Source organism: Microtus pennsylvanicus, chromosome 13, assembly GCF_037038515.1.
Source record: "Microtus pennsylvanicus isolate mMicPen1 chromosome 13, mMicPen1.hap1, whole genome shotgun sequence".
Lineage (NCBI taxonomy): Eukaryota > Metazoa > Chordata > Mammalia > Rodentia > Cricetidae > Microtus > Microtus pennsylvanicus.
In genome coordinates, this window is record NC_134591.1 from 65,569,514 (window position 1) to 65,671,046 (window position 101,533).

General features: G+C 47.9%; 4 protein-coding genes, 1 long non-coding RNA gene and 1 other non-coding gene across 9 annotated transcripts; 2 read left to right on the forward strand and 4 right to left on the reverse strand.

The window, feature by feature from the left end:
- Positions 1-8,677: 8,677 nt before the first annotated feature.
- Ubxn11 (UBX domain protein 11) lies at positions 8,678-35,161 on the forward strand. 2 transcript variants are annotated; one of them, XM_075945695.1, is made up of 15 exons: positions 8,678-8,706; positions 15,433-15,536; positions 16,450-16,478; positions 16,881-16,979; positions 20,386-20,486; positions 21,365-21,419; positions 21,826-21,902; positions 26,012-26,138; positions 31,815-32,029; positions 32,231-32,308; positions 33,252-33,372; positions 33,459-33,562; positions 34,565-34,638; positions 34,722-34,862; positions 34,943-35,161. In XM_075945695.1, exons 2-15 carry the CDS (start codon positions 15,466-15,468, stop codon positions 35,136-35,138), a joined length of 1,488 nt encoding a protein of 495 aa, XP_075801810.1. In that variant the 5' UTR covers positions 8,678-8,706; positions 15,433-15,465; the 3' UTR covers positions 35,139-35,161. The 2 variants fall into 2 exon arrangements, with proteins under 2 accessions (XP_075801810.1, XP_075801811.1); XM_075945696.1 differs by lacking the exons at positions 8,678-8,706; positions 16,450-16,478 and having other exon boundaries at positions 15,432-15,536.
- A 599-nt stretch (positions 35,162-35,760) lies between these two features.
- Positions 35,761-37,146, reverse strand: Sh3bgrl3 (SH3 domain binding glutamate rich protein like 3). Its single transcript, XM_075945697.1, has 3 exons — positions 36,989-37,146; positions 36,288-36,455; positions 35,761-36,169 (listed from the first exon to the last, which is right to left on the reverse strand). Exons 1-3 carry the CDS (start codon positions 37,034-37,036, stop codon positions 36,104-36,106), a joined length of 282 nt encoding a protein of 93 aa, XP_075801812.1. The 5' UTR covers positions 37,037-37,146; the 3' UTR covers positions 35,761-36,103.
- Positions 37,147-38,219: 1,073 nt separating this feature from the next.
- On the reverse strand, positions 38,220-78,529 carry Cep85 (centrosomal protein 85). 3 transcript variants are annotated; one of them, XM_075944894.1, is made up of 14 exons: positions 78,267-78,529; positions 66,965-67,034; positions 63,674-63,826; positions 57,602-58,296; positions 56,172-56,305; positions 55,589-55,706; positions 52,957-53,142; positions 48,513-48,665; positions 47,849-48,003; positions 45,737-45,830; positions 44,804-44,854; positions 42,842-42,949; positions 40,882-41,107; positions 38,220-39,758 (listed from the first exon to the last, which is right to left on the reverse strand). In XM_075944894.1, the coding sequence occupies exons 1-14, from the start codon at positions 78,459-78,461 to the stop codon at positions 39,598-39,600; spliced, it is 2,499 nt and encodes an 832-aa protein (XP_075801009.1). In that variant the 5' UTR covers positions 78,462-78,529; the 3' UTR covers positions 38,220-39,597. The 3 variants fall into 3 exon arrangements, with proteins under 3 accessions (XP_075801009.1, XP_075801010.1, XP_075801011.1); XM_075944895.1 differs by lacking the exons at positions 63,674-63,826; positions 66,965-67,034; positions 78,267-78,529 and adding an exon at positions 58,919-58,990; XM_075944896.1 differs by lacking the exons at positions 63,674-63,826; positions 66,965-67,034; positions 78,267-78,529 and adding an exon at positions 58,875-58,983.
- Positions 58,296-67,062, forward strand: LOC142833463 (uncharacterized). Its single transcript, XR_012907415.1, has 4 exons — positions 58,296-58,417; positions 58,855-59,028; positions 66,623-66,767; positions 66,931-67,062. It is a non-coding gene; the product is annotated as an uncharacterized LOC142833463 (long non-coding RNA).
- On the reverse strand, positions 64,220-64,341 carry LOC142834518 (small nucleolar RNA SNORA32). The gene has a single exon (XR_012907609.1). It is a non-coding gene; the product is annotated as a small nucleolar RNA SNORA32 (small nucleolar RNA).
- A 5,471-nt stretch (positions 78,530-84,000) lies between the features above and the next one.
- LOC142833334 (uncharacterized) lies at positions 84,001-90,967 on the reverse strand. The gene is given in 8 exon segments (XM_075944621.1): positions 84,001-84,053; positions 85,163-85,189; positions 86,343-86,457; positions 86,695-86,854; positions 87,347-87,378; positions 88,188-88,220; positions 88,222-88,397; positions 89,944-90,967. Coding segments are annotated over 8 exon segments (1,620 nt in total).
- Between the last annotated feature and the right edge of the window lie 10,566 nt (positions 90,968-101,533).

A 101,533-nucleotide genomic window follows, 5' to 3' on the forward strand; every position in this document is an offset into this window, starting at 1 on the left:
TCCTGTCTCAGCCTCCTGGGTGCTGGAACTGCAGGCCTGCATCACCCTGCTGGCTAATAACTTACTTTTAAAAAGCTTCAACAAGGGACTGGAGAGATGACTCAGCAGTTAAGAGCCCTGGCTGCTCTTCTAGAGGACCTGGGTTCAACTCTCAGCACCTACATGGCAGCTCACAAGCATCTGTAACTCCAGTTCCAGGGGATCTGACACCCTCACGCAGACATACATGCAGGCAAAACATCAATGTACATAAAATAAAAATAAATCATTAAGAAAAAAAAGAAAGATAACAAGCCTGCCTCTGCTTCCTGAGTACTAGGATCAAAGTCATGTGCCATCACTGTTTGTTTTAAAGACCACTAGCCAGGAATGGTGAAGCACACCTTTAATTCCAGCACAACGTAGAGGCTAGCCTGGTCTACATAGTGAGTTCCAAGACAACCTGAACTACAGTCTCAAATCAACAAAATCCCCTGTATATTAATAATACCCAACACTAGCAACTATTATATAAATGGTAAAAGTGTTTAAAAAGTGAGAACCCGGGAAGTAGAAGCAGGAGAAGGGGGATCAAAGGCAACCCCAGAGATACAGTGAGTTTGAGGCTAGCCTGGGCTACCTGGGACTCTGAAAACAAAGACATGCAAACGATCAGACAGGACGAGAGAACTAAGAGAGTGGGGTGGATGCTGCTTTTATGAAAGTGCAGGACTACTCAGATTCAGAAAGGGCGGTCAAGGACCCTCTGGGCCTCAGGTGCTTCATTTCAAGTGAATTAATTTTGAATAAATAGTTGAAAAAATAAAAAATGTGTGTGTGTGTCTGGCAGTGACGGCGCACGCCTTTAATTCCAGCACTCAGCTTTAATCCCAGCATTCCGCAGCAGAGGCAGGCAGATCTCTGTGAGTTCAAGGCCAGCCTGGTCTACAGAACTAGTTCCGGGATAGCCAGGGCTACATACAGAGAAACCCTGTCTAGAAAAACTAAAAAACAAAAAAGAAAAAGAAGGAAAAGTGTGTATGTGTGTGTGCACGCACCTGCACAAGGGTTTCAACTGCGTGTGTGTATGTGCACCGTGTACAGCCTGGTTCCTGTGAAGGCCCTAGAACTGGAGTTCCAGCTGGCTGTAGGTGCCGGGGATTGGACTCAGGTCCTTCGCAAGAGCACCAAGTGCTCTTTACTGTTGAGTCATCTCTCCGGCCCCTTCCTGGAGTCTCTTAAGACTTTTAGGATTCGAGTGAAGAAAGGAGCAGAGTCACTCAGTGTGCTCTGAGAGGGCACAATTGGGAGCACGAGCCGGCGAACTCAGGCCAGAACCCGGGAACTAGGAGACAGCAGCTGTGGCTTTCTGCTGCTGCAGCGCTATGGAAAAGTCCCCAAAAACTGTTTGGAGAGTGCCCTAACTTACACACACACACACACAAACAAAACAAAACAAAAAAAACCCACAACCCAACAACAACAACAAAAAACAACAAAAACCCAAACTCTGGTCCCAATGGTACTGGGCAATAATTATCCCCATTTGGCTGATTAAAAAAAAAAAGACTTGTCGCCAGGCGGTGGTGGCGCACGCCTTTAATCCCAGCACTCGGGAGGCAGAGGCAGGTGGATCTCTGTGAGTTCAAGACCAGCCTGGTCTACAAAGGGAGTTCCAGGACAGGCTCCAAAGCTACAGAGAAACCCTGTCTGGAAAAACCAAAAGAAAAAAAAAAGACTTGTCAAGTTCAACAATTATTTGAACTTGAATCCAGGTTTGTCCCATGACTTAGCCTTGAATGAAACTTCCAGGGCCATTCTCGAGTGTTATGATGGAGTCTTGTTTGCTGCTGTTTCGTTTTCCCTTTAATGTGGTGCTGAGGATCAAACTACAGTACCTAGCACAAGCGAGGCAAGTAGTCATCAGTCTCTGATTAAATCTTGAATCCCTAACCCACTTCCTTGGCTAGGCAGCCCAGCTCCTGCGTCACCCATTCTCTCTGGCTTATTCTATTTGGTGTCTTATTTGCATGCCAGATGATAAAGGGGATTCCCCTGGTCTTCCCTAGTTTGGGTCAGGGCCTTTGTCACAAACCTAGGTAAAACCTGAGTGGACCTTAGGGACCTTGATCTGTGTGATAAAGCTAAGAGGGATAAAGAAGTGAGACTCAAGCTTAAGTGGAGGTGGGGGGTAACATTCCCCCCCCCCCATTGGTCACCTCCTTTGCTTTTTCACCCTCAGTCCCTGAGGTTCTCAGCTGCTGTACCAGGAGAGGTGACTCTCCGGGTACCTGGGAGCCAGGCCAGCAGCAGGTCCCCAGCAGCAGGAAATCGGATTCCCATGCCGGAACCCAAGAGCGCCCTGCTGAAAACTGACAACCGACTGGACAATTTCTCCGCGATTTTGAGAAGAAGCTAGCAGGGCTGAGCCCTCGAGTTGACCACACAATAGTTTCTCCCTGCTGGGAATGCATGGGATAACTTAAATTTCTTTTATTCCTTTAAAAAGAAAAAAAAAGTGTGCGTGTGTGCCCGTGTTGTCCAGCAGAGGGTGTCGGATCCTCTAGAACGGGAGCTACAGATGGTTGTGACCCCAGAAATGGGGTCCTCAGGACCTCAGAAAGAGCAGCAAGCACTCTTAAGCGCTGAGCCATCTCTCCAGCCTGGATGTAGCCTTTTTTAAAAGCATCAGTGTGGGCGCTAATGTGCTACTGCGCATGTGTGGAGGTCGGAGGACAGCTTGCAGAAGCTGGTTTGTTCCTTCTACAGTGTGGGTCCTGAGGCTTGAACTCAGGTCGTCAGCCTTGTCACTAGGCACCTTTACCCATCCTGTCCTCTCACTAACCCCTTAAACTTATTTTTTTTTTCTTTTGGCTTTTCAAAACAGGGTTTCTCTGTGTAACAGCCCCAGCTGCCCTGGAACTCACTCTGTAGACCACCCTGGCCTTGAACTCACTGAGATCTGCTTACCTCTGCCTCTGGAGTGCTGGGATTAAAGGTTCGTGCCACCACCAACGGACTTATTTGTATTTAGTTATTTTTAATTAATAAAACTTTATTTTTATTTAGTTATTTTTCTCAGTGCTGAGTATTGAACCCACGACTGCACACTAAGCATGTGTTCTACTACTGACTGCTCCCAGAAATATTATCTCGCAAAGCCCCTAAGTTTCCTTTTCGGATCCTGAGATGTGAGGTATAAGACGAAGCTTCCACTGGTGCGGGTGTGGTGGGACGGAACATGAGGGCTCTGGGAACGTCTGTAAGGGTCATGAGGGCTTAGACATGCAGAGATATCTGCTGTCTGTCCATAACCAAGAAGGGAAGTAGGGTTTCAAGCATTTGCCTCTCTTGGCCTCCGAGCAGCTTTTTCTGTCTTGACAGTATTTGAATAGACAGAAGCCTGGTTGCCAAGCTGAGAGAGCTCTAAGGAAACCCCATTTGACAGATGGGAAAACTGAGGTAAGGCAAAGACAATGCTAGAACTACAGGCTTGACCTCCCAATGGCTGTGCTCCTTCTCTAGGTGGACTCCTAAGCCTGACAGAGCAGGAGAGTTGTCCACGTGCCCAGTGCCTCTTCTTAGGTAGGGCTGGAGGCCAAATTCCTCAGTATAATGACCAAGCCTCCCACCCCCAGCCTTCTTCCCTCATTCGGTAACAGGCTCTACTGCCCCCTGTGTATACCACTTCCTAGCTAGCCTCACCCACAGCTGCCTGGCTTGGCCCTCGCTGCCTCAGCCTCAGGAAATGAGAGCAGGCATTTCCTCTGCCTTTCCCTAGTATTCACACACAAAGCTCCTCCCCAGAGAAAGTTTCCACTTCCTCTGCGAAACTCCCTTCAAGATGGAGGTGTCCCTTCACCTTCAAGAGCTGAGTCTTCCGAACTGGGGGGCAGCTCCGTAGATACTTCCCTTGAAGGCCTTAGGACTTGATTTGCATGCCCTGCAGCACCTAAAACCAGGTGTGGCGGTGCACCCCTGTAATCTCAGCACTCTGGAAAGTTAGAGGTTCAAGGTCATCCTCAGCTACATAGTGAATTTGAGACCACACTGAGCTGCCTAAGACCTTGTCTCAAAACAAAACAAATCAACAGACAACAAAAGATTGTACCTTCTTTTCTGATCTGGTCTAGGACACCTCTCCAACCTAGCAGAGGGTAGGACATGGGGCTAACAGGTGTCAGGGACCTCTGAAAGGGTGAGTGAGGCTAAGGTGTCCACTTTCACCCCATTGCCAAGCCTTGGCACCAATTGGTCAGGCTACTATGGGCAACCCCTGGTCCTATACTGAGGAGTTGGGGTGCACAAAAAATGTATGGCTGAGAGCGGAGAGGCTGTGTTTGAGCTCCTGAAAATATTTGTCTCTTCCAGAGGAAATACCTAAGGAAATGAACAGACCTAGGCAGTGGTGGCCTTCGCTGTCAGTCCCAGAACTCGGAAGGCAGAGGCAGGCAGATCTCCAAGTTTGAGGCCAGCCTGGTCTACAGAGTGAGTTCCAGGACAGCCACCCAGGGCTACACAGAGAAACCCTGCTTCAAAAACAAACAAACAAACAGACAAATAAACCAACAAAAACAAACAAACAAAAGCCCTACTAGCTCCCTATCAAAAAAAGGAAAAGAAAAGAAAAACAGAAAAAGGAAAGAAAAAAGAGACCCAAACAAGCAGACAAGTTCCCCACTTGGTCTCTGGGTAACAGGATAAAGGTTTGTAATTATCTTAGTCAGGGTTTCTATTGCACCATGACCAAAAAGCAAGCTGGGGAGGAAAGGGTTGATTTGATTTTCACACTTCCACATTGGAGTCCATCACTGAAGGAAGTCGGGACAGGAAGTCAAGGCAGGAACGTGGAGGCAGGAGCTGATGCAGAGGCCATGAGGAGTGCTGCTTACTGGCCTGCTCTACATGAGTTGGTCAGTCTGTTTCCTTATAGAACCCAGGACCACCAGCCCAGGGACAGAAACACCCATCATGGCCTGGGCCTTCCCCTCTCAATCACTCATTAAGAAAATGCTTTACAGCTGGATTTTTTTTTTTTGCTGTTGTTGTATTGTTTTGTTTGTTTGTTTTTTGAGACAGAGTTTCTCTGTGTAACAGCCCTGACTGTTCTGGAACTCACTCTGTAAACCAGACTGTCCTCTGCCTCCAGAGTGCTGGGATTATAGGCATGAGCTACTGCTCAGCTCACAGCCGGAACTTTTGGAGGCATTTTCTCAGCTGAAGTTCCCCCCTTGCAGGTGATTCTAGCTTGTTTTAAACTGACAGAAGATTAGCCAGCACGACGGTGAAACAGGAACCAGCAGCTCAGCCTTCACAGGGAATGGGGACAGTATGACAATAACTCAAACACAAAATAACAGAAGCAGCAAAGACAAGCATGTCATGGACGGGTCTAGATAATAGAATCATCAATATGACTTTTGAGCAACTGCACCTGGAATTTTCAAAGACATATATAAGACAAGACAGCTGAAATATCAGAACTGGCAAATATAGTCCCCCTGCTTTGGTTTTTCGAGACAGAGTTTCCCTGTACTTGTCCTGGAACTAGCTCTTGTCGACCAGGCTGTCCTCAAACGTACAGAGATCCGCCTGCCTCTGCCCCCACCGCCCCCGCCAGGTGCTGTAATTAAAGGCCTGTGCCACCACCATCACCCAGCGGAAATACAGAATTATCAGAACCCAGCAGACAGGTTCAACCTCAGATTGAACGCAACTGAAGTGCGAGGCCATCACAGGACTTACGCACTGTTTCTCAAGTACCTGCTGTGTGCCTGCTACTGGTTTTTGTTTAGGCCTTGGGGACACAGCAGTGAACAGAAAGACACAGTCCCTACTCATGGAACTGACGTTCAAATGGGGAAGACAAAAAAGACTGGCAATTTCAGGTTTCAATAAATATTGAAGAAATCAGGATGCGAGAAGAGAGAAATGGAGAAAGTGCGTCCAGACAAGCGGTCAGGACTGGCCACTCAGAGGAACTGTTAATGTTCACACTTAGAGGAGACGCGTAGACAGTAGATGGCTATCCTTCCCAGTTGTCCAGTTCTTTCTCAAGTGTTGGGGGAGGAGGAGAGGGGCAGGGGACAGGTATCCTTTCTTCCCTCCCCTGCCCTTCTCCTCCTCCCCAACTCTTCTTTGAGACAGGGTCTCACTGTTGAGCCCAGGCTGCCCCTACATTGTGATCCTGCCACCTCTGCCTCTGCCCTGTGAGTGCACGGATTACAGGCCTGTGACATTGTGCCACCAAGCACAGCTGCCAAGTGTTCTTTTATAACTGTCCCCAGGGCCCAGCACGAGGCCCACACAGAACGAGTACTCACTATGTAGCTTGTTCCCAGATAAGCTGGGATAAAGCAGGGGAGGGCGTTGCAAACACACCCTGCAGTGTGATCATGTGATCTACCCTAAGATTTTCATTTTCATGGAGAGGTATGACCCAATAGCACAATGGAGCACTCAAGGTAAATCTTTGCTGTTGCTGCTGCTGCTGCTTTTGAAACGGGATCTCACTCTGGTAGTCTAGACTAGCCTGGAACTCACAACGTAGCCCAAGCTGTCCTCAAATGTCTATCAAGGCAAATCATCCATTCTTCCATCCATTCATCCGTCCGTTCGTCCATCCATCCATCCATCCATCCATCCATCCATCCATCCATCCATCCATCATCTTTTTGCTCACTTTCTCTTCCAGTCTATTGTTACTTCCTAGCCGGGGCAAGATGAATGAGAAAAGGACCCTTCCCTTGAGGACTTAATAGGCCACTGCCTATGGAAGAGGTGGGGCCACTGTAGCTCACAAAACTGAATGGGAAGGTCATCAGGCTTTAAAGTAGAGGCTACATCTGCTTAAGGGAAGGGAGAAAGACCTGAGATGGTTTCCTGGAGGAGGCACATCTGCGCTGGCTCTTGAGAGAGTCTAGAGGAGCAACGGGATGTGTCCAGGAAAAGCCCAACCCTTGGGAAGGAGCATGATGTTTGGAAGTCAGGTAAGGCAGAGGGTAGAACTTAGAACACAAAGGCCTCAGGAGCGATGATAAGCTGGGGGTGACAGGTCTTCATCAGAAATGGCAGGTGGCGGAGGTGGCGGCTGTAGGGGTGGCAAAGGGGAAAGGAAGGGCAGAGCTAGGTTTTACTCTCAGGGACTCCACAGGCTTGGAGGTCTCCCTCTCTCTGTTCACTTCCTCCCTGAGCTGCCAGCTCACAGTAAGCTCCTAACCACAAAGGAGCCAGATATGACAAGCATCTTTCAGGAAATGACCAGAAAGTCAAGTAGATTCTATCCACTCAAGAGTAGGAACTCAGCCAGTGACGGTGGTGGTGCACACCTTTGATCCCAGCACTTAGGAGGCAGAGGAAGACAGATCTCTCTAAGTTCCAGGACAGCTAGGACTACATATAGAGAAACCCTATCTGGAAAAACAACAAAAAAGAGACTCAGATCGTGGACAGACTAAAGAGGCAGCCAGTGGAGCGGTAGAGCCCCATCCCAGAAGCAAAGGGAGTCGAGGCAGTGTGGAAGTTAAGCAGACAGCGCTCCAAGGTCTCCTAGCCCTCAAGGCTTGTTTGAAGCTGGAGACCCCAGAGAGATTTCTAGGGTCTCAGACAGTGCTCTGAGTGACAGGGGTTGGAAAGGGACTCTGAGGAGAGTTTAGCCTTGGTTCTCAACCTTCCCAGTGCTGAGACCTTTAATACAGCTCCTCATGTTGTGGTGACCCCAACCATACAGTTATTTTGCTGCTGCTTCATAACTGTAATTTTGCTACTGTTATGAATCATAATGTAAACATCTGATATGCAGGATATCTGGCATTCTACCCCCAACAGGGTCTCAACCGACATGGCTGTCCTGGGACTCAGAGATCCCCCTGCCTTTGCCTCCAGAGTGCTTGGATTAAAGGCCTGAGCCACCACTGCCTGGCAAGAAATATTTTTGCAAACATCTATACAGGTATTTTCATATGTACTTTGCGTTAACCTCTCTTAAGCACCTGTGACCCTGTATCGGGTAGGCTTTATCTTCATTTTACACCTGAAGGAAATGGGATGTCTGACCAGGCTGGCTTTGACCTCACAGAGATTCGCCTGCTTCTGTGCTGGGTTTAAACACATGGGCCACCACCGCCCGGGCTCTAGTAATTTATTTTGTGTGTACATGTGGGTAGTGTCTGTGTGGGAGTCAGAAGACAGCTCCAGAAGTCTTTTCCTGCCATGAGTGCCCCAGTGACAGAACTCTGGTCAAGTTTGGCGGCCAGCGCCTTAACCCGCTGAGCCGTCTAGCTATGAGGCTCAGGGAGTGGAAATTTACAAACTAGGAGTGGGTATGTTACCCAATTCCTACAGGGTTTCATCTAGTCCATAAGTTAGAGAAGAAACTGAGATTTAAATATTTATTAAGTAACTGATTCCGTCCAATTCATCTTTGAATGATCAGATGGGGAAACAAAAGAAAGGTTACGTCCCCAAGATTAATTTAACTCAGTATTGATTTGGACCCAGAGGCTCCCAGCAAAGCTCTGTGACCTCTGACCTCACAGAGCAGTGCATTCTGGGACCTGAAGTATCCCGAGCGGCTCGGGCACCGTCGGCTACAGCCGCTGTCGTTGCCCACTGATTCGTCAGCGAGCCTCTCGGAGTTAGCCAATGAGAAGTGCTCGAGTCCCGGTCGCCTGGGAAACCCCGAGACAACAAGATGGCGGCGCCGCGGGACGGCTCGCTGGCCCCGTGGTGAGTCTCGGCCAGGCCTTTCTGCCCCGCCAAGTCCTCCCGCAGGCCAGGGCCCTCGCCCTGACTTTGCGGACTCGCGGTCTGCGTGGCTCGGTTCAGGAGGGGCGTGGGGATCCCGCTCACGGTGTCCGCGCGTGGAGGCGGAGCAGAAGGCGGGCGCTCGGGGCGGGGTTTGGGCGCGCAGCCACCTGGCAGTCACTGTGCCCAGGGTGTCCCCGAGCTCTGTCCCCTAGAGAGGCACAGGACGTGTTTGTAACCCTCACCTGAGGCGACAACCGCACCGTGACAACCTTCATCGGTTGTGGCGGCTGAGGCAGGAGGCCTGCGAGTGTGAAACCCATCTCTGGCCTTTTAGGGCAATTTAGCGAGACCTTGCCTCAAATTTTAAAAAAGTAAAGCAAGGCCAGGTTGATTGTGCAGGCCTTTAATCTCAACACTCTAGAGGCAGAGGCAGGAGAGGATCTCTGAGTTTGAAGCCAGCCTGGCCTACGTAGTGAGACTCTTATCTTTAAAAAACAAATAACTGAACACAATAGAAGGCTGGGGCTGGTGCTCTGCAGACCTGTGATCCTAACCACTCAGGAGGCAGGAGCAGGAGGGCCACGTGTTCAAAACCAGCCTGGACTTAAGAGTCCATTCAGGGCCACAGTGGGCAAAGACCTCTCTTTTTCTGTGTATATAATTTTATTCATATATGTAAGTTGTCTGCATGTATTTGTCTGTACCACGTGCATGCCTGGTGTCGGAGGAAGCCAGAAGAAAGCATCAGATTCCCTGGAACTGGAGTTACTAGGGGGTTGTGAGCTATCACGTGGACGCTGGAAACCAAACGCGGGCTCTCTTCAAGAGCAGCAATTGCTTCTAACCTCCGAGCCATTTTTTTAAAAATATTTATTTATTATGTATACAATATTCTTTCTACGTGTGTGCCTGCAGGCCAGAAGAGGGCACCAGATATCATTACAGATGGTTGTGAGCCACCATGTGGTTGCTGGGAATTGAACTCAGGACCTCTGGAAGAGCAGCCAATGCTCTTAACCGCTGAGCCATCTCTCCAGCCCTCTCCGAGCCATTTTTAAGTCCAAGATTTTATCATTTAAAAAAAACAAAAGACCATAGACGTAGTAGCTCAGCAATGTAGCGCCTGTGTAGCAAGTGTGAGGCCCTGGGCTCACTCTCCAGTGTCACGCCCACCTCGACCAGCAAGGAAGACACAACACCAGAGCTCTTCTCGCTAGCAGTTTATTCAGGACTTTGTTCTCTTTTTCTTTCTCTCCCTCTCCCCCTCCCTCTCTCTCTCTTTCTTCCCTCTTTCTCTCAGGGCAAACCTCCCCCAGCCCTTAAAAAAGCACGGGCCGCCAACCCCAGATTGCCAGGTGGGCACTGCCCATAGGGCCACGCATATGCAAGCAGCTGACAATCATTGCGTGATCAGGCCTTAGCCAATATTAGGAGCTGATTATCAGGTGTGGCTCCACGCAGCTCTCTACACTCCAGCCCTTAAAAAAGTGTTAATTAATTAAATATAAATTTGGGGGCTGGAGAGTTAGCTCAGGTTAAGAGCACTCTGACTGCTCTTCCAGAGGACCCAGGTTCAATTCCCAACACCCACATGGCAGCTTATGATTGTAACTCCAGTTCCAGGGGATCTGACACCCTCACACAGATATATATGCAGGTAGAACGCCAATACACATAAAATACAAATAAATAAGACATTAAAATAAGTTTAAAAGGACTGAGGTTATCTCAGTGGTAGAGCACCTGTCTAGCTTTTCAACCCCAAGTGCCTGGAGCAGCAACAACAACGTGTTTTTGGCCCCGGGGAGAAGGCACAGTCCTGTTCAGGAGAAATTCCCGGACCACTGAAGGCATTACTTAATTCTGTCCTCAGGGCCCAGAGCTCAAAGGAAGGTACACCACCAGCTTAGACAAGAGTAAAAGTAAAACCTGCGGTATAATAGCCTGAAAGAATTGCATCCAGAGAGGCCTGAGAGGCATGAGGAAAAAAGAGTTCACCGTGAGAGACATTGCAGAGTTTCGTCTAAAGGGTTTGCTCACTGACGGGATGAAGCGAGAGTAAAGGAGAGAGAAACACAATGAAGTTGGAGCTGACTTTGTGGCACACTGTTGGGTTCGGTTGGGCGAGTCTGTTTTACCGATAACATGATTGACATAAGTCTCCACACCACCCCTCACTATAAATCCTCGTCGTGTTTATGCTCCATTTATAGGAAATGTCCAGACTGGGCAGATCTGTTAATAACCACCTAGGCTTGGCTGGGAGAAGTGGGGAGGAGCTGGAAGGTAGAGGAGAGTAAGCTATTAAGGTGCACAGGTTTTTGTGTTTTTTTTTTTTTTAAGTTTGACTTTTCTTTTTATTTTTCTTCTTTGGTTTTTCGTGACAGGGTTTCTCTGTGTAACAGTCCCGACTGTCCTGGAACTCACTCTGTAGACCATAAACCAGCTGGCCTCAAACTCACAGAGATCCTCCTGTCTCTGTGATCCTCCGGAGTGCTGGGATTCAAAGCGTTCACCACCACAGCCCAACTGCCCGACTGTTCTTTTATTTTTATTATCATTATTATTATTAATTTTCTGAGACACGGTTTTTCTGTTACGGTTTTTCTGCAACAGCTCTAGGTGTCCTGGAACTAGCTCTTGTAGCCCAGGCTAGTTCCAGGCTAGCCTTGAACTCACAGAGATCCACTTGCCTTTGCCCCCGAGTGCTGGGATTAAAGGCCTGCACCACTACGGCCCTGGTGTGCATTTGTTTTTGGCTAGGTCTTACCGTGTGCCTCTGGCTGGCCTGGTTATGCTCTGTAGCCCATGCTAACCTTGAGCTCAGCCTTCCCTTTGCTGGACCACAGATGTGCACCACTACACTGGGCTTCACAGGGTCTTTTGGTGACTCATGCCTGTAATCTCAGCACTCAGGAGGCTGAGGCAGAGAATCTCTGTGACTGAGAGGCCAGACAGAGTTAAACAGTGAAATCTTGTCTCAAAGTAACAGCAAGGGGCTAGGGAGACAGGTTAGTTGGTGAAGCACTTGCTTAGGAAGCTTGAGGACCTGACTTTGATTTCTAGAACCTATTTTAAAAAACAGATGTGAGGGTTGGCAAGATGACTCAGAGGGTAAAGGCTCCTGCTGCCGTGTCTGACCACCTGAATTCCTTCTCCAGGATCCATGTGGTGGCAAAAGAACACTGATTTCTTCAGGATACCCTCTTGACTTTCACATGTTCACCATGGTGTGTGCGTGTGCAAAACACACGTGCACACACACAAATACATAAATAATAAACAAATAAATAAAATACACACTTAAAATAAAACAAAAACCCACATGTGTCCCAGGCCAGCATTTGTCATCCCTGTGCTGGGAAAGTGGAGGCAGGGGGATCCACAGGGCTTGTTGCTTGCCACCTTAGATTGACAAGTTCCAGGCTAGTGACAAACTTTAAAAAAAATAATAGTACAGTGTGGAGAGTGTCTGAGGACTGACACTCCAGGTGGTCGTGCACACACACCTGTATGTGTGTGCACCCATGCATATACAGAGAGGTAAATAGTGGTGGCAGTTGCAGGACTCTGGGCACTGGGAGACTGAGGCAGGAGGATCCCAAGTTAGAGGCCATCCTGGACTAGATAGTAAGACCTTGTCTCAATAGCAAAACATTAAAAACCAAAAAAAAAAAAACAAAACCAAGTATACAAACAACTCTTAAAGCTGAGCAGACACCTTTAATCCCAGCACTCCAGGGGCAGAATCAGGCAGGTGGGTCCCTTAGTTTGCGGAGCAAGTTCTAGGACAGCCAGGGCTACACAGAAATCCTGACTGAAAACCCCTTAATTTTACTTTGAAATGGTGAAGTATATGAAGTCTGTCTTGCTAACAGTATGTAAGGAAAAAGGTGATTATATAGTTTATGACTCTATTTATGTAGCTTTATCAAAGGGAACTCCAGAGCTGCGCAGGAGTGATGCTTAGGAGGCACAGGCAGGTGAGATCTGTGAGTTCTAGGCCAACCAGGGCTACATGCTGAGACCTTGTCTTTCTTTTCTAAAGGAGGTAGACAGGTCCACCTTTTAAAAAAAATTATTTATCGGCCAGGCGGTGGTGGCGCACGCCTTTAATCCCAGCACTCGGGAGGCAGAGGCAGGCGGATCTCTGTGAGTTCGAGACCAGCCTGGTCTACAAGAGCTAGTTCCAGGACAGGCTCCAAAACCACAGAGAAACCCTGTCTCGAAAAACCAAAAAAAAAAAAAAAAAAAGAAAACTAAAAACAACAAACAAAAAAATTAAAAAAAATTATTTATCTATTATGTATATAGTCGTTCTGCCTACATGCTGGAAGAGGGAACCAGATCTCATTCCTGATGGTTGTGGCTACCTTGTGGTTGCTGGGAATTGAACTCAGGACCTCTAGAAGAGCAGGCAGCGCTCTTAACCTCTGAGCCATCACTGCAGTCCTTGAGACCTTGTCTAAATCAATCAATCAATCAATCAATCAATCAATCAATCAATCAATCAATCAGAAAATTGTAGGGATAAAACAGTTGTGGTTGCCTGCGGTCCAGGCTAGTGAGGCGGCAGAGGGTGCCTCCGGCTACAGGAGAAAGTGTGGGGGTGGGAAAGGCCTACGTCTTGATGGTGGTGGTTAAACCCCGTCTGTCCATGTGGTCAGGTGGCACCGGCCTGTACACACAAACCACGGAAACAGCTGCTGCTGCTCATGCTTTACTGGGGTTGTGTAAAACGGTAACTACAGAAAGAGGCTGGGTAGTGGATATGGGACCTCTTAGATCTGCTTTCCTGTGACTCTCTGATAGTTTCCAAATGAAGAGCTAAATTACAGCCTAGGAGGAAACAAGGAAAACAGAGGGGTTAGCCTGGGCACAGGAAGAGTATGGGTCAGAGGAGTCCATTCCAGAAGAGGAGGCTAGGGCTGGAGAGAGAGCAGCCATTAGGCCTAGGCTTACCACCAAAAATGGAAGAGCTTGGTTCCTGGGAGAGGAGGCTAGTGACGGGGAGCCCTGTGTTCAAGGCGTTGCTTAGCTGTCTTCAGTGCAGAGATGGTTTGGGGGGGCAGATAAACTGAGGAGGCAAACAGGGCCAGATCACCCATGGGAATTTTATTTTCCTCCTCTCCTTGCCCTCCTCCTCCTCCTCGCCCTCCTCCTCTTCCTCCTTTTTTTTAGACAGGATCTCACTATGTAGCCCTGGCTGACCTGGAACACACAGGGATCTGTCTCCCCCAAGAGCTGGGATTAAAGGTATTGCATCACCATGCCCAGCTTTGAGTTTTTCATTCAAGGGTGAAAGGAGCCCTTGGGGAGGTTTGTTCAGGGGTGTGGCATGTCTTTGTTGCTTGTGGGCATCAGGGAAAGAAGCCTCTGGGGGCTGTCCTGTTTAGCCACACAAATCATGCGGGAACCCAGAGAGTCACAGAGCAATGCAGGGATGTGACCAGGAGGCTGGATGGTGGGTGAGGAGGCTGCCTCCAGGCAGCATAGGTTCCCTATAGGAGAGTGTCAGTTGTCAGTCTGTCCTTGTTTGCTCTCTGTAGACCACGCCCAAAAGGAATTTGGGAAGGAAGGAGTTTACTTAGCCTAGACTTCCTATGTCATAGTCCAACATGGAGGAAAGTCAGGCAGGAAATGAAATAAAGACCACGGAGGATTGCTGCTAACTGGCCTGCTCCCCATGACTTGCTCAGCCCGCTTTTATCTAACTCAGGACCTCCCTGCCTAGGAATGGCACAGCCAGCAGAGGGCTGCGGCCCACTTGCCTACAGCCTAACCCAATGGGAGCCTTTTTCCATGGAGGCTCCCTCTTCCCAGATGGCGCTAGCTGGTGTCATGTTGATACAAACCGACCAGTGCATTAGGGAAGGGCAGTGTCACATTTCCCAAGGACTGCCTACGGTTCATTCTGAAAAGACACACTTCAGACCCTCCCTAGCGGAGATCCCTTCTCTGGCTCTAGACTTGCTAGCTTTTAATCACTTATGAAGGGAACAGAGAGGTGGCTTTAGTTAGAGCTGACTTACACACACACATTCCTCATCAGAAGAGGGGAGTCAGCATTTTCGAGTGTTAGTCCCATGTGTGAATAACAATGGCCCCACACAGCCACAATTCAGCTGGCGTGTGCCTGCCTTGGAGTTTGGCATTGGGCAGAATGCTTTGGGACTTTGCGTGCCCTCTCTGGTCACCTGTCTGGTAGGTGCTGATACCATGCACATTTTACAGGGAGGAAGTGAGGTGCCAGTTAACGCTGGGCTGCAGGGCATGTGCAAGGACCCAGGCGGTTGACCTCCATGGTACATGGCTGTATCTTCAATGACTCCTGCCTGTGGGTAGCCCACTCTGCCTGAGATGATCGGGGTGGCTCCTGGGTTCTGCAGGCGGGGAGGAGATCGGGCTTTATGCCAACCAGCTCAGTGATGGATCCATAAGAACACATAAGTCTGTGCCCACACTCTAAGCTTGGGGAAGTTCCAGGCCCTTCACCTCAACAGGCAAGGGGCTCCATGTTTAGAGCAGAGAGTCAGCTGCTCAGAGGAGCCAGCAGACATCAGGAACCCTGGCCCACATTGGAGGAATGAGGTCTGCTTCTCCTGGACAGTGCTCCTCTTCAGGAAAAGCTGCCGTTTCCTCCTCCTGACCTGAAGTCCTGGGCCTCCTGTGTCCCCAAGGACTGACTCCCCTGTTTCCTCTCAGGAGTTCCTGACAGCTAGCCTCAAGACTAGAGCAATGAGCTCACCTCTGGCCTCTCTTAGCAAGACACGGAAGGTGCCCCTAGAGTCGGAGTCTGTGAATCCTGGGTAAGAAGGAGGCAGCTGGCCTCTAGGTCCTTGTGCCCCTGCCCTGTGTCCTTGCCCTCCCTCACCAGAGGAGAATGACGCTAGTGCTAGGGAAATACAGACATACAGAGAGCCGTTGGTGGCTTTCGGTGTCCATCTTCCTTTTCTCTGTGCCTCCGGGAACACTGCTTTGTGTGGACCAAAGATCGGGTGGTGCTTTCTGGAAGGCCTGGCCCCGTGAGAGTCTTGTCATTCACTGTTCACTCACTGGCTCTGCAGACATGAGTGTCCTGTCAGCCTGGGCCGTCTGTGCTGGGCTCTGTGCCAGTGCCGAATATCTTGTTCCAGTCCTCTTGTAAAGCTTTTTTCTTTTTTTTTTTATTATTATTGTTGTTGTTGTTTTTTCAAGACAGGGTTTCTCTGTGTAGCCCTGGCCATCCTGGAACTCTCTCTGTAGACCAGGCTGGACTCAAATTTACAAAGATCCACTGCCCCGACCTCCAAAGTGCTGGAGGCGTGTGCCACCACACCTGGAGCAAAGCTTTTTCTACATCCTGTTTCCTTGTTGCTTTTCTGAACACACTTGGAGTCTTGCTTAGGCCAGGGTGATTCAGGGAGGCTAAGCAGCAAGCCTGGGCCCACTGTGCTACAGAGAGGAGCTAGGGCCAGCTCCATGGGCTGTGGACTCTTCCCACCAAAACGGTCCTGCAGTGTCCCTCTATCTTTCTCTGTTGGGAGCAGTTAAACAATGTACAGCATGCTGTCCCTCAGATCACCCTGGCTAAGGACAGCTTGGTGGGGGGGGGGGAGTCTTCAGGAGACAGAGGCTTAACCTCTATCTCTTTTAGCCTTGCATGGGGCCTGAAACCTTCCCTTGGTGGCATTCCAAGAGGCTTAATTTGTATTTGTTCCTTCTTCCTGCCTGGGTTCCCAGGAGGCGAGGGATAAGAATCTACAGAGATGGTGAGTGTGTGCTCTGCCTGTGCCCCTCCCCTCACCTTACACAGCTGGGCAGCTAGGGAAAGAGCGTGCTGAGGTCTTATGAGGCTGGGCATCTGGTCTGCTCCCCGTACTCTCCAGCTCTCCACCCCTTGCCCTGCTCCTCAGCAGAAATGCCCACACTGTCATAGAACTTCTCTGCCTAATGTGAGGTGGTTATGGGACCCTGACACTATGGGAAGACCAGAGATGTGGACCTCAGCCTCTGCCTTTGCCTTCCCTCCCTGGAGCCCTGGCCTTATCGCTCCCTTGACTGTGTATCCTTGGGGGGCAGTATATAAGCTGTTTCTTCTGGCCAGGGCCCAGGGCCAGAGTGCTTTCTGGGTTGTGGCGCCAGAGCAGTGACCTCGGCGTTCCTGTCTGCAGAAGATGAGGTGGACATGCTGAATGATGGACACGACTCAGAAGAAAAGATCTCTGTCCCTTCCTGCTATGGAGGCGTTGGTGCCCCTGTGAGTAGGCAAGGTGAGAGCAGAGGGCTAAAGGGCTGTGGGACCCCTTGCTCACAGCAGCAGCAGAGGCTCTAGAGGTGGGGTGAGGACCTGTGACCCAGGGCTCCTATTCTCACCTGCTGGGTTGAGGCACTGCTCCTCCTTCTGGCTAGCTGCCCTAGTGCCTGTATCCCCAAACCCATCCAGGACAGGATTTAACCTAAAGCCGCAGGTTGGGGGCCTGACCAACCCCCAGGCCAGGCTGTGACTAGCACCTCTCCAGTCTCTAGCAAATGTGTTATCAGCGGGTCTGCAGTTCAGGTTCAGAGACAGTGAAGGGCCTGAAGGGGAGCCTCTGGCCATCTGCTTTTCGAAAGGCTGAGAGTCCCATAGTAGGGTGTTCTTACCTGACTTTGTGTCTGCAAAGGCCTATATGGAATTGCCTACAGTGGGGTGGGGTCGGGGTAGAGAGGCCAGACAGGCACTGGGCAGGATCAGGGGAAGTTGGGGATGAGCCCTGATGGCTTAAGCAACTTTAACATCTCTTTGCTTTCTAGCTCTCGCTCAGAGTACTTAGAGCAGTGGTCACCTTACTGAAGGACAGCAGGAGGTGCCTTAGACTAAACTCCTCTATTTGACATTGCAGAGGGTTAAAGTAGAAGAGACAGGACTTTCCTGGCTCAAGTCCCACAGTGACTTAATCAAAGACAGGATCTCCTGCACCTTGCTGGGGACAGCAGCCGTCGTGCACCCGCCACCTTCTTCCATTTTAGGGACTCTACATCCTCTCTCCACCTGTCCCTGCCACTCCCAGCTGGTGTGTGTCCCCACCAAGGTCTCCAATAGGACCTGCCTCTCCTCCATTTCTCTGCTCAGCAGCAGCCTCGCCTGCCCCATTGCCTCCTTTTCAGATTGACTGCGCTAGCTAGATGGTTGATGGCTCCACAGTCACCCATTGCTCCTAGGGTCTTTCCTGCTTTCTCAGTGCTCCCTTGTCTTCCCCACTTCTCGTGTGGACTTTTCCTTTTCTCCATACTGCCCCAGTGAGGGCAGCATGCCCTGTATGCTGTTCCTGCTTAAGGTGCTGGGTGGTGGTGCACTCCTTTAATCCTAGCATTCAGAGAGGCGGATCTCTGTGGGTTCGAGGCCAGCCTGATCTATAGATTGAATGTTCCAGGACAGCTAGGGCTGTTACACAGAGAAACCCTATCTCAAAAAACAAAACGAATGGAAGGAAGGAAGGAAGGAACAAAACAAAAAAGTGGCTTAAGATGCTTTTTGGCAGCCGGACGGTGGTGGCTCATGGTTTTAATCCCAGCACTCGAGAGGCAGAGGCAAGCGATCTCTGTGAGTTCGAGACCAGCCTGGTCTACAAGAGCTAGTTCCAGGACAGACTCCAAAGCTACAGAGAAACCCCTGTCTCGACCCCCCCCCCAAAGAAAGAATAAAAGATGCTTTTGGTTCTAGGTTCCAGAGAGCCCTGACTCCGTGAACATACACACTAGGGAGCTGTGTTATCCCTTGGGCAAAGAAGCCCTAAGGAGGCAACTCCAGGGCTGGTAATTCAGGGACTTGAAGATGACGTCAAGATAGAGTTTGGTTTTCTTCATCTTTCTCCTATGCCATCCTGGGTATCTGGTGTGGTCTCATGACAATGGCTGCAGTTCCTGCTTTCCATATAGTTAGGGTAGTTAGTGTCTATGGGATGAAGAGGGCTTGTGTTGTCCCATCTCACTCACTCTTTTCTTCCTTCATTCCTTTTTTCTTTCTTTCTTTTTTTTTTGAGGGTGAGGTTTGGGACACCTCGTGTGGTTTAGGCTGGCCTCAGACTCACTATAGCCATGAATGACCTTGAACTCCTGGTCTTCCTGTGCTGGGATGAAAGTGGCACAGCACCACCCTGGCTCCGGGCTTGATTTGGAGCATTTTCAGTGTACAGACAAGCTGAAGTAGGAGTCCAATGTCCCCCACCTTATAGTAGCTAAGCTCTCACCGGGGTCACCTCCCCCGCCTGCAGAGACAGGCACAGAAGGGCATCTTGGATGAGCAGGCTAGAGGGAACCCAGAGGTCCTGACCCTGACCGCAGATCTAGCTCCTTCAGTGCCCCTGCAGCCCTAATGATAAGGAAGCACAGACAGTGTTATCGCTGCACCTCTGGGTAATGTATTAATCCCCTTAACATCTCTCTTTCCTACATTCCGGTCTCCTCAGCGGGTCCAGTGTCTCTCAGAATGATTTTCCCCTGATCTGGGGCCTGGGAGGCACGCGGCTTCATGCATCGCTGCAGTATTATCTGTGCCTCTTTAGATCTTTAAAACAGCCATGTTTACCTTTGTTTTTTTTTTTTTTGAGACAGGGTTTCTCTGTGGCTTTGGAGCCTGTCCTGGAACTAGCTCTGTAGACCAGGCTGGTCTCGAACTCACAGAGATCCGCCTGCCTCTGCCTCTTAAGTGCTGGGATTAAAGGCGTGCGCCACCATCGCCTGGCTTACCTTTGTCTTTTCAACAGGATTTCACTGTGTGCCCCTGCTGGCCTAGAACTCATTCTGCAGACCAGGCTGGCCTCCAACTCACAGCTCTCCCTACCTCTGCCTCCCAAGTGTTGGGATTAAAGGTGTGCACCACCACGCCCATTTGACAAAATCCCAACCACTTGTGTTAGAAAATACAGGGGCGTTGGGTGATTATCTATTTATTTATTGTGTGTGTTCCTGTGGTCACACACAAGGTTGAGTGTGTATGTGTCCACAACTCATTCTTTTTCTTCTATCACGTGGATTCCAGGAATCCAACTCAGGTCACCAGGCTTGATGGCAAGGAGATGGCGGGTGGGTAAAAGTACTCATGAATGCAAGAGGCCCTGCAGTCAAGCCCCAGCATCCATATAAAGCCCTGTCATGGCTCTGTATGTCTTAACCCCACCAGAAGAGATCAGAGACAGGTAGATTGTGGGAGTTTCTGGCCAGCTAGTCTACCCCAAACAGCAATCTTTAGGTTCAGCATTTGCCTAGCATGCATATGGCCCTAGTTTGCCCCACCACTGCCACCAAAAAAAAAAAAAAAAAGTGAGAGTGATAGAGGAAGGCACCCATGTCCTCCTTTGCTCTGCATGTGTGTGCATGGGAATATATAAGCCTGCACACACACACACACGCACACATGACTTAAATGACGTAGCCTATGTATTGCACTGATGTGTGCCCCTGGAACAAGTTGCTGCACCCCACCCAGCTTCACAAAGTTGCCTGTAGCCCACTGACTTCACAGCCCACTGTGGGGTTGGCGTGAGCTGCTCCGTGTAAAGAGCTTTAAGGCCCATGCCTGAACATTACTGCTGTTGAGGCTGCTCCTTCCATCCTTGTGGCCCTCTCCCTCTCTGGCCCTTCCCACGTCAGCCTCAGCTCCAGACCTGAGCACTAGAAACTTTGTCCACTTGACAGTCCCTGTATTCGATGACTCGGATCTGATGACTACCATGGTCAGGAAGCTGCGGGAGCTGGAGCAACAGTTGAAGGTCCAGAGTGATGAGATACTGTCCAAGGTAAGGGCTGAGGCAGGAGACAGCCAGGGAGGACTGTTTCCTTGAATGGAACAGCCTGGTTTTTAAAAAATATTTTAAAAAAATTACGTGCTGGGGGGCTGGAGAGATGGCTCAGATGTTAAGAGCACTGGCTGCTCTTCCAGAGGTCCTGAGTTCAATTCCCAGCAACCACATGGTGGCTCACAACCATTTGTACTGAGATCTGGTGCCCTTCTCTGGTGTGCAGGCATACATGGAGGCAGAATGTTGTATACATAATAAATAAATAAATCTTTAAAAAAAAATTACGTGCTGGGCGGTGCTGGGGCACGCCTTTAATCCCAGCACTTGGGAGGCAGAGACAGGCGGATCTTTGTGAGTTTGAAACCAGCCTGGTCTACAAGAGCTAGTTCCAGGACAGGCTCCAAAGCCACAGTTGTGAGCTGCCATGTGGGTGCTGAGAATGGAACCTGGGTCCTCTGGAAGGGTCCTTTAGAAGAACAGTCAGTGCTCTTAACCACAGAGCCATCTCTCCAGCCCCAGAATAGCCTGCTTTGATGGCAAGCCATGACCTATGGATGATCTTGGTCTCCATGAGCTTAGCAGAGGGCAGAGCCTGGTAGAATGTGGGCTGGGTAGTTAGCAGGCTGGTGAGCAGAGGGAGGACCTGGACACTGGGCCCAAGATGGGCTGGGCCTTTCCTCAGCTAGTGCGACTATCAGAGAGATGGGGTTATCAAGGCTCAGAGCAGGGGCTATACCGAAGGGCAATAAGGACAGGTTTATGCTCAAAGGCTCAAAGGCTCGGCCCATGGGGAGGGCTAAAGTTACCTCATTACTACCCTGTGGGGTTCTGGGACCCACCAGGACTTGCACTCACTCTGAGTTCCACTGCTTCAGGACCAGAAGATCCTGGCCCTGGAGGATTTGGTGCAGACCCTCCAGCAGAACCAGGGTAAGAAGCCCTGGGTCAGGTACCTGCTTAGGTCCCTGGAATCATGGGAGCCTGGACAGTGGCTTTGGGAATCAAGACTCCAAGGGCATCAGGCAGACTCCTGGTAGGGTCTGGACAGATGGGACCAGAGGGATAATAACCCTTCACCCCATGCCTTATACACAGACTTCTCTGTTGAGAGTATGGGGGGCACGCTCCAGTGAAAGAAGGGATGGCTGGCTCTCGAAAGTCAGTTCAGGCAAACCCACTACCACCACCACCACCTCCACCTCCACCACTCAGGGTTAAGAGAGAGATCAGCAAGACCAGCTTAGGGGTGGTTCTCAGAGGATCCCCAGAAGCCCTTTGGGCAGATCTCTTGCCAGGCTCTAGGTTGTGGCAGTAGACTCACTCACTTCTTCTCCAGGAGGCATTGCAACAGAGAGGCAGGAGGAGCTTGAGACACAGTGCTTTCAGCTGCAACGGCAGGTTGGCGAGATGGAGGTGAGAGGTCAGGCTCGGTGGAATGTGTAGCCAGGCCCCTTTCCCTGGTCTCAGCTGCCTGGAAGGATTTGCACGAACCCCTCACCATCCTCTGGGGCCCTGCCTGCTGGCCTGCTCTGGGCTGACCTGGAGTTTAGAGCCAGGGCAGGTGTCCAGCACCAGGGCACACTTACTCCTTTGGGGCCGACGCAGACTCTGCTCTTCCCTAACATACTCCTGACTCACCCTGCTCTGCTCCAGCGCTGCTGCTCTGTGGCTAGCCCTCCTCCTTCACACAGCCCTCCTTCCTCACACAGCCCTCCTACTCACACAGCCCTCCCTCCTCACACAGCCCTCCTCCTTCACACAGCCCTCCCTCCTCACACAGCCCTCCTCCTTCACACAGCCCTCCCTCCTCACACAGCCCTCCTCCCTCACACAGCCCTCCTCCTTCCTCACACAGCCCTCCTCCCTCACACAGCCCTCCTCCCTCCTCACACAGCCCTCCTCCCTCACACAGCCCTCCTCCTTCCTCACACAGCCCTCCTCCCTCACACAGCCCTCCTCCCTCCTCACACAGCCCTCCTCCCTCACACAGCCCTCCTCCCTCACACAGCCCTCCTTCCTCACACAGCCCTCCTTCCTCACACAGCTCTCCTCCCTCACACAGCTCTCCTCCCTCACACAGCCCTCCTCCCTCACTAGCCCTCCTCCCTCCTTACACAGCCCTCCTCCCTCACACAGCCCTCCTCCCTCACACAGTTCTCCTCCCTCACACAGCCCTCCTCCCTCACTAGCCCTCCTCCCTCACACAGCTCTCCTCCCTCACTAGCCCTCCTCCCTCACACAGCTCTCCTCCCTCACACAGCTCTCCTCCCTCACACAGCTCTCCTCCCTCACTAGCCCTCCTCCCTCACACAGCCCTCCTCCCTCACACAGCCCTCCTCCCTCACACAGTCCTCCTCCCTCACACAGCCCTCCTCCCTCACACAGCCCTCCTTCCTCACACAGCCCTCCTCCTCACACAGCCCTCCTCCCTCACACAGCCCTCCTCCCTCACACAGTCCTCCTCCCTCACACAGCCCTCCTCCCTCACACAGTCCTCCTTCCTCACACAGCCCTCCTCCCTCACACAGCCCTCCTCCTCACACAGCCCTCCTCCCTCACACAGCCCTCCTCCTCACATAGCCCTCCTCCCTCACTAGCCCTCCTCCCTCACACAGCTCTCCTCCCTCACTAGCCCTCCTCCCTCACTAGCCCTCCTCCCTCCTCACACAGCCCTCCTCCCTCACACAGCTCTCCTCCCTCACTAGCCCTCCTCCCTCACATAGCCCTCCTCCCTCACACAGCTCTCCTCCCTCACTAGCCCTCCTCCCTCACTAGCCCTCCTCCCTCCTCACACAGCCCTCCTCCCTCACACAGCTCTCCTCCCTCACTAGCCCTCCTCCCTCACACAGAGCCACTCTGCCTTCCTTACTCTTTCCCACCTTAGGCCCCTGGCCCACACTATTCTCTGCATGGACCAAATCCCACCTTCTCCTGGAGAAGCCCTTGAAGCCCCTGCTGATGTGGACCAGTGTGGGCTCTTCTTCATCCTCTGCTTTCCTGGGGCCTCATCTCTTCCTCTGAGAGACCTCTAAGAACCTGGACCTAGTGCCAGGTGGTCCTCATGATTTATTTATTTTTTTTCGAGGCAGGGTTTCTCTGTAGCTTTGGAGCCTGTCCTGGAACTAGCTCTTGTAGACCAGGCTGGTCTCCAACTCAGAGATCCGCCTGCCTCTGCCTCCCGAGTGCTCGGATTAAAGGCATGTGCCACCACTGTCTGGTGGCCATGACTTCTTTATCCATTGATTTGGTCACCTCAGTCATTTTTCCACTCAGCATTGCAGTCAAGCTTCAAGGCTTGAGTTGGAAGGCACTGGGTGTTCAGAAGGTTCCAGTATTCCTGCCTGCTTGACAGGCACAGTGCCACGGTCCTCTGCTGGCCCCCTCTGAGGCCTTGCTGGAATGCAGTGGCTCAGTCTCCAAGCAGAAGGCTTTCCAAAGCCCCAGTCCATGATACCAGCACCTGCAGCCCACTGCAGATGTTCACATCTGGGGCTGTTGGTGGCAACTGCAGGTGTGCCTGAACCACCCTCTGGGAATGTGTAGCCTGTGGGGCAGGGCCACAGCCTTGCAGCCAAGTGCACCCCTGGCTCCCACATGCATCTTCGCATGTTTATTGATTCATCAATTGAACAAACCTGAAGTGTTTATCCTGTTTGACACTCCAGCCATTAGGCTCGTGTCATCTGTAAAACAAGACACGGTCTCCACATGCTCCAGACTAACAGTCTGCAGCAGCGGAGAGACACGTGTGGCTAGCAGCAGGTGTGAGAGACAGTGGGAGGAGCCACTGCAAACAGATCTGGAAAGGGGCGGGGCCTGTGAGGGTCTAGGCAGAGGCGGAAGGCTCCACAGGCTCACGTCTGGTTGTGGAGGTCCTGTGAAGAGGGAGAAAGAGAGGTCAGGCCAAAGGGGCCTCGCTGTGGGCTCTGTTTGAGGGAATCTGTGCACGTGGACAGAGCCCTGAAGGAGAGTGGTGGCGGCTGGGTGCTGGCAGCTTCGTAGGTGCAGGAAGTGGAAATGGGACAGAAGCAGCCATGTATGTGGAAGGAAGGAACCAGCCCTGTTGAAAGACAGACTGACTTCGGAGTTTGGCAGCAGCAGGAGTAGAAGACCTGACAGACAGCCTCGGTGTGGGACAGAGGTGGGGAGGAGGCCATGACAGCTTGGGTTAGGGTGAGAGCCTGAGCTAGAATACTGAGGGCTGGGGTGGCACCGAGCGCCTTGCTGTGGGTCCTACAACAGAGAGGAGTGGGGGCATGGAGGTTGGTAGCTAGAGAGGTATTGGCTGCTGGGATGGGAGAGGTCTGGGGCAGTGTGGGCTCAGGCTCGTCGGTATGCGTGGATTTGGAGCTTGGTGGGTATTTGCACGTGGCTGTGAGGTGAGTGGGAGTCAAGCTCAGAGGTGAGAGCCTCACTGACTGTGGATTTGGGTTCTGTCCTTATGTAAGGAGGGGTGGACAAGAGCCATACAAAGGGAAAGTGGTCAGGGCTGGGCACGAGGAACCTCGCAGGTGTGTGTGGGTAGAAACGGCACAGAAGCAGTGAGGGGGAAATCAGCTGTTGGGAGAAGTGGAGACCGATGGCATCAGGGCCCACAGCGGCAGGCAATTGATAGCTGCACCCCTCACCCCTGAGTGAGCTGCGCACAGAAGAGCTGGCCAAGAAGGACACACCTTTAGTCCAGCCCTTGGGAGGCAGAGGCAGGCAGATCTGAGACCAGCCCGGTCTACAGAGTGAGTTCTAGGACAGGCAGGGCTCCACAGAGAAACCCTGTCTGGAAACATGCCCCCCCCCCAAAAAAAAAAAGTATATGCAACTCCTTCTGGGCTGGGGAAGAGATGGCTCGGTCAGTAAAGGGTTTGCTTCAAGCATGAGGACCTTTGTTCTGTCCCTAGAATCCATTAAAACAGAAAAAAGGAAAAGAAGGCAGGAATGGTTTCATGGAGTTAATCATCCTGGAGCTGGGAAAACAGGTGGAACTCATTAGCCAGCGTGATCCAGGCAGCAGCCAGGCCCTTGAGTGAAAAACACCAAGGCAGACAGTGCTTGAGGAAGTGACACCAGCCTGTCCTCTGGGCCCACACACAAGTGCATCTGTGCATGTGCACTGCACACACCTAGAACCACAGACATGTGAGCTGTGCACACCAAGTCTGTGTCAGGAAGGAGAGGAAGGCTCACTCCTGTGGAGCAGGTGTCCTTGCCACCTCCTCATGTTAGGCCAGACCCGCACTGACCCCAGAGCTGCAGTGGCCAGCGTTAAGGAGTTCTTGGGTCACATACTGTGTTAAGTACCTGACGTGAGAGGTCTATTGGGCACAATGAAACAGGTGCTGGCTGCGCCCTCAGAGGGAAGAAGCCCGCTGCTTTAGAGGGTCAAGGGCTTCCACAGTCACAGGCTGGAAGTGGCTAGAGTCTTTTTGTCCAGGCTGCTCTGTGCTGAGAACAGCTGGGTTGGACTGGCACTCTCCATGGAAACTGGGCAGGTGGTGCCTACCACATCTCTCTCTTCTTGCCCACAGCGTTTCCTCAGTGACTATGGTTTGCAGTGGGTGGGCGAGCCCATGGACCAGGAGGACTCGGAGGAAAAGATAGCCTCTGAAAATGATGGGCGAGACTGGATGACAGCCAAGAAGTTCTGGAAGCCAGGTACAGTAGAGCATCTGCCCTGGCCCCCTTCAGCAACTCCCTGTTGGCCTGCCACTATCCCAGAGGACCTTTGTTTTAAGCCCTGGCCTCTCAGTATTGGGGTGGAGGTGGGGTTGCTGAGTTACCAACACCTTGCCCCTGACCCAGGGAAAGCAAGCCAAGGTCTCCCTCCCTGGTCTCACTTGGGTCTCTACCTGCTCATCTGCCAAGGACTATAGAGACCCAGACTTACTAGATATTTGATGCTTTTTGTTTTGTTTTGTTTTTGAGACAGGGTTTCTATGTGTAACAGCCCTGGTTGTTCTGGAACCCTTTTTGTAGTACAGGCTGACCTTGAAATCAGAGACCCGCCTTAAAGGTTTACACCACTACCACCCAAGGTCACTGTCTTTAAACAAACAAACAAAAACAAAACCTCACAAAACCGGCTCCCAACCCACTTTGTCCTTAGATTCAGGTCCAAAAAGCTGTTTCTGAAATGGGGCCCATTTTCACCTCTTCGCTTCGGAATCTAACTCAGATCCTCATGTCTACTCCACCACCTGTTCAGGGGTGGCTTGTGGCTTAGGCAAGCCACTTCCCTTCCCTGAGCCTCAAGTTCATCAACAAAATGGGGCGCACATTGTCACCCTCGGGGTTTTACCAATAGCAAATGAGTCACATACGGAGGCCCTTGCATGTCATACTCTGTCCCAAACTCCAAAGGAAACAAGTGCCCTGGGAACCGAAGCAGCATTCCCAAAGGGACTGTCTAGAAGATGACAACGGCGTAGCTGTCAAAGTGTCCTTTAGATAAAGACCAGAGTCTAGGGCTGAGGGCGTGGCTCAGTTGGTAGGGTGTTTACCTGTAATGCATAAAGCCTGGGTTCCTCTCCTGGCACCTGGTGAGCCAGGCAGAGTGACGCAGTCTCAACACGCAGGAGGTGGCGACAGGAGGATCAGGAGTTAAAGATTGTCCGCAGCTAGGAGGAGGCAGTTCTGAGGACAGCATGGGCTACAAGAGTCCCTATCTCAAAGATCAAACATGGGGCTAGGAAGATAGGTGGCTGAGGGCTAAGATGCTGCTGCCCTTCCAGAGGACGAGTTCAGTTCCCAGCACCCACACTGGGTGGCTCACAACCACCCGTGACTCCAGCTCCAGGGATCCAAACAGCCTCTTAAACCCATGTTGCAAGCATGGCCTCTATTTGGGCCTGGGCTTCGCCTTACTCACCCTAAATCTCAACCCTCCCATGTTTAAATACAGTCCATTTATATATCTTCTGCCCTTCCTTATTATTTATTCATTTATTTTTGAGACAGGACTTCACTGGATAGCTCTGGCTGTCCTGGAACTTGCTATGTAGACTAGACTGACCTCAAACTCACAGAGATGATTCTGTCTCTGCCTCCAAGTGCTGGGATTAAAGGCATGTGCCACTACCATGCCTGGCTTTTTTACAGCTTTCATAGTGTTTTGAATAAACATCCTTGGCATGGGCCAAAGGGTATTCCATTTTATAGATGGGCAAACTAAGGCAGAGTATCTGAAGACTAATGGAGGGGGCTGAGAGCCCACTGGGATGTGGCCCAATCATTTGATAGAAGGTGAGGCGGTGCTGGTGTAGAGGACAAGAGGAGACAGAGGAGAGACTTGGGCGGTGTGGACGATGGAAGAGAGGAGTCAGAGGTGGCTTTGGACCGTGGCTATGACAAGATGTTAGGGGAGCAGTGCGGCCCCAGGCCATGGGAGGATGTTAGGGAGCAGTGCGGCCCCAGGCCATGGGAAGCACCTGAGGGCCTGCTAGGCAGATCTATGGATCAGACCAGAGCAGCCCAGGGCATGTGCCCTGGTCACAGTCCTCTAGGCCTGAGTCCCCAGCAGATGGCTGTGGGTGCTGGGATGCTGAAGGCTGATGTTTCCTAGTGTTGTCCCTGGTGTCCACCCTGTGAGGTGAGGCTCTCTCTGCTTCACACGCCCCTCCCATCCTGGAGAGCAGCCTTCCTCCTGGCCCAAAGTGTCTCCGGCCTCCTTTAGGAGGGGCTGGACCAGATGGCTGGTGTCTGAACATGTCTTCTACTTGTCCCCTGTGCCCCCACAGCCTGCCCTCTAGCAGGCATCATCCGTGTTCTGTTCTGTTGGTGCAGCTCCCTGGCTGTGAAGCCTCGCGCTCCCCAGCTAAAGCCCCCTGTGGAGGCCACCATTGCCTTCCATCTCGGAGCTCCTGGGCACAGAGCCTGCTGCACTTCCGTTGTTCTTGCCTTTCCGTGTGGAAGGGGCCTTTAGTTCTTCCTGCCACATGAGGAAACGTTTTCCATTTCTAGAGCTTTTCCTCCTTAGAACTTCCTCTTGTGTCAGGGACTAGCCCGGCTCTGCCCCTGGGGTCCTCCACTGCCAGCTTCTTGCTGCCTCATTGCTGGGCACTGGTTTTACCTATTTTGCTGGCTGTCACTTCCCATAGACTGCCAGTGGGCAGGAGGGCCAGAACGCCAGTTTTGGGCCAAAGGGAGTAATTAGAATGTTCTAGATCAAGAACTTTTGCCTGGCCACAACACACGACAGGTCTTGGGCCTCAGGGATAAGCACATCGGTGGGCTTGGTGCTCTTCACTCTCCCGTCTGTCTTCAGATGCCCACCCTCCCCGCACATCGCTGGCCAACCTGTCTTTGCTAGCTTTCTGCCCAAGTCCCAAGCCCCAAGCCCCTGAGTCTGGTTGGTGCTTCCCACATTCCTAGGTCAGGAGGCCACGCCGGCAGCCTGTTTGATTTGCCCTGGGTGGACACACTTCTCCTACACTCGCTTCTGTCTCAAACCCTAGCCCCTCTAGGGTATGGCCTGGAGGACAGGACTCTAGAGAGTGTTGATGCTCCCAGAGCCCAGCAGAGCCACGCTCCTGACAGTGGCAGGCAGATACACAGGTGCCCCCGTGGGTCGGCACAAGCCTCTAGGACATCCAGCTGGGCCAGGTTAGGGTTCAAGGAGTGCCCAGCAGTTGGAAGGCAAATAGTCACACAAAATGACAAAGTGTGTGTGACAGGCCCAGGGGATGGGCTCGGGCTTCAGGAACCAGGCAGAAGAGCCAGGGGGTCCCAGCAAGGTTCTCAGAGGAGGTGGGCTTGGTGCAGCCTGTGCCCACAGTAAGTTGGGAGGCCCAACAGCATCTCCTAAGACAGGGAGCTGTCCTCCTACACAAGAAGAAGCTGAGGCAGAGAAGCCTGCTTGCCGAGGCCGTGGAGCTCACAAGCAGCAGTCATGCCAGTGTGGCCCTTGGGGGCCAGGGAAGTGGGGAGAGGCTGGGTTGGTACTTGAGGGGGAGGCATGGCCACTGAGAGCTAAATGAGTCATGCGGTCTCTGCAAGGCTTACATGGAACATGACACCTCACATGTCCCAATTTCCTCATCCGTTAAATGGGAACGGTGATACAAAGTCCACTGACTTGCGGCCATATCAGGGTTCTTACCTACCCATCCCACAAAAGGGACATGCCCCCTCCTTTGGCTTAAGGCAGACCTAGGACTTACTTTTTGGCCTGTGTTGCCTTGTGTGGGAGGGCCCACCACACCTCTCTCCAGATGAAGGTTTCTGCTGAACTCCATTGGGGGGGTGTTCACTGATTAGACAGCTGCCCTGTGCTGACCACACCAGGCCCCTCCTGTCCTACTCCCCGAGTGCTTTTTCCTGGAGCCGTGATTCCTCCCTGGGAGCCCTAGTTTCCCTACTGTCTTTGCACCCTACGGCAGCCCAGCCCAGCCGACCTCCTCTGTCCTCTTCCTGGTCCCGGCCAGGTTTCTCTTACTTTCTAGGCAGGAAGTAGACCAGTTCCTCACTTCCTCTGTCTCTCCCTGCCCTAGTCCTTCCCATTCTTCCTTCCCTCCCCACCCTTCGAGACAGGGTTTCTCTGTGTAACAGCCGTGGCTGTTCTGGAACTAGCTCTTGTAGACCAGGCTGGCCTCGAACTCACAGACATTTGCCTGCCTCTGCCTCCCAGTGCTGGAATTAAAGGCGTGCGCCACCACCACCCTGCCCTCACCTCTTCATCTATGAAATGCCCTGCTTCTGGTCTCCAGTCCCTGCCCTCCAGGCCAGCCTTCTGAAGCAAACTTGCCGTCAGTATTTCTTAGCATTGTCCAGTCTGTCTCCTTGCCCTGCCCATCCCATGTCTGTCTTGGCCTTATGGGAGATACTTTCTGGTTTGTTTTTTGTTGTTGTTTTGTTCTTAAACTAACTGTAAAGGAAAGCAATGTCAAACCATTGTGGGGCAGGGTAGGTATAATGCAGTTGGCAGAGCGCTTGCTTCCCATCCATGAGGTTTACTTCTCAGTGTCATGTAAACTGGGCTGCTGGTGCACACAGCAGGGAAGACTGCGCAAGTCCAGAGATGGGTAGGCATAGCCCTTCAGATGGTAGCCAGTGCCAAGGAGAAAGAAAGGCTGGCAGAGGGCCTAGGGCTCATCAGCTGCAGAGACAACAGGAAGCACAGCCCCTGTACCTGTAGGTCTGTCTACTTGGGGGAGAGCAGTTGCATCGCCAACACCCTGTCCCACATCCTGCCACAGCCTAGCTGTCCTGGTGAAGACAGCTTTCACAGAGCCCACAGCCAGATGTGTGCTGGAGGCTTGCACTCGAGGGGCGGGGCCCCAGCTGGCATCCCTCCTGCCCACCACCCTTTCTTCTGGCCCCTTCATGGCCGTCCTGATCATGTTGACACCCTCTTAAACTGTGCACAGCCATGTGTGCAGGCAGCAGTTTCCAGAGGAGCCAGAGCCTGGCAGGTTCTCAGAGTGAGGCCCAGAAGTTGTCACACCTGTGCAGCAGCTGGCCCAGCATCCTGACTGTCATCTACCCCCCTCCTGTCCCCCTCCTCCTGACGATGCAGCTGGGTCCTAAGTCCTCTAGCTTTCCAGATGGCCTGAGCTGAGTCATTTTCCTCTTTTCTGATGCTGTTTCCTCATGCATAGAGTGGAGATTAAACAGCCCCTGCCTCCCAGCCTTGGGGTTGGCCCGAGGACCATTTGTGCAAGGTAGAGCTGGTGACCAGTGGTCGGACGTGTATAGTTCAGGCTGTTCCAAGTTAGCCCTCACGTGGCCATTTCCTTGGCACCTGTAGCCGCCCTGGGAGGCCGCAGCTACTGGCATCCCATTCTAGCCCCGAGCACTGTGGTAAGGCCACACAGGAGGAAGTGCAGAGCTGGGATTTGAATCCTCAAAGCTTTGATTCAGGGCTGGGAGCTTTGCCAACCCAGTGCCTGGCATAGATCTAGTATCAAACTTGGCTTTTGGTCTTAATGCTGTGCACATCTAAGAAGCTACCAAACTCTCTCTGGTCTCAGTTTCCATCTCTGACAGTGGGAAGGAGTATAACCCTTACAGGGCAGGAACCTACGTGGAGGAAATGGGACGATGGACATTAAGCTCTTGACCCAAAGTCAGTCCCCTGCTAGGTGTGATGACATGTCATCCCAGCACTTGGGATGTGGAAGCAGGAGGATCAGAAAGCATTCAAGGTCATCCTTAGTATATAGTTCAAGACTATATGAACCAGGGCTCAAATAAGCAAACAGTTCAAGGTATTCGCACGGCACCTTTAGGAATTGAGGCCTCTTCTCAGTGAGGGAGGGTCCCCCAGAGACAGCTGCCAGGGTACAAGCAGCCAAAGAGGCTTATGGGCATCTACTTTTTTTTTTTTTTGGCCAGGGGATTCTTTAGTACCTCCTGAGGTGGACTTTGACAGACTGCTGGCCAGCCTGCAGGACCTGAGTGAGCTGGTGTCGGAGGGAGAGGCCCAGGTGACACCAATGCCTGGTGGGGCACAGCTCCGTACCCTAGAGCCCATCCCACTAAAGCTCTACCGGAATGGCATTGTGATGTTTGACGGGCCCTTCCGCCCCTTCTATGATCCCTCCACACAGGTAGGATGGGGCTGCTCGCCCCTGTTGGGAGACGTGAAGCCAGCTCACTGCATTAGCGTGTCCTCCACCGAGTACACAGGCCCCACCTCTCCAGTCTCAGACTTCTCAGTAGTTCAAGAGTATGATGCTTAGGGTTTGCCAACTAAATAGGCAGCAGGTTTGGCATAGCATGGCTACAGAGGCCTGTTCACTCTCCTGCAGCGCTGCCTCCGGGATATACTGGATGGCTTCTTTCCCACAGAGCTCCAGCGGCTGTATCCTGATGGAGGCCCCTTTAAGGTAACTAGTGGCTCCTCAACCCACCCCTTCCCTATGTGCTTTGAAGAGACTGGGGATAGCTTGCTCAGGGATCAGCTATCCTAAGAGGGAGCTTTTCACTCTGGGGACCCAGTCGGGATGCCCTGCAGGAAGGGGAGGGAGCAGAGAGTCGAGGCTGTCATGGCCAGAGCAGCCATGAGGTCACCCCCCCCCCCCCGCCCAAGCTGAGCAGCAGACTGTGCCCTCTGCTGGCATCTTGAAGGTACAGCATTGGCATGAGACGAGACCACTACTCTGCCCTCCCCAGCATTCAGGACACCAAGATGTCCTGAGGTTCTAGAGGAATCTATACTGCACAGGGAGCATAGTTTTCTCCAGAAGCTTTGGAAACCACTTGGCTGGGGTAGAAGTGGGGCATGAGTTGCAAACAATGAAAGGAGGCAGGGCTGGCTGGGCTGTCAGGACAGGAAAGGAGCCCATGTGTGTTGCCAGGGCTGAGTGAGAGGAAGGTTGTCGTCATGGGGACCAGGAGGCAGCAGGTTCCAGAGGCGGGTATCTCCACAGCGAGGGTGTGTGCCATCAGGATGCAAAGGAGTATGAGTCACGACTGGGGGGGGCGGTTGAGAGTTCTGTGTGGAGACAGCCTTGGAACGGCCTGGACAGGACAACTGTGGAGACCGCAGTGATAGCGGCTACCCTGCAGACTAGACTGGAGCAGGGCTCTGCCCTGTCCTGACACTCATCACCTTGTGTGACCAGCTTCCAGTGTGTGTTGTCGGCAGTACTATGGCTTCAGCTAGCATGAGTAAGGGGCGCTTGCACGAACGGAGCCCGAGGCGGTAGCAGAGACTTGAACTGTGATTCTCTTGGGTTATTCTCGAGGCCTTTGGGCAAATGGGTGGGGGTAAGGCTGCAGAGCTGAGGAGCTGGGTTCCCTGCTTCTGTGGCCCTTCCTTCCTGCCAGGTAAGCGACCTGCGCAATCAGGTCTTCCCAGAGGATGGGCTGGGCTCCTTCCCAGGTGAGGGTCGCGTGGTGGGCCGGCAGAAAATGCGCAAGGCCTCAGACAGGGTGGAGGATACTTCAGGTAAGCTGGGCCCCACGGCTGGCTGGGGGGCTGTGCCAGCCCTTGCTGTCCCTCCTGGGCTAAGGTTCCCGATGCCCTCTCTGCAGGATCCAGGATGACTGCTGAGAAATTCCTGAACAGGCTTCCCAAGTGTGTCATCCGACAAGGCGAGGTGATTGACATCCGGGGCCCCATCAGGGACACCTTGCAGGTGAGGCCTGCCCTAATTCCCCAGCTTTCTCCAGGGGACTTTTTCACCAACCTTGGCTCAGCCTACAGTGTCTTGCCCAGAGGCTCAGGCCTAAAGGCCCAAGCAGAGGTCAGGATGGCAGGTGCACCCTCAGAACTGTAGTCTCTGTGGAGATGGTGCTCCACTCCACAGGGCAGCTGGGGTGAGGGGACGAGCCTGGGGCATGTCCTTGAGCTTGGCCTAGGAGCTCCTTCTCAACTGTCCTGCAGGCCTTTCAGATGCCGCGAGTTCATTATCTTCTGCCATCACCCCGCTCTTCTCCCCAGGTCTCCACCCAAGGCTGTCTCCGACTCATCTCCTTTGCCCAAGTTGTCTTGTCCAGTCTGGCCACCCCTCGAGCTCCTGGCTGCAGCCCACCTCCCTAGTCTAGGCTGCAGGGTGTCTCACACCTTTTCTGTGCTGACCTTCCCACCGCCCTCCTGCTCCTGCTAGCCATGGCCCTCAGCAGGGACTGCCTGGGGATTCTTGGAGAAAGCCAAGGCCCTTATCCTGGCCCTGAACATTTTGTACCAGTGCCCTCCCCATTTCTAGCCTTCCTTCCCTTCTTTCCTGTCTCCTTGTTTCCTTGCTTCGAGACCTGTAAACTGCTGCCAGGCCCCCGACTGCATCCCTCTTTCAGGCTCTTGTTGCTTGGGATCTTTGTGCCGTAGGGAGTCCTTGCCCTGCTCCATTTCAGATAACTGCTCCTCATCCTTCAGGCTCGGCTCAGTGTCTTCCCTGAGCTAAGGCTAGGTTAGGTCCCCAAGCCTGGCAGTCATCTGGGTGGGCTTGTCTCTTACATCGGACCGGAAGAATGATGCTGTTGCCTTCCAGAGCCTCCTTCCCTTTACACACAACACGCCAGCTCTCTGGCTCACGGGCTCCTCCACTCCTGCTCAAGAATGAGCCGGTCCTCTCTAAGGGTGGAGGGAACGATGTAGGTGGGACCTAGGGCTCCGTCCACTTTTCATGGCTGCTTTCCAGAGCTGCTGCCCAATACCTGCCCGGATCCAGGAGATCATAGTGGAGACACCTGCCTTGGCTTCTGAGCGGCAGAGGTGAGGGCTGGGCAGAGGTGAGAGCAGGGTAGAGGGGAAAGGACCTGGGAGCTGGGGAGCACTGAGGGCCTTTGGACCTGCAGGAGCCAGGAGTCACCCACCATGCCAGTGCCTCCGCTCTCCATGTTGCGCATCAAGTCTGAGAATGGGGAGCAGGTCTTCCTATTGATGATGCGGCCTGAGGACACCATAGGCGACGTGCGCAACCTCTTAGCAAAGGCCAGGTGGGTATGAGGCAGGGCTGGGGGCTGCAGGGCGTCCCTGGTCCCATGGCCTAACTTGATGTACTCTGATGAACACCCAGGGACATGGACGCAGCCACCTTTGAGATCTTCAGCACCTTTCCACCCACGGTCTACCAGGATGATGCACTCACCCTGAAGGCCGCAGGCCTGGTTCCCAATGCAACACTGCTGTTACGGGCTCCAAGAGCCCAGCCATCAAACCCCAGCTTTGGTACTGGCTCTGGCCCCCACGCTGGCCCAGGCTCACTTCCCTGAATAAAGTGCCGCCCCTGACATGAGCTCTACAGGCTCTCTAGACAGGGCTGTCTTGAGGGAAGGCTGGGCTAGGAAGGGGGTGGTACAGATGCTCAGGCCTGTAACTGGAGCCCCATCTGGCTCTTTGTCCCCTAGGTTCCTTTTTCTCCCAAGCTGTGCTAAGTGGGTTGGCATTGTCTCAGCTGGGGCAGGGAAGCTTCACTGGAGGTAAGGCCTCTGAAAACAGCTTAATGCTCATGCAGACACTTTCTCCATACTGTGTACAAACCACTGCCACCACCACCTCCATGCTCCCAGTCTGATGCAGCTGCAGCTGTACCTCCCGTGACGCCCACACCGAACCACCTCCAACACAGTCTCCCTCCAACCGGAGGCAGTTCTGGGGCAGCCACCCTCACTGTCAGGAAGGCAGGTGAACACCAGAACCTGCATGGGAATTGAGGGTGACTCAGCTACCATGTCGAGAAAGGCCATGTCAGCCATGATCATGTTGCCAGACACAGACAAGCACATGCTTCACACGCACACACAGAGGCGGCAACACTTTAGCACTGCTCTGAGCCAACCAGAACCACCACCTCTGCCACGCAGGGACCTAGAACACCACAACCAGACAGGCTGCTCCAGTGGAACGGGCATTTAATAGTCTCTAGGACGCTCCCAAGCGGGGAGTGCGGGGCCTTTGGCAGAGCCCTGACTGACTGAACTAAGAGAAATACCCATTAGGCAGTGCCAGGCAGGGAGGTAGCCCCAAGGCCTGGCTGGGGACAAGCCAGCACTGGGGCTGTGCTGTGCTTAAGACAATCTCTGAGACCAGTTGGTGAGTAAGGAATGTTCCTCTGCGGGAAGGGGGAGGACACAGAAAGGGCTTGGGTTTGCAAGGTCAGATTAGGAATGACAGGGAGTTGGTCACAAGGTCCCTCAAGGCCTGGTGAGGAGTTGGTAGGGACTGTGGCCATCCCTGCTCAGGCCAGTTTCAGGAACTCTTGCAGTGTGTTCTGTTCCACGGCCTCCACGAAGAGTTCATAGTCCTGAGGGAGGAGGTAGTCACCTGAGTGCAGATGCAGGGGACCCTACTGCTTTACCCAGGTCTGACCCTGGCTGCAAGTCCTCCAACACCTCCCAGACCCCAAACCCCAAACCCCATACCCCACAGTACTGGTCCCCGTTGACAATCTGGGGTGGGGTGGCCTTGGGGTTGCCCGCCAGGGCTCGCATCTCATCTCGGAGGGCGTTGTCCTGGGAGATGTCCACTAGCTGGTACTGGATCCGCTTCCCGTCTAGGATGCGGGTCACCTCACTCTGCTGGGACTTGATCTAGGGGCAGAGGATTGACAGTCGGCAGGCAAGCTGGAAAATTTATGGAAGGAACTCTGGTCCGGTGTTAGCAGGAGCTTTTGTCCTCCTGCCCACTCTACGGGGAGATTCTGGGCACTAAGGGATGGGAAGGGTCCAAGGATGAAGGGATCACCTACAGGAGTCTCAGAGAAGACAGCCAAGTCCTGGGTAAGTCAGGGAAGCTGGACTCGCCAGAGCCAGGCCCTACAGCAGAAAAACCCTCCACAGCCTCACAGTGGAGAGAGGAAGCGGGGATTAAGGAGGTGTGTGTAGGGGGTGTACAAGAGAATGGGTGACCCCATAATGGTGGATGGGAGTGGGAAGCTCATGCTGGGATGCCGAAGGCTCCCTGATGTGTGGAGCGACAGAGTGGGCCGCGTCCCCCGGACTAGACCTGGGAGGCCATACCCTGCACCTCACTGCCTCCATCGTGGGGGCGGCTCCCGGGAGCCGGTTGGGAGTACAGGGAGACCGCCCGCCTTCCCCGGGCGCCATCCCAGGCACACACTTACTTCACGAGAGCCGGTGACCGACGTGCTGTAGACGCGCAGACCACTCATGCTGCAGGAAGGGGACACGCAAAACCAACCGAGGGATGGTGGGAGCGGCAGCTGCACTGCTAGGAACGACGCTGCCGCCGCGCTTGGGAGCGGTTTCCTTCCTGCTCCGCCCGCGAGTCAGTGCGCTCGGGACCAATGAGCTGCGCAGGCGGGCAAGGCGGGGCCTGCATGACACCGCCCTGCGCTGGAGGCGCCCTCCCTGCTCTGCTCCGTGGCCTGGAGCCCAGAGGACCCCCCTCCTTAGCAGCTGTTGGCTGAGGTCAGCCCTTTCGGAGTTGGGGCTCACTGCCTGTGGCTGGGGAGGGACCAAATGGCAGAATGGTTCGGTTAAAAACTTTTCCCAGTTTACCCGGGTTTTGAACATCCAGTGCTCAGCGCAGTGCCACCCTTGTCTCCAGGAGGTCCCGTAATAGTACAGCTCAGTATGGAACTTTTGAAGGAGGGGCAGTTCCCAAGCTCAGGAACCTCAGCAAGGGCGGCGGTGGGATGGTGGGGGCGCTGGGAGGGGCACTGCAGCCACTACACTTTCCCTCAAGCACCTCCACTCAAACAGGCTCTGACAAGAAAGGGTGGTGGCTGTAAACTGGGGCCACACCCTTCAGAAGCCAGATGGAGAAGGAGGTAAGAAGCTGCAGGACAGATCACTGGTGTATAGAGGCAAAGGCTAGTGCCACGTCTTGAAAGTCTGCCTCCAACTGGCCCTTGGTAGAGATCCATAGCTAGCTTTGGGGCAGTCCCAGCTCAACTCTTGTTGAAAATGACACCCCATGGCTTTAAATATTAGGAATTAAGCTGATGAGGTGGGATAGAGTCCAGCACTCACCCCAATTTTGGAGCAAGCGGTTAGGTTCACTATAGCTCCCCTCAGTAGAGCTAGGACTATATTGGTGAAGGCCCCGGAAGCCAGCCCTGCCCTCTGAAGCAAACTATCTGGTTATGGGGAAGTTACGTCCTCAGAAACTCAGAAGCTGCTGACTTCCGAGGTCTGGTTTAACTTTGCAGTGACCACTGGCTGGTGGGGAGTGTGGGCAGACTTCATCTGTCCCCGCCCGGACAAAGCAGAAGTGGGAAGAGATTCAGACAGCAAGCTGGATCTGCCTGAAGCCAGTGAACTAGTCTTTGGCTTCATAAAACAAAGTGAGGGTTGGGCAAGGGATGCCGGGAGGCAACGAGAAACTGAAGCATCTGTTAAATGTTTTATTCTGTAATCAAAATAGACAATACAAACCAGTTGACATAACAAAGATTCATATAAATAACTTTATAAACTTTACAAAGAAAAAATTACCCGTGAGCATGGAGGCTGGGCTCCCAATGACGTAGAGGTGGACACCAACCAGGCAGCTCTGGTTTTAGGAGGCAGAAGCCCAGAGGCTGAGGTATCCAGCCGGCTGTGACTACTCTGAAGGTAAGCCATCCATAAATAAAACACATAACGTAGGAAAACACTTAAAAGAAGGCCACTCGGGCCAGCCCTGGAGGTCCAGGAACCTTTCAACAGGCCAGAGGCTTAGCAAAAGTCCTGTCATGGCTGCCTCTGAAACCCTCAAACTAGAGGTTCAGGGCTGGCCCAACAACCAGATAAAACTGAGACCATCCCTAAATCAGGAGGCAAGAAAAACCAAAAAGCTGAGGGTCCAAAGGCCCTCGTGAAACACAGAACCTCAGGAAACACTGAACACTTTTATTTTAGAGATGACCCACACTAGAAGCTCTGAACTCTCAAGGAGTCAGAGAGGAAAAAGGAAATTCCCCCCAACCCCAAACAAGAGGCACAAATCAGGGCTAGTTACAGCCCTAACCTTGGGAAGGGGTGAGCAGCTTGACAATTGTCCTGTGGTCTTCTGGGGAAATGACTATCCAACCTGGGAACCACAGGGCAATACCAGAGGAGTCTGCACTTAGCCCAAATGGGGCGGCTACCTGGAAGGCCCGAGTGAAGGAGAAAAGTTATGCTGACTACATGCCAGGGCTCCAGGGGCACACAGCTTCCTGTAAAAGACAGCACAGCAGGCAGCTGAGGAGCCCTGCTGTAGTCCCTAAGCCAGCAATCCTAGGGGGACTTTGCTAAGGGGTAGAAAACCCTGAGGCCTCTGTGGGAATAACAGCCCTGAGGAAACAGGTGCCTGAGAAAACCCAGAAAGCCAGCTGATTTCCCAGGAAGGCTGACACACGAGGCCCGAGAATCCTCAAAAGGTTGCTACTCCTACCTAAACTCCTAGGCCTATCTTAGTAGAGGATCAGCAGGACCAAGGTGTGGAGCAGGAATGAACATGGATCATCCTGGAGGATGGAGAGGGAGGTGAGCAGCCTGGTTGCTTCTGATTTATCAGTTGAATCTGCAAAAAGGTTAATTAGTAACTCAGCCTTGGAGAGTAAGGTAACAGGTAAAACATAACCCAGTAAGGCAAAGCCAGTGTACAGCAAAACAGGCAGACTCTTCACATCAACCCTGACCCAAGATACAGGCTCTCCCCTCTGGGTGCAGCAGCAGAAGGCAGGATTGTCAGGCAGGAACCTTCTGGTGAGGCTAGTAACAGCCAGGTCCTCCCTGGCACTCCTCACTGTGTGGCACAGTTTTCTCCCATGTCTTGAGCATATCTGTCTGACAGGCTGGTCCTTAAGTCCTCGATGTCATGACGCAGCTGCTGAACCTCTTCTAGTTTTCTCCTGATCACATCTGGCTTCTGCAAATCTAGCTGAGTTCCTGGGAGCTGGGTGGCTAAGGAGAAGAGGATTTTAAGAGTGTTAGACAATCAGTTGACTGAAACTTCATGAGGAATGGCAAGACTAGTAAGCTTTTTTTTTTTTCTTGTTTTTTTGAGACAGGGTTTCTTTGTAGCTTTGGAGCCTGTCCTGGAACTAGCTCTTGTAGACCAGGCTGGCCTCAAACTCATCTGCCTACCTCTGCCTCCTGAGTGCTGGGATTAAAGGAGTAAGGTGTCCTTAAAGCGCTATGATCTTAGGACACAAATTTCCCCCTCCAGTACTAAGGACTGAACCAGGGTTTTGCTTATACTAAGGATTCAACCACAAACTAAAGCTCCTAACTTAGGTTTCTATCCTCCCCTGCCACCCTGACAAAATGGCCAGCAGCCAGCCTGATAACAGGCTGTCAGAGGAATAGAGGGCAAGGGAGACAGTAAGACTGCTAGCGGCCACTGGGTGTGGGGCAGGGAAAGGTAAGAGACCTGAAGATCCAGGCATCTTGCCAGCTCCCCTCCACCCCCATTTTCAGACATGACACTTAAAAGAACAAGCTGGTAGCTGGGTGGTGGTGGCACAGGCCTTTAATCCCAGCACTCAGGAGGCAGAAGCAAGCAGATCTCGGTGACTTTGAGGCCAGCTTGTCTATGGAGTGAGTTTCAGGATAGTCAGGGCTGCACAGAGAAACCTTGTCTCGAAATACCAAAAGGAGGGGCTGGAGAGATGGCTCAGAGGTTAAGAGCATTGCCTGCTCTTCCAAAGGTCTTGAGTTCAATTCCCAGCAACCACATGGTGGCTCACAACCATCTGTAATGGGGTCTGGTGCCCTCTTCTGGTCTTCAGGCATACACACAGAATATTGTATACAAAATAAATAAATATTAAAAAAAAAATACCAAAAGGAAAAAAAAAAAGGCTGGAAATAGTGAGCTGATAATTTGTTGCCTAAGGCCTGCTTTCTGTTTGTCCTCCATGCAAGCATCCTCTAAGGAGGCCTGTTTGTGAAACACTTAATGAACACTTACTTTGCCAACTCCCACAAGGCAATGAATGGCCAGACCTATGCACCTGGTTCACAATTACCGTAAGGATAGCAAAGCTGGATGGGTGAGAGAATGAAGGCCCTTTTGATGACTCACAGTGAATGCCTAGGAGCAGAGAGAGGTTAGGGTTATGGCCCTGGGCCCTTTGGGTCACAATGCTGCAGACAGCTTGTAGATCTTGAAGGCAAATGGCCAATTCCTGGTGCAGCTCATAAGCCAGCTGGGCAGCATCTGATGAAGACGGGGACCCTGGTTGGGCCTGGCGCAAGTGCTCTTGCAGTGTTAGATTCTTCTCGATCAGGTCCTGGTTTTGCACTGAGAGCTAAGCAAACAGATAGATTAAGCTGATTAAGACCCAAAGAGAGGCAAGGATCTGTGTATTTGAATGTGCATGGGTGTGAAGGGGAAATTTAGTCACATTGTTACTCCCCATTGTTACCCACACAGGCTTTGAGCCACCTTCCCCTCCCTACAACCCCTAGCACCCCCTCTACAAACACTAGCTCCTGTGTGTAGGCTGAGCCCAGGCCCTTAGGGACCCAGCACTGGAGAGGAAACTATTCCTCAGCAGGATCTGAGTCATCAGCCTCCAGGTTTCGGTCCAGGAACCAGAGAAGATGCTCCCACCCCCTAGGAACTCTATCTGAAGCCAGTCCTTCAGCCAACTCTGTTAGCTAGGCTATTAGAGATGGCTGAACGTGAACAGTGAAATCTGAGAAGACACTGGTTTCAATCTCGCCCTGCCACCCTGACGAAAGTGGCCAGCAGCCAGCCTGATAACAGGCTGTCAGAGGAACAGAGGCAAGGGGCAGAGTAGGAGTGCTAGCTGGGTGTGGGGCTGGGAAAGTGAGGGACCAGCCTGTCCCACCCCACCCCTTTATTTCTGAGACAGGGTATAACAAAGCCACAGAACCCAGCCTGGCCTCAAACTTCCTACATAGCTGAGGATGACCTTGAACTTCTGATCCTCCTGTCTCCTTTACCTTCCAAGCATAGGGATTACAAGTATGTACCACTACCCCTAGTTTATAGCTCAGGGCTTCATGCATGCAAAACAAGTACCCTATCAATTGAACTATATTCCCTAATCCATCTTTGCTCCTTTGTTTGATACAGAGTAGTAAACCAGACTGGCTTTGAACTTGTAGTCATCCTCTTGTCCTCCAGGGAGGTAGAATTCTAGCATTCTACATGTCAAACTCTCCCTGTAGTACAGTTAGGATTTCCTATACAAAGCGGCTATCTATCTATCTATCTATCTATCTATCTATCTATCTATCTATCTATCTATCTATCTATCTATCTATCTATCTATTTATTTTCGAGGCAGGGTTTCTCTGTAGCTTTGGAGCCTGTCCTGGAACTAGCTCTTGTAGACCAGGCTGGCCTCGAACTCACAGAGATCCGCTCGCCTCTGCCTCCCGAGTGCTGGGATTAAAGGTGTGCGCCACCACCGCCTGGTCAGAGCGGCTATTTATATAAGGCTGTTGTTGCCTTCCCTCTTCCTGAAAGCCTCCCCTTCACATGCCCCACCTCTGGTCTCTGCCCTTCACCTACACTGGGCCACATCACAATCCTTGTTCTGGGAGATGTCTTCCTAGACACTGGGCCAGTGAACTCTGTGGAGCTACTAACAGCTCTACTCATTACACGAGTGTCACCAAATCTTCACTTGAGGGCTGTCTGTGTGTGAGACAGGCATGCCTTAAACTCAGCCTCAACTTCCCAAGTGCTAGGATTACACATATGTAAAGCTGTACCTTGCTCCCTCAGTTGTCTTGACCTCCCCTGCCTCCAATCCCATAAACCTGTGGTTGTAGGAAGACTGTGGGGAGGGAGAAAAGGAGGGGATCTCACATCTAAAAAGCATTCCCAGGTGACTATGGCCACTCTAAAACAGTTCTAGGGCCTTTAATATACAAGATAATGCAATGTTACTATCCATTCCTTTGTTAAGAAGCTCACAGTCCCTTCTATACTCTTTTAGGGTAAGAATGGGGTGGGCAGACAGAGAAATCAGATTCGTGGAGGCTCTATGGACCCAGTCAATGCTTACCTCCTTCACGGCTGTGCGCATCTGCTGCAGGGCTGTCTCCCTCCTCTGTGCCTCCTCTCTCAGGGCCTGGCTTATTCCTTCTTCTTGAGCTAATTCTTCCTTTAGGCTCTAAAGACCACACAGTGAGATATTGTGCAGAACTACCAAAGGTACTAGATCTGGGATCTGGATGGTATCAACTCTCACCTGGGCTACACAGTGAAGCCCACCCTGCCACACAGCTGCTTTAAGGGTGATTATGAGAAGAGCTTGGACCTGTCACTTTCCATTTAAACCAGGGCTGTCAACCTTCCTAATGCTGCAACCCTTTAATGTGTTATAAATGATAATGTAAATATCTGTGCTTTCAGATAGTCTTAGGTCTGTGAAAGCGTCTTTTGATCCCAAAGGGATCGTGACCTACAGGCTGAGAACCACCGATTTAAACCCTTTCACTTAATGAGCCATTAACACCTAAAGCCCTGGCATTTTAAATGCTCACTAAGTGTGACTATCTCCCGACAATAAGAACTGAAAGAGGTGAATTACACAGACACAGCTGGAAAGGCAAACCTGTAGCTGCAGCTTCTTTGCTACATTTCCAATTTGGTGTGAAACCATTTTATTTTGTGCGTATGTATGTATGTATGTGTATGTATGTATATGTATGTGTGCATATGTATGTATGTGTGTATGTATATGTATGTATGTGTATATGTATGTATATGTATCACACACATATATAGTGTGTGTGTGTGTTGCCTGTGTGGGTCTGCACGTGTGTAAGTAAACATGCACATGTACACTGTGTGTGGAGGTCAGAGGGTCATGTGTCTTGATTTCTCTTCAGCTCATCCTGCATCTGGCTCAACGACTAGCACTGGAATTACAGCTGGGCTGTCACACTCACCTAGCACTGACATGGAGCTGGGATCAGAACTTTGGTCCTGACACACAAGCTTTTTCTATTAATCCATAACTCCAGCCCCTGGGGTAAAACCTTTTAGAGTTCAAAAAACCCGAGTAAATCTATTTCCCTCAAGATTTCTCGGAGAATATAATTAATGAACACTCCTACTCTGGCCCGAAATAGGAACCAGGAGTCATCGCTGGTTCTTTCCTTTTTTTTTTTTTTTCGAGACAGGGTTTCTCTGTAGCTTTAGAGCCTGTCCTGGAACTAGCTCTTGTAGACCAGGCTGGCCTCAAACTCATAGAGATCAGCCTGCCTCTGCCTCCCGAGTGTTGGGATTAAAGGCATGCGCCACCATCGCCCGGCCTTTCCTATTTTTCAAACCCCTGCTCCTGTGAGTCACTGACTCCTTCGAAGGGTTACTTTCATCTGTCTTCTTAGATCTCTGTTACCAAGCCTTGGCCACATTCCACATCGCTTCACTAGATTTTTTGCAACAGTCCCTGGCTGTCTCTTTCTAGGATATCAATCTTCCAGGAGAGCCTGAACTGCAAACCTCAGCATATCACACCATAACTAAACACTCTAATAAGATTCCCATCACCCACTAAAGATAATAGTATATACTAATGTTCACACAGATGAAAGCATCTGACATTTCTCACAATGTGTCCCCACTGGCAGGCAGTACATGGCTGTACTTCATTAGTAACAAACTGCTTTACAGGTTCATGACGTCCTCCTACCATCCTACTCAGCTCCTCTTTGCCTAGCTAAGGAGTCATCATTCATGCTCAGGGTCTCCAGAAACTTGTCCTTGACCTCCCCTCCTTACACAAACTCTTCTGAGTTCACCCCTAAGGTGGTATAAGACTGGCTCGCAGAGAACTGTGGTTAAATGTCTATCCTCTGTCTCCTCAGCAAGACAGGAGGTTCAAAAGCACTATTTCATTCTTCTTGTATACCAAACAACAAGCAAATTACATGGCTGAGAAAGCAATGAAAGGTTAAGCTGAATTCCAAGTTGCCACCATTTAAGTCCTATCCACCATGGGCCAAAGCCTTCTGCTCACCTGGATTTGAGAGTGCAGCTGCTCTATCTTCAGCTGTTGCCTCTCCACGATCTGAAAGGCAAAGTTATCAAGAAAGCAAGAAAGGCTACAAGCACAAGGCTGATGTGTGTGAGGATCTTTGATCCAATGCCAGCTACCACCCGTTCTAAGACCACGGTGAGGACTGGTTAGCATGACCTATAGAAATCTAACTCAGACTCCAGTCTTCGTTACCTACTTCCACAGACCTTGGACTCTGTGTTCTAGTCAGAGTCTTACAGAGAACTGCAATAGTTCACATGAGCACTTCTAGGGTAAGGGACCTTCACCTAATTAACTGCAGGTCAGTGGAATTAACTTTATACATACCCAGTACACATCAAGGTTCTTTGGAAAAGGACAAATTTAGCTTTCTGAGTCTCCCTATCCAGAGCTACAATGGGTATGAGTTTAGAGTTTTGGTCATAGTAACCTATCCAAGCAGAGAACACAAACAGTCCCAGCTTTCTGTGCCTCCAGAGCTAAGTCTCTGACCCATTTCTGCTAACCTGTAACCTGTCTTACCAGCAGGTTACTGGATCTCTATTATTTGCTGAGTTGAGAAACTGGGCTACCTCATTGGTTATAACATTCTGATGATCTTTAGCAGTTCAGTTTCTCCAGGACCTGAAACATGACTGCAGGGCACCTGGGCTTCAATACATCATTTTGATTCATCTGAGGGGCATGATGACCCTAGCTTTTGCATGTATTCATAATAAGCAACTTACTTGATATAAGACTGAATACCTAAAATACAAATTTACTATACAGGGCTTACTTCTCAGAAGAGAGAAAAGCTCTTGGGAGCAGATCCCTAGGTGGCTTAAGACAGAATTCCTGTTTTTTTCCCAGTACACAATCTCTTCTTTCCTCCTAATCTACCCAGGCCAGAGCCCAGAAACCATTAATCACCTTTCGGAGGGAATCACATTCCTTTTGCTGGGATTCCATTTCCTCTGGGAGACCTTCTTCACTGGCATCCTCCACAGACTGTTTATCTTGCAAGCTGAAAGAAAAAGTATTCTAGAACTATGAAATCAGAATCATTGTGGCTTTGATTCTTGGTACTATTATTTTCTGTCTTTGGAGCAAAACAGTTCCACCTTCCTCCCAAAGCTGAGGATGATGTGATACAGGTTATCTCTGAGAAAAGATACTCAATGCATTCGGTTTCCTTTTTTAGGGGCCAGAATCTATATAATATACCATCAATTCCTTATTTGCCAAAGACTCTTGCATTCTATTTTGATTAATAAGATTTGATCCAGGTGGTGGTGGTGGCACACGCCTTTAATCCCAGCACTTGGGAGGCAGAGGCAAGCAGATCTCTGTGAGTTGGAGGCCAGTCTGGTGTCCAACAGAGTTAGAAGCTAGCATGAGTCTGTGACAGAGCTAGTAAGCAGCATTTCTCTAGGTCCCTGCTTTCTCCCAATGGAAGCAGGAGATGAAATAAAGCCTTTCGTCCCCGATACTGCTTTTAGTCAGTGCATTTTTATCACAGTAACAGAGATGAAACAACAGTCCTCCAATTCTGACTCCACCCAATACTTCCTCCAATTGGCCCCTTGTAAGCACTTTTTTTTAAAAAAAAGATTTATCAAGTCAGTGTTCAGCCTCCACGTATGCCTGCAGGCTAGATGAGGGCACCAGATCTCATTACAGATGGTTGTGAGCCACCATGTGGTTGCTGGGAATTGAACTCAGGACCTCCAGAAGAGCAGTCAGTGCTCTTAACCTCTGAGCCATCTTTCCAGCCCCCTTTGTAATCACTTCTACTGTGACCCACCGAGATAAACAAGACGATCACAGTGTCTGAATACTGGATAAGAAATCCAATCTACCAATTAGAAACATTTAGCCCAAGAGGTTGCTGAAACATCCTTTTTAGAAATTGTTAAGAATTCCCAAGACTACACCACAGCATCTTCTCTTGTCTCAGAGACTATCCTAGCAACCAGAAACAATTCTGAGGGCTGCGAGTGGTGACTCACATCTTTGATCCCAGCATTTCAGCAGGGGTGGGCAGAGGCAGGAGGATCTCTGTGAACTCTAGGCCATCCAAGGTTACAGAGTAAGACCTTACCTTAAACATATATCACTAAAAAACAACCAAACAAAAATCAATTCTGAGCACTGATGAGAAATAGATATTCTTGGTAGTATTTAGCTTACAGACTCAAAATGTGGATAATCCTTAAGTCTTCTATAGAACTAGGATATATTTCTGAAAATATAGACTATCTCATTTCCTACTCTATAAACTATTTTCCTCTTGAGACAGTCTCACTATGTAGCACAAGCTGGCCTGGAATTATGTAAACTAGGTCTACATAATTTGAGGCCTACCTAGGCCTCAAACTCAAAATCTGTCTGTCTCTGCGATTAAAAGTGTGCATTACCACGCCTGGCTCTTAAGGTTTTTGTGATAGGCACTGAGATGGTGCGGTACTTTGAATATAACTGGTTCCCATAATCTCAAAGGGGGAGCACTATTAGGAGATGTAGCTTTGTTGGAGTGGGCATGACCTTGTTAGAGGAAGTGTGTCTCTCTGGGGGCGGGCTTTGATGTTTCCTATATTCCGGCTACCGCCCAGTGTGTCAACTGACTTCCTGTTGCCTGCAAGATTTAAGACTCTCAGCTTCAGCACCACGTCTGCCAGCATGCTGACATGCTCCCCATCATGATGATAATGGACTGAACTTCTGAAACTGTAAGCGAGCCACCTCAACTAAATGTTTTCCTTTATAAGCATTGCCATGGTCATGGTGTCTCTTCACAGCAATAGAAACCTTAAGACAGAAGTGTTTTCCCAATCATACTATGATAAAACCCTACTTCACCACAAAGACAGATTCTCTGTCCATAAGCAACTTTCCCACTAGTCACAATCCAAAGAAAACAAAGCTCTAAGAAGAGAAGAGGTTTGCACATTCACTCAAAATCAAATCAGTAAGCAAGCATGGGTAGTTAACACTGTACCAGGATGAAACTATCTCCTTCCCTCAAGTCTAAAGGGCATTTACCTATGTCTTGCAGAGGAGAATTCTGTTTCTCTCTGTCTCAGGCTTTCCAGCTGAACCTCCTTCTCTCTGCAGGTTGCCTGGGTGTCCCCCAGCAAAGTCTCCAGCTCAGTCACTCTCTCTTGCAGTTCCGTGTTCTTCAACTCAGCATCCTTCAGCTAAGAGACAAGACCCCATGCTTAGCTAAGGAAGACTGCCATGGGTATCATAAACATCTGCAGTCCTTAACCTGGGTATAGTGGTGCATGCCTTTAATCCCAGCAAGACCCCTTTGAGTTCAGGTCAGTCTGCTCTACACAGTCTAGACAGTCTACACAGACTCTAGACCAGTCATGGACTAGACCCTGTCTCCAAGAAATAAAACAAGGCTGGTATGGTGACAAAAACCTTTAACCCCAACACTCAGTGAGCAGAGGCAGGCTATCTCTGTGAGTTCGAGGTCAGCCTGGTCTACAGAGTAAGTCCCAGGATAGCTAGCTACACAACTACACAGAGACTGCATCTCAAATAAATTTACTTACATACATACATACATACGGGCATCTAGTTGTAAATCTAGCCAGACGTGACTCCTTTGAGAAATTCCTTTCAATAAGTTAGATAACGAGAACAACCCCTGCCTGGCTACTCCCTGCTTGTTCCCAGCATTCCCAGAGACTGCTGCTACCTGCTCGGTCTGCTTCTGATGATCTTCAAGAGTGGGCAGGTCAGCTAGGTAGCGCTCCAAGGTTTCAATACGCTGCTGCTTCTCCCGGTTCTGCTCTGATTCCTTCTGACATTTCTTTTTCAAATTATTGATATGTTTATCACGACCTTTGACCTAGTGAAAGAAATATCAAAAGTCTGCTTCCATTTGTTTTTCTGTGGCTATGAACATTTTTCAGTGACTGCCGTCTCTGCCTTTCCTTGAAGATATGTGTGTTCTTTTCTACAATGAAGACAGAGAGCTAAGTAACCTTTGCACACAGATCTACCTTAACATAGTTTCTAAAGTAAATTGTTTGAAGAAATTGCCAGAAATCCACCAGAGGGGATCCCTGAAGTTGTACTGACTATGTGTCTCTAATCCAAGGACAGACACAGAACAGAGCCGACAGCACAAGTGTACTAAGCACATTTCTTTAAGAAAGAGCTGGTTACAGAAATCTTGAACCTGAGTGACCTGCACAGACAGCAGAGGAATCAAAACCCCTTCAATAAAAATTTATTTATGACAGGCCATGGTGGCACATAACTTTAATCCCAGCACTCAGAAGGCAGAGGCAGGTAGATAGATCTCTTGAGTTCGAAGGTTGCTTGGTCTACAAAGTGTGTTGCAGGACAGCCAGGGTTCTTACATAGAGAAATCCTGCCTCAAAAAACCAAAAAAACACGAAAAAAGTTATTTAATTAAACAAACAAACAAAAAAGGCCCAAAACTGGTTTCTAGACTGGAGGGATGACTCAAGTAGTTAGAACACCGGCTACTCTCGTAGAGGATACAGGTTCTATTCACAGTACTCATGGTGGCTTACAACCATCTGTACCTCCAGTTCCAGGGATCTGACACCTCCTCCTGGCCAAGGGCAAAACATGAATGTGATGCACTGACACACATGCAGGTAAAACATAAGTATACATTAAAAACAAACAAAACTGTAGCAGTGCTATAACATAATCATTTGTCTGATAAGGTAAACTCTTTGAACAGAATGGCTATTTCTATGGATTATATCCATTTTGCTAAGTTACCATATCCCTAAAGCATAGCACAATGCTTGTCCCAGAAGGAATTCAATAAACTTGTTGAAAGGAGATGTTTTATTTGGCTTACAAATAAGGAAGCTAGGGGGAACAAAAGAGGAAAAGCAAGGAGAGAATTATGTCAGGGCAAAGACACACCTCTACTCTTCCATCCAAAGACATAACAATATTAAGTACAATATTTGAAAATAAGTTAAAAGGTTTATTCCAGCTTTAAGCTGTAATCATCAAGCTCTAAACCTATAGTTCTTACATTTCAGTTTGTACCAAAATTAGCTGGGAAGTTTACTGAAAAATGATGGTAAACCAATTCTGGATTAAAAGCAAAAAAGATAAAGTGACCATATGTAAAACATAAATAAAGTATTAATTTAAAAAAAAAAGACAGCCAGGTGGAGGTGGCACACGCCTTTAATCCCAGCACTCGGGAGGCAGAGGCAGGCGGATCTCTGTGAGTTCGAGGCCAGCCTGGTCTACAAGACCTAGTTCCGGGACAGGCACCAAAGCTACAGAGAAACCCTGTCTCGAAAAACCAACCAACCAACCAACCAACCAAACAAACAAACAAGCTGGGTGCGGTGGCACATTCTTCAAAACCCAACACTCAGGAGTTGGAGACTGGTGGATCTTCTTGAGTTGAGGCTACTCAGGAAGACCTTGACTTTAAAACAAAACAAAACATAAACAAAAAACCCCAAAAACATAGCAAGAAAAGAGAAACAAGTATGTGGTGTGGGTATTAAATCTACATATACCTCTAGTCTGTGTAGTTCTCAGCACTAAGGAGCTAAAGTGGGAGGACTGCCTCAAGTCTGAGACCAGCTGGAACTACATGTGAAGGCTAGATTAGGTGAGACTACATAATAAAAGCCACACGCCTTTAATCCCAGCACTCAGGAGGTAGAGGCAGGCGGATCTCTGTGAGTTTGTTCCAGGACAGGCTCCAAAGCCAGAGAGAAAACAACAAAAAAAAGGGATATCATATGGAGGATATCAGTTCAATGGGTGAGAGTATTGTTCTTGCTCTTCTAGAGGACCTGAGTTTGGTTCCCAGTCACAACAGACAGCTCACAATCACCCATAATTCTAGCTCCAGGGCCATCCAACACCATCTTCTCCCTCCCTCTCTCTCTCTCTCTCTCTCTCTCTCTCTCTCTCTCTCTCTCTCTCTCTCTCCCTAAAAAACAATGCAAAAAAAAAAAAAGGGGGCTGCTGAAATGGCTCTGCACTTAAAAGCACCCACATCAGGCAGCTCAGAACATCCTTTATCTCCAGTTTCAGAAGATCCAATGCTTTCTTAGGGCACCCGCAGGAACATGCACATACATGGCACACACATGAATAAAAATAAAATATTTAAGATAAAATGTATGTGATATTTTTACATGTTTTCAGAAGATCAAAGTATGCAATTACAGAACTGAAAATTCAGGGAATTCATTTGTTAGTCTTAATGCACCTTCATGCAGGCTTTTCCAATAAGAAACTTGAACTATACACCTAAGAGGTCAAAGGAGAGGCTTGAAGACCCCTGAACATCAATCCTTGGCAAGAGAGAAGGTTCAGTACAGGGTTAAAAACAAGTATAAGTAAAAATCTATGTACAGCACCAAGACTCTAAGTCCTGTTGGCTGTCAGAATCCAAAGGTCAAACCTTCCTCATTTTTTGGTGACAGGGTCTCACTATGTAGCCTTAGTTGGCCAAGAAACTTGCTATAGACCAGGCTGGTCACAAACTCATAGAAGTATGTCTGCCTCTGCCTCCTGAGTGTTGAGATTAAAGTCATGCACCAATATGCCTGTTATTTTTTCCCCTTTAAAAGTATTTTATTAATTATTGTGCATATGTATGGTATGTGGGGGCACATGTGGCACACATGCAGAGGTCAAAGCATAACTTCAGGAGTTGGTTCTCTCTTCCTTGTGGAACTAGGGACTGAATTCAGGTCATTACACTTGCAGAAAGCCTTTTACCCACTGAGCTATCTCACTGCACACAACTGAAAAGTCATATGGTTAGTCCTTTTGACTTTAGGATCTAGAACCTCTGAGGAGATAAGCCTTTGCCACATCTGTGAGAGATTTATCTAGATTAGGTTACCTAAGGTGGAAAGACAAACCCTAAATGTGGGTGGTATCAACATATGGGCTGGAGTCCTGAACTGAATACAAATGCAAAAAAATAAAAAATAAAAATAAAAAAACAAACCCTGGTGTGGCAGAAACAGGTGAATTTCTATGAAATCAAGGCCAGTCTAGCCAACACAGTGAGATCTTCATCTCAAAACAAAACAAAAAAGCTGGTGAAATGGCTCAATGGGTAAAGGCACTTGCGACCAAGTCTGACAACCTGCATTCAATTCCCAGTACCCACACAGTGGAAGAAGAGAACCAATTCCCATAGGTTGTCATCCGTGTACACGCCCCATAATAAACAAATGAGATTTTTTAAAAAAGTGCTGTTGTAACTGGTTTTGATACAAGTAGCCAAGAGCTAAATTAGTCCCCCAAGAATATCTTTAGAGAGTGTAGGGATAAGTCCCGCCCCGAAGGGGGCATGTTCGCCTCAGGCTAATGTTTGCCTATAAATTTGGCGAGAGTGCTCCCAGCCGCTGCTTCTGCTTTCCTGGTCTCCGTGGGAACGGTGGTTCTGTAAGTCTATTTCTCCATTAAAGCTATATATATATATTTTTACAATCTGTCTGCATTCGCTTACGCCGTTACAAGAGAGGGCTGGAGAGATGGTTCAGCGATTAAGAGCACTGGTTGCTCTTCTAGAGGACCTGAGTTCAATTCTCAGCAACCACATGGTGACTCACAGCCATCCATAATGAGACCTGGTGCCCTCTTCTGGCCAGCAGGTATAAATTTTTAAAAAAAAATATTTTGAGAGAAAGCTGTGAATTGGAGCACCAACAAAACCCCAAAATTTTAAAAGATCTTCCCCAATGGTGACCAATTTTCCACTAAGGAACTCTAAGAGCACTGACAAACTCAATCTAACGGCAAGCATGAAATCTTTCTCTACTTTTCAGCAGGATGAAGAGAAAGCAGACTGAATGGAGTTAATGTTACCTCCTGCAATGTGTCACCTGATACAACTGCCCAGGCTGGTTTCCCTCCAGAAAGCTGGCAGCACAACAGACCTTGGGCTAGTGAGGGACTATTCACCTCTCCCTGGCTTGAGGAGTCTTGTAACATACAGAAAAGCAGAGGTTCACCTCTAGATACCCTGTGTGAGAAGTCGATGGAGAGTCCCACCTAACTGGCTTCTCTTGGTTCGGGGAACAGACTAAAGAGACTATTTGGTAGAGAGGGCTGATTACCAAACTCTATCGTGGTTTAGAGCCAGTGGCTTCTCAGCTCACCCTTTCTTCCTGTTTCTTCCCCTCCTCCGAATGCTTCTGCAGTGTCACTTTGAGAGACTCCCTGATGAGCTGAATTTCAACTTCTGAAGCAGAGAGTTTCTTTTCAAGCTCCATCTTCTCTTTGCTCAAGGCTTCTGTCTTCTGGGCAAACTGTGCCCGTAAGAAAGTGTTCTCTCGCTGCAACTCCTGCCAAAAACATTCTTAATATGTAACTGGTTCCCTGTAATTATACATTTCCCATTATACTCTAGGTCAAGCACCATCCTTCTCCAATGGTTTCTTCAGGCAGTGCTTCTCCAGGACCAAGAGTCAGTATCATTTGTTACTGGAATTTGATAAGTTTTAGAATCTTACTCACTGGTCCACTGAATCAGAAATTCTAGGGACAGATCCTACCTATGCTGTGAGAAAGCCCTCCAAGTAACTCTGATATGCACTCAAATTTGAGAAACACTTTTTTTTCTTTTTCGAGACAGGGTTTCTCTGTGGTTTTTCTTTTTCTTTCTTTTTTTTTTTTTTTGGTTTTTCGAGACAGGGTTTCTCTGTGGCTTTGGAGCCTGTCCTGGAACTAGCTCTATAGACCAGGCTGGTCTCGAACTCACAGAGATCCGCCTGCCTCTGCCTCCCGAGTGCTGGGATTAAAGGCGTGCGCCACCATCGCCCGGCTTTCTCTGTGGTTTTGAAGCCTGTCCTGGAACTAGCTCTTGTAGACCAGGCTGGTCTTGAACTCACAGAGATCCGCCTGCCTCTGCCTCCCGAGTGCTGGGATTAAAGGCGTGCACCATCATCGCCCGGCAATGACTTTTAACAGCAATACCTAGGGATGGAGATTTGCCTCAGTAGTTAAGAGCCCTGGCTACTCTTACAGAGGACCTGGGTCCGGTTCCCACCACCCAAATCGCAGCTAACATCCATGCCTAATCCCAGCTCCAGATCTGAAGCCCCTTCTGACTTCCACGAGCACCAGGCACACACATGGTACACATACATACATACAGGCAAAATACTCAAATACATAAAATAGAAATAAAATTAAATCAACACAAAGAAATAGAGCAATACCTAAGGATAAACAACACAGAAGAAGGACCACAGACAAACCACAAGACTCAGGTTTGAGGCCTGGATCCCTCTACTCATACTTGTTTTCATCAGTAAATTAGAGAATATTCTGATGGTGTTAGATCAAGCAGGCCTTAATACAATAATCTAATATTCATCACTCTAAAGCACAAACTGCACAAGTTCAGCTCACAAACCAGATTCCTTCTTAACCTTACTGGACATTGACCTCAGTGAGAATATGGTTTTCTTTAAGCTGTTCCTAAATATGAGAACAGCTCTAAATCACCCATGGCCTCTGCCACTCTTTATTTGGCCAGGATTTGCAGACTGAGACTTCTAAGAATGTCTGGCAGTGGTGGTTCAATCCTTTAATTCCAACATAAGGGAGGCAGATGCAGACGGATCTCCGAGTTTGAGGCCAGCCTGGTCTACAGAGTAAATTCTAAGACAGCTAAAGCTACAACAGAGAAACCCTGACCTAAAAAAGCAACAAAAACAACAAACAAGCAAGCCAAATAAAAAGACTTCTAAGAATAAAGCTGGAGACATGCTCAGCAGTTAGAAGCACTGGAAGCTCCTCCAGAGGACCTGGGTTTGATTCTAAAACTTACATGTATAACTCTAAATCCAGGGAGTTATATGCTCTTTTCTAGCTTTCACAGATAACACACATGCCAAGTGGTACACAGACATACATGTAGTCAAAATAGCCAAATACAAGGGCTGGAGATGGTAGATCATTTAGATTATTTGTTGCTCCTGCACACCCTATTCTGACTTCCCCAGGCAGCAGGCATGAATGCCGTGCGCACATATACATTCAGGCAACACACTCATACACATAAATTTTTTTAAACTCCAACCATACATAAAAACAAACATATAAAACACGAAGCCTTCTAAGAATATTATTTGGGGGCTGGAGAGATGGCTCAGTGGTTAAGAGCATTGCCTGCTCTCCCAAAGGTCCTGAGTTCAATTCCCAGCAACCACATGGTGGCTCACAACCATCTGGAATGAGGTCTGGTGCCCTCTTCTGGCCTGCAGATATACACACAGACAGAATATTGTATACATAATAATAATAATAATAAAAAAAAAGAATATTATTCAATGCTAGGACCTTACTATCTACAGTGCTTTGCCTTCCTTTCTTCCCATGTATCTTCTGATACCAAGACATCTGAACTCTCACCTGGTTATCCCCTTTTCTTTTTTAAATATTTATTTATTTGTTATGTATACAATATTCTATCTGTGTGTAAGCCTGCAGGCCAGAAGAGGCATACACACCAGACCTTATTACAGATGGTTGTGAGCCACCATGTGGTTGCTGGGAATTGAACTCAGGACCTTTGGAAGAGCAGGCAATGCTCTTAACCACTGAGCCATCTCTCCAGCCCGGTTTTCACTTTTTCTAACCTCACAAGAGCCGAGCAAAGTTTAAGATTCTTACTTTTTAAGGAGAGGGCACCTTTGTCATTTGATGTCTTATGTTTCCTGGCTATCTAAGCACAGGGAAAATACATTATAGTAAGAAGAATGCTGCCCTAGGGGCTATATTTACCTGTAGCCTCAATAAGCAGACATCCCCAAAAGGGGCAGGACGGCCCAAAAGAGCACTGTGGACTTGTAGTTCACTTTCTCGTACTTTCTGCTCCAACTGAGAGATATGTTTCCTCTGCCTGCAAAAGCCAACAGTCAGATTTGAGATCCTGACATTAAACTACTTTACAGTGTGAGCCCCTTTCCTTAGATAGAAGAGTAACAATACTTAGATCTTGATTCTAGATACCACAGTTTGGAAGGCAGCTATGCATGCTACACTACTATACCACAAATGTATGCTGGACATTATATTTTGTTGAAGGGGTAGGATCACATAAGAAAAAGATTAAGGAGAAAAACGAGAAAAGATTTGCCATAAACCAGTCACACTTTGAAAGCCCTCTACAGTGGCCCTGCAGAGAGACTGGCCTATCACATTAATAAGTGACAAGAGCAAGCTGCCCATCAGCCAGGCACGGGCCTAAACAATGGATAGTAGGGGACAGGCATAACCTGCTCTTGGGAAGAGCTCACTCTTGGGTAGACCTGCTCTTGGGTAGACCCAACAGCAGAGCCTGTCTTGCAGCACCCCACCATCTTACTTGTCAATGAGGAGGTCCTTTTCCTTCAGAAGATGCTCATTACTGTTCAAGATGCTGATCCACTGTGCTGGCTCTAAGGTAGGCAGTAAGGGAGCAAAAGCAGCAGGATGGTGACAGACGGCTCCATTCTGAAGCTGGAAGACAAACAGGCCAGCTGGGCTTGAGCTTAACCACAGGTACCTGGGAACACCTGAGCAGTACCCAGTTAGGATTGGAAGTTAAGGTCTAGTCTGGCTCAGCCTGATAATGTCAATGTTTTAAAAATAATTTTAGCTCTGATGCATGACTGGAAAGAACTTGCCAGGGGGATGTCTGCCAACTAAACACTCTGCTCAGAAAGTCTCTAGTTCTAAGGTCAGTCATTAAATCAGGAGCTTACAGACCAGGACAGGAGAATATACCCCGCTTCCTTCCTTCTCACTCTTCAGCAGCACAAAGGGGGGTGGGGCTTAGCAAAAAAAAAAAAAAAGAAAAAGAAAAAGAAACCAACCAACCAAGAGTTCAAAGACATTCCCCATCCCTCCAGCACTGCTGGTTTTTGAGGCAGTCCTAGTTGGCCTATGTATCTACTCACTATGTAGATCAAGCTGGCCTCCAATTCATAAGAGAGACACCACACTCAGCTTCAAATGTTGATGGTGATTGTGAGTGTGTGTGTGAGAGAGAGAGAGAGACAGAGAGACAGACAGAGACAGAGAGAGGAAGAACATATGTGATATGTGGGTCTGGGGATGGAATTCACTGTTCCAGGTTTGTTACAGCAGTGTCTTTACCTACTAACCAATCTCACTGGCCCCTCAAAGATGATCTTTACTTAGGGCTGGGCTTGATGGCCTTTAATTCCATCACCTGGGGAGGCAGAGGTAGGTGAATCTCTGTGAGTTCAAGACCCACCTGGTCTATACAGCAAGCTTTGAGCTTTCCTTCATAATTCTCTACTTTGGAGCACATATCTGGTCTGGTCATTTATCAGACCACCAACAGACTTAATGGTCAAAAACTCACATCTTCATTTTCTGTCTACAAACATCATCTTTTCTCACAAATGTTTTCTTTATAGTTAAAACTTATAAGTACAAAGTAGGCTGAAGAGATGGCTCTGCAATTAAGAGAGAGCATGTACCAATAAAGAAAACCTGAGTTCGGTTCCTAGCATCCATGTCAGGTGACTCACAACTGCCATTAACCCCAGTTCCATGGGATCCACGCCCTCTTCTGCCTTCTCTGTGACTGCACTCAATGCACAAACCCACGCTCAAATACTCACATAGCAATTAATAATACAGCCGGGGTTACACAGAGAAACCCCGTCTCAAAAAACAAAAACAAACAAACAAAATAAAACAAAACAAACCCTAAAACTTATAAGACAAACGTTATGAGGTTTAAGGAGGAAAACAACATGCAAAATGCAAGAAATGGTTCTCTACCTGCATTTGTTCCATCTGTAAACGAATCAATTCCAACTGCTGTCGACAAGTACTGAGTTCACATGACTGTTCTCCAGGATGCCAAGGGTCAGGACTTGGTTGCCACACCTGAGAGGATAGTGACTTGGAAAGGCCAGGAGCAGGCTGGAGTCCCAAAGGGAGCACTCCATTGTTGCTAGCATGTGGTCCATTCCGTTCAAATACTGCACCACTGCCTGGTGCCTTCTTAGATTCTGGCAATACTTTGTATACATCCTTATTTGCATCAGATCTTGGGTTGGGGAAATGGCCTCGGAAATGTGGATCTGAATATAATGTCTCTACCATGGCTGGCTGGTTTAGAGTAGACTCCATGCTAGCAATATCAAACTTCCTCAACTCTCCCTCTCTTTCATGGCCGACTGCTGGAAACCAGGACTGCTGAATCCCATTTTCTCCAGCAGCACTAGGGAGATACATGAAATCTCTTGACAGGCCTGGAGAACGTTTCACTGCACCGAAGTCTCCATTTCTTGTCATCCCCACACCTTCAGTCAAGCCTGACAAGGGGAGTTTAGAGGAAGAAGGCCCAGAAGGTGTAGAATTTGGTTTGGCAGGAGAAGCCCCCAAAGTAGAAGGCATCACATGGGCTGTTGGAATGGTTATGTGGCTTTTGATTGGCTGGAAAGAAGGGCTGCCACTTGAGCTGCAGAAATCTGTAGAGAGAAGAGTCTCCATGAGTCAAAATTAAAGACCAAGCTTTCTTGTTTGACTGCTATGCCAGATGTTCTCTACTTGTCTTCAGACCAAGGAAGAGAGCCCTATCAGAAGAAGCAGGTAGGACTTAGAAGTGGAGGCTCATGCCTGTAATTCTAGCACTTGGGAGGTAGAAGCATAAGAACTGTCCCAAGTTTGAGGTCAGTAAGGGCTACACTGCCAGTTCTGGGCCAGCTGTGGCTAGAGTACCATCCTTGTCCCCTAAAAAAAAAAAAAAAGAAAATCAAGCAAGGAGACACAACAGCTTGAGAAATGTTGTGTTCCAGTATCTTAAATGCTATTATTTATAAGATATGCCAGCAAAAGACAACAATGGCTTCATTTCTAACTTACGTCCACTGTATTTCAATAAACTCTTGGTGGGCATCAAGCAAAGCTGAAAACTAACTTAAAAAGAAATTCACTTACTATAAAGGAAATGCATTAGGCCCTACTCTTCTGGAAGCTGAACAAATCTAACTTATAATCTAATCTAATGAAAATAAAATTCCTTCCAGGGAGCACCAAGCCCTCTGACCTCCAAAGGCTCCTCAGTGAAAGCAAGCAATGAGTCCAAGCCACCTGAAGACAGAAGAGACAGACGGTGCTGCTGGGGTCCAGGGCAGGAGCACAGCATCTGAGTCAGGAGTGTTCCCTCCCACACCCCAGAGTCGACTGCCCCGACATTCAAGGTTATTCTTAGTAACTCTCAGGTTTCACCCTAGCACACTGAGCATGCTCAAATGAGTAAAACAGAAATCTTCTATTTTGTATTTTGTTCTCCACTTGCCCACTTGTCCGTATTATAATGTGATTTTACACTGTTTTTCAGACTAAATTTTGATTTGAGGCCCTCCTGGGCTACATAGCTAGCTGACAGCCAGCCTGAGTTTATAATGAGGAGATCCAGTCTCAAAACAAAACATCTCCAAAACCAAACAAGTAACAAAAACCAAACACATACCAATCCAAGTTACCCTTGTAATATATGTGAAGTATCCAACTTCCTATATTCAGGTTATCCTAGAGGTATAAAAAAGATCATTCTAAAACAAAACAAAACAAAAAACCCCAAAACAACAAAACCCAAAAAATTAAGTCTAAAATGAGTTTATACCTATACATACCTAAAATCCTGGCACACCTGGGAGGCTGACTACAAATTCAAGACCAGTTTGAGTACATATAAAGATGCAGGCAGGCTGGGCTATGGAGTCACTCTGTTCAAAACCAAACAAGCACACAGAATTCCTCCTAAAACCTGAATAATCTCTGGTAATATGCATTAGTCTCAGTGGTGGTGGCACACACCTTTAATCCCAGCACTTGGCAGGCAGAGGCAGGCGGATCTCTGTATGTTCAAGGCCAGCCTGGTCTACGAGAGCTAGTTCCAGGACAGGTTCCAAAACTACAGAGAAACTCTGTCTCGGGGGGTGGGGGGAGGAGAGGAAATTTCTAAGTTAATGGACAGATTTTGAAGTTTAGGACTTAAATACAAAATGAGTTAAAGGTTAAAGGATAGAGTCTAAGACCAGTAGACTCTATCTGATATCCTAGGTATCAGCTTGAGGATGAGAGCACCATCCTAATGCTCTCCTAAGAGGCCCCCAGCCTGTTCCCACAGCATGGTAATGGAGGAAGACAGACTGGAAGGGCTGCCAAGACAACCAACTCACACCTACGCTTTAAAATAGCAATCCGCCCCAAGTCTGCTTTGTCTTTTAGAGCATTCTGAAAGAGAGTAATAACAACACTCAATTTCAAACTTGCACTATATTCTGTGATTTTCAAAGGTATTCCAGATTTAGTCTATGGGATTTTAAGTATAGACAACCACAGTTCCTCAAACTATGAAGCCTTTGATATTTCAAAGGTATAATTCTAAATCTCTTAGTCACACCCAGTCCCCTCAAAAAACAGTCCATTCTTCCCAGCAACCCTCCTTTCATGGAATGGAAATAGTTACTGCTAAAATCAATCAGTTCTGGCCACATTCCACACTGGTTATCCAAGAATGCTAGTTTGTTTCAGCCCAGCAACTACAGGTTGAATAATTCTGTTCTGAAGCCACTGGGACCAAAACTGGTGTAAATACTGGAGTGGAACAGGGATATAAATGTGACTTTATGATATTTGTACAGATTTGAAATCTAAAAAGCCTAACTAAAAAATCAAGTAGTGAGTGCCTGTAATCTATCAGTTGTTTTCCTATCTTTGGCTACATTGTGATTTCAAAGTTAGCCTGGGCTACTATATGAGACACTGTCTCAAAAAATGTAAAGAAATCAAAACCTCATGGCATAGGACTGGGTATAGAGCAATTGCCTAACATGTTCAAAAGTCCTCAGGTTGATTTCTGGCAAAACACACAGTCACAGTATATAAACAAAAAGGGCAGAAAAGCAGGCTGGGGGAGATCGCTCAGTTGGTAAAGTACTCGCAGTGGAGATTATGAAGACTTGAGTTCAACTAACCAGCACCTGATGTGGGATTCCCCTCTGTATGCAATGAATGTTTTATTACTATTGGTTAATAAAGAAGCTGCCTTCGGCCAATGGCCTAATAGTAAAGCCAGGCAGAAAATCCAAGCAGAGATGTAGAGAGAGAGCAGGCTGAGTTGGGGAGACGCCATGTAGCCGCTGAAGGAGAAAGATGCCAGCTGCCAGTCAGAACCTTACAGGTAGGTCACAGCCTCATGGTGACTCACAAATTAAGAGAAATGGGTTAATTTAAGATGAAAGAATTTTCTAGAAATATGCATAAGCTAGTGGCCAAACAGTGTTGTAATTAATATAGCTTCTGTGTGATTATTTGCGTCCGGGTGGCCAGGAAATGAAAGAACAGTCTCCTCTTACAAGCACCCATGTAAAAGCGGAGCAAGAAAACAAACGCCTTTCATCCCAGTGCTGGGGAGACCAAGACAGGAGGGCCCTTGAAACCTGCTGGTCAACCAGTCTGAGCCAGTGTGCTCTAGTCTAGCTGGAAGACCGCCTGTGCTTGTCTAGCATGCAGAGTCCTGGGTTCAGGCTCTAACACTGCTTAAACTGGGTGTATAGTATATGTCAATTTTCAGAAAGTGAGGTAGTTCCAGCATTTAGGAGACAGAGGCAGATGTTTCATGTCATTCTCAGTTACGTGGCAAGCCCGAAATACATAAGACTGTCCCAACAAATAAACTGATCAACCAGAGCCAGTGAGATGACTCAGCAGTTAAAGGCACTTTCCCTCATGCTTTTACCGCCAATCCTGACAACTTAAGTTCCCTGGGACTCATATGGTAGAGAGAACTGACTGTCACAAACAGACTTTTGACCACCACAGTGTACTGTACCATGGCATGTGATCACAGGTATAATTCACACACACACACACGAGAGAGAGAGAGAGAGAGAGAGAGAGAGAGAGAGAGAGAGAGAGAGAGAGAGAGAGAGAGAAATGTTAAAAATCATTGTAATATGAATCTTTTCTGTTTTTTTATTAACTTTGTTTAATGCTTTTAAGGTTCATATAATTCAAACCACCTGAGTATTTCATTTATTTTATTCTAAGGTCTTATATGGATATATAACCATTCATCTGCTGTGAATGTGTTTCAACTTTTTGTTATTATGAATAAGGCTGCTATGAACATTCATGTACATATGTTTTCATTTCTCTTGGCTATAAACCTAAGAGTATAATCATTAGCTTAAAAGTTATCTTCAGGAGGATATATCTCAGTTGGTAGAACACTTGTCTAACATGCATGAAACATGTGGGTTTGATCCCTAGTACCATAAAAATCAGGCATGGTGGCACAAGTCTGGAGTAGAATCAGAAGTTCAAGTTCATTCTTAGCTATATAGGGAGTTTGAAACTAAGATGGAATACATGAGACTTGTCTCAAAGAAGGAAAAAGAAAAATCTTTATATTTCATCTTTGTAGGAATCGCCAGATCATTTGTTCATACATGTGCACACAGTACTTTTTTATTTTTGAAACAGGATCTTGCTATGTAGCCCAAGCTGGTCTTGAATTAGTGTGCTACCATTCCTACTTTATTATATTTTTATTAATACATATTAATAAAAAGCTGGCCACAGTGGCACACACCTGTAATACAAGCACTTAGGAGGTGGGTGCAAGTAGATCAGGTTATTCCTGACAACAGAAAGTTCAAAGACAGTCTGGTCTACACAAGACATTGTTCCCAAAACCAAAAAATTAATACACACAAATTTTTAAAAAAAGTTTGTTTTACTTTATTCATATGAGTGTTCTGTCTGCCTATGTGCATGTGTACCACATGATTCCCTGTAACTAAAGTTACAGATTGTTGTGAGTAACCTGATGTGGGTGCTAGAAAATAGACTTGGGTCCTTTAGAAGAAGTAGTGCTTTTAATTGATGAGTCATCAGTCCAGCCCCATAAATACTAATTTTTTGTTTATTTGCTTTGTTTTTTTTAGGAGACGTGGTCTCACTATGTAGCTTTGGTTGTCCTGAACTCTGTAAATCAGATCAAGCTGGTTTTGAACTCACAGACCTGCCTGCTTCTACCTTCTGAGTGCTGGGATCAAAAGTCTGTGCCCGATAAATAATAATTATTATCTTTAGACCTTCTGCCCTCTAGGCCCCACCTATATGCCTTGTAAAGTACTGATTGGTAATTGTTATTTCAGTGCAAAAACAAGTGGCAGAGATATTAAAGATACGAAAATGTTATATGGGCCGGGCGGTGGTGGCGCACGCCTTTAATCCCAGCACTCGGGAGGCAGAGGCAGGCGGATCTCTGTGAGTTCGAGGCCAGCCTGGTCTACAAGAGCTAGTTCCAGGACAGGAACCAAAAGCTACAGAGAAACCCTGTCTCGAAAAATCAAAAAAAAAAAAAAAATGTTATATGGGAGGGATCAATTAAGGAGAGGGATGGAGACAGTCTCATAGGACTACCGGAACATGCACAGTAGTAAAACTGGTATAGCTAGTAGAAGCAGCTAAAGGATGGGAACAGCACACAAACGGGCCTAGATTAAAGGAAAAAGAGACCATGAATAAAAAACAATAGACCAAGGCTAGGCCTGACTGGCAGAACTCTTACCCAGCACTTGTAAGGGCCCAAGATTCAATTTCCAGTACCACAGAAACAAAAAACAAACAAAAAAGAGGTCTGCGTATTCATGCCATGGTAAGACATCTAAATTTAGTGATATTAAAAAATAAGAAATAATTACTCATTATTATTCAGATTCCATAAATGGATAGCTTGACCCTATGACCATTCTGTAAATGACAATATATGTGGAATTCAAACTGAAATGGCGGCGTACGCTGACAATCCAATCACAAATCCAACCTTACCCTCTGCAATGTCTGAGCATGATGTTCCAATGGCTGTGTCCCCACTGTCAGCTATGCTTGAACAACGGCTAAAGCGGCTACGAAAGGCCTCTGAGATAACTGGTGTCTGCCATTCAGTTCCCAGAGAACTGCTTTTTTGAATCACATTGGAACCTGTAATAAGAGACATTATTCACTTTGGTGTAAACCAGTTGATGAAACTTAATTAAGTACTTTTTTTGGGGGGTGAAAGTCAGTAAATTTTTATTTAGGGGATTTCACATGTAATTCCTTCATTGTCTATCTATGTTGCTGAAGTTTCAATTTCTCAAGATAACCCTTTTTCAAATAATTGGGAATTAATCCAGTTATGTTATTCGTCCTATATGACAAGAACATGCAAGTAATCAACTAAGTACCTGGAGCTACATTCTACCTCAGTTTGACCTACCTACATTACAACACCTTATCACTAGCAACATAGAAGGATATACAATAGATTGTTGCTCTAAGTATGCACTATAGTGATAATTTGCTATGTGGTTCTTAAAACCTCAACAACAATAAAAATGCTCCCAAAAGGTTGCCTACTCACATAGCAGTACATGGAAAACCCTAGATGGATGGGTTTTTATGGTTTATTGCCACAGCAAATGAGAAATTGCATTCTAAAAGCTTGGTAACAACCATTTCAAAGAACTTTTTTGTTTTGTTTTATTTATTTTTATTTTATGTGGTGTTTTCCTGCATGTAGGTCTGTGTGAGGATGTCAGAACCCCTTGAACTAAATCTATAGTTGTGAGCAGCCATGTGGATACTGAAAATTGAACCCAGGTCCTCTGAAAGAGTAGCCAGTGCTCTTAACATCTGAGCCATCTCTACAGCCCCATTCTGTTTTGTTTTCAAGACAGGGTCTCTCTGTGTAGCCTTAGCTGTCCTGGAACTTGTTCTATAGACCAGAGATCTGTCTCAAACTCAGAGATCTGCCTGCCTCTGCTTCCCGAGTGCTGGGATTAAAGATGTGCTACCACCATCAGGCTGAGTTAGTTGATGTTTAATGGAAATACATGAGACATGAGAATGCTGAAAGATGGGTACCTAACAAGAAGCCTGGCATGGTGGCACACATCTATAATACTGTACCTGGGAGGAAGAAAGGTCACTCCAAGTTCAATGACAGCCACATTTACATAGCCAGTTCCAGACCAGTCATTGCAATAGGGTTCTACCTCACACCCACACACTATATATACATACACACACACACACACACACACACACACACACACATATATATATATATCTTGAAGCCACAATACTTTAATCTAATTTACAGACAAGAGAGCTTTTATGTACATGTCCAGGTCCAATATCTACACACATTCCTTTACATGCTTTCAGATTGGGGGCTGTTAGCATTCTGAGCACAAATATTCTTCAATGTATAACTTATGTGGTCTAGACACCACAGAATGGTTTAATATCATTGGCCTCTACAAACTAAATACCAGCAGCAACCCTCATTCAATCACAATAGCGTGAATTATCCTTCATGTGCCAAGGTCACACAATACTTTAGTTCCTTGTTGAAAACTATTGTTAGGGGCTGGAGAGATGGCTCAGTGATTAAGAGCATTGCCTGCTCTTCCAAAGGTCCTGAGTTCAATTCCCAGCAACCACATGGTGGCTCACAACCATCTAGAATGAGGTCTGGTGCCCTCTTCTGGCCTGCAGACATACACACAGACAGAATATTGTATACATAATTAATAAATAAATAAATATTAAAAAAAAAACTATTGTTAGTCAGAACCAGGGTTACCCTTAACAGGTCAATCCAGATACATTTAGATTGAAGTCAATCTAAAAAGTTTAAAGTGGGCCGGTCAGGTGGTATGTGCCTTTAATTCAAGCAGAGACAGGTCTCTTTGGGTTCAAGGTTAGCCAGGGCTACATATCAAGCTCTAGTCTAGCCAGGGTTACATAGAGAGACCCTGTATCCAAAAAAAAAAAAAAAAAAAAGGAAAAGAAAGAAAGAAACGGTGTTATCTTGAGGGTAGTAATACAGAGAAAGCACATAACAGGCCGGAGAGATGGTTCACCAATTAAGAGCACTGGTTGGTTACTCTCTCAGGGGACCCAGGTTTGATACCCAGCACCCACATGATGTTTCACAACCACCCATATCTCCAGTTCCATGGGATCTAAGGCCCTCTTCTGGGCATCAGGCATGTACTTGTGCATAGACATACATGCAGGCAGAATAGGCATACACACAAAATAGTCAAAAAAATCAAAACACTTTACTTTCTGAGCATGTAAGAAAAAGCAAGACTAGTAGAATTTGACTTCAAAGCTTGTTGCATATACCAACAGGTAGGTCAGATTATGATTTTTTAAAATTAACAGTCATAGAAATGGCTCAGTAGTTAAAGCTCTCACTGAGTATCCAAGTACTCACTGAGTATCCAAGTATCTCACTGAGTACCCAGCACCTACTTTGGGTGGCTCACAGCTACCTGTGACTTCAGCTCTAGAGGGAATTTATCACCTGCTTCTGGCCTGGCCTAACACCTATACTCATGTACACATACCTACACATACATTTAATTAAAAAAATCTTTACAAAATTTATTAATATACTAACAAAGCCAGTATTTTAGCTAAAACAAGATGTTCCCAAGTTTGAGGCCAGCCTGCACTACATAGTAAGCTCTTGTCTACAAAATCAGTAAGAATCAAACAAAACACAAAGCAAATCCTAGAAAGACTTAAATCCAAATTATTTTTGTTTTTGAGACAATATCACCTATGCCTTTGAACTCTTGATTCGTTAATTCCTTTCTTTCTTTCTTTCGAGGGAGATGTAGCTCAATGGCAGAGTTCTTGTTTTACTTCTACAAAGTTCAGGGTTCAAAGCTTAACAACACCAAAAAACAAAACAAATATATTATTTCTCTCTTGAAGTAGATTCTGGATGCACAGACAGCCCAGGATAGTCTTGAACCTGCGATCTGCCTGTCTCCCAAGAGCTGTGTGTGGGATGCACCACCATGATCTAGAGATACATCCCCACAGCTGGTATACAAGAATTCCAATCTTTGTGGACTAATAGGTGAGTGGAACACAGTTATCAATGCTGTTTGTCTCCCTCTACTGCACACAGAATTCTGTCTCACAGACACGGACGTTAACCTCTGGACTCCACAACTCACTCACTCTCTCTCTCTCTCTCTCTCTCTCTCTCTCTCTCTCTCTCTCTCTCTCTCTCGATATAGCATAAGTCAAAACTGAATACAGAAGACTACTGACCTGGTGAAGTAGCATGAGAAGACCTGTCATTTGGATATTTTTCTTGCATGGCCATCAGCACCTGAGACAACTGCAGAATTAAAAAGTAACCAGTCAAAACTTCCTAGTATCTTTAAAAATTATCTGTAACTCAATTCCCATTGGCTGGAACTAAAACAAAACAAAAAACCCCATAATCTTGATATAAGAATAACAAATTCAGTTTCCTTCAACTCTAATAATGTGCTTCTGACATCAGACTGTGTATGTGTGTGAGTATGTATGTGCGTTGGGGGTGTGTGTGTGTCCAACTGCCCTGCTTCCAATGCCACCTTAACTCCTCCCAGCTTGTTTCACCCATGCTTCTTATCAACTAGCTATAAATCAAGGGTCCCTGATTCCTTCCTAGAGTTGATTTATTTCCTAGAATGTTTTACAGAACTCAAGGAATCTTTACATTTACTAGTTTAGATCACGCATGATGGTACATGTTTATAATTCCAGCACTCAAGAGGTAGGGGCAGGAGAATTACCGCAAATTCAAGGACAGCTGGCTTACATAATGAATTCCAGGTCAAACAGAACTATGTACCCTGTTTTGAAAAATAAATAAATAGCCAGGTGGTGGAGGCACACACCTAATTCCAGCACTAGGGAGGTTGAGGCAGTAGGATCTCTGAGTTCAAGACCAGCCTGGTCTACAAAGTGAGTTCTGACACAGCCAGAGCTATTACACAGAGAAAGCCTGTCTTGAAAAACCAAAAAAGAAAAAAAAGAAAGGAAAAATGAATTAATAACAAGCTTATTATAAAGGCATTATAGGGGCTGGAGAGATGACTTGGTGGTTAAGAGCACTGACTGTTTTTCCAGAGGACCTTGGTTCAATACCCAGTATCCACATGACAGCTCACAACTGTCTGTAAATCAAGTTCCAGGGTATCTGACATCTTCACACCAATGCACATAAAGTTAAATAAATCATTAAAAAAGGGGGAAAAAAGGCATTACAGAAGTCGGGCGGTGGTGGCGCACACATTTAATCCCAGCACTCGGGAGGCAGAGGCAGGCGGATCTCTGTGAGTTTGAGGCCAGCCTGGTCTAGAAAGAGCTAGTGCCAGGACAGGAACCAAAAGCTACAGAGAAACCCTGTCTCAAAAAAAAAAGGGGGGGGGGCATTACAGCCAGGTGTGATACTGCATGCCTATAATCCTACATTCAGGATGCTAAAGCAGAAGGAATACCACAATTCTGAGGCCAGCCTGTGTTACAGAATGAGACTCTATCTCAAACAAAACAAAAACACGAAAAAAGATATTGCAGAGGACACAGATAAAGAGAGCACAGGGCAATGGCAAATAAGGGGAGTAGAGCTTCAAAGAGCACACCACACCCCTCGACTCTGCTACTGATGGAGCAGCTAGAAATGATAAACTAGTGTTATAAAGGATTTACCAATAAACTTGGTCTGGAAAAGTAAAGTTACACAAAAGTAGAATTTAGATAAAGAAATCCTGCTACAAATATGACTAGAAGATAAAGTAGTATACTAGCCAGATTTTCTAGAAACTAAAGAAAAATAAAGCTGTAAGGCTAACATAAAGAGAACTTTAGGGCTATTGTAAAAGATTTGTCCACCAGGACTCCTGCCCATTAAGTTCTACTGCCATATCAAAAGGAGTACAATTCTTCCAGACAGAGAGACAGAATAACCCTGGTTAACACCTAAAGGAATAAAAAAGCTACCCAGGGGCTGTCAGCCAACAAGTCAATTTATTAGCATATGGAAAGATAAATACCATTTTGAAGATTCTAAGGCTATTTTATTAGTATACAAAACAAGCAAGAGAAAAAAATACATACAATAGCATACAATATAGTCAGGTATTCTCCCATATTTTACTTTGAAGACTATTTTAGGGCTTGGGAGACTGCTTGGCCGTTAAGAATACAGGCTGTTCTTCCAGAGGATACAGGCTTGATTCCCACATTCCCTTGGTGGCTCACAACTACCTTTAACTTTAAGAATCCAACACCCTCTTCTGGTTTCTGATGGCACTAGGTACACATGTGGTACACACACAGAAAAAAGCATCCAGATATATAAGATAATGATAAAATCCCATTTTTAAAAGAGTTATTTTAAAAAGCAAACCATGAGCTTGGTTAGCAGCAAAGGTCTTCAATCCCAACATTCAGAAGAAGCCAAAGCAGGAAGATCTGTGAGTTTGAAGCCAGCCTGGTTTATTTAGGGAGTTCCAGGGTAGTCAGGGTTACACACACAGAGAGCGTGTCTCAAAATACAAAAATAAATAAATTTAAAAAACCAAAACAAAACAAAAGCAAATCATGGAGGCATAGCGGACACTACATGTAGTACAAACATGTAGTCCCAGTTACTCAAGAGGCTGTGACAGGAAAACTGCTTGATACTACAAGAAGTTCAAGATCAACTTGGGAAATATATAGTAAGATCACATTTCAGAAAACAAAAGGGGCTGGAAAGATGGTTCATTATTAAAAATAGGTTAGATCAATATGTAAGAGCTAACCAATAAGAGGATATAACAAATGGGCCAAGCAATGTTCAAAAGAATACAGTTTCCATGTAATTATTTCGGGGCATAAGCTAGCTATGAGGGCGGCCGGGTGCCAGGAACATAGCCCGCCGCTCTAGCCGGGTGGTGGGACGCAGCCCGCTGCTACTATCACAACAGTTAAGACAGAGTACTACAACTTACCGTAGAGGACCTGGGTTCAATTCTAAGCACCCATGTCAAGCAGGTAATAAACCCTCTAACTCCAGCTTCAGGGGATCTAATACCCTCTTCTGGACTCCATATGGGCACCTACACTCACATCTTACATGCACACACCTACATACATATCTACACACATATACATATAATTAAAATTAAAAAAATATATTTTTAGGCGGAGGGTGGTGGCACATGCCTTTAATCCCAGCACACAGGTGGCATTAGCAGGTAAATCCCTGTAAATTTGAGGCTAGCCTGGGCTAAACGGAGAAATCCTGTCTGAGGGAAACAAAAAGAGACTATTCTGGGTACATGAGACCCTACCTCAGAAAAGCAAATGAAATAAAGAAAAGGAGAGAGGGAAGGAAAGAGGATGAAGCCAACTGTCAAGGTTAAGTAGGCTTTTCACTAAGGTAAAGCCAGACCTTTGGCTAGGCTGCAGGAAAGACTTTCAAGACCTGTCAAAGTGAAGCTAAGTTGGTGACCTTATTAAGTATTTAGACAGATACACATAGGAAAGACACTATATACATGCAGGCTATGGGTATGGGCTTCTCAAGAGGGTACATTAAGGTGTCTTTACAACTGCTGTACTATGATGCTGTGGCTAAGTTCCAATGCTCTAAGTATGTAATTTATAACAAGAGTTATGATTAAGCAGCATATAAGATTTCATTTAAAAAAGTTAACGAATATAGTTAGTTTTCTAAAGCATTTTTTCTTTTTTTTTCAAGACAGGGTTTCTCTATATTAAGAATTTTCTTCTATAAATGAAATTTTGTAAGATGGTTTCATGAAATGCACTGTTTAGACTCAAGATTACAAACATACCAGCCCTAAGTACACAATTATCTGTTTTTTTAATGCTTTTGTTTAACATGTTGCTAGGAAATCAAACAAAAATGGGGGGGGCAAAAGGAATTCAGAAACTCTGAATTTAACAGTGCCCAAAATAATTTGGGAAAATTCACAAGATACAATTCTTAGAGGTGAAATTCAATTTTGAAAGGAAAAAAAGAGGGAGTGTGTGATTATATGGTATAATGTACTTTACTGACCTCTACAGTTTATCTTAGCAACAACAACCCAAATGGTCATCAACTCACTGTGTTCAATAACATAAATGAAACAAACTCCAAAACCACACTTCATAAAAGCATCAACCTAACACCCAAGAAGCAGAAACAGAAAGACTTTAAGTTCCAGGTTAGCCTGAGCTACACAGTGAGGCTGGAGAGATGGCTCAGTGGGTAAGAGCACTGGCTGCTCTTCCAAGGGACCTGGGTTGGATCCCAGCACCCACACAGTGCCTCAAAATAACGAGCTTTAACTCCATTCCAGGGGATTAACACCCTCTTCTAGGCTCTTTGGGCACTGAAGCACATGGTGTAGACATACATGCAGGCAAAACACCCATCATACACATAAAATAAAAATAAAAACCAAGGGGCTGGAGAGAGAGAGATATCAGAGCTAAGAACACCGGTTGCTCTTCTAGAGGACCCAGTTTCAATTCCTAGCACCCAGATGGCAGCTCACAACCGTTAATTCCAGTCCCAGAAAATTTAACACCCTCATATATGCATACATGCAGACAAAACACTGATGCACATAAAAATGAACAAATCATGTAAAAAACAAAAACTCAAAGAAAACAACAAGAGCAAAATGCTTCAATTTATGGCTAGTTATCAACAATTTATGGCTAGCCATTCAACTGCTGGCTAGTGAGTTAATGACACAGAAGGATAACCATGCACTGGCGACTAGTTATGTTTCCTGTCAACACCAAAACTACCCTTTCATTGAGCCTCTTCTTTTGCCTTCTACCTTTGAACTTTTGGTTCTCTTTCTTGATGTAGGAGGATCTTCTGTTTTGTGTTGATTTCATTGGTTAAATAAAGAAACTGCCTTGGCCTTTTGATAGGACAGCAGCTTAGATAGGCGGAGTAGACCTAACAGAATGCTGGGAAGAAGGCAATGTGGCAGACACCATGATTCTCCAGGCTGAGATGGACGTAAGTTAGAATCTTCGTGGTAAGCCATGACCCGCTGGTGATACACAGATTGCTAGATATGGGTTAAAGCAAGATGTGAGAGTTATGGGCTGGAGAGATGGCTCAGAGGTTAAGAGTACTGGCTGCTCTTCCAGAGGTCCTGAGTTCAATTCCCAGCAACCACATGGTGGCTCACAACCATCTGTACTGAGATCTGGCACCCTGCTCTGGCATGGGCATACATGGAGGCAGAATGTTGTATACATAATAAATAAATAAATATTTTTAAAAAAAGATGTGAGAGTTAGCCAAGAAGAGGCTAGATATAAGGGCCAGGCAGTGTTTAAATTAATACAATTTGTGTGTTGTTATTTTGGGGTATAAGCTAGCTAGCCAGGCAGCTGGGAGCCAGGCTGTGGGAAGCAGCCTACTGCTCATTTTTGCAACACTTTCTCTCCTCCCTACCTCCAGGACAGTACACAATACCAGTTCCATTTTATTACCCTTTAAAGAGAAGAATAAAGGTGCCAGTACCCTTCTGTAGTCCCAGCACTGGGGAAGCAAAAGCAGTACTACTGTCAGTTGGAAACCAGTGTAGATTACATAGTGACATCAGTCTAAAAAAATTAAAAACTGGGAAAAAAAAGGATAACAAAACAGTAGCAGAATTCTGAGATATTTTCCAACTCAGAAGAAAATGACAAAAGTAGAACTCCCAGTCCAACAGTTACCTCAAAGACTTGAGTCATGATATTTAGGAACTCAGTGCTCCTCTAGAATGGTCCTCCTATATCCATTTGGAACTAATTCTAGGAATGCCTTAGACAGCATAATTCACAAATGCTAATGTTCCTTATGTGGAATGGAATAGTATTTACAAATAACATCTGTACACATTTTCCTATACATTTTAACCATTAACTCTAGAGCCGAGGTAATAGTCCACTCCTATAGTCCTAACTATTTAGAAAGCTAAGGCATAGAAGTTTAAGGCCAGTCTGGGCAAAGCAGCAAGATACTCCCCCCCACACACACACTTATAATCCCAGCCTAGCTTTTTGTAGGTACTGAGATGGAACTTAGCTCATGCTTGCACAGTGAGCATTTTACTCTCCTAGGCACCTTATTCCCTTTGGTATATGTGTGAGATGTATATGCACATGTATATGTTTGTGTGTACATGGAGGTTAGAGGTTGATGGTGCACGTCTCTATCCCTCTCCACTTTTTTCCCCCTCCTTTCCAGACAGGAACTCTAGTTCTCTGGTTTAGCTAGACTGGCTGGCCAGTAAGCCCCTGAAATCCTCATGGCAATGCTTCCCTAGCACTGTGATTACAGCCATGCACTAGCTTTTGCATGGGTTCTGGGGATTTGAACTCGGGTCCTCATAATTGCAGCTAAGCGCTTAACAAGCTAAGGTCTCTAGCTCACTTCATTCCATTTGTTGTTACATGATGCCCAGCTTTATAGTTATATCACATTTATCCGTCATATCTATTTCATTAATTTAGGGTTGTTTGTACTTTTTGATATATAATTATTTACTTTTTGTAAATAATGCTATTAAGGACATTCACAGACAAGCTTTTGAGTGTTGAATGTACCATTGGTGTTCTTTGCATATTGAACCAATCATGGACTTAAAATGTACCGTGAACAGGAAAACTATATTGAATAGGTACCTGACTTTTTCTTATCATTATTCCCCCAAACAATATAGTACAACATGTGGTGCACACTGTAAACCCAGTACTCTAGAAGCTAAACAGGGGATCTTCAGCCTGGCCTACCCACTGACACCTGTATTAAAACATCAAATCAGGGCTAGAGAAACAGGTTAGCAGTTAAGAGTGCTTACTGGTCAGAAGTTCAGTGCTTAGTACCCATGCCAGGTAGCTCACAACTGCCTGTAACTCCAAGCTTCAAAAGATCCAAGACCCTCTTCTGATCGCTGTAGGAATTTAACATGTGTCATGTGCATGCACACACACACCAAATACACAAGTCTAAAAAAGCAACCACACAACTAAACAAGAAAAGTGTTTTGCACTGAGGAGACAGCTTAGGGGTAAAGCACTTACCAACCACTCATGAGCTCAAATCCCCAGAACCCATTTTAAAGGCAAGCACAGTAGCGCATCTGTAATCTCAGTACTCCTACAACTGAGTATAGACAAAGGAATCCCTAATAGTTCATGGGCCAGTTAGCCTGGTGCAGCAAACAAAGACCTTGTCCCAAACAATCTGAAAAACACGGACTGACACCTGAGGCTGTCTTTTGACCTCTACACACATGCCATGTCACAAGTGTGCCCACACTCACATGAATAAACACACATACCACATAAAACATAATAAACATCAAAAACATTTTTAAAAAAGATTTTTAGTACCCACTGAAAGATACTCTCTAAAATAAAAGTAAAATAAATGAGTATATAAGAAACAACACAAATAACCAATTATTCTTTTTTTTTAATTTATTTATTTATTAAGGATTTCTGCCTCCTCCCCGCAACCACCTCCCATTTCCCTCCCCCTCCCCCGATCAAGTCACCCTCCCTCATCTGATCGAAGAGCAATCAGGGTTCCCTGACCTGTGGGAAGCCCAAGGACCGCCCACCTCTATCCAGGTCTTCTAAGGTGAGCATCCAAACTGCCTAGGCTCCCCCAAAGCCAGTACGTGCAGTAGGATCAAAAACCCACTGCGATTGTTCTTGAGTTCTCAGTATTCCTCATTGTCCTCTATGTTCAGCTAGTCCGGATTTATCCCATGCTTTTTCAGACCCAGGCCAACTGGCCTTGGTGAGTTCCCGATAGAACATCCCCATTGTCTCAGTGTGTGGGTGCACCCCTCGCAGTCCTGAGTTCCTTGCTCGTGCTCCATCTCCTTCTGCTCCTGATTTGGACCTTGAGATTTCTGTCCCGTGCTCCTCTGTCTCTGTCTCCTTTCATCGCCTGATGAAGGTTAATATTCATGAGGATGCCTATGTGTTTGTCTTTGGATTCATCTTATTTAGCTTCTCTAGGAACATGAATTATAAGCTCAATGTCCTTTATTTATGGCTAGAAACCAAATATGAGTGAGTACATCCCATGTTCCTCTTTTTGGGTCTGGCTTACCTCACTCAGGATAGTGTTTTCTATTTCCATCCATTTGTATGCAAAATTCAAGAAGTCCTTGTTTTTTACTGCTGAGTAATACTCTAATATGTATATATTCCATACTTTCTTCATCCATTCTTCCGTTGAAGGGCATCTAGGTTGTTTCCAGGTTCTGGCTATTACAAACAATGCTGCCATGAACATAGTTGAGCATATACTTTTGTTGTATGATAGGGCCTCTCTTGGGTATATTCCCAAGAGTGGTATTGCTGGATCCAGGGGTAGGTTGATCCCGAATTTCCTGAGAAACCGAAACACTGCTTTCCAGAGTGGTTGCACAAGTTTGCATTCCCACCAGCAATGGGTGAGTGTACCCCTTTCTCCACAACCTCTCCAGCAAAGGCTATCATTGGTGTTTTTTATTTTAGCCATTCTGACAGGTATAAGATGGTATCTTAAAGTTGTCTTGATTTGCATTTCCCTGATCGCTAGGGAAGTTGAGCATGACCTTAAGTGTCTTTTGGCCATTTGAAGTTCTTCTGTTGAGAATTCTCTGTTCAGCTCAGTGCCCCATTTTATAATTGGGTTGATTAGCCTTTTACGGTCTAGTTTCTTGATTTCTTTATATATTTTGGAGATCAGACCTTTGTCAGTTGCGGGGTTGGTGACAATCTTCTCCCAGTAAGTGGGTTGCCTTTTTGTCTTAGTGACAGTGTCCTTTGCTTTACAGAAGCTTCTCAGCCTCAGGAGGTCCCATTTATTCCATGATGCCCTTAGTGTCTGTGCTGCTGGGGTAATACGTAGGAAGTGGTCTCCTGCAGCACATGATTTCTTAACTATGGGTTGATAGGTGATACAATACAAAGTGGACAAAGAGATCCAACTGCTTCTGTCCCCCCCAAATGCTGGAATTACAGGTGTAGGCCATCCCTACCCAGCTCAACTACACTGTTTTTACTGTGCATTCAAAGTTTTCTGCTTTTATGAAAGCCTACTGTTTTACAAACAAAATAATAACATTTTTAAAAAAGACAATAGGAAAACGTTAAAACTGTTTTGTTTGTAAAACAGTAGGCTTTTTGTGCTACACAGTGAGGTCCTAACCTGGCTAACCTGGTATACAGGAGACCCTATCTCAACAAACAAAACAACAACAAAAAACACAAGGAGGCAGGCATGGCAGCACATACCTTGAGTACTTGTGAGGTAGAGGCAAAAGGATCTCTATGAATTTGAGGACACTCTGGTCTACACAGAAGTTTCAGGCTAACCAGGGCCACAATGAGATCTCACAAAGAAAACTAACAAAACCAAAACAAAATAGAAACTCAAAAAGGTTAGGGATGTACCTAGGCTAGGAACTTCTTTAGTACAAAAAAAGCTCTGAGTTGGATCTGCGGCACAGGTAAACCACATAGCAAGGTAACACACGCCTATAATCCCAGCACTAAGGAGGAGGAGGCAAGACCAGAAATTAAAAGTCATCCTTGGCACATGAAGCTTTACATAGTATGTGCATGTGATACGTTGTTCAGATATCTGACTTGGAAAACTGCTGTCTGACCGGCTGATGAGCTAGCTTAGCAGGTAAAATGACTTGTCACAGCCTGATGACTTAAATTAATCCTTGGATCCTACAGTATAAGGAGAGAACCAACTCCTGAAAGTTGTCTCTCTCTCACTCACATACACACACCATTAAATGACCCTAAACACACTTCTGCCATTTTGTACTTTGTATTTATGGGAAGCAGTTTTCTCATTATTGATGGTGATAAAATCAAAGCATCAACTCTGAAAAATGTTGTAGATGGTCTGTACCCTGCAGTATCAAACACTCAGCCAAGATGACTTTTGGTTTCTGAGACAGGGTCATGGCCTAGCATCTGTTATGTACTCAAGGATTGCCCTCAAGCCTCTCTCTATGTTCCGAGTGCTGAGAATATAGGCATGGACCATCATCCCTGGCAATACTGAATTATAAGCATATGCACCTCATTAGTATATGCAATAGCTTTTGTCTTTAATAAATGGTAAAAATTATACACAGACCAAAGAATTGGGCTTTGAGTTAGGGTCTTGCTATGTAGCCCTGGCTGGTCTGGAATGCAGTATGTTTACCAGGCTAGCATTGAATGCCTGGGGAAATCTCCTGCCTCATGGGCCACCATACCAAGCTCCAAAGAATAGTCTTAAAGTAAGTTTATTTATTACTTATCAGCAAATCTTTGATTTTTAGACAATCAAGGTCTCATAAAAATTTTCCAGACAAAAAAAGGGGGGGGGGCAGGCCTGGCAGTTTAAAGAACCTGGCCAGACACTGTATTCATCAACCTAAGTTTACTGATCACCTACTACCTCCCCGGCTCTGTGCAGTGAAAAACTACTGGCTGGGTGCGAGCCTGCAATTTCAAACAACATGAAGGCAAGACAGCCCGGGAGGTAAAGGCAGGAGGCTCTCACAGAGCAAGTTCCAGGTCAGTCAGGATTATATAGTGAGACCTTGTCTCAAAAGTCCAAAACAACAACAAAAGCCCAGCCTGGAATAAACAGAAATTCCATGCCAGCCTGAACTACACAGGAAGACCAAATAACAGAAAGAAAAGGGAGGGAGGGCGGGCGGGCAGAGGCCACAGCTCAGTAGTCGAGTGCCTGCCTCAACAGGGCCGAGGGCTTCTTTAAAGTTCGGTATTTCAACAACAAAACCAAACCCGACCTGGTCTGGCCTTCCTGACTGACTAGAAGTCAAAGGTTTTAATACTCTGTTGGACAAACTTGAACACACTTAATTATCGATTCATCGCGAGCCTCGGACCAGATTCCTCCACTCTGACACCACCACTGACCTCGGCTTCACTAACTCGGGTTGGGGGTGGGAGGCTGCCCTACGTACGGGGATTCTGGAAGCATCTCCCGCTTCTTCGCGGGTCTAGGCCGTTCCCAGGCGCCCTCTGCCCCCCCCCCCCCCACAACGTTCCGCTCCTCAGCTCGGACGCCACCCCGGCGGGAATGGCTCCCTGACCAGCGCCTTCTGTTCCCGGCCCTTTGGGAAAGGTGTCCCCTCCACCAGCCAAGTGACAACACTCGCGGACCGTCTGACTCTGTCCCCGGGTCTGCCCCGCGGGCCGCGGGCCCTACGAGGGCAGGGGGCGTCTGGCACACGAGCATGGCAACTGCAACGGAGTTAACGGCGGGGGACAGCGAGGCGCGTTGGGGAGGCGACGGGGACCCGAGGGGGCGTGTGGGGATCGTTATCTAGGAAACGGAGCCGGGGCGAGCAAAGCCTGGGCCGGCATTCCGGCCAGGTCCACCTGCGCATGCGCCTCGCTCTCCCGGGCGCTGTCCCGGGCACCCTCCCCACGCCCCCCCACCCCCCGTAGGTCCCGAGTTTCCACGGTTTTCCCGGGGCTACGGAAAGAGGGACAGGGACGGCCGCCGCGGCGGGAGCCCCCAAGAAGAACTTACAGAGAGCCCCGAGAGCGGGCGGCGAGATCCCTCCACGGGATACTGCCGGCGGCCACCACGTCCGCGCGAGCCGCGAATCCTCTCCTCAGGCCGCCTAACGGCCGTTACACGCCCGTCAGGCCGCACGCCTCCGAGCGCGCGCCGCCCGGCACCGCCCCTTTCTGCTGGCTCCTGACCAATAAAAAGTCGAAGCATGTGGCTGTCCCGTCTCTTTCTGCCTTCCTTTGACCAATGGAGACTCGGGCCGCTCGGGAGTCCCGCCCCTGCACGGAGCCCTGGGTGGTGGGCGGGAGGATCACTGCGTAGGCGGTGCGAGACCGGCGGATCGCTCTGCGCATGACCCAGCGGCTACTCAGCTCGGACTCCTCGCTCCTTACCCGGTGCTGCCTCTAGGTGGCGCTGTGCCAGCGAGGCTTCGGGAAGCTGCTGGGCTTCAGCAGGGGTGGGGACGAGAGGCCAGGCATGAGGGACACAACCTGCCTCACTCCCCTCCCCCAGGAACGAGGAGGGCAGGGGGTGCCAGTGACCTGCCTGGGTCATTGCCTATTAATAGTTAACGATGAGGAGCTGGCTCAGAGGCTAAGAGCGAGGGCTGCTCTTTCAAGGGTCCCAAGTTCGATTCCCAGTATCCTTGTCTGGCTACTCACAACTCTCTCTTCTGCCCTCCACTGGCGCGTGCGAAGACACACACACACACACACACACACACACACACACACACACACACACTGCATTCACACATAAAAGTTAAAGACATATTAAGAATAACAAATTAATGGATGGATGTTGGACCTGGGAATGACAGAAGAATTTAGAAATTAGGAACAGGGGGCTTTATTACTATGAACGTTAAATCTGGATGTCTAAAAATGAATTTATAAACTAATGAACAGAAATTTGAGTTTTCCCAGTTGGTAGCTTCTGCTTGTTTTCTGAGGAAGGAGGGAGCAAGGACAAGAGCTGGTCCTGAAAAGAGAAGAAAGTTCACCCGTGAAAATGCTGGGATTTAAATCTACAAGCTGTGTGCGTTAATGAGCTGGAAGATGGAGTATGTCCGTAATCACAATTCAGAAGGCTAAGGCAGGAGGCTCAGGAGTTTGATGCTGGCCTGGGCTACACAGTGAGATCCTGTCAGGAAAAAAAGGTGTGTTTATACGTTCCTGCTCTTCAACAGGGTCTTGCTATTTATCGCAGGCTGGACCTCAGCCTCCTGGTACTTCTGACTTGGCCTCCTGAATGGGTTCTTGTACATTTTTTTTTTACTTTAAGGTTTTATTATTTGTGTGCGTGTCTGTGTGCCAGTACCCTCAGCCAGAAGGGATTCCTTGGAGCTGGGCTTATAGGCATTTGTGAGCCACTTAATATGCTGGGGTCTGAATCAATTGTTCTTGGCTTCTTCCCCTTATTTTGTTTTTGACAGGGTTTCATGTAGTCCAGACTAGCCTGGAGTTTGCTTTACAGCCAAGGTCAATTTTGAACTAATCCTTCTGCACCCGTTTCTCAAGTGCTGAGATTACTGGTGTGAATAAATATGCCGGCTCAGTTTCCCTCTGTAATTTAGCAGTACCTCCATCATGTGATAATTTTTATATGAAAATGAGTTCTCATATTTCAGCAGTCTTTAGGTTCTCACTTCAAAGACTATTCTTCATTTTAAGTTACTTTATTATTGTTTGTTTCTTTGTTGACACAGGGGTTTCATACTCACTTTGTAATTCAGGGAAACCTTGAACTTCTGGTCATCCTATCCTACCTGTGGTTACTTCATTATTTTTAAAAGATTTGCTGCATATTTAATAAAATATATTAATGAAAGTATCCCAACTAGCACGATGAAAAGTGAAAAGACTAGATTTGGGACTGGAGAGATGGCTCCGTGAAGAGCACTTGCGGCTCTTCCACAGGACCTGGGTTTGGTTCCTAGAACCTACATTGTATCTCACAACTGGTCATAACTCCAGCGATCCAGCATTTCTTTTGGCCTCTGTAGGCATCTGTAGTGATGTACAAGCAAAGCCTTTATATGTCTGGCTTTAAGTGAAATGTATACCAAAGCCTTTGTGTCTGGCTTTGAGAAATGGTTCAGCAAAGCCTTTGCCATGTTTGGGTTAATCAGTAGAGGCTGAGGAATTGTTTTGAGCCTGTTACAACCTTAAAGAGTTGTTTCTCTGGAGTCTACACTTGGTGTTGCGTGAGAGCTTGCCACTGCACCGACCTTGGTCCTAAGGCACTGCTGGCAGACCTGAGTTTTTACTTTTGATTATGGCTCAGTAGTTTGAAGCTTTGGTATGACTTTGGAAGTTGGAACCTTTGCCAGCCCTTGTGAACCTTGTATTTGTTTAAATAAAGTAACTAGAGTGAGCTAGTTGAGTGTGAGTCTTTTCCAAGAAGCCTGTACGGTTGCAGACTGTTACTTTACTTATGTAAAGACGCATTGCATTTGTTTAACGATGTAAAGATGTATTGCTTTACCTGCCTAAAGCACCTGATTGGTCCATTAAAAAGCTGAATGGCCAAGAGCTAAGCATTAGAGGGATAGGTGGGGCTGGTGGGCAAAGAGAATAAGTAGGAGGAAGAATCTAGGAGAAAGAAAACGAAAGAAAACCAGAGGGAGTGGAGAACGAGGGAGAAAAAGGGGACGATGTCTTGCACTAAGCAGCTAGCTAGACATTGGAGAAGACAATGAAAGGAGGTTATACAGAATGAAAGAAGGGTAAAAAGCACTGAGGCAAAATATAGATGAGGGGAAATAGGTTAAATTAAGTTATAAGAGCGAGTGGGACAAGCATAAGATAAGGCCAAATATTCATAACTAATAATAAATCTCTGTGTCTTTATTTGGGAGCTGGTAGGTAACTAGAAAAAGCCTGGTACAGTGTACCCTTCTGCTTTTCCAGAAAAAGAAGGCTTGGCATCTTGGTGATCTTACCTCTCTACTTTGGCATCTGTGACCCAACATCAAACAACAGGCTTCAAGCATGTAAGCAGTGGGTTTACACACATGTAAACAAAACACTCATGCATAGCTGGGCATGGTGGCTCATGCCTTTAGTTTCAGCGCTCTGGAGACAGAGGCAGGCAGATCTCTGTTTGAGGCCAGCTTTGTCTATATAGAATTTTTTTTTTTTTGGTTTTTCGAGACAGGGTTTCTCTGTGGTTTTGGAGCCTGTCCTGGAACTAGCTCTTGTAGACCAGGCTGGTCTCGAACTCACAGAGATTCGCCTGCCTCTGCCTCCCGAGTGCTGGGATTAAAGGCGTGCGTGCGCCACCACCGCCCGGCTGTCTATATAGAAAATTATAGGACAACCAGGGATACATCAGGAGACCTTACCTAAAAACAAGCAAACAAAAAACACTCATACACATATTTTTTAAAAAATGTTAGATTTGGTTAAATATAATTTTCTCATTTAACTAAAGAGAACAGGAGGAGTCAAATTCAGGGGTGCATGCCTACCATGTTGGCTCTCAAGATTGAGACGTCAGTACAGCAAGTTCAGCCTGATCCACACAATGAAACGCTGTGTCAAAAAGACAAGATGGGACCCGCATAAAGAGGGATAGATGGGGACTCCACACACGTTTATCCTCTGACCTCCACGGGTTGTCCTGTGGCAAACATGCCCACGAGCACACATTGGACAAGCATGTGATTATTCTCTAAACAAATAGAAAAAAAGAATGCTAAAGTGAGCTTAATTTTGTGTTTTTTTTTTTTTCAAGACAGGGTTTCTCTGTGTAGCTCTGGCTGTCCTGGAACTCACTCTGTAGACCAGGCTGTCTGTGAACTCACTGAGATCTCTGCCCCTGCCTCCCAAGTGCTGTGATTAAAGGTGTGCACCACCACCGCACCACCACCCGACTTTCTGCATTTCTTGAGTTTTCTGTTTGATACATGGCTTCGTAATGCCCAAGCTAGCAAACTCACTACGGAGCTGAGGATGAACTTGATCTCCTCTGAGGATGACCTTGAACTCCCAGTCTTCCTGACTCCAGCTCCACCTCTCAAGTGCTGAGGTTACGGACGTGCACCACTGTACCTAGCTCCCGTTTTCTGATTTTTTTCTTGGAGTATGTATGTTTGGGGTTCGTATGAATTTATTGCTGTTTGGGGAATCAAACTCACACCCTGCATGTGCTACGCAAGCGCTCTATCACTGAGCAACACCTTCGTCCATTTTTCTGTTTTGTTTGTGTTTGTTATTTGTTTGAAGCAGGGTCTTGATATATAACCCAGGCTGGTCTCAAACTCAGAATAATCCTCCAGCCTCAGTCTCCAAGTAGCTGGGATTCCAGGTACACAGTGCCTCGCATGGCTTGCCTGGCTGTTAACTGTGACGCCCAAAGTCTGGATCCTCAATATTTTACCACAAGGTCGCGTCCGATCCCAAAGCAAAAACCGTTGTGAGTTAACTCGGGCCTTCCTGAGACCCTTAGCAGCGAGGGGAGGGAGTTTTTATAGTGGGAAAGGTTTGCAGAATCCCTGTAGGCTTGGGATTGGCTGCCCCCTATGGGGTGAGGGGATTGTCTGCTTCTGATTGACTCCTCTTGTTAGGGGGAGGAGTCCAAGGTGTCTTAGGGAGAGGTCACTAGACTAGAGGTTACTGCTGCCTACTCAGGGATTGGCCAGTTTTTCCTGCTCAGGGATTGGTTGGTTTCGTGTCAGGCAGCGGTGGCTCTGATTTCAGGGCCAAACTGTGTTTCTTTCTCTGGTCCTTTTTATCTTTTAGGCTCTAATTTTAGGGCCAGGGTGAATTCCTTTAACAGGTTCTGGTTCTAGGGACAAAGTGTGTTCCTTTGGCTCTGGTTTCGGGGTCAGGGTGTTTTCATCTAGCTCCGGGTTCAGGGATAAAGTGTTTTTTTCCTGCTGTCTCAGGTCCCAGATCCGGGGTGTGTTTCTTTCCCTGGCTCTGGGTTCAGAGTCAGGGTGCTTGGGGATTGTGCTATGGCTACAGATCTTCCGGGGGTCTGGGTCTCTCATTCACAGCTAAAGTCTGTCTTGTCTCCTGGTCCACAGCCTCCTTCCAGCCCTCATCCCCGGGGCATAACATAGTCCCAGGTATGGAAAAGATTCTGGTTTGGGACGAGTGAGGAACGACAGCACAAACACTGTGGCTGTATCGCTCTCAAATAGGAAAGGTGGCCTAAGGCAGCCACGGGTTACCAAGCTATAGGAGGAAAAGGCTTGAGCAGCAGGACGGCCATTTTGCAGGAAAAAAAAAAGAGAGAAAGTAGCTGACTAAGGCCCAAGGATTTCCTGATAATGATTCCCAAGCTGATCAGGTCAACACTTCCATTTTACCTGTGTGGAGAGGAAGCCCCAAAGGAAAAATGTGGCCGCCATCCCCCTCCTCCCTTTCCAACCCTTCAGTCCATTAACCTGGAGCACTGAGGCCTTAAGGTCAACTTACACAGACACGTCAGAAAACGTAGAATTCTGTGTGTTTATTGGCCATAAACTCTCCTTTCCCCCTCATGTTGAGTGGTCTAATCACACACCCTCCCCTAAGAGCTACAAGGATAGGAAACAAAGGCATGACAAGAGAGCGTAATTCACCAGGCAGTCGCCAGTCTTCCCAACGCTGGGCTACACACTGGTCTGAGGTCAGCTCCTCTGGTGCCTAACAGAGGTCACACTTGCCTCTCATCAAGTCTTCCTCTGCTCCATCCTCGGCTGAGGCAAGTAACCTAGACACTAAGCGCTCGTGTTAGAGTGGGGAGGCTGGACCAGCTTTTAGTCCAGCATCCAGCCTGTCACCATCAGGAGCAAGATGGACATCCAGGCTCCTGCAGGAAAGAAAGAAATGATTACGGGGGGCTGGAGAGATGGCTCAGAGGTTAAGAGCATTGCCTGCTCTTCCAAAGGTCCTGAGTTCAATTCCCAGCAACCACATGGTGGCTCACACCCATCTGTAATGACGTCTAGTGCCCTCAGAATATTGTATACATAACAAATAAATAAATATTTAAAAAAAGAAATGATTACGAAATAGACTAAGGGGGGCTGGAGAGGTGGCACAGCAGTTAAGAGCACATAGCTCCTGCAGAGGTCCTCAGCTTGGTTCCCAGCAGCCACATCAGACAGCTCACAGTAGTCTGTAACTTCAGTCCCAGGGCAGTCGGTCACCTCTGACCTCCACGGATGCCAGCACTCACGTGCATATCGCACAAGCATATATACACAGAATTTAAAATAAAAATAAGTATTCAAAGTGGGATTTGAGGAGCTTTCAGAGTCTATGAGCCTTTTTAAATATTTCTTTTTATTCCAGTTATTTACTTTTGTGTGCATGTTGTGGTGTACACGTTGAGGTCAGAGGACATATTCTTGGGTTCCCTCTATCCATACATGGGTCCCAGGGATAGAATTCAGGCCATCAAGCTTAGCATCAAGTACCTGTACTCACAGAGCAGCCTCAGTTAGGAGTGTTACTAAATACACTGCTGTTTTTTCTTTTTCTTTGAGACACATGGTCCAGGCTGGCCTCAAAGTTGCTCTGTAGCCAAGAGTGGCTTTAAACACCTAACTCTCCTGCTTGCACCTCCTAAGCGCCGGGATTCCAGGGTAAGCCACCACACCTGGCTTTATGTGGAGCAGGGTCTGCTATCTTGAACAGGCTGACTCAAAGCTTCTGGGCTCAGGCATGCTCCACGGTGCCCAGGGCACTTGAAATCTTCAACCCTTACTCGGAATCATTTCTGGGTAGTTTCAGATTTTTTGAGGCCGGATAAAGCAACAGCCTCACATTAATTCTGCCATATATTCCTCCAGCTGAGAGAGGTTAATTGACTTCTTGGCCGCCTAGCTCAGGAGAAGAAACAGCATGCAAAATGACCAGCAGCCTGAGCGTGTCACATGAGAACTTACTTCACTAGAGCGGTCCTCTTGTACTAACCTGCTCTGCTCCTGCTGCTGGAGGATTCTGGGCTCTGCAATCACACGAAAAGAAAGGTTGAGTTCCAAGTGCCCCGGACATGGCCAGCACTCACCCACCATTCCACCGGGATTAGACAAAAAAGGCTGGCAGATTTTGGAAAACTGGGACTCAGAAGGATGAGATATCCTGGAATTCCCAAAAGCGTGGGATTTCCCAGTGAGGACAAAAGGACTCTTACAGACTAGAAAGGAGAGAGAGTACCGGGCCAGGAGTAATGACCAAAGAGAGCCTGGCGTGAAAGACAGCATGAGCAGAGTGGGTTGCTTGGCAGGAAAGGAGATAGAGTGTCTGAGTGTTTGAGTGGCTGAGTGGCTGGAGTGGTTAAGAGCACTGAATGCTCTCTCAGGGGATGCAGGTTCGATTCCCAGCACCCACAAAGTGACTCACAATTATCTGTGACTCCAATTCCAGAGGATCAAATGCCCTTTTCTGGCCTCGAGGGGACACCAGGCACACAGGTGGTCCACAGGCATACATGTAGACAAAACACTCATACACGTAAAACTTAAAAACATGTTTTAGAGAGACGCTGGAAATGAAGATGGCCCAGACCTGAGAGTGGCATGATGGGTTAGTGTTGCCAACCTGGCAGAATCTAGAGTCACCTGGAAGATGGGTCCCTTGGGCATGCCTTTGTGGAAGTATCTCGATTACATTAGTTGATGTGGGAAGAACCATCTTAATTGTAGTGAAGCCCCCAGTTCTCTGGGCAGGGGACCCTGAACTGTTGAAAACGCAGAAAGTGAGTTTGAGCACTAGTGTGTGTTCCTGGCTCTCTGCTTCCTGGCTGCAGATGTGAGGTGAGAAAGCCAGCAATCCTGCTGCCATGATCCCCTGACACACTGCATGGGACCCTTGAACCATGAGCCAAAGGAAACTTTAAGCTGCGTCCGTATGTGTGATTTCCCACAGTAACGGGCAGAGAAACTAAGATGAACACAAAGAGGCCAGGGTGGTTGCAAGGACTTGTCCAGAGAGAGGGAGAATGTGGGCTCAGAGAGGACCCTGGGTACAGGGCAAGAGTGTGAAGACATGAAGGTGAGGGGCGACTCAGTGGAAGCTCAGGGTCTCAGGACAACACATTAGGAAGGTCTTGGCAGAGGAGCTGGGGACGCCCTCCAAAGGTCCATCCATGTACCGCTTATTCGGAGAGGCCCAAATACGATCCACTTGCTACCGCCAGGTTCCAGACGGGTCCCAACTCGAGAGTCCCAGGGTGAATTTCTCCGCAGGGAATTCTTCCCACTACAAGACTGTAGGTGACAAGACAGTGTGGGGACTTTTCCCAGGACCTCAAAGACACGTGTTCCACTACCCCACAACTCAAATAAGCTTTCCCATTTCCACCTACAAGATCTAGGGCTTCAAATGCCCCTCTTTAAGTCTTCCCCAGCCCAGGCAGTCCCGGGAAAAGGAGGCCAGCACACAATCACATGACCACCCTGGGTCTAGTCCCGGCTGCATGGCTGGGCTTCAGGAACCCCTCTCACCAGCTGGCATGGGCGGGACGCTTGCTTGTCACAGAGGGTCACTTGGGCGTGTAGGTAGAGCGTGTCGTTATTCAAGAATCGCGACAGAGTGAAGGCCGGTGTCACCTGTATGGAGGCTCCATTGTTCAAGTCCTGGAGCAGCCAGTCCCCGACTGGGCAGCTGCGGGGAGAAAGCCCTAGCGCTGATCTTTGGGACCAGGCTTGGGGCCCCAGGTGTCAACACGCAAAGTTTGATTTCGGCCACTTTAACGTGTTCTGTGTAATTGTGGGTGTTCCTGCTGAGAACTAACTTTACATAGATTAATTTCATTCTTACAACCATATTCTGAGGATGACCATACTTTTGACTGCTCCCATTTTTAAGTGTTTATTATCTTATGCCTGCCCATGTCTGTGCAGCAAGGAAGTACAGTACCCACGGAGGTAAGAAGAGGGTGCTGTTCCATAACCTGGAACTGGAGTTACAGATGGTTGTAATGCCATGTGGGTGCTGTGAACCCAACCCAGGTCCTCTGCAAGAGCAGCCAGTGCTTTTTAACTGCTGAGCCAGCTCTCCAGTCCCCTACCCTTCCCTTTCTTTTTTTAAAAAAGGAGGAAGCTTAGGTTTGGAGATGTTAGGTAGGTCCTCAAATTTGGGCCAGGGTGTTCTAGCATGATGTTGGCCCCCAGTGGGAACCCCAGAACCTCAGGAATAGAGGAAAAGCTTATTACAGGTAGAACAAATTCAAGAGTGTGTTTCGGGACCACACTGAGCATGTCCAGCCCTTGGTCACACTCAGCCCTCTGCTCTCATCTGTGCAGTGGAGGAAATAATCCTTCCTGGGATGCTCTGTGAGCTGATGAGCAATCCCTATGCTTCTACTAAAACTATTGTCAATATTATTGAAATTTGATATGGAAGTAAGACATTCTCTCTCTCTCTCTCTCTCTTCTCATTGTGAATTACGTTGTCCTCATAAAACTAGTCTCTGAATGCTGGTGCAGGCATGTAATCCCAGGACTCAAGGGCTGAGGCAGGAGGATTACCTCAAGTTCCAACTGTAATTTGGGAAAAATCCTTTAAATTATCTGAGCTATGGATTCCTCATCTATAATGAGAACTTCTCAAGATTAGAACCATTAAAAATAAATTGATAGACATGGCATTTGGACAGAAATCAGTAAAAAACTGCTTGTGCTTGCTCTTTTAAAGTGTTTCATGACTGAGAGTTTGGGAACCAAGACCCCAATTCAGCAAATACAGCACATGTAAAGGCATTCCCATTCTGGAGACAGATTGGCCATTTTCTTCAACAAGACTGGTCTGATGGCTAAGATTTGAGACCACCCAAGACAAGAGTTACCCAACCTCTCCTGTCTCAGCTCAGTCTCCAGAGCTTTCCCCACCCTGTGCCTTCCCAACCCCGCCCACAAGCTTCCTGGCCCCGCCCTCACAGCTTTCCCAGCTCTGCCCCAGGACTTTCCCCTTTCCCTAGAGTTGAGGGTCAGCTTACAGAGATGTGGAGTCCACAAGTTCCTTCTTTCTTTCTTCTCCAACTGAAAGACCTGGACCCGGTGACCCTGGTCTGTTGTATTGGTACTGGAACACCCCGAGAAGACATCTTTCTTCAGGACCCAGTGCTGATGCTTCAAGAAGCAGCTCCTCAGAGCCACCTCAATGACCTCTGGTTTGCAGCGCAGGGTCCCCATCTCCCTGGATAGTTCTACAGGGGAACAAGAGCCAGGGGCAGGGTTCTCTTGAGGATCCTGGGATGATACCATGAGAAGGAATACTTTTCCTCAGGTGGGTGAAGAAGACGGGGGATATTGGTCCACTCTCCACTCCCTTAAATACAGCCAGCAAAATGGTTCAGTAGGTAAAGGCTTGCCATGGAGACCCGAGTTCAATTCCCAGGGCCCACAGAAAGGTGAAAGGAAAGGAGTGACTTCACAAAGCTGTCCTCTGACCTCTTCACCATAGCAACTGTACCCCCAATACACACACACACACACACACACACACACAACGCACACATAATAATTGTTAAAATTGTAAACATGTCTGGGTGTGGAAGTGCATGCCTTTCATCCCAGCACTCAGGAGACAGAGGCAGGTGGATTTCTGTGAGTTTGAGGCCAGCCTGGTCTAAAGAGTGAGTCCAGGACAGCCAGGGCTACACAGAAAAACCCTGTCTCAACCCCCCCCCCACAACACACACACACATACAGATCTCACACATGTCTTGTAGGATCCTAATCCTGGCCCTCACAGGTCCTTAAGATCTCTTTTCCGAGAATTAGTGCCTGGGTCACAAAGCGTCTGCGGGACCTGGGAAGGAGCTTTGCTGGCAGAGAGCTTGCCTGCCATCATTTGATCTCCAGTGCCACATGATAGGGCTTGATGGCGGCTGCCTGTAATCCCAGAATTTAGGAGGCAGAGGCAGGAAGATCAGGAGCTGAAGCTCGTCTTGTCTTCAGTGGTCAGGGCAGCTCTGGACTAAGAGACCTTGACTAAACAACAAAGCTTGGGGGGCGGGGAGATGAGGCTCCCATCTTGGAGCCAGGTAGCCTGAGGGTTGGACAGTGGACACAGGAATAGAAGAAGCCCAGAGGCAGAGCCAGAAAGGTAAAAAGAAAAGGAGGAGGTGGCTCCGTGTTCCTGCAACACTCTTCAATTTTCAGCCCCCAGGGAACCAAGGAAGCCTGGTCTGGGCCTCAGTGAAAGAGACTGACTTTGGCGAAGGCAGCTGGTGTCTCTAACTTGTCTGGCAAGATTGGGGTTTCAAGGGGTTAATTTGTTTATTCCTCAATTTTTCTCTCATTCCAAGCTGGACGCTAGAACCTGGTGTGTGTGTGTGTGTGTGTGTGTGTGTGTGTGTGTGTGTGTGTATGTGTGTATGTGTGTGTACCAAAGCTGGGCATGTCATATATACCTGTAATCCCTATCAGTACCTGGACAGCAGTTCAGGTCCTGGGGGCTGCAGGCTGGGGGTGGGGCAAGGTAGATGGTCTCATCTGCTCAGCCAACTCTGAATGGACTCATTCCATGCTCATGTCTTACCAGCTTCTTTGGACAGGGTTCCGCTGAGCCTTCTCAGAGTTCCCTGACTGCACTCGTCCTGGCCAGTTATCTGGTTCATTCATACGTGTTATTCATGTTATTTACATATTTACATCCATGCACATAAATTAAAATCAAAGAGAAAGAGGAGGAGGAGGAGAAGCAGCAGCAGCAGCAATAGACTTCCTGGAAGGATAATTCAGACTTACCCAAGTGGGAATAGTAGCTCTTGTTGCACATACAGCCTCTGGTGCTGTCTAGATACTCATCCAAAGCACAGGCACCACCCCCTGGACCACTACTTTGGCTTGAGCTGGGGGGTGCTGGACTGGTCCCAATTATAGTGGAGGATTTGGTTGTCTCTGAGCCGTTATGGACGAGACCTGTGGGATGTCCAGGTGACTGGACTGTACCAGTGCCTATGCTTGAGTCTGTCTGTGCTGGCTGGGAAGGCGTCTGTGTCACAGAGCTGTGTGGGTCTGGTGGTTTGCTTGTTGTGGGGGTTGTCGCTGGGGTTGGGGGTACGGTTGCAGTATCTTTGTCCTGAGTCTCAGCTGTGGCTGTGCTGAGAACAGTTGTCCTCAGGGAGGCTATGGTGGGTAAAGAGGTGTTTGTAACTGCCATGGTTGTCGTGGGTAAAGGTTCGTGTGTGTCCCCGGCTTTGACCAGCATTAATGAGGGTGGTGTTAAAGATGACTTCTCAGGAGCAGTGGGTATTGAAGATGTCGTCATGGTCCTGTGTGTGTCCCCGGAGCTTGGAGACACTGATGATCCCGTTCCAGTGCCAGTGGACTTTGGTGGTGATGGAGTTGTGTCTAGAGTCATGCCAGCATCAGAGGTCGTCTGTGCAGAATGAGAAGGCGGCGTCTGTGTCACAGAGCTGCGCTGTGGGTCTGGTGGTTCGCTTGTTGTGGGGGTTGTCACTGGGGTTGGGGGTACAGCTGCAGTGTCTTTTTCCTGAGTCTCAGCTGTGGCTGTGCTGAGAACAGTTGTCCCCAGGGCGACTGTGGTGGGTGAAGAGATGTTTGTAACTGCCATGGTTGTTGTGGGTAAAGGTTCGTGTGTGTCCCTGGCTTTGCCCAGTGTTGATGACAGTGGAATTTGATTCAGTTGTGGGGTCTCAGCTGAAATGGCCAAGCTGAATAAAACTGTGGTTTTGGATGTCACTATCGATTCCTTTACTGCAGAGGTCATTGTGGAATCTGACAGTGACATGCTCTTAGTGACTGTCATGGGCAGGGGTGTGTACCGTTGATGTCATCTGTTCTGTGGGCCCTGCTGTGCCTCTGCTCTGGGGTGACGCTGGAAGAGTAGGTGATGTCATCTGATCTTGTGACTTAGATGTTGGTGTCTCAGTCACTGATGAGCTGTTGGGTTCTTCTGTGGAGTCGTGGCCTTTCGTACTGTGAGGCAGACTTGAACTTGTAGATGGATAGGGCAGACTTCCGTTACTTCACAGAGCTCTCTGTGGAGGGTGTGTCTGAGGCAGGCACCCAGACCGAATCACCACCTACAGAAATGCCAACAGCAGCAAAAATAAAGGCACCAACCACCATGCCTTCCTTTCCCCCCAGTGCTCTGCCTCCAAGTCTCCTACTGAGGACATCTAGTGAAAACAACAGCTACATTAGTCCATGTAACGAGCTCGCACACACACTTTCTCTTCCGGTCACGGATGCTTCAGGAGCTCCCAGTTACCATTCAGACTTGGTTAAGTTCAAGAACCACACCACAGCCGGGCGGTGGTGGCGCACGCCTTTAATCCCAGCACTCGGGAGGCAGAGGCAGGCGGATCTCTGTGAGTTCGAGACCAGCCTGGTCTACAAGAGCTAGTTCCAGGACAGGCTCCAAAACCACAGAGAAACCCTGTCTCGAAAAACAAACAAAAAAAAAAAAACCAAAAACAAAAAAAAAAAGAACCACACCACACACAACCAGTCCTGAAAATGGCACAGAAACGGCACCAAGAAACCCCAGTCACAAAGATGAATCTACACGAGCTTCGCCAAGGAGCACAAGAAGAAAGGCCTGAGGAAGAGGCAAGGCAGACGGGCAAAGGCCATGGGCACACGTGCAGAGGCCAGCAAGGCCCCAGTGAAGCCCAAGGTGGTGAAGGCCAAGGGCCCCAGCCGCAAACTCAGCCATCTGGCTTTCGTTGCTCACCCCAAGCTTGGGAGGCAGATTAGAAGCTACACGGCCAAGGGGGCGTCGACTCCAAAAACCAAAGCCCAAGGTTCAAACCAAGGCAGAGGCCTCAGCTCCAGCTCAAGCTCCCAAAGGTGCCCAGGTCCCTGTGAAGGTCCCATAGTAAAGGTTTCTGTTTGCCAATGTGAAGACAGACGGACGGGCGTGACACACCTACGCACTATTCACAGATGGTCAGGAACCTCCACTGTTTTTACAAACAAACTTGAGGCAAGATCTGTTAAAAAAAAAAAAGGAAAAGAAAGAGAGAGAGAGAAAGAGAGAGGGAGGGAGGGAGGGAGGGAGGGAGGAAGGAAGGAAGGAAGGAAGGAAGGAAGGAAGGAAGGAAGGAAAAAAAGAGAAAATGAAAAGCTCACACTGTTATGTGCCGGCGCTCCCCTGATGGGTTTCAGATGCTGGCTGAGGAGCTTCCTGTGGCCACTTTCCTAACTGCCTTTGAAATACTCACCCTCCAACCCAGGCACAAGTGTAGCTCTCGCTCATCAAAGGAGCTTTTTATGCAGCAGATGGGCACCGTAACCAGAAAGTCACAACCGGGCCAGAAAGTCAGAACTGACCTTGGAGTGCCCAGCCCCAGTGGCTGCACCCGAAACACACCCCTTCACCCAAGGCTAGAGAGGAGGGTGCAGAAAGATTGGAAAGTGTCTCCTCGAGACAATGTCTTCAAAACAACCAAAAGACACAAAGTGAAATAAGGAGGAAGGGTCTGGGAGGAGTGAGGGAGGGGAGGTGACATAGTCTATAAAAGTCTCAAAGAATAAAACTCTTAATTTTTTAAACTGCTGCATGCCAGAGAGAGGAGAGTTTGTAACTGCATGCGAGTCTCATTCAGTTAACAGCTACTCCAGGGTGGGTGAGAATCCGGTTAGCAAATGTGGAAACCGGTTCTGCTTTAGTTTTGCAGTGCGGGAATCAAACTCAAGGCCTTGTGTACATTAGGCAAGTGTTCTTTTTTATTGGTTGAGACAGGATCACACTAAGAACCTAAACTGGCCTGGGGTCTGTGGCCACCTTCCTGCCTCTGCCTCCTAAGTTCTGGGGTTGTAAGGTACTTGGCACCGTGACCAGCTTTTTGGGTTGTTGCTTTTGTTGTTGTTGTTTTGGTTTGGTTTTGGTTTTTTGAGACAGGGTTTCTCTGTGGCTTTGGAGCCTGTCCTGGAACTAGCTCTTTTAGACCAGGCTGGCCTCGAACTCACAGAGATCCACCTGCCTCTGCCTCCCGAGTGCTGGGATTAAAGACCTGTGCCAGCATTGCCCAGCTGGGTCGTTGTTCTTTTCACTTGAACTTGCCTCCAACTTTCCCCACATAACCAAGAGTGACTTTGTATTTTTTGTTCCTCAACTTCCACCTTCCAAGTGCTGGGATCACCGCGTGTGCCAATCATGCCTCTTGTTTTATTTTCTTATTTTTTTTTAAAATTAGTGTGTGCATATGTGTATGTGCCCCTGCGCAATTTCTGCCTCTGAAAATGGTCTGTCAGTTACTCTAGGCCTTAGTTGGTTGCTTCAACATTGCAAATGAGACTTTGGGTGATTGCTCAGGCAGCCAGTTGTCTCTGTCATCTACTGCACATTTCGGAAGCTCCTTGATTGCACTTCCTGCCTACTCAAGTAATATTATCTTCCTTCTCGGGTCTTCAGTGGGGTTGAAGATTAGATAGTCATAGCTACTGTCCTCTTATGATCTATCCAAGCCATTTCCAATACAAGATTTAGACTCCTTAGGATAGAATGTTTAATAATAAAACAGTAGGATATGTTCCTTGCTTAATATTGTTTATGCTGGTTGTAATTCTAACTTTATACTTGATATCTGTTCCTAGTATACATAGTTTTGTATTGGGTTTGGAACTCTATTATTTAAACAAAAGGGGGAGGTGCTGTGGGAGCTCCTTCAACCAATAGCCTTTAAGATACCAGCCCACTTGGACGTGATCTCTTATACTATAAATGCAGCTGTATAGCATGGACTTGCTCTCTTGCTTCAGGTTCTTGTTTCTATCTGCTAGATTCAGTTCCTGTTCCCTGTTCGTGTGGAGGACTGTGATCTAGGACTGTAATCTGTGAGTCTACCCCTAAATAAATAACCCCTTATTATACGTAATTCTGAACTAGTGTGGGATTATTTCCTCTCTACCATATGTACATGGCTTCTTGGGTTTGAACTCAGGTTGTCAGGCTAGGCAGCAAGTGATTTTATCCCAAACCACTGAACCAACCATTCCTACTTTGTATCTAGTTACTTATTTATGTATTATTTGAGACGGGGTCTTTCTATGTATCACAAGCTGGCTTCAAACTATGTAGACCAGGCTGAGCTTCAAACTCATAGATAATCGCCTGCCTCTGCCTCCTGAGTGATGGGATTAAAGGCATGTGCCACCATACCCAACATTTTATGTGTACACATGTTTTCCTGTATGTATGTGCACCGTGCATGTGCAGTGTTCTTAGAGACGAGAAAGGGGCATTGGAACCCCTGGAACTGAAGCTGCAGACACTTGTGAGTCCCCATGTGGGTGCGTGCTGGGAACCAAATCCAGGTCCTCTCCGAGAGCACCCGTGCTCTTGTGGCTGAGCGGTCTCTTCAGCCCTCTATGTTGTTTTCATGCTGGATTTATTCCTTATTTAATATGTTTGTGTGCTTTGCCTGCATGTATATGTGTGCCTGGTGCCGTTGGTGGCCAGACGAGGGTGTCAGCTCCCCTGAGACAAGCACACACGCTGAACCCACAGGCGGCTGTGGGTGCTGGGAACTGAACCCAGGACCTCTGGAAGAGCAGTCTCCATGCTCTTAACCACTGAGCCATCTCTTCTCCAGCCCTGCTGTGGTTTTTGGTTTTGTTTTGTTTTTATTTGTTTTTGTTCATTTGCCTCATGTGTATAGATGTTCCACTTGCTTGTATGTCTGTGCACCGTGCGTATGTCTGGTGCCCATGGAAGCCAGAAGAGGGTGTTGGATCACCTGAATTAAAGTTACAGATGATTGTGGGCCACCTAGAGGATGCTGGGAATCAAATCCAGGTCCTTTACACGAGTAGCAGCCAGTGCTCTAAACTGCCGAGCCATCTCTTTAGCCCCCACTTTTTTATTAATTTTTCATTTATTTTACATACCAACCACAGTTTCACCTCCCTCTTCTATTTTTTTTAAAGATTTATTTATTTTATTAAAGATTTATTTATTATGTATACAGTGTTCTGCCTGCATGTATGCCTGCATGCCAGAAGGGGGCACCAGATCTCATTATATATGGATGTGAGTCACCACTCAGGACCTCTAGAAGAACAGCTAGTGCTCTTAACCTCTGAGTCATCTCTCCAGCCCTATGGGCTTGTATTAAACAAAGTAGAATAAATAAATCTTTATTGAAAAAAAAAGACAAGGCCTTAAAAAGCCTACTTTGAATTCCTTCTTTTGCTTTGTTGAGACAGGCTCTTACGTATCTGAGGCTGGCCAGACTACATGGCAGAGGCTGACCTTGATCCTCCCGCATCTACCTCCTGAGTGCCCACCGAGACTGGCTTTCCGTGTTTGATTTCTTTTTTCTTTTTTCTTTTTTTTTTGGTTTTTCGAGACAGGGTTTCTCTGTGGTTTTGGAGCCTGTCCTGGAACTAGCTCTGTAGACCAGGCTGGTCTCGAACTCACAGGGATCCGCCTACCTCTGCCTCCCAAGTGCTGGGATTAAAGGTGTGCGCCACCATCGCCCGGCCCGTGTTTGATTTCTTGATAACTTGTTTGAACTTAGTTGAACTAGAGGCTCAGTGGTTAAGAGCACCGATCCCCAAAACACCCACATTCAGTTCTGAGCATCCACATGGTGGTCCACAACCATCTGTAAGTCTAGTCCCAGGTGAGCTAACACCCTCTTCTGAATGCCAAGGGCACCAGGCACACACGTGTTGTGTTGGACATACATATATGCAAGCAAAAACACTCATACACATTAAATAAATAAATAGATAAATCTAAAACTAAAGCAACATGGGGGCTGGAGAGACCGTTTAGCCGGTAGGAGCACTGTCTGCTCTTCTCGAAGACTTGGATTTGGTTCCCAGCGCTCACAAAAGTGTTACGCAGGATAATGCAAGCAGGCTGGGGACACAGCTCAATGGGAGAAAGTTTATTTTGGTAACCTTGAGGCCTTGGCTTCAATCCTTAGTAGCATATACACCAGTGGTTCTCAGCCCTTTAAACACAGTTCCTCATGTTGTGGTGACCCCCCCAACCCTAAAATTATTTTTGTTGCTACTTCATAACTGTAATTTTGCTACTGCTATGAATCATAATGTAAATATCTGTGTTTTCTGATGGTTTTAGGTGACCCCTGTGAAGGTTATTTGACCCCCCCAAGGGGTCGTGACCCCCAGGTTGAGAACTACTGACACACACACAAAAGCCAGATGTGGTAGCAGATACCTATATTCTAGCACCTGGGAAGCAGGGGAGGTGTGCCTTGAAGCAAGTTTGGGGCCAGCCAGGGCTACATAGCAAGACCCTGTATCAAAACACAAAGAACAAACAAAACGCCCAACAAACTAAGCTGGGCATACGGGATAAACTTTCAATCTCAGCATGGGGAGGCAGAGGCAGGCGTATATCTGTGAGTTCCAGGCTAGCCTAATCTACAAAGTAACCCTTTCTCAAACAAATAAAGCAAAAACAAAGTAAACCACCCCCAACAATTTTACTTCTTAAATTTTTTTTTTCAACGCGGCCATCGGTAAGATGGTTTATTAAGTAAGAGTGATGCCTGAGTTTAATCCCTGTATCCCAGTAGAAGAGAACTCACTCCTAAGGTTTGTCATCTGACTTCCTTTACCATGGTGCCCTCCAACCACAACACACACACACACACACACACACACACACACACGGTGGGGAATGATAATAGTGGTAGTCATAACAATATTTTTTTAAAAAGCATATCACTTGACTTCTGTAACTGAGGCATGATGATGCACTCTCAGCCTGTACCCCCCCCCCTCTCTCTCTCACACACACACACACACACACACACTAAAATAAACATGTTTTAAAGCACTGGTGCTTATGGATGCTCAGCATCTTTCCCTCTCATTTGTCCAGAGTGTGGAAATGATACGCTGTTTTTTCACTGAGGTGACGCCTGCTATTTCTAGAAAACAGATCGTGGAAACTAAGGCTGAAACGGGGAAGGCATCCGTCCAAGGTCACACCTCAAGGAAGTGGTGATGCTGCATTTGAAACCAGACCATCAGACCCCTCACTCTGCTTTCTCAACTGCGCTATGAAGCCCTACAAAAACATCACCCAATTTCCAAGGCTGAGCTGGCCACTCTCCCTTGAGAGGAAAGGCCTCACACACATGCTGAACTAGATCCCCAGGGCACCTTGCTCTTTCCCCTGGGCAATGGGCAGAAACGGGCCATCACCTGATGCCCTGCTCTAGATTCCTAGCAATTACCCGAGGGCTGATTCAGGTGCTAGCCCTCCTTCCCGTCAGTACTCTGAAGAGGCACTGGCCTGCCCCCGCTCCGGGCCCACCTCTACTCTGACATCTTCCTTGTGTACAGAGCTGCGGGGTCCACACAGGGCAGCAGCTGCCTGGGACGCTTACAAAGAGTAGGGAGGCATGGAGTGGGGACTGATTCTATGATATATTTCTTTCTCTTTCTTTTTACTTCTTAACAAAACTTTATTCAAAATTACAACTAAAGTGTACCCACATAAATTTTGCAGAGTATATTTCACTGGGAATGAAATTTAAATATTCTCTTTGTGAGACAGTCTCCATCATTTGAACATAACTGTAAATCTATATAATGTGAGTCTTATAAACATACCAAGGAACTTTTAATATTTTTTAATTTTATTTTTTAAGAAAACAAACTATCTTTTTTTCATTTTATATACCAATCCCAGTTCCCACTCCTTCCCCTCCTCCCTTTCCCTCCACCTCCCTCACTCCCCCATCCACTCCTCAGAGAGGGTAAGGCACATTGCTTTGGGGAAGGTCCAAGGTCCTCCCCACTATATCTAGCCTGAGCAAGGTATCCATCCAAAGAGAATAAGTTCCAAAAAGCCAGTACAAGCACTAGGAATACATTCTGGTGCCACTGCCAGTGGCCCTGCAGTCTACCCCAGCCATACAACTGTCACCCACATTCAGAGGGTCTAGTCTGGTCCTATGCTGGTTCCTCCCCTGTCCGGCCAGAGTTGGTGAGCTCCCATTAGCTCAGGTAAGCTGTTTCAGTGGGTGTCCCCATCATGGTCTTGTATTTCTTGTGTGACCTTGTGGCTGGCATTCCACCCCTTGCTCTGGTCTCCATGGCTCACTCAGCATAGTGAGATTCCTGGGCTCAGTATTAGAGGAGCCACAACAGCGCAGGCTAACAGGGCAGGTGGCTTGTTAGAGGGACTTAGGTTTGTATCTGCAAGGAGGGCTATCTCCATTGGCTTCGAATGCATGCTTTTTTTTTTTCCTTTTGGATTTTTTTAGACAGGGTATTCTATGCTCACCTTGACATCTGGATCCTCCACTTCCCCGGGGCTGGGATCACGGACGTGAACTAGCACACCTGATCTGACTTTATGCTTTTTCTAAGCAGACACCCTGTTGCTCTGTCCCTGTGCAGGAGTCCATCTTTGCCCACTGACGTGCCACACCGAGCTAGCATTCTGCAACCAGCACAGCGCCGTGCTGTCTTCCGGTCGGCTGGCTTACTTCTGTACCACCACACTAACACCACATCATCCGTCACTTTAAAGGACGGGGCAGTATTTGGTGGGCGGGTGGGAGGGCTGGAGACACAGCTCACAGAGAAAAGCACTTGCTGCTCTTTCACAGGACCCAAGTTCTGTCCGCAAATGCCTGTGTCACATGGCTGACGATGCCCTATAACTCTGGCTTCGGGGGCTTTGACACCTTAGTAATAGTTTGGACTTTCAGTGGACTGAGGGCCTGGGATTTGGGACCCTGGTACCTTCCCCTACTCTTCTCTGTTTTCTGTAAGGCCATCAGTCTGATGCCTGACCCTCCCATCTCCCCAGGGCTGGGATTACAAGCATGTACCACCACACTTGACCTGACTTTATGCTTTTCCCAAGGGGGGTCAACCAATTGCTCTTCAGGCTTCTTCATACACACGCGCACACACACACGCGCACACACGCGCACACACACAACACACACAGTATCGCAGATATTGTTGACCTCTGTTCTTTTATGCTATTTGTTGTTTTATACTTTTTTAATTCTTTGAGACTGGAGCCTAGGCTGACTTTGAATTTCTGATCCTCCTTCCTCTGCTCCCCAAGTGCTGGGATTCCAGGTATGTGCTAACACAATCAGCTTCCCTCTGCTCCCCAAGTGCTGGGATTCCAGGTGTGTGCTAACACAATCAGCTTCCCTCTGCTCCCCAAGTGCTGGGATTCCAGGTGTGTGCTAACACAATCAATCAGCTTCCCTCTGCTCCCCAAGTGCTGGGATTCCAGGTGTGTACTAATACAATCATCAGCTTCCCTCTGCTCCTTTCTTACACACTAGAGTCAACTGATTTTAGACCATAAGCCCCTATTGGGATTTTAGTTGGGTATAGGCCGAAATTTCAAATTTGGTGAAAATCTTCATGGTGACTGAGATTCCTTGCCTTTAGCGATGGAGTATCTTAGACTCTGGAGTCAGACCTGTGTGATTGGGAGGATGTGGAAATAGTTAGGTGACTGGAAGCCCCAGTTTCTATGGCGCAAAGCAGGGATGCTAACAGTGCCTACTTCACTGTGACCCTGTGAGTCTTAAGGCCAGGGGAGCCATCATGCAGTGCTCGGCACGGGCACAGTGGACCCCGCTCTTGGAGTCATCGCTCTCCCACCCGCTGCTGTCACCACACCTACTGGTGTGTGTTTCTTCATTGCTTTATCATAGAGGCTCCTGTCCCTGGTCAAAGTTGTGGACCTGAGGAGCTGCTGGTGCACAGAGTGTGGCCTGTATCTTCCCTCATGCTGATCTAGGAACTCAGAACCCAGAATACCTTCCTTTCTCAAACTGTGAGGCAGTAGACGGCTGGTCTTCGTAGAGAAAGGCAGAGCAGCTAGGCTGGAACACCTGAGCCCTCAGCTATTAACTTGCCACACTGAAAACCCAGCTATCAGCCTGCCCAGATGGGAAGGACAGACAGAAAGACAGATGAGAAGACAGATGGGATGGAGCAGGCCGACAGACAAAGATAGCGCTCTGCAAGAGATGCAAGGGAGAGGCCAGAGGCGCAGAGGTCATTCTGTTTTTAAAACTCCCTGGCGCCTCTACCCCACACCCTTTAGACAGCTGAAGAGGTTAGTTAGGGAGTGGCTGAGCTTCCCTTGGCGACCAGAGAGGTACTACCTGCCTTTTTAGCACTTTCTTCGGGTCTCTGGCCAGTCAGAAAAGAAGCTACAAGTGGAGGATGGAAAGGGGGTTGGGTACTTACTGGGCAGGTTGAAGGCTCTGTCCCTACTTAGGAGCAGCAGAAGCAGCAGAAACCAGTGGCTGCCCATGTCCATGCTGATGGATGGTCCTGGGGGTGTGAGGGAGGAGCTCTGGCCCAAACAAGGGGACAGACTGCAAGACAGAGTGGTACTGCTGCCACCAGGGCCACCTCTCTGCCTGTTGTCCAGACTGCCCGTGGGCCTCAGGGGGCTTTTTAGTTAGAACCTATGCTGATGCAGTCAGGGGCGGGGTGAGGCAGTGTTCCCCATCAGCTGCCATCAGTGAGCCTTTAGGGACTGCGGTGCCAACTAGTGAATATCCCAAGGCCCTAGGCGTCAGCCTTTCCTGAATAGCAGGGCAGAACTCTGGGCCACACAGCGTCCCCATCAGCACCAGCAGAGTGTCTGAGGGTCAGGGATATTGGTCTTCCACTGTCTGGGTTTCCAACTGACACTTGAGAATCCAGATCTTCTGCCTATGCTGATTCAGCTTTCTCTGGGGTGGTCTCAATGAGAATGGCCCCCATAGGTTCATGCGTTCGAATGCTTGGTCCCTAGTCGGTGGAACCATTTGGGAAGGATTAGGAGGTGTGGCCTTGTTGGAGGAGGTGTATTAGTGGGGGTGGCTTTGAGATTTCAAAAGCCTTGCTAGGCAGTGGTGGCACATGTCTTTAATTCCAGCACTCGGTAGGCAAAGGCAGGTGGATCTTTGAGTTCAAGGCTAGCCTGGTCGATAGAGTGAGTTTCAGGACGGCCGAGGCTACACAGAGAAGCCCTGTCTTGGAAAAACAAAACAAACAAACAAACAGCAAAAGAGATTTCAAAAGCCTCCACCATCCCCAGTATACTCCCAGCTACTCCTCCAGCCTCCTCACTAAATTAGAAGCCCTTAAGGGGTTCATCAGACTAACCCCAAGACTAGTTCTCACTGCGAAGCCCAGGCTAGCCCCTGAGTCTCCTGAGTCCTCCTTTCCCAGTCTCTCAGGTGCTGGGATTGAGGGCTTCGTCACCACATTCAGCACTAACGAGTGTTTGGTTTGCTTTGTTTTGTTTGAAACTAGATCTCCAGTAGCTCAGGCTGGTCTTCTACTGGCTGAGTAGCTGAGGATGACCTTGAATTCTTAGTCCTCCTGCCTCAACTTCCTAAGT

What these genes read in the sequence shown, in the direction of transcription:
- Sh3bgrl3 (XM_075945697.1), bottom strand. Translation starts at nt 37,036, where the DNA reads ATGAGTGGTCTGCGCGTCTACAGCACGTCGGTCACCGGCTCTCGTGAA. An exon ending in CGGTCACCGGCTCTCGTGAA is followed by an intron (nt 36,456 to 36,988) that starts GTAAGTGTGTGC and finishes CTCTGCCCCTAG; the next exon opens with ATCAAGTCCCAGCAGAGTGA. An exon ending in ACGGGGACCAGTACTGTGGG is followed by an intron (nt 36,170 to 36,287) that starts GTATGGGGTTTG and finishes CTCCTCCCTCAG; the next exon opens with GACTATGAACTCTTCGTGGA.
- Cep85 (XM_075944894.1), bottom strand. Translation starts at nt 78,461, where the DNA reads ATGCTTCGACTTTTTATTGGTCAGGAGCCAGCAGAAAGGGGCGGTGCC. An exon ending in AAGGACCTCCTCATTGACAA is followed by an intron (nt 55,707 to 56,171) that starts GTAAGATGGTGG and finishes TGGCTTTTGCAG; the next exon opens with GCAGAGGAAACATATCTCTC. An exon ending in ATCAGAAGCAGACCGAGCAG is followed by an intron (nt 48,004 to 48,512) that starts GTAGCAGCAGTC and finishes CTTGTCTCTTAG; the next exon opens with CTGAAGGATGCTGAGTTGAA.
- Ubxn11 (XM_075945695.1), top strand. Translation starts at nt 15,466, where the DNA reads ATGAGCTCACCTCTGGCCTCTCTTAGCAAGACACGGAAGGTGCCCCTA. An exon ending in TGCCCCTGTGAGTAGGCAAG is followed by an intron (nt 16,980 to 20,385) that starts GTGAGAGCAGAG and finishes TCCACTTGACAG; the next exon opens with TCCCTGTATTCGATGACTCG. An exon ending in CAAGAAGTTCTGGAAGCCAG is followed by an intron (nt 26,139 to 31,814) that starts GTACAGTAGAGC and finishes TTTTTTGGCCAG; the next exon opens with GGGATTCTTTAGTACCTCCT.